General features: G+C 46.3%; 7 protein-coding genes, 1 non-coding gene and 3 pseudogenes across 12 annotated transcripts; 4 read left to right on the plus strand and 7 right to left on the minus strand.

Annotated features, from left to right (window-relative positions):
- Positions 1–18300: 18300 nt before the first annotated feature.
- LOC136464581 (uncharacterized) lies at positions 18301–21243 on the plus strand. The gene is made up of 3 exons (XM_066463531.1): positions 18301–18674; positions 18892–18968; positions 20360–21243. Exons 1-3 carry the CDS (start codon positions 18429–18431, stop codon positions 21018–21020), a joined length of 984 nt encoding a protein of 327 aa, XP_066319628.1. The 5' UTR covers positions 18301–18428; the 3' UTR covers positions 21021–21243.
- A 2349-nt stretch (positions 21244–23592) lies between these two features.
- LOC136464582 (uncharacterized) lies at positions 23593–25347 on the plus strand. The gene has a single exon (XM_066463532.1). It carries the CDS (start codon positions 23765–23767, stop codon positions 24338–24340), a length of 576 nt encoding a protein of 191 aa, XP_066319629.1. The 5' UTR covers positions 23593–23764; the 3' UTR covers positions 24341–25347.
- Positions 25348–27737: 2390 nt separating this feature from the next.
- On the plus strand, positions 27738–47984 carry LOC136466187 (uncharacterized; annotated as a pseudogene).
- Positions 47985–48465: 481 nt separating this feature from the next.
- On the minus strand, positions 48466–67341 carry LOC136467832 (probable cyclic nucleotide-gated ion channel 20, chloroplastic). 4 transcript variants are annotated; one of them, XM_066466626.1, is made up of 15 exons: positions 67097–67341; positions 66559–66677; positions 66133–66183; positions 65283–65729; positions 64998–65183; positions 64757–64855; positions 64007–64144; positions 62587–62832; positions 62031–62285; positions 61682–61827; positions 59933–60010; positions 59283–59412; positions 49360–49606; positions 49115–49277; positions 48466–48926 (listed from the first exon to the last, which is right to left on the minus strand). In XM_066466626.1, exons 4-15 carry the CDS (start codon positions 65718–65720, stop codon positions 48758–48760), a joined length of 2295 nt encoding a protein of 764 aa, XP_066322723.1. In that variant the 5' UTR covers positions 65721–65729; positions 66133–66183; positions 66559–66677; positions 67097–67341; the 3' UTR covers positions 48466–48757. The 4 variants fall into 4 exon arrangements, with proteins under 4 accessions (XP_066322723.1, XP_066322720.1, XP_066322721.1 ...); XM_066466623.1 differs by lacking the exon at positions 66559–66677; XM_066466624.1 differs by having other exon boundaries at positions 66552–67341.
- Positions 67342–74368: 7027 nt separating this feature from the next.
- On the plus strand, positions 74369–77400 carry LOC136464583 (D-cysteine desulfhydrase 1, mitochondrial-like). The gene is made up of 10 exons (XM_066463533.1): positions 74369–74620; positions 74772–74837; positions 74943–75137; positions 75214–75324; positions 75593–75684; positions 76174–76263; positions 76374–76431; positions 76503–76616; positions 76796–76893; positions 77002–77400. The coding sequence occupies exons 1-10, from the start codon at positions 74369–74371 to the stop codon at positions 77204–77206; spliced, it is 1281 nt and encodes a 426-aa protein (XP_066319630.1). The 3' UTR covers positions 77207–77400.
- A 1020-nt stretch (positions 77401–78420) lies between these two features.
- LOC136466188 (uncharacterized) lies at positions 78421–79089 on the minus strand. Its single transcript, XM_066464626.1, has one exon. It carries the CDS (start codon positions 79087–79089, stop codon positions 78421–78423), a length of 669 nt encoding a protein of 222 aa, XP_066320723.1.
- A 1980-nt stretch (positions 79090–81069) lies between these two features.
- On the minus strand, positions 81070–83356 carry LOC136464584 (universal stress protein PHOS32-like). Its single transcript, XM_066463534.1, has 4 exons — positions 82686–83356; positions 82461–82570; positions 81479–81597; positions 81070–81387 (listed from the first exon to the last, which is right to left on the minus strand). The coding sequence occupies exons 1-4, from the start codon at positions 82861–82863 to the stop codon at positions 81297–81299; spliced, it is 498 nt and encodes a 165-aa protein (XP_066319631.1). The 5' UTR covers positions 82864–83356; the 3' UTR covers positions 81070–81296.
- A 2144-nt stretch (positions 83357–85500) lies between these two features.
- Positions 85501–85650, minus strand: LOC136468351 (U1 spliceosomal RNA; annotated as a pseudogene).
- A 24283-nt stretch (positions 85651–109933) lies between these two features.
- On the minus strand, positions 109934–110072 carry LOC136468274 (small nucleolar RNA Z247). Its single transcript, XR_010761790.1, has one exon. It is a non-coding gene; the product is annotated as a small nucleolar RNA Z247 (small nucleolar RNA).
- Positions 110073–119300: 9228 nt separating this feature from the next.
- On the minus strand, positions 119301–121001 carry LOC136464585 (hydroxycinnamoyltransferase 4-like). 2 transcript variants are annotated; one of them, XM_066463536.1, is made up of 2 exons: positions 120470–121001; positions 119301–120364 (listed from the first exon to the last, which is right to left on the minus strand). In XM_066463536.1, exons 1-2 carry the CDS (start codon positions 120866–120868, stop codon positions 119483–119485), a joined length of 1281 nt encoding a protein of 426 aa, XP_066319633.1. In that variant the 5' UTR covers positions 120869–121001; the 3' UTR covers positions 119301–119482. The 2 variants fall into 2 exon arrangements, with proteins under 2 accessions (XP_066319633.1, XP_066319632.1); XM_066463535.1 differs by having other exon boundaries at positions 119301–120379.
- A 162-nt stretch (positions 121002–121163) lies between these two features.
- On the minus strand, positions 121164–122968 carry LOC136466189 (transcription factor MYC2-like; annotated as a pseudogene).
- Positions 122969–143164: the final 20196 nt, after the last annotated feature.

Here is a 143164-nt window from a genome sequence, read left to right on the forward strand (position 1 = left end):
CCATGACATGTCATTCCAAGGAACTCACGTCGCCCACAGTGACGGACACGTGGTCACTATGCTGCCTACTCCCTGTATAGCCGCTGATTAGCACGCTGGTGCGCCGCACCGCCTGCCGGGGTAGAGTGGGACGTGATGACCCACTGACAATGCCAAGGAATGGCATTGTTAGTGGATAGGTGCTCGGTGTGGAGCTATCCCTGTCACCACTACCGTGTCAGCGGGACACGCACAGAGGAAAAGGAAGGCCCGACAACCCTAAAGGACTTCCTCTGCCTCTTGTTCTCCTTTTTTCTTTCAATATAACTCATGCTTTCCCTTGGCAAATAAAAGGGAAAGTAGGGCGTCCCACTAAGGGGATCAGTTCACCGTACCGCATCAGATCAAGAGCACTAGCATCAAACCTCTAGCATATAGTTGAGCAGCAACCAAGCTCCCGGCACCCATTCGTCCTTTCCACTAGAGACTTGGGACATATCCCTCTCTCACCCATTTGTAACCCCTACTACAAACTTTCAGTGCTAGTAACACGAGCAGCCGCAACAAACTAGACATAGGGACATTCTGTCCGAACTAGTATAAACCTCGTGTCCTCTTAGCACACCATCCGGGCCAGACGTGCAATAATACAAATTGACATGTGCCTGAGGTGCTCTTCCTTTCAACCTTGCATCCCGCATAATTCAAGTTGGAATAACCAACTAGCTCAAACTTTGCTCCTTTGGGATACCACAAACCAACATTTTATGTATGCTTCAAGTACCTTAATATTCTCTTTGTAGCCTTCAAATAACTTTCTTTTGGTGAGGCTTGAAATCTTGCACACATGCATACACTAAACATGACATCCGGCCTTGATGCGGTCACATAGAGTAGGCTTCCAATCATAGATCGATACAAATTTTGATCCACCATATTGCCACTTGCATCGCTATCCAAGTTGCCATTTGTTCCCATTGGTGTACTAATGGCTTTGCTATCACTCATGCCAAACTTCTTGATTATATTCTTGATATACTTGCCTTGACTCACAAATATACCATTTTTTAATTGCTTGATTTGAAGACCAAGGAAGTAACTCAACTCTCCAATCATGGACATCTCAAACTCATTAGCCATCATCTTTCCAAATTCTTCACAAAAGTCTTGATTGGTTGATCTAAATATGATGTCATCAATATAGATTTGCAACATAAATAAATATTTTCTAATCTTCTTGATGAAAAGAGTGGTGTCAACCTTGCCCATCATGAACCCTTTAGAGAGTAGGAAGTCCCTCAATCTCTCATACCATGCTCTAGGTGCTTGCTTCAAGCCATACAATACCTTCTTCAACTTGTACACATGGTCAGGCTTCTCATCATCTTCAAAACTAGGAGGTTGCTCAACATATATTTCTTCATTGATGTAACCATTGAGAAATACACTCTTAACATCCATTTGATAAAGTTTTATGTTGTGGGCACAAGCATAAGCTAGCAAGATCCTAATTGCTTCCAATCTAGCAACCGGGCATATGTTTCTTTAAAGTCAAGACCTTCAACTTGTGTATATCCTTGTGCTACCAATCTTGCTTTGTTCCTTACTACTATCTCATCTTGATCTTGCTTGTTTCTAAAGACCCATTTGGTTCTAATCATGTTGTGTTCCTTTGGTCTCTCTACTAATTCCTATACTTGATTTCTTATGAAGTTATTCAATTCTTCATGCATATCATTCACTCAATCAATATCCTTCAATGCTTTATCTATCTTATTTGGTTCAATGGATGACACAAATGAGAAATGCTTACAAAATAAAGCCAATCTTGATTTAGTTTGCACACCTCTTGAAATATCACCAATGATAGTGTCCAATAGATGATCCCTTGCAATATTGGTTGGTTGGAGGATGGGAACTTGATTGCTTGCACTTACTTGATCATTGGATTAAGATGATGGCCTAGTCACTTGATTTTGTTCATTATCATAAGAGCCACTTGTACTAGCTTGATTTGTATCATCTTACACATTTGAGTTAGAGAGCACTTGCACTTGATTATCTTCTTCATCATTCACTTGCCTAGGTCTCAATTCACCAACATCCATATTCTTCATAGCATTTAAAAGTTGAATGCCTCTAACATCTTCCAAGTTCTCATTTTCTTCTTGTGAACCCTTGGTTTCATCAAATTCAACACCATGAACTTCCTCAAGAGGACCACTATCTAAATTCCAAACTCTATATGCTTTGCTAGAAGTTGAGTATCCAAGTAGGAATCCTTCATCACATTTCTTGTCAAACTTGCCCAATCTAGTGCCTTTCTTCAAGATATAGCATTTGCAACCAAAGACCCAAAAATATGCAATGTTGGGCTTTCTACCATTCAAGAGTTTATATGGTGTCTTCTCTTTCAATGGGTGACAATAGAGGTGGTTGCTACAATAGCAAGCCATGTTGATAGCTTCGGCACAAAAGAATTGACTCACATTGTACCCACTAAGCATAGACCTTGCTGAAAGCTCTAGTTTGGTTTTGGTGAATTGATGAAACCCTAAGTGCTAACCTAGTTTATCAAGTGATCATGAGATAGGTAGCACATTCCAAGTGGTAAAGCAAATGAAGATCATGACATGATGATGGTGATGCCATAGCGATGATCAAGTGTTTGGACTTGAAAAGAAGAGAAAAACAAAAGGCTCAAGGCAAAGGTATAAATGGTAGGAGCATTTTTGTTTTGGTGATCAAGACACTTAGAGAGTGTGATCATATTTAGGTTTGATAGCCGTACTATTAAGAGGGGTGAAACTTGTATCGAAATGAGGTTATCAAAGTGCCACTAAATGCTCTAACTCATTGCATATGCATTTAGGATATAGTGGAGTGCTAACACCCTTGAAAATGTTTATAAAAATTTGCTAACACATGTGCACAAGGTGATACACTTGGTGGTTGGCATATTTTAGCAAGGGTTAGGAACTTCATCGGCGGAGTGTCCATCCGTAGAGTACGGACAGTCTGACGGTGCCACCAGCGCCCTAGATAGAAAAGACAAAGGTCACTGTAAGTGACCAGACACTGGTCTCGGTTGGACCAGCGCGTCCAGTCAGTGGCAGCAGAGGGCGCGCAGCGTCGGTCTCTGACCGGATGTTGGGTCACTTAGTGACCAGACGCTGATAGGGTGCGTTTGGTCCTGATGACATGGCAGCGCATAGGGGAGTCGCTGAGTAACCAGACGCTGGGTGAGTCCGGTCGAGCATGACCGGACGCGTTCGGTCGTGAAAAGTCATCTCTGGATGCTTATTGGAAACAACTGGACGCTAGGGTTCAGCGTCCGGTCACTTTGAGCTGCTACATCTGGTCATCACTTGACCGTTGAGATCAGGTGATCAACATTTGAAGAGAGGAGACACGTGGCACGCATCGCGTGAGCGGACGCTGAGGTCCAGCGTCCGGTCAATATGACCAGAGCGTTCGGTCACCCCGTGTTGTGCCTAGTGAAGGGGTATAACGGCTCTATTCATGGGGGCTTTCTATTTAAGCCCCATGGCCGGCTCAAGCTCACCCTCTTGGCCATTTGCATTGACATAGCAACCTTCTGAGCTTAGCCAAAGCCCTCCCACTCATCTCCATCATAGATTCAACATCTTTGTGAGATTGGGAGAGAATTCAAGTGCATTGCTTGAGTGTTTGCATCTAGAGGCACTTGGTGTTCGTGTTTCGCTGTGGGATTCGCTTGTTAGTCTTGGTGGTTGCCGCCACCTAGATGGCTTGGAGCAGCGAGGATCATCGAGCGGAGGGTGGTGATTGTCTCCAGCTCTGATTATGGTGATTGTGAGGGGTTCTTGACCTCTCTCCGGTGGAGAGCCAAAAGGTACTCTAGTGGATTGCTCATGGCTTATGTGATCCTCATCTTGTGTTGGTTGTGCGGCACCCCGCACCCTATTGAGGGTTTGGCGTGTGATGCCAATTAGCACGTGAACCTCTAAGTGAGTGAATCGCCACAACGAGGACTAGCTTGCCGGCAAGCAAGTGAACCTCGGTAAAAAATCATTGTGTTCATTATTTGATTCTGAGGTGATTGGTCTTCATTGATATTGATTCTTGTGATTGATTGGTTTACTCCTCGACACGGCAGTATAACTATCTCACTCTCTCCCTTTACATTATCGCAAACTAGTTACCAAGCTCTTTAGTATAGCTAGTTGTGAGAGCTTGTTAGTTTGGTTAGTGTAGCTCTTTAGTTAGTCTTTGAGAGCACACTAACTTAGTGTAGTGTCATAGCTATTATGTGGATAGAAAATATATAAACTAGAATTATGGTAGGTGGCTTGCAATTTTAGTAGGCTAGCGCAACACTTGCTTCGCTTCATAATTGTCTAATCGGTTTGTTAAGTGTTGTTGTAGAAATTTTTATTTGGCTATTCACCTCGCCTCTAGCCATTAGGAACTTTCACTTGCTATATCAATGAGTGTTCTATTCTTCCTCTCAATAAGGACATTTGATTGTGGAGTGTACTTGGCCGAGAATTGATGTCTAATTCTAAATTCATCACACAACTCATCAATTCTAGTGTTCTTGAACTCACTACCATTGTCACTTCTAACTCTCTTAATGGTTGTTTCAAACTCATTGTGAATGCCCTTAACAAATAATTTGAATGTTGCAAACACATCATTTTTATCCACTAGAAAGAATATCCAAGTGTATCTAGAATAATCATCCACTATCATAAAGCTATATTTGTTTCCATCGATGCTAGTGTATTGTGTTGGTCCAAACAAATCCATGTGCAACAACTCAAATGTTTTACTAGTGCTCATAATACTTTTCTTAGGATGGGTGTTTCCAACTTGTTTGCTAGCTTGACAAGAGCTACAAAGCTTATCCTTCTCAAATACAACATCTTTCAAGTCTCTAACCAAGTCATGCTTAACCAATCTATTCAATTATTTCATTCCAATATGACCAAGCCTTCTATGCCATAACCAACCTATGCTAGACTTAGTGATCAAACATATAGATAATTTAGCTTCACTAGCATTGAAATCAACCAAGTATAGATTCTCATATCTAAACCCTTTGAAGATCAAGTTAGAGCCATTTACACTTATGATCTCTACATCATCTATCTCAAATATGCATTTGAATCTAAGATCACACAATTGAGCCACGGATAGCAAGTTGAAGTTCAAGTTCTCTACTAGCAACACATTGGAAATACTCATGTCATTTGATATTGCAATCTTACCAAGCCCCATGACCTTGCCTTTATCATTATTACCAAATGTGATACTATCATAACCATCATTGCTATTGGTGTTGATTGAGTTGACTATTCTTGCATCACTGGTCATGTGTTGAGTGCACCCACTATCAAGAACCCAATGCCTTTCTCTAGTTTTGTAATTGACCTACAAAAGAAGATCAATTCTTTTTAGGTACCCAAACTTACTTGGGTCCTTGAAGGTTAGTCACTAAGCTCTTTGGTACCCAAATGACTTTCTTCTTTGAGCCATCCATGGTGCACCAATGAACTTAGCCTTCACACCATTTGTACCCTTAGTAAGCACATAGAAAGAATTAATCTTAATTGAGGATACATTGGTATTTTTGCTCTTGTTCTTGCATTCATGCTCTTTATGACCAACTTGCTAGCAACTAGTGTAAAACCGACCATTGTTCTTCACAAAACTAGCCTTGTGAGGAGCAAAGGTCGTCTTGCCTTTCTTAGGGGTATAGCCCAATCCATCTTTGTAGAGAGAAGCTTTTTGGCTATCCAAGCACATAAGCAAGCGGTCCTCACCACCATAGGCCTTAGCCAAGGTGTGAGTGGGCTCATTGACCTCCTTCTTGAGGGTCTCATTCTCAACCATTAGTGAGGCATCACAAGTAAAACCATCACTACTAGATGAGGTAGAAGTAGAAGTGTTACAAGAAGGGTTAGTGGGAGCAACAATGATAGGCATAGATAATGATTCATCAATTAGGTCACAAGTTAAGCCTACATTACATGTCTCAACATGCTTCTTCTTATTTTGCTCATCAAACAAAGAGGAATGAGCTTTTTCAAGCTTCTTGTGAGTATTGCCAAGATTCTCATGGGCTTCCTCTAGCCTCTCATGAGATGCATTGAGCTCATCAAAGGCTTGCTTAAGGGCTTTTAGTTCCTTACGCAAGCTTTTGCATTCCCTTCTCTTAATATCAAAGTGTTCTTTAGCATCATCTAGCATGTCAAGTAGTTTATCCTTAGTTGGTTCATCATTATCACTATCACTTTCATTTTCATTATCATGTTTTCCTCACCACTTCCATCATCATGAGTTTGTACCTTAGTGGCCTTAGCCATAAAGCATGAGGGAGTGTTGAAGAGAGAAGGCATCTCATTAATAGCAATGCTTGCAAGTACCTTCTTCTTGGTGGTCTTGTCATCATCACTATCATCATCATCATTTGAGGAAGCATCACTATCCTAAGTGACCATACATGAACCACCCTTATTCTTTTTGAAGGTCATTTTGTCCTTTTTCTCTTTCTTTTCTTTCTTGTTCTTGTTCTTGTTCTTTTTGTTGTCATCATTATCACTATTGTAAGGGCATTGAGCAATAAGATGATCCTTGCTTCTATAATTGAAGCACCTTCTTGACTCTTCCTTGTTCTTGGATGAAGACTTTTTTCTTTTAGCATGGTAGCCCTTTTTCATCATGAACTTGCCAAATCTCTTAACAAAGAGAGCCATCTTCTCATCATCCATCTCATCAAAGCTCAAGTCTTCTTCTTCACTTGATGATTCTGGCTTTGCCTTGCCCTTGGATGATGTGGCCTTGAATACCACACTCTTCTTCTTGTCATCCTTCTTCTCATCTTTCTTCTCCTTCTTTTCTTCCTTCTCATCATCATCTCTATATGTGTCATCGGTCATTATATCTCCCAACACTTGGTTTGGTGTCATGGTGTCCAAACCACTCCTTATTAGAATAGTGACCAATGTGCCAAACTTGAGGGTAAGCATCTCAAGAACTTGTGGGAGAAGTCATTGTCGTTCACCTCTTCTTCAAGTGCTTTGAGATCATTGACAAGCACTTGAAGCCTAAGGAACATCTCCGGCACACTCTCATCCTCCTTCATCTTTAAGCTTGCAAACTTCTCACTGAGAATGTATGCCTTTGCACCCTCCATGGCTTGAGTGCCCTCAAATGATTTCTCCAACTTCTAAGTCTCATGAGCTCTCTCAATGTTCTTGATTTGCTCAAATGTTCTCTCATCCAAAGCATCATGGATGACACTAAGAGCAATGTCATTATTTTGGAGTAGCACCTCTTCGGCGACGGTGGGAGCCTCTTCATCATCAATCTCAATCTTGGTCGCCACCACCTTCCAAACCTTCCTATTGATTGACTTGATATATGTTGTCATCTTAGCCTTCCAATAGGGATAGTTTGAGCCATTAAATTGGAGTGGCTTCTTGATGTTGTTTATTTGAGCTATTTTGACACCGAAGGTTGTTAAGTCTCAAATCTCGGTGACCTCGGCTCTGATACCACTTGAAAGATCCTAATGGCTAGAGGGGGGTGAATAGCCTATTAAAAATTTCTACAACACCACTTAACAAACCAGTTAGACAAATATAAGGCGAAGCAAGTGTTGCACTAGCCTACTAAAAATGCAAGCCACCTACCATAAGTCTAGTTTCTATAGTCTCTATCCACACAATGTCTATGTCACTACACTAAGTTAGTGTGCTCTCAAAGGCTAACTAAAGAGCCACACTAACCAAACTAACAAGCTCTCACAACTAACTACACTAAAGAGCTTGATAACTAGTTTGCGGTAATGTAAAGAGAGAGAGAGAGCAAGATAGTTATACCACCGTGTCAAGGAATGAACTAATCAATCACAAGAATAAATACCAATAAAGATCAATCACCTCGGAATCAAATGATGACACAATATTTTTTTACTGAGGTTCACTTGCTTCCTGACAAGCTAGTCCTCGTTGTGGCGATTCACTCACTTGGAGGTTCACGCGCTAATTGGCATCACACGCCAAACCCTCAATAGGGTGTCGCACAACCAACACAAGATGAGGATCACACAAGACACGAGCAATTTACTAGTGTACCTTTTGGCTCTCCACCGGGGAAAGGTCAAGAACCCCTCACAATTTACCACGATCGAAGTCAGAGACAATCACCAACCTCCGCTTAACGATCCTCGCTGCTCCAAGCCATCTAGGTGGTAGCAACCACCAAGAGTAACAAGCGAATCACACAGCGAAACACGAACACCAAGTGCCTCTAGATGCAAACACTCAAGCAATGCACTTGGATTCACTTCCAATCTCACAAAGATGATGAATCAATGATGGAGATGAATGGGAGGGCTTTGGCTAAGCTCACAAGGTTGCTATGTCAATGCAAATGACCAAGAGAGTGAGCTTGAGCCAGCCATGGGGCTTAAATAGAAGCCCCCACGAAATAGAGCCATTGGCTCCTCAGTCCACTGAAAATCAAGGCAACCGGACGCACCGGTTGGTTTGATCGGATGTAGGACCCCAGTGTCCGGTCCTTAGATTTTCAACACGTGTCCCCTACTTCAAATGCTGATCGCCCGATCTCAACGGTTAACAATGCACTTAAGTTGTGATCGGATGCTCTATAGTGTAGGACCGGACATAGGACCCTAGTGTTCGGTCACTTCTAGTAAAGTTCTAGACTGGACTCACCCAACGTCCAATCACTTACCCTCTTCTCTATGCGCCGCAACATCAGTAGGACCAAATGCTGAATAGTGTTCAGCTAGAGTCCGATCGCCTGCGTCTAGTCACAGGCCGAGAGTACCACTTTCTTTTATAATTGACCGGATGCTGCTCTCTAGAGTCCAGTCACACATGACCGGACTCGCTCAGAGTTCGGTTAGTCTCTATTGACTGACCGACACCTAGGTTTAGCCATCGGACGCGTTTGGTCCAACGAGGACAGCATCCGATGCACTCTGTAAAACCCTGTCTTTTCTGTATAGGGCGCCGGTGGCACCATTGGACACTCCACCAGTGAAGTTTTGAACCCTTGCTCCTAGGTGCTAAACACAATGTGTATCACCTTTGTGCATGTGTGTTAGCATATTTTCACAAACATTTTCAAGGGTGTTAGCACTCCACTAGATCCTAAATGCATATGCAATGAGTTAGAGCATCTAGTGGCACTTTGATAACTGTATTTCGATACGAGTTTTATCCCTCTTAATAGTATGACTATCGAACCTAAATGTGATCACACTCATTAAGTGTCTCGATCACCAAAACAAAAAGCTCCTATCAATTTCACCTTTGCATTGAGCTTTTTTATTTTCTCTTTCTTCTTTTCCAAGTCCAATCACCATTGGATAATCACCATGCCATCATCATTATCATGTCATGATCTTCATTTGCTTTACCACTTGGAGTAGTGCTACCTATCTCATAATCACTTTGATAAACTAGGTTAGCACTTAGGGTTTCATCAATTCACCAAAACCAAACTAGAGCTTTCACGCGTCCGACGGGACGGATGCCCGTGGCTGAGCGTTTCCGCACTTGTTATCATGACTCACTATTGTATAGGTTCTTGTGCCCAACTTGTTATTTGAACATCTTCAGAAATACAGTATCTCGTTATCCCATATCCCTATAAAACTATCATGTTAGGAATAAGTATGCTTTTTTCTTGCTTCACCAGTTTCCCATCTCTCTTTTTATCACCAATATTTCTCTCATCTCCCTTCAAGTGGGGGTGTATCTCCTCCAAATAACATGGAAACCACCCCAACTACCACTTTTTATCCATCTTTTCTACTACACTCATAAGGGACCCACCTTCCATATGGGTACTGGGGGAGATATATTGATATATTGCTGCAGTAGTCACCAAATATTCACAAAAATAAATATTGGGGATAGGATATTAGGAAACTGGTGGAGATGCTCTAAGAGCCGAGCTCTGCTCTCCTCTCCTCTCTTCTATATGAGCAAAAATATTGACTAACTTACTATAGGATAATTGTTCTTGCTCTAAGGCTGTAAGGGCAAAGCCAACTAGGAAGAATACCAGGGCCATTAGAGCATCTCCATGGGTTTTGTAAAACAACTCTCTTATGGGGGTATGGCCCCCGGTATCCTCAAGACAAGACATGGGCCACACCATCAGAGGTGGCCCAGCCCACAAGATCAAGGCGTGCACGTCGTTGCTCGGTGTGCACCGCAAGATATTGTATAGTACCAAATATGATACTTTCCATATAACCCTACCCCTCCAGAGTATATAAGGAGAGGTAGGGGTCCCCTAGCAGACAAGATACATCAAGATACATACATCTGCAGTCACGCAATATCATACGATAGCTAATACAAACCAACAGACCACAGGAGTAGGGTATTACATCATACTGACGGCCTGAACCTGTCTAACTCGTGTGTCTTTGTTGCCTTCTTGTTCTTGATCACACACTTCCCTGCCGATCAATCTATATTCGTGGGATACCTCTCGGAGGACTACCGATGATATTCTATTGACAGTTGGCGTGCCAGGTAGGGGCTTGCGTGCTGTTTCCTTGTCGAACAAGATGGCTTTTTCCGCAGGCTCTTTGTTCCTCCCATAGCCCGGCCAGATCTTCACAGTCAGATTGATCTCGTGGATCATCAATGCTGATGGAGTCGGAGAGCTCCTCGAGCGAGTGCAGGTCAATTCTGCGCCGATCACCCCCACACTTGCGACTATAGATCTGATCTCGAAACCGCCTCCGAGGCCGCCTTCATCAACAACTCGTTGTCCGCTTCCTCACTACCAAAGGAGGCAGATCAACAACGATGATCTAATCGCAACAATTGATCAGGTTGGTCAGAAGCTCACCGATTGCCTAGACACTCTGGTTCAGCGCCGACCACCCTCCGATCCAGATTTATCGGAGGCTGCTCGAGAAATTCCAGGGGTTACGGCCCTACCCTTTGGGTTCACCAACGCCGCCGCCGCTTACCAACATGCCCTGAGGGGCAGATTCGCTGACCAGGTTGAAGACGTCCATCCTCTCACCGACTAGATAGCGCCATACGCCGCCGACCAGACGTTCTGTCTAAAGCTAAGTCACACTTTAATATTTTTCTAAATATTCTCCAATTTTCGTTAATCGCCATAATGTTTCTCTGAGCTGTTTTCACCATGTTTGCTCTCCAAATGATTTTCTGAACCCCGAACAGTCCTGTTGATGCTCGGACGCCTCCAGAGATGGCCTTGTCTTCGGCCCCTCCCTACACGTGCACGAGCGTCTGCCCTCTACGTTATGGGTGGTCGGCAGCGGCTCCTTAGCGACGCATGTTCCTCCTACACGTGCACGGGCTCCGCGCTCCGCGTTATGGTTAACAGGCTAGCTAGGGCTGGAGACTCAGCTACACACTAACTGTTCAGGCGGTTTATATTAAATACATCTTCACACCAACTAATCGCCAAGCTACTTACGCTATTTCATCGCCATTGCTGATTTTTCTCCGGAGTTCATATATTTGTACATCATGTACTACCCGTTCTACATATTTGTATTGCAGGATAATCAGACCACCTGGTGCTCGGGCTTCTCCACCGATCAACTGGTCGGACCGCTAGGTCCATAGACTTCGTCGCTGACCAGTTGATCGGACTATTCACCGGTCGCTTCTACTCAATGTTCACTTCGCTGCATACCAGTTGACCAGACTATTCGTCGCTTGTGCTTCATCGCCAGCTATGTCGGTTACTCCTCAGCCCTCGGATTCTTCATGCTCGAGGACTAATTGGGCACACTTCACCCCACTTCACCTTGCGGACATCGCCAGCTACGCCAGAAACTCCTCGGTGCTCGGACATCGCCAGCTACGCCGGAGACTCCTCGGTGCTCGGACATCGCCTCCTACGCCGGGGACTCCTCGGTACGCGGACATCGCCAGCTACGATGGGAACTCCTCGGTGCTCGGACATCGCCAGCTACGCTGGGAACTCCTCGGTGCTCAGACATCGCCGCCTACGCTAGGGACTCCTCGGTGCTCGGACATCGCCAGCTACGCCGGGGACTCCTCGGTGCTCAGACATCGCCGCCTATGTCGGGGACTCATCGGTGCTCCGACATCGCCAGCTACGTCGGGGACTTCTCGGTGCTCGGACATGGCCGCCTACGCCGGGGACTCCTCGGTGCTCGGACATCGCCGTCTACGCCGAGGACTCCTCGGTGCTCCAACATCGCCAGCTACGTCGGGGACTCCTCGGGAACTCCTCGATGCTCGGACATCGCTGCTTACACTAGGGACTCCTCGGTGCTCCGACATCACTAGTTATGCCGAGGACTCCTTGGTGCTCGGACGTCGCCAGCTACGCCGAGGACTCCACGGCACTCGGACATCGCTCTTAGTGGTCGGATCTTGCTACGTCTCATCGGTGTGCTATCAAGCTGCTGCATGTTGTTCGGATCAGGGTGCTGATCTTGGGCAGCACATCTGGGGTCTTGATACGCACATGTCGGATGACGTTGGTAAAGCTTTTAGACTTCTTTTTCTTTGACCCTGTTACAAGATTCATTCTTCATTTTTCAGTAGGCTCGGGGACTAAGAGGGCATACTTCACCTTATGGTGAATGTGTGCTTTTCTCATCTCGAGGCTACGCCCGGAGACTGGCTGCCTGCTCGGCTAGTCTTCTACTTTCTGACCCTAGCACCACGTGACTACGTCACCTACTGTCAGGCTCGGGGACTAAGTGGGCACACTTCACCTTACGGTGAATGTGCGCTTTTCTCATCTTGAGGCTACGCCCGGGGACTGGCTGCCTGCTCGGCTGGTCTTCTACTTTCTGACCCTGGCACCACGTGACTACGTCACCTACTGTCAGGCTCGGAGACTAGCTGTGGGGGTATGGCCCCTGGTGTCCTCGAGACAAGACATGAGCCGCACCATCAGAGGTGGCCCAGCCCACAAGATCAAGGCGTGCACGGCGCTGCTCGGCGTGCACCGCAAGATATTGTATAGTACCAAATAGGATACTTTTCTTGTAACCCTACCCCTCCAGAGTATATAAGGAGAGGCAGGGGTCTCCTGGCGGACAAGATACATCAAGATACATACATCTACAGTCACGCAATATCATACGATAGCTAATACAAACCAACAGACTACATGACTAGGGTATTACGTCATACTGACGGCCTGAACCTGTCTAACCCGTGTGTCTCTGTTGCCTTCTTGTTCTTGATCTCACGCTCCTCTGCCGATCAATCTACCTTCGTGGGATACCCCTCGGAGGACTGCCGACGATATTCTGTCGACATCTCTATTTTAATGTTTTAGCAAAAAAGGAAAAATCATGCTCCAATTGTTTGGTAAAAGAGCTACTTAAAAATAAAAAGTTGTCAAATATCATCTTCAACTTGTATGTTTTCGTGGTCGAGAGAAACTTCGTATCTGCTCCTGGACATTTTTCTCGAGAGATCGGAATAAATTGGACCAATGAGTAAATTAAGAAAATGATTCCATATGAGAAAGCGGTAAGAAGAAATTGATAAAAAAATATTTGTTTGGTTAGAAATCATTTAAGATTCCTAAAGCAAAATCATTTAGGAAGCTATTAAAGGAGGCTGTTGGAGAAAAATAAAATTTAAGGTTGATATTTTTTCTGTTGACTTGCGAAATCTATTAGTTTAACAAGTACATTATATTAAACTCGTGGATATGCTCTTAGCTCCATTAAAACATGCATGATGATGCCAAGCAAGAAATAAACTATTAAAAAATTCTAGAATTTCGTCGTGTTAGCTGAGCCCGACGACAAAAGGGGTCCTAGCTCGGCCATGTTCTACCCGTTCGTTGCCAACATTCCACTCTTGGGCCGTCTAAGTTTTGCTATTTACCTTGAACTCGATCGATTACACTCCATGGACCATGCTTATCGCTGGTCCTTTTCCCTTGTCAATTTGTCTTGTGGCATGACCTGCATCGCCCCCCCTATCTAAACACACAGGAGGATTGGATTGTACGTACCCATGCCCAAGGACGCTTGAAATTTGGGAATTGGGATCTGTACATGGGTCACACTGAGACGCACCTTCCCTGGTAACTACCTAACTGGCATGGAGGTTTCTGATCTGGCACGACCATCTGCTGCAGCAGCAGCATGGGTTTAACACGCGAGGACAGGACAGGAGATGAGTACGTCCAAGGATCTAGAGAGCGTACGTTCTGCTCCATTGCACATCAGCATTCACCAACCGAACCATCAACCATCTGATGGTCCATCCGTGCATATATTCGAAGAAGGCCATGCCGGCATGTTTAGCCATTAACCAGTCTCTGTGGCCTGCCTCATTTTTCTTCCTTCTATTCTCCTGATAGGACACATCATGTGGACTGCATGTAGGCCAGCCCATAAATCATGACACAAAATGCATGATTTATTGCCCATCAGGCCACCAGACATGCGGCTGTTTGGTTGCTCACCACAATCTGCCACACCCGAAGTTAGGCTTGCCACGACTACTTAGGCTGGTGTTTGGTTGAGTACCGAGGTTAGGCTCGCCACAGCCACGAGAAGCATTCGCCACAGCTTTCGCGGTCGAACGTGTGCCAGCCTGGGCGTTCGGTTTTAACCGACCGTTCGGTTCGGTTTTTTCAGTTTTTTAAAATTTCGGTTTCCAGAAAATGACTCCCGATCGGTTTGCTAAAATTTCAAAAAACGACTAATTTCAGTTCAGTTTTTTAATTCGGTTTTTCGGTTAAAACCGAATAAACCGAATATCAGACAGGACTTAGAACTGACAGCACAACACAGTACAAACTTACACAGCACAGTATATTATTTGAAGACTCAAGACTGTTACAAACTTAACAATTCAATGCTTAAATAAAATATTACAAATTTACAGTTCATTCTTGATAATAAACCACAGTACTCCATCAGTTTTGATAAACAACAGAGAAAAAACAGGTTTCTTGATATTTTGGTTTTTCGGTTCGGTATGACATAGAAACCGAAACCGAATTAAAAAACCGAACTTCACAGAACTGGAAACCGAAACCGAACCGAAAAACCGAACTACCGACTATTCGGTTCGGTTTCAGTTCGGTGTTCGGTGAAAAAGTGCCCAGGCTGAAACGTGTGGCGGCCGTTTCTTCCGCCTCCCACACAAGCTGCTCTGCCGCCACATCTCCTACGCCACGGACACGCCGCCATCCAAGCCCCCGCGCAGCCTGCCCCTCCCACCATGACGTGCTCGGCCCCCGCAAGCGCCTTCGCCACGAGGACGCGAAGTCCATCGCGAGGGCGCCCTTGCCTGCGAGGACGCTGAGGCAGTAGCACGCGGAGCAGAAGGGCCAGCAGGAGCGTGAGCGGCGGCCGGGACCGGGAGGGCGCCCGCAGGAGAGCGAGCAGAGAGAGAGAGAGGACGAGCACGGCATCCAGGAGCACGAGTGCGGAGGCTGGAAGAGCGGCGACGGGAGGTTAGTCTGGCCATCTGAGAGAGCAGCGGGTGGTTGGACCATGGCTCAAGGATAAGACTTATCCACTCCATGGCTCCAGGATAAGTATGCGTTTGAACTTTTTTTTAAATGAGGTCAACTCAATTTATGTTTAGGCTATTATTTCTTACTTATAGTTTACAGAAATTCTATACAACACATATATATTTTAGCATAAAAAAATACATGAGTTTTCTCTCTCTCCCTCTCTCTTTTCAACTGCATCCGAAGCGACCGGAGGCGAGAGGTCCCTGCACAGTGCACACCCCGACGCAGCGGGTACGTGGGAATATGGCGGACTGCCACTGTCCATGGCCCCTCTCTCTTCAACTTCAACAATGTGCCCAAAAGTGGTAGCACGCAGCACCTCATCCGATCTAAAAAACAGAGATTTGTCCTCTTGTCCTTGCATAGAAAAAAATTATTTCTTGTGATATGTGGATCTGTGATCTTGTAATTTATGATTGTCTGGAGGCAGAAAGAGGATGGAGATTGTTATATCTTAATTCTATGGTGTAAAAAAATTCATGTGTTGAAACTACATAAAACACATGGTTATTGGGTAGACAGACTCATAGTTTAATCTAATTTAGCATAATATAATTCAATTCGTACATTATAATACTATCACTTTTTATCAAATATACCAGTGGACATGCATTATTTTAACCAATATATTGCTGCATCTAAACGGTTACCATAACTTTTTACCTAACATTTGTAACCATAAACCACACAACTGTTACATTGTTTTTGCCACACCTTAGTTGTCAATCAAACACTCTTAATTTATCATAGAATGTGGCTGGCCATAAGTATAGCTTGTACCTAGCGTTAACGTTAGATATGGCAAGTTGTGGCTGGCAACCAAACATGCCCTACAAAGGCGCCCCCACATTCCCATGCCGCCCGTCTAATTGCCCCAAGACGGCAAAGAGTCACGGACAAATGATGAATGGATCTATCTATCTATGGTCTCTTCGCTCTTAAAATTCCTGAAACACACGACGCATTTTCGCATCCTGAACTGTGTGCCTAGCCTTGAGGACGATCAACAGGTTCATACTTCATAGCCGCTCAACGATTTCACTAGAGCTGAAAGTTCGAAAAGACAACGCTGATCCATTGACAGCCAAATTCTTGGGCCTGATGGGCTTTGACAGACGCAGGTCGGCCTATGCAAAGCCAGCTGGGCCCAACTGCCTCGTCTACCATCCATTCATCAATGGGTAAGCAAAGAAACAACCCGACAGGCTTTGCTCACTATATAGTCAGTACTCTACTCAGTGGTAACGTCTCAGTGTGAGAATGGGGCCCACTTGTCAGTGAAAGCCTTAGGTCAACGCTGAAGACACGCAGGCCACGGCAGATCTGGCCTGATAAGAATTTTGGCAGCAAGCTGGTAACCCGCTAGAGCACAACTCAGTGCTCTCGTGGTAACTCGTACTCGTAGTAGGTTGCCGATTATATTAGGCACACCGTGCTGGCCGCCGGCCAAAAGTTGGGTGCACTCAACCTTTTTTGCATGTCAAATTTAATTAGTACCATAAATGCTACTCATGGAGTCAGGAAAAAAATATTATTGTATTTTTTTTTACCAATTGAACTTGGAGAAAATAGGTAAAAACTAAAGAAAGGGCATCATACGGTCCTTATGACAGGGCTTCGTTTTGATCAACTTGGTATGAGAACTATACAACCCCTCAAGTGTTTGCTTTGGCTCTACATACATGACCATGCATCTTTTTTGTGTTCGGATGAATGCGCGTTGTCTCCAAAGTAAAGCCGAAAGCCATAACTCTGCGGTGCAAATGTCTATGGCTGTAGCTCTCTTCAATTATGGTGGAACCACTAATACATATCCGTGCTACTAGAAATATATTGCTTTTATTGGCTCTCAATAGAAACTATGACCACTACAAGTTTGGCTTTCATGCCAATATTACAATTAACATTTTTTCCTAATGTTTTCGTGTTCAACACGACATTCCATAGGTGCCAGTGGTTAGGATTTTAAGTGGTTTCGTGGTCAGCATGACATTTCACAGGCAACAGTGTTTACGTGGATTTCAAGTGGTTTCGTGGTCAGCACGGCATTTCACAGGCAACAATGTTTATGTGGATTTCAAGTGGTTTCGTGGTCAGCACGGCATTCCACAGGTAAAAGTGTGTTTACGTGGATTTCAAGTGGTTTCGTGGTCAGCACGGCATTCCATAGTAGGTACCAGTGGTTACGTGGATTTCTGGTGGTTTCGTATTCAACACGTAACATCGCTTTAGTATTGCTTCGAAGAATCTCACACAAGGTTTGAGCCCTTAAACCTAAATTCCGGTTCTTCTTACTACTCATGCTACTACCAGCCGCCTTTCTCTGCAAAACCTCTTTTATGTCGAGATGAACATAATTCTTTCATCGCAATTTTGCTTGTACCGTTGTACACCTAGCAATGGGGCAAATCTCATTTGCCTTGGCACGGTGGCACCCCAGGCCCTCTCCCCTCCCCTGTAGAATAGCTAGAGCAGTTCAGTGCACATGGTGACATGGTGTATTGCATGCGAAAACAAACCAGCCCACCACTGAACCCGTCACGCGGCCATCTTCCCCTCCTGGCCTCTCCTCTAGTCTAGCAGTAGATCGATCGATGCAGATATGTGCGCGTCCGCCACCATCTCTCCTCCCAACGGATCGATCGAACGAAAAAGGGCAAGGCTAGGCGAGTGCCGAAGCGAGACGAAACTCACACCACCCTCATTGCATTTAGTTACTGCTTCCCATAAATAAATGCATCCATGAGCGAGGTGCAGCCATAAAAAAAGGCCAACCAAAACACCAAGGGAAGGAGGACCCAAACCAACACACACACACCCCCTCCTTCGATTTGCACCCTCCCCAAATCTCCCACTGTCCCCACTCCCCAGTCAGTCGCCCGGCGCCCGCCCCGCCCATGAGGATCAGGAGGCGGCCTCCGGGCCAGCCTCTCGCCTACCTGCTGCCCTCAGATCCATACCCCGCGCCCCAGTCGTCGCCGCCGCCTGCGTCGCGAGATCATCAGGAGCGCCCTCCTCCGCCTCCGGGGGACAAGCAAGGGGAGGGGGAGTTGCACTTGCACCCCGCAACAAATGATTCCGCCGCGGATCTCGGGGACGCCCGCTCCTCCTCGCCGCTCAGGCGCCCGGCATTGCCGCCGCAGGTACGCACGCGCGCTCGCTCCTACCAGCCTCTTCTTCCTCTTCTTCTCGATCGATTCCAATCCGCGTACGCATTCCTGGAATTTCTTAGGAATCCGTCGTCTCGTCTCGTATCTGGGAAATAAAAAAAGTTGCCTTCCGTTGCACTTGCACCCACGGGCTGTGGGCTGGGCGGCAGATCTAGCTAACCACCATGTTCCTGGATTGCTGCTTTCGCAGGACGGTGCGGTAGAGCAGCGCAGCAGCGGTCTACAAGGTGCACAACAACAACAGGGGCCTGCAGACGGCGGCAGCAGGTATGTATGTGATGAACACGAACGAACTGCTGCCTGAAATGAAACCGCGACAGCCAGGAGCAGAACAAGAAAGTGCTGCTGCCTGTGCGACTGTGCGTGCTGTGTGCCGTCCGTTTCGTTTTCGTGGGTATGGTATGGTACGGTACGGGTGGGCTCTTGCGATGGCTGTGGGAATTTTACGAATAGAAAAATAAAAAAAGGAAAGGATCCAAGGCCCCTTTTTTATTATTATTTGCAGGGCTTGGGTTCACTGTTTCACACTACTATAGTGGGCAGTGCCAGCTTGACACATCAGTCCAATCGATTAATGCCCTCACTCGCTTGCCAGACAAAGCCCTCATGTACCCACGTAGGGTGTGTGTGTGTGGAGCCAGCCGGCCGGCCGGCCACTGCTCCTGCCACCCCTATGTGCATGCATGCGACATCTATCTATCCAGTGCAACCTCTTTTGGCTCTTTCATTCGCCACTTTGATCTCCACTTTGATCTGGGCCTTCCTTGCTTGCTTGATCGCCTTGCGTCGTCGTCCATGTTCTTTTGATTGATCGGGACCTTCCTCGCTTGATCGCCTTGCGTTGCCCATGTTCTTTCGATCTGCACCTTGCGTTGCCCATGTTCTTTCGATCTGTATGAGTGCAACTCGGTCTTTCGATCTGTATGAGTGCGAGTGCAAGTGCAACTCGGGTGCTTCGGGAAACATGGTCCATGTGCGGTTGTGCACGCCGCATCATGAAACAGTCCAGTTCACTTGCACATTGCACTTTGTTTTCTGTCGTCAGGCATTAGTGGTTTGCATCCGTGCCTGCATGGAGTTGTGTATGCATCGATGCACTCAGATAGTCAGATGAAGTGCACGAAGAGGGGCCTGCTGGCCTCCATCGTAGCCACGAATAGGTTCTGGTGGTCTCAATTGTCTCCGGCATCAGTGCTGTGGTCAAGAAAACCGGACTGTTAAAATTTCCTAGCGCTGTTCGTCAGTTTAGTCTCAGGCTCTCAGCAGTTGCAATGCTGTGATCTATATATACTAGTAGTTATCCTTGTGTTGTGCTTCCTGTATAATGTACATGTACTGCTTCTTTCTTTGCTGGTCGCATTTAGGACGCGTTTGGCGCTGCTCCCGGCGGCTCCGGCTCCTCACCTCGGGGGGACTGTAGCGACACTGTAGTAGGAGCCGTTTCGGAAATCGAGGCGTAAAATGAACTGAAAAGAAGCCGAAAAGAGGAGGAGCCGGCGAAGCCACGATTTCGAGTTCCGCCGGCTCTTTGCTACAGTGCATGAACAGTGCCGGAGCCGAAGCCCCCGGAGCTCCTCCAAACGGGTCCTTATTCTGTCCCGTCTAACCCAGCATCCATATACATAACCGTAACACGCTACATTACACACACTTTGCAGCCTAGAGAATAATGGTCTCCATCATCGCCACGTGCCGGAGCCGGTGACGATCCAGGCCGGAGAGCATCTCAGCAACAACGGCGTTGGCGCAGCAGCGGTGGTGACAACGACAGCAACAACGGGCGCGAAGGCGACGAAGCAGAAGCAGCAAGTGACAAAGAATACCAGCGGCGGCGTGAAGAGGGCGCCGCCGAGCCCAAGCAAGCTGATGGCGGGGTCACGGTGCAGCCGGAAGAACGGGCGTGGGTGGCGGTGCAGCCAGCCGACGCTGATGGGCTACGCCCTCTGCCAGTACCACCTCGGCAAGGGCCGCATGAAGAGCGGGAGTGCCGCGACCGGCGGGCGTGGCCCCGGCCAGCTCGGCCGCACCGAGCACGCCAAGAAAACCTCCGCTGCTGACGTGGCCCCGGCCACCGCCGCCGCGACCGGCGGGCGCGGCCCTGGCCAGCTCGGCCGCACCGAGCACGCCAAGAAAACCTCCGCTGCGGCTGCTGTGGCCCCGGCCACCGCGGCGCCCAAGGCGGACGTGCCGCCGCCGCCGAGCGTGGCCCATGCCACCGCGGCGCCCAAGGCGGACGTGCCGCCACCGCCGAGCGTGGCTCCCGCCACCCCGGCGCCCAAGGCGGGCGTGCCGCTGCCACCGAGCGTGCAGCACTGCTAGGCGCTCGCTGGCGCGTGTGGCATGGCATGCCATGGATGGCTGGTTGTGTTCCGTCGATCATGGGGACGCAAGATTCTTGGACATCGTGGTGGGGTTGCATATAACCTGGTGGTGGCGACTGGAATTCTTTTGTTGCGTTTCTAAACATGTAAATGCTGTCCTGCCGACGTGCCGTACCCTGTGATGAGTTTTTCCGCGGATTCGTCGTTATACAAATCTTTCTTTCGTGTTCGTCGTTGCATTGCACCCTCCCCCTAGTGCTAGCCGTAGTCAAGGTGCACTCCTGTGAGTGACTCCATTGCTACATGCCGTGGCTGTTGGCGCAGCTTTGGCTTGCGGTTCTTTGGTGCATCGACGTCCCAGTGCATGCATTTGCGGTAGCTCGTTTCTTTGTTTTTCTTTTCTTTCGATTATTCTATTCGACGAAATTTTGAAATGCTAGTGCTGCTCATGCAACGGTGCATGAACAGAAGGGACAGTGCACTGGGCAAGGGAACATTTCCTGCTGTCAAATTATACTTCAAATCACCTGAAAAGCTGGAACAGCGGTCTGGACAAGGCCTGACGTGACATAAGGCTGCCACGGACGACAATAGAAAGCGGTCAGTGTCAAGGCAATGTTGATGCACCAAAGAACCGCGTGTCATGGCCTGTGATGAGCTTTTCTTCGTAAACAAATGTTTTCAGGTTCATCAACGTGTACTACGTAGGAGTACAGTGGTAGCATAGGATCCAGGCATTCACATACACACAACACGTCGTTAGTGTCTCGCATCGTTTTTACGAGGAGAGGGGGAATGGGAAAAAGAGTATACTCCCTCCGTCCCATTGAGTTTGTCGTTTGAAAACCGTACCCCCTTACAATCCCGTTTTCCGAGCGATAAACTCAATGGGACGGAGGGAGTACGAGGGTAGGGTGAAAATGAAAAGGATGCGTCTGTTAGATGCTTTTGGATGCTAGCACGTACTCGCAGAGGAGATCTGGCTGAGCTAGCAGATCTCAAAGCTGCTGCATGTGGGGGAGTCACTGTGTACTAGACTACTGATGCACATCTTGCCTTCTTTGCATGGCTTGTAGCTAGAGGCAACAACGAGCTCGAGAGCATGAAGGGCTCACTAGTTCAGACAAGCAAGTGTCAGGGTAGAGGGAAGACCATGTGGCCCGTTGCCCCGTCGGCGCTTTGTTTTGTTCAGATGGGATGTTTTTAGTCAAACCCGCCAGTTCAGTGGACACTGTATCATACTATCATCTCGGCCCGTGGACAATAAACTAGTACGACTACGTAGCATCTTTTAAAAAACTACTAACACGATCTCCGCCATGTGCTAATCAGTGTAAGAGCCAATCACCGTCTTCAAATCGGGACAAAACGTACTCCGTACCCCATTTTGCAAATGGTAGCATGGTTCTTAGAGCATAGCTTCAAGTTTTTGGGCCGAGAACAAAACCAATTGGACCCTCCAGCAACTTTCGATGGCCACTTCCAATTCTTCCCCGTGGCCAAAAACTCTCCCGGCTCCTCATTCCTCAACATTCCGCCCAGTGTCTGCCCTCCAAATCGATCGAGTTCGTGCGTCCTTTTCTTTTCCAATCCCTCGTGCGCCTAACTGAGCCATAGCCAGTGGCCACCCCGGCCCTGACCGCTCGTGGCTGCTAGTGCTAGCCTTGGCTGGCTGCAGCTGCCCGGTGGCGGGAGCTAGCCCGTTGTGGAATCGGCATTCAGCAACATCAGTTGTGCAGCAACGGCACTAGACCGGCAAAAAAGAAAAAGAAAAAGTGAAGCTAAGGTCCATTTGTTATACTATACAGTACCTCTGTCCATAAAATATATAATTCTAATGGTAATAACTGTCTTCAATTTCGGAGAATCGGCTGAAAAAATAACTACTTTGCTGCATTCATCTTCTCTTGGAGGAAGTACTTTTCTTTTCGTATGAAGAATACGTTTTCTTTTTTTTTTGAGGAAAAGAATACGTTTTCTTTGGATTAACGAGTTTAAAGTTTGACCAAATATGTATGTAAAAATAATGTTTATACACCAAATAAGTATAGTGTAAAAATATATCTCATGACAAATGAAATCTAATGACACTTATTTGATATTATAAATATTAATATTTTTTTAATTTATAGTTAGTAAAAAGTTAAGATACTTTAACTTGATATTGGGCTCGAATTGTTTTTTTTTTTTGACGGAGCGAGTAGTTTGTAAGCAGTTTACCCAAAATAAGCTGAAGCTAGAAGGTAAACAATATATCTTTAGTGTGTGTATCCTAAATCTATATTCTTCGATGTCTTTTTTAAGAACATCATGGAGATACTCACAGTAGACTTATCATTTTCTTACTTTATGACAAGTTACTAAACAAGGAATCACGGTCTAATCCGCCTGCAAATGAACAGCTACAACCTTTTTGTGATGCAGGCATTTCATCGAAATTTTACAGAAACAAAGTTTACAGTAACCAAATAAATTGCTGAATGATTTTGGAGAAATAACTTGCGTTTGATTAGAAGCTTGTTGAGGATGGGTGCAAGTGTGCAACTGCATCTCATGTTGCCGGGCCAAAATATCACACACGTTGCCATCCCCAAAGGAAAAGCTCAGGATAACGCAGCAAGCCCTTCTCTTCTCGTCTTCACACACCTACGTACGCCCACCCCCAAACCCAGTGGCCGCACCGGCGCACCGCAGCACCCCGGACACGAGCTCCACCGGCACGCTAAAGCCAGCCAGCCAGCCATGGAGCTGCTGCTCGTCGCATGCCGTGTCGCCAGCGCGCGGCCGCTACTTCCAACCAGCCCCGGCGCCTTTCGCCGCGCCAGCGCCGGCACCGTCAGGCAGGCGGCCGCCAGTTCCAGTGACGTCGAGGTCATCGACGCCACGGCGCCGGCGACGTCGTCGCCGGGCGCAGCGAAGCAGTGGCGCGCGGGCGGGCTCGGGCTGGAGCTGTCGGAGGAGATGCGGCGCGGGATGATGTGGCGGATGCTGTCGCCCCCCGCGGCGGCGGTGGCGGCGGACGTCGCGTTCCTGGGGCTGCTCGAGCGCGCGCAGCCCGGGGACGTGCCGTCATGGGCCGCCGCCGCGGGCTCCGCCGTGCTCTTCGCGGTGGGGCTGCTCGGGGTCCACTACGGGTTCCTGTCGTCGAGGTGGGACGCGGCGGAGACGGGGTCCGTCGTTGGGTGGGACCTCGCCGTGCGGCACTGGAACGTACTTTCCATGGCAAAGGAGTACTCTTCCTCGGTGGACGAGGAGGAGGATGACGACGACGAGGAATACGAAGACGAAGAGGAGTATGAGGATGAAGACAGTGATTGATCAAGGGGTAAATCCGTAAATGTAATAACAGACCTTGGTTAATCTAAACGACCTGGCAATGGTTGTACTAGCGCCGTAGTGCTTAGCTCTACAGCGATGGTGAGTAGTGTTGGAACCGGTGGTGACCATCGAGTTTATGATTTTGGAACTGGTTTACAGTCGGCTTAGCTTGTTACCATAAGCTTATGTTCTTATAGGTCCTAGGTCCACCGAAGTTATAACATATAAGGTCTTTGAGCCTTACTCAACCTAAAAACATAGCGAGCTGGCTTACAGCTGGTCCAGCTCGTTACCACGAGCCTGCACTCTCACAGGTTCCAGGTCCATCGAAGCTACAACATATAAGGCTTTTGGGCCTTACTCAACCCAAAAGACTAGCCTTGTAGGTGGAGATTCTTTCGGCTTATATGTTGTGCTCCCCCACCATCGCTACACGATGTGGGACTAAACTCCAACAATCTCTCCCTTAGTCACACATCGGGTGCCCCCGCCATATGTGATGCTCGAGATTTTTTTTATCGGGTTTAGCTTTTTTGACCATGGGCTCATGATACCAATTGTTGGAACCGATGGTGACCACCGAGTTTATGATCTTGGAGCTAGCTTACAGCCGGCCCGGCTCATTACCACGAGCCTGCGCTCCCACAGGTTCCAGGTCCACCGGAGCTACAACATATAAGGCATTGGGCCTTCCCAACCCAAAAGACTAGCCTTGTAAGTGGGGGTTTCTTCCGCCTTATATGTTGTGATCCTCCACCATCGCTACACTATGTGGGACTAACTTTCATTTGCTTTAGCGTAGAATCGCGGGCCGTTCTCTGATGTGCGAGAACTGCGCCGTGACCGCGTCTGGTTGTGACCCCGTCACGACATCGTTCGCACGTCCCGCGCTGATCCAAGAAAAGTCGTCGATTGTGGGGGCATCGTGTGCGACGGGGTGGTAGGCTTCAAGCTATGTAATCAAAGATCAATGCAGATGAAACGCTGCGCTAGTTGGGCAGTAAAAAAACCGTGTGCGTGCTCACTGTCTTTCTTCTCCAGTTCGCGTGCGTTCTTCATCCTGAGTTCTAGTCACCGCGATCACCACCAGCGGGTGTCGCGTCGCCGCCGGGCTCGCTCGTTAGAGCTCGGCTCCAACTCGTGGTATCAGAGCCTATGATCAGAAAAGCTAAACCCGATAAAAAATCTCGAGCGTCACATATGGCGGGGGCACCCCGATGTGTGATTAAGGGGGAGATTGTTGGGGTTTAGTCCCACATCGTGTAGCGATGGTGGGAGAGCACAACATATAAGGCGGGAGAACCCTCACCTATCAGGCTAGTCTTTTAGGTTGAGAAGGCCCAATGCCTTATATATTGTAGCTCCGGTGGACCTGGGACCTATGGGAGCGCAGGCTTGTGGTAACGAGCCGGGTCGGCTGTAAGCTAGCTCCAAGATCGTGAACTCGGTAGTCACCACCGGTTCCAACAAGTAGTAAAGATTTCGATTTCACCTTTGATTGCACACTGGTCCTATTTTATCTTGAGGTGGCGTTTGCTGATGCAATTGATGAACATGAACCTATTGATGTCTCATGAACAACATCTAGTTCCAATCTTAACAAAAGGATTGAAGATGCAAAATATTTTGTCTCTCTCCTTCCAGCTTCAAAGAATTGCTCTTCTTTGAACGCTTGAAGGTTGGATATATTATGGGCTTGGCCCATATAATATTTAATAAATCAAATAAACTATATGATCCGTAATAATGCATGATATATGATTTAATATCGTACGGGATTTTGACAAGACGTTGACTCGGTTTATATGGTTGGACATTGTCTATCTATATTGAGAAGCTGAGAAAAGGACGTGGGTGTGCAACACGCGCGCGGACGGGACGTGCCACTCAATCCACATAATTACAGGAGTTACTCTCTTTTATGTTGGAGGCGGCTTCATTGTGGGACGGGACGTGCCACTCAATTCATATAATTACAGGAGTTACTCTCTTTTATGTTGGAGGCAGCTTCATTGCGGGAGTTTTCGCCTGTTACCGCTGTCTCCATCCTTCTGTGTCCGGACGCATTCTCCGTCTCCTGATCTCCTCCTGAGCCTCTTCGCTTCCCCATCACGAGCATATATTTCGAGCTCCTCTGTCAGTCATTTCTCTTGGCTTCCACCACATATTCAGCTGCTCTCTGGTTCTCCCCGTCCCACTTCCTACGCGCACTAGAACTAGGAGAGTAGGGCCTCCGGAACACCTGCCGTCTTTGAGTTCACCTGCTCGGGTGAAGGGCGACAATCACGTTTTTGGGGAGTGTCACTGGCGGCATGACTACTCGCTAGGTCCTCTTCTCGGTGCTGGCGCACGTTGAAGGTCCTCCACTGATCAGCACTGCTGTTCCATCTACACTACAACGAGCGGGGCGACTACATTAACAGGCACTAGGTCGTCGAGTGCATCCAGCTCTACTGCTGGGTATGTTTGTGGAACGAATCTTCTAAGGTCTCAATCCTTAGTTTGAGTATCATCTATATGCTCATCATGTTTAAGACACACAAGCACATATATGATGTCACGAATATGATCATTTTGTTTAATGTCTTTTTTCAGATTAAATTTCTGTTAAAATTACCTAATATTTTAACATTGAATGCTTTGTGCGTTGGTGGTGGTGGTGAATGTGGGATGCGTCCTGAATTTCAGATTCAGACATCAAAACACTGTACAATTCTATGAAACATAAACCCAGCTGGTGCTGGTTTGTTGTGAGAGAAAAACACTATTGGCTGGCTGATAAGCCCTGACTAAAACTAACAAACGAACTAAGGATGGCAATGGGTCGGGTTCGGATCGGGTGGAGTCTCCGTGCACTCAAAACCGAAACCCGAAATCGAAACCCGAATCCGTCCCGAAAACCGATTCGGGTGGAAATCCATCACCAAAACCAAACCCGCGGATACCCGAAACCCGAACGGATACCCGAAACCCGAATGGATACCCGAAACCCGCGGATATATATACACATATTCACATGTATAAACAAGAGACAACAAATAATAAATATTTTCATGAGTCAACTTTAAATAAATTTAATAATCTAAGTAAACAAATTATTATTAGTATATTATAAAACATGAGTTTTAATTCCAAATGATTTATTTCGGATATCCATTGGATATCCACGGGTGGAAAACCAAACCCGAAACCGAACCCGATTGGTTTCGGGGCCCCGAACCTAAAAACCGTGGGTGAAAAACCATCCCCAAACCCGAACCCGCAGAACCCGAAACCCACGGATATCCGCCCCAAACCCGATCCGTTGCCATCCTTAAAACGAACAGGCTGAGTACTAAAATCAGTAGCCGAACAGGACCGAATCGTTTCTCGTCAAGGAAGCAATACCAAAAGTTGGATGGGGCTTTGGGGTTTGAAGCCAATATTTGGTAACCATAATGATAATTTGGTAAAGAGTTCACGGAGATAGGGAATTTGGTAAGGCCATTTTTTAGCAACATTTGGTAAGGCCAAATGCCGAAGCCTTTCCTAGTGCTAGTAGTTTTCTAGGCCAAGAGGCAAACAAGCAATTGTGGCAATTTTCTTAAGGCAAAAAGGGATTGCAGAAAAGGCTCCGATGTAGCCGGGCCATAATTTCCCGGCCCAGATAATATATAGTGGATTGCCTGGATAAGGCCATGGCAGCCGGATGGCTTCTGTCTGTTCAACTCTGAGATCTCATGAACTCCCACAGGCTAAGGCAATGGAGTCTTCTCTTCTCCCTCGATTCACTCACACCCGCGTCCACGCCTCCTGTCCTATCTTCTCTCCCACCCTCCCCCGCTCCTCGCTGCGCCTCCGCACTCCACCTCATCACATCTGCCTCTCCGCTTCAAGCCCCGGCGGATCGAACTCCACCGACGATGGTGAGGGCGACCGCAGCAACGTCAGTGACAAGGCTGGCCTCGTGGCGCAGCTAAGGAAGGTCATCGACGCCTACCGCAACAGCAACAACGACCTCCGGACCTTCCTCCAGAACCTTGTCGACACCAACGTGCTCGATGAGTCAGACGTCTTCAGCGGCGCGGGGGACTACGACGACGACGACGCCCTCCTCCGGGCGCTCATCGACGTGGACCTCCCGGGCAGGGACCCCGACCTCGGCGTGCTGTGGAAGCTCCCAGCCATCGCGGCGCTCTCCTTCGCCAGTGTGCCCGCGCTGCTCGGGTACCTCGGCGACGTGGCTGGCGCGCGTGTGCCCGCCTAGGTGCCGCTCGCCTACTCGCTCGCTTCGTTCCTGCTTGGGTCGCTGCTGGTCGTCGATGCCTTGATCAGCGGCGAGGAGTGGGCCCACCGGCAGGAGCATGAGGGGCAGCTCGAGTTCCTCGAGTCGGAGGAGGTGCTGTGGCAGGCGGCGCGGAGGGTGTCGGCCGCCGCGCTCACAGCGGCCACGGCGGGCGAGGTGGCGCTGCGCGTGGCCGCACAGGTGACGGGGCCGTTAGAAAGGTTCTAAACTCTAGTGTACATCTCGCGGGTAAAGAACTTCTGTCGGTATCTATCGATGTACCTTGGTAGCTAGTGCGTCCGCAGCGACTGGAAATGAAGTGCAGTCATAGTCCCTATGGCGACGCGAGGTACAGCGTCCCGGTGTGGCCCTACAGAGGCGACGGCGGAGTCGGTGGGGCTTTCTATCGCTTGCAGCACCCTTCTTTAGATCGGATTAGTGTTTCTCTGGTTACGGCGGCTCAGGTCAACCTCGTAGTTAGAGCCCGGATCCTCACCTCTTTTTATAGTGCTGTGTGACAGGGGCCCACCAACCATATTAGGGTTGGGCGTCCCCAATCAGGGCGCAGATCCAAGGGCGGCCTATTGGTGGAGATCAATAAACATTCTCCCCCTTGATCTCACTACCATCTTTTAATTTCATATCATTTACTTTTGTTCATTCCATTACAGATTAGGGCATAGATCATGTTTCATCATCACGGTCAATTATCGATAGATTTAATAGCTACAACACACCACTCTATTCTGAAATATATACTTAACTTTGGGTCTTCTTTTGTCCAGGAATTTTAGGTTTTCCCTTAAACCCATGCTAGCTACATGTTCTCTGAACACGTTGGGTGGTAAGCCTTTTGTAAGCGGATCCACGAACATCTTTTCGGTACTTATATGCTCAAGACTTATGACATGATCCCAGACTTTATCTTTCACAACATAATACTTTATGTCAATGTGTTTGACAGCACCACTTGACTTATTGTTGTGAGCATACTATATTGTCGGATTATTATCGTAGTATAACTTAAGTGGTCTATAGATGTCGTCAACCACCTTCAAACCGGGTATGAACTTCTTTAGCTAGTTCACCCGCCCTGTTGCCTCATAACACGCTACAAACTCGACATACATTATGGATGATATAGTGACGGTTTGCTTTGAGCTTTTCCATAAAATAGCTCCCCCTGTGAGAGTGAATACATATCCAGACGTAGATTTTCTATCATCTCCCGCATAATCAGAATCTGAATATCCCACTATATAGAGTGAATCATATCTTGTATACGTCATCATGAGGCCTTTCGTTTCTTGCAAATATCGCAAGACTTTCTTTACTAATTTCCAGTGTTCTGTTCTAGGATTGCTCTAGAATCTACCAAGTAACCCGGTAACAAATGCCAAGTTAGGGTGCGTACATACTTGAGCATATTGCAAGCTTCCGATAGCTGAAGCATATGGAACCGATTTTATTTGATCGATCTCATATTGGTTCCTGGGGCATTGAAAATCCCCATATCTGTCGCCCTTGACTATAGGAGCAGGTGAGGGACTACATTTGTTCATACTAAATTTCTTTAAGATCTTTTCTATGTATGCATTTTGTGATAGTCCTAATACCCCTTTACATCTATCTCGGTGAATCTCGATCCCTAGAACGAATGAAGCTTCACCAAGATCTTTCATATCAAATTTTGAGGACAAAAACTTCTTTGTCTTCAGTAGTAGACTGACATCACTACTAGCAAGCAAGATATCATCCACATACAGGACAAGGAAGATAAACTTCCCATTCTTAAACTTTGCATATATATAATTGTCCTCTATATTCTCTTTAAACCCAAAATTCCTTATTGTCTGATCAAACTTCAAGTACCACTGCCTTGAAGCTTGTTGTAATCCATAAATTGATTTCTTTAGGCGACATCCCATTCGTTCTTCTCCTTCCATGACAAAACCTTTCGGTTGTGCCATGTAAACATTTTCCTCCAAATCCCCGTTGAGAAATGTCGTCTTTACATCCATCTAATGTAATTCTAAATCGTAATGTGCCACTAATGCCATTATGATTCTGAAGGAATCCTTACATGAGACTGGAAAAAATGTCTTATTGTAATCAATCCCTTCTCTTTGCATAAAGCCTTTTGCCACAAGTCACGCTTTATATCTCTCTATATTCCCTTGAGAGTCATGTTTTGTTTTGTAGATCCATTTACAGCCTACTGTTTTGGCTCCTTTAGAAATTATTTCCAAGTCCCAAACTTTATTGGCATTCATAGATTTCATTTCATCTTCCATGGCCTCAAGCCACTTTGATGGATGATCACTTCTCATGGCTTCTTCAAATGAGGTGGGATTATCCTCCATTTGAAATTTTCTCAGTGTTGTATACTTCATAGTCAGCAGCTGATTTTCTAACTCTTTGAGACCTTCTAGGGGCCTCCACATTTGGCACATCTTCTGTTTGAGGTTGTTGTTGCTCTCCCTCATGTGTGGCAATAGGTTCTATAGGATCCTGAAGAAAAGCTTCCTCATCGTCATTCATTGTTGCCACAGGCGAAATAACAACAGGTGTTGGCACCACAGTATCTTGCACTGTCGGTGCAGCGACAACAGGTAGTGAGAAAAATGGCTCATGAATCATCGGACTGGGTGCATACACCCGCTTCTCTTCAAGGTCAATTTTCTCGAGCTACCATGCTCCCCTCATCATTTCATACTCTAGGAAGACAGCGTGTCTTGTTTCCACAAACTTTGTATGACTCTCTGGACAGTAGAAATGAAAACCTTTTGACTTTTCTGGGTAGCCAATGAAATGACAACTTACTATTTTGGGATCTAGCTTCCCAATATTTGGGTTAAATACTTTAGCCTCAGCAGGACTCCCCCATACACGTAAGTGGTTTAGTGAGGGTACTCTTCCTGTCGACAACTCATATGGTGTTTTGGACACCGACTTACTTGATACTCTATTAAGAATATGAATGGCGGTTTTTAACGCCTCCATCCACAGATTCAACGATAAGGTGGAGTAACTTATCATACTACGCACCATATCCATCAGGGTACGATTGCGTCTTTCAGCTACTCTATTTTGTTGAGGTTCGCCCGATGTAGAATACTATGCTACTATGCCATTCTCCTGTAAGAACTTTGCAAAAGGTCCAGGAACTTAGCCATATGGGGTATGCTGACCATAGTACTCCCCCCACGGTCGGACCTGACTTTCTTAATCTTTAAATTGTGTTGGCTTTCAACTTCTGCCTTAAATATCTTAAATTTATCCTATGCTTCTGTTTTTTCTTTGATTGGATAAATGTAGCCATAACGGGAGTGATCATCTGTGAATGTTATGAATGAATCATAACCATCCACACTCTTTACAGGAAACAGACCACATATGTCTGTGTGAATAATCTGTAAAATTCCTACGCTTCATTTGACATCTTTCTTAATTTTCTTTACCTACTTTTCTTTTATGTATTCTCTGCATTGTTCTCAATCTGAGAACTCTAATGGAGGAAGAATATCATTCTTAACTAGTCTTTCTATTCTTTCCCTCGAAATATGGCCTAAACGACAGTGCCATAATTTCAACGACGCATCATGAGCTCTCTTTCATTTTCTATTTATATCCGTAGACTCTAGTGCTCATCATGGGCGTCTTTGTGGTTCCTCACCCGATTGAACACATCTTTGTAAAGGCCTCTAAAGATGGTGTTTCGAGCCTTTGCATTCCACTTCTCGTAGTTCATCTCATCGCCTTGTAGGTGAGTAGCATCCCGAGGTTTTGGGAAGCCATGTGAGGCGGCTCTAAGAATACCAACATCTAGAGCTTCTAGATACGCCTCATGCAAATTTTCCAATAAGGAAAATCATCTCCCTCAAAGATAGGAGGAGGTCCATCCCTGTGAGACATCTTGCTCTAGGCGGTTAAGCCTAAATACGTGAACACGAGGCTCTGATACCAATTGAAAGGATCAAGATGCCCAAGAGGGGGGTGAATTGGGCTAATTACAAATTTCTTTGCAATAATCAAATCCTATGGTTAGCCCAATTAACCCGTTGTGCCTAGAAAGTGTTTCTATTGATCTAACACACAAAAGTTTAGCACCCTAAGTTCCAATCCTACTCTAGCATGATAATTCTAGGAATGTAAAAGATAAGTATTGAATTGCTCAAAGTAAATGCTTAAAGTAAAGAGAGGAGAATGAATGCAGTGATGTTTTGCCGAGGTATCAGAGAGTCGCCACTCCTCACTAGTCCTCGTTGGAGCACCCGCGCAAGGGTGTAGCTCCCCCTTGATCCGCGCAAGGATCAAGTGCTCTCTACGAGTTGATTCTTTGACACTCCGTCGCGGTGAATCACCCACAACCGCTTACAACTTGAGTTGGATCACCTACAAGCTCCGCCGGATGATCACCAAACTCTCAATCACCACCAAGCTGTCTAGGTGATGGCGATCACCAAGAGTAACAAGCACGAACTCTCACTTGACCACGACAAGCCTAATAAGAAGGGTGGATGCACACTTTGCTACTCTTGATCTCACTAATGAGGGCTCTCTTTGGGATTCTCAAATCTCAATCGCCTCACTAGGACCTTGCTCTTCTTGGCACTCTCAAACGTGTTTCTTAGCTGTTGGAATGAGCAAAAGTACCCCCACATGAATGGAGGTGGTATTTATAACATGGGCTAAAAACGAACCGTTATGTGCCTCTGCGGGGTGACCGGATGCTCCGGTCATGTTGACCGGACGCGTCGGTCAGTTCACCCCGAAACCCAGCGTTTATAGTGTGACTGAACGCTGGCCAGCATCCGACCAGCACTGACCGGACGTGTCCGGTCGTAATTTACCCTCAATGGAACCTTACTGATGTCGACCGGATGCTGGCCCTTAGCATCCGGTCACTTGACCTCTCAGCATCTGGTCACTTCCAGACGACTTCACCTTGATCAAATGAACTAACCGGACTCTAAGCCAGCGTCCGGTCACATCGAAGCCAGCATCCGGACAGTATTTGACCCTCCATTCACTTCCAACTTTCGATCATATGTGAATGAAGTTTTCTCCATTGGATCTAAGGACTATTTTGGAGCTACCTAGCGCTAGTTTTAGCAAGTGTGCACCACACATAACCCACTAGACTCACCTAGGTCAAGCTACCCATCCGTACCCCCCTTAATAGTATAGCCAAAGGAAAAACAAAGTCGTAAACTACTCTAAGTGTCACTCCAACTCCAATCGACACTTAGAACTAGTCCATCCTTAACCTTGTTGTCCATCCTTTGAAAACTGAAATGATTTCCATCATAGGGGCATGACCATCATGATAGCCCAATCGATCTCCATTACCGTGCCCTAGCTTAATTGCCTCTGCAAAACACACATTAGTCATAGTAATCACGTATTATCATTAATCACCGAAACCTAACTAGGGGCCTAGATGCTTTTAATCTCTCCCTTTTTGGTGATTGATGACAATGCCACCTCGAGTATGTAAAAGAGATGAGGTTTTTAATATGCTTGGTTCATATAAGCTTTTGGCAATGAGAACAAAAAGTATTAGGCAAGCATATATTACCCAAGGCAACATGATGTACTCAAAAGATATGAAATAAGCATGAGTACAAGTAATAAAGCTCATTTGCATCGGAGTAAAACACGGAAACAAAGCAAAAAAAGCATAGCACAAGTGATATGACATACAAATAATTCAAAGTAGAGAGCACACATGTCATAAATCATGATCACATAGATATCACTATCACATATAAAAATAGTTTAATGCATAAAGGTAAACACGCGATGAATGCATAATAGTGTATCACACATAAAACTCCAAATGTACTAGATAATAAGCTACTAAGTAAGCTAAGCTCCCCCCTAAATAGTCGCTCCCCTAAGACTATCATACTCGAACCCTCTCCCCTTTGGCGTCAAACACTAAAACCTAAGGGTCGGTCGACGGGGCTGCAGCGGATGAGCCGGGCGCTGAGGTACGAGGAGCAAGCTGGAACTGGGCACCATCATCATCTGACCCTGAGCTCTGAGCAGTCTAACCCTCTATAGTTGGAAGCAATGCTGAAGTAGTCTGGGTTGGATCAAGAACAGAAGCTATTGTAGGCTGTGCTGGTATGACTGAAGCAGCCGGCTCTAATGATGCCACTGAGGAAGGGAGCATCTCTGTAGTCCTAGTAATAGATGCAACTGTAGAAGGACCTGGGACATGTAGATATGGAGGAGTAGGCTGCCCTATCAATTCACTGAAGGATGCACCAAGGCTCCTAGACACTGTAGTCTCTAGCACTAGCAGCGAGGGCATCTCAGCCGGTGTGAAGCCCGTCTGAAGAGGTGTGAACTACGGGGCTATCACTAGCGAAGCAAAATACTAGGACACCTGCTCTATAGGTGAAGCAAACTGTGCCGGTGGCTGTCCCTGACTCTGAAGCCCACTAGGCTGTAATGCTAGAGTCATCGACGTGGTGGTAGGCTAACCAAGCTGGGGCGAAGGCTGTGGCGGTGGAGCCCCAATCGCTGTCACTACATGCTGCATGAATCTAAGAAGCTGCTGCTGCATGAGAAGTTGTTGCTGATGCATGGCCTGCTGCTGCTGTATGGCCTGCTGCTGGCGCTGGAACTCATCCTGCCGAGTCTAAAACTGTGCAAAAGTGGTAGCGATCTCCTGATCCTGGCGTGCCTGATCCTGCCTCATTCGCTCAAGTATAGCAAGGAGAGCGGGGTCTGTCTGCTGTGCAGGTGGAGCTAAACTAGAGCTGTCGGCCTCATGATCATGTTGACGTGCAGGCATCTGAGGAATGTCCCGGTAGTCCTCGTCTGAGCTGTCACTAGGGTTGCTCTCGACCATCCCCTCCTGCTGAGCAAGCTCCTCCTCCTCAGTAGCTGCAATATCCCTGATAATAGCATCCTGTTGGGCTATAGTCTCTGGTACATCTAGACAACGGTGTGGCTGACTAGGTGCCTGTGGTGTACTATGGCGGATCATCTGAGTCAGGTTGTATATAGGGTACTCTGTAGTAGCATCATTATACTCAGCTAACATCTCAGGCGACCTCACTATAACTGCCCTATGAATAAGAAATGTGATCCAATGGGCATAGGGCAACTGTCGATGACCTTTGAACCCCTCAGCAATAGTATCCTCCATCTCTGAAAGAAGGAGATTCCAAATGTCAAATACGGTATGCTGCATCGAGAGTTGAGAAGCCATAGCTGCAAGCGAGTCAAGCCCTCGTGATACCCCATCCTTGGAATCAAGGTCCTCCTTATAATGGCATCCAGCACTCTAGCTGTAGGAGTGAGATCACTAGGAGTCCTGCTTGACCCCTCGCCAAAAGGCTCCTTGAAGCAGTGGCGAACTAAATCTGTAGGAGGCACCATACCGCCATGAGGGCGTCTAGGAGGCGTTGTCTGTCCATAGCAAACATCATGTAACCTGACAAGCTACTCCTGAAGCCTGAGTATCTCCCTGACTCTAGTGCTCATGAGCCTGTAATCCCTGCCTCTGAATACAAAATGAATGTATCTGTGCTGTGGGTCAATCCATAGTGTAGCATAAAACTGATGGACGTAAGATGGACCATATAATCCGGTCCATCCAATCAAGTCTGTCAGCCTTGGCAGATATGTAAGGTAGGGGCGAATGTGCTCTCCAGCTGCTGTAACTATAGACTCAATGTGGCACACCCTCTGAGGTCTGAATACATCTCCACTGTTAAGATATGCATTGTACAAATCCTCCTGGAGTGGTGTGTAGAAGTCCTCTGATGCTCTATCATCCCTCCTCGATGGGAACCACTGCTCAAACTCCACAAACCTGAGCTGCTGCACCTGCTTGGCCATGGCGACCCTCAAGTCCAAGTGTGTCATAGGAGGCAGACCCTGTGGTCTAGGCGGTGGACGTGAACCCCTTTGCTGTGTATCTGCCCTCGGCGTGACTGGAGCACGGGTACGACTAGAGCGGCAAAGCTGTGGCTGAGGTGCCTGCTCTATCTCCTTGGCCTACTGTCCCTCCTGAGTCGGCTCTACTGACGGTGCCTGCTACTGTGACTCCCCCTGAGGCTGATCCTCATCGATGGCAACACGCTTTCCTCCAATCATGAGAGTCCTAGGTGGACCACCATGAAGGCGCTCAACCCGCTCAAGTGTAGCCCTTGCTTCTGGTGAAAGCTGATATGCAATTCGGACTCCACTACGAGCACCTCCTCTCTCGGCACGCTCTACAGCCTCTACAACTATGACTGCTCTAGCTATCTCTGCATCTGGGTACTTGCACTTCTTTGTTGCAATCTACTTCGTCGCCTTGCCTTTAGGATCTATAGGCAAGCGAGGTGGACGCCTCGGATCCTCATCACCCAGACCGCCCCCAACATTCTTGATGTGAACCATCGGTTGGATCTAAAGAGAACAACTGCCGCTGACAACAGACAACTGCCGACTATCACTTCCAAGGCTTGGCCTCTTTCCATACTCGCGAGCTTGGCCCCGAGTTAACTGACAACTGCCACTGAGACCTCATCAACACCGACTCACTGCACGATAGAATAGATAGGATATACAAATTGTTTTAATTATGCATCTAGAGATACAAAACCCTAAGAAAGCAAGCAATTAGGTATGAAATTGAAATATGGGCTTGCTACCTGACGAACCGACGATCCGAGGAGAAGAGAAACAACACGCGGGGAACCACCAAAAAGGCGAGGCTAGGGTTAGGGTTCCGAATGCATAATGAATCGATAGCTAGGGTTTGCTGTGCTGTAGCTGGGCAAGGCCACAGTACTATGGGCGTAGGGTGAAGCTGTGGCGCTGAAGCACGTGGCGGCGCAGGGCGTGGAGGCAGGGCGGCGCTACGGAGGTGCGCGAGAACGGCGGCGTGGCAGCTCAGCGCGAGTAGGGCATGGTGCGCCATGTGGTGGCACGGGAGCTACGCGGACTAGAGGCGACGCACGGGCATGGGAAGTCGCAACTACGGCGGCTAGGGCAGAGGTGAGCTCGAGGCGATGACGACGGATGCGGCTAAGATCAAAACACCGGCGATTAAGTAGTGGCCCCCAGCGGATCATAATATAAAATGGGAAAAGAGTCCTGAAACCGCACGCTTTCTACTGTCCGGACGCTCCGGTGGCAGCGACCGGACGCTGCCACCTAGCGTCCGGTCGATTCCAGAGAGGTCCAAATCCTCTGGAATCGCGACCGGATGCGTTCGGTGGACACCGACCGGACATAGCCAGAGTCCGGTCACCTTGCCTTGATGCCTTCTTGCTCGACCGGACGCTGAAGCTCCATATGACCGGACGCTGGGAAAACACTGTTTTAGCGTCCGGTCACTCCTCGGCAGCTGTTCACCTTCTGTGAACTGACCGGACGCTGGACATCAGAGTCCGGTGCAGCGTTTGGTCACTCCTTTTCCAGCGAATCTTCAAAGTCCTTCGTGCTGCCTGTTCCCAATCAAGTCCCAACTTGAATAAGATCTAAATAAACACCAATTAGGACTGATGTGAGTAACCTCTCTCAAACCCTCAAAATTTTCAAAATATTTTGCCTTAGGCTATAATTCTTTTTAAGAAAATAGGCAATAAGAGGACAATTTGAAGACAAACGATAAACAACAATCATGCATATGCAATGCAATACTTGAAAATAAATCTAGTTGCTTGTCAAGTTTGATCCAAGGTTAAGCTTCTTCACACGCTTTTCGGCGGTTATCTTAACCATGTTAGACAAGCCCTATATGCATTACAAAACATTAAACATGTTGTATATTACAATGCAATGCAAGGGACAACACAAGCTCATTTTTAATGAAGTTACTAAAATCAAGCACATTGAGCTCATTCCGCAATCTATAAAAAGTTGTCTCATCTAGCGGTTTAGTGAAGATATCCGCCAATTGATCCTCGGTCCTTACACCTTCTAGTGATATATCATTTTTAGCAACATAATCTCTAATAAAGTGATGATGGATATCTATGTGCTTGGTGCGAGAGTATTGAACCGGATTATTTGCAAGTTTTACCGCACTTTCATTATCGCATAAAAGAGGTACTTTTTCTAGAACTACACCATAGTCTAGCAAAGTTTGTTTCATGTAAAGTATTTGTGCACAACAAGCATGCGTGGCAATGTATTTCGCTTTGGCGGTGGACAAAGCCACACTATTTTGCTTCTTGGAGGACCAAGACACAAGTGATCTACCAAGTAAATGGCACCTCCGGATGTGCTTTTTCTATCAACTTTGCAACCGGCATAATCCGAATCGGAATAGCCAACTAACTCAAATATAGCTCCTTTAGGATACCAAAGACCAATGCTTTGTGTGTGCTTAAGATACCTAAGAATTCTTTTAACGGCAATCAAATGAGTTTCCTTAGGATTAGCTTGAAATCTAGCACACATACACACACTAAATATGATGTCGGCCCTAAATGCGGTCAAATATAACAAGCTACCGATCATAGAGCGGTAGAGAGTTTGATCAATTGGGTTACCTCCCTCATCTAGGTCGAGATGTCCATTAGTTGGCATTGGTGTCTTGATTGGCTTATATTCATCCATCTTGAATCTCTTGAAAAGATCATTTGTATATTTCTCTTGAGAGATGAAAATCTCTTCTCTCATTTGCTTGACTTGAAAACCAAGAAAGAATATAAGCTCTCCAATCATTGACATCTCGAACTCCTTCGACATCAATTCACCAAACTCTTTGCAAGAATCTTCATTTGATGATCCAAAGATGATATCATCAACATACACTTGACAAATGAAGATATGCCCATCAAGCTTATTGGTGAATAGTGTGGTATCGACCTTTCCAATGGTGAAGCCCTTCTCAATGAGGAAGTCCCAAAGACGCTCATACCAAGCTCTTGGGGCTTGCTTAAGCCCATATAAAGCCTTGGACAACCAATAAACATGATTAGGATATCTAGGGTCTTCAAACCCAGAAGGTTGATCAACATAGACTAGTTCATTAATAAAGCCATTTAAAAATGCACTTTTCACATCCATTTGATAAAGTTTTATTTCATGATGTGATGCATATGCAAGGAGGATACGGATAGCTTCTAATCTTGCAACCGGTGCAAAGGTCTCTCCAAAATCCAAACCTTCAACTTGAGAGAACCCCTTTACCACTAGTCTTGCCTTGTTCCTCACAACAATGCCTTCATCATCTTGCTTGTTTTGGAACACCCACTTTTTTCCAATGACTCTTGCACCTTTGGGCCGCTCTTCAAGAGTCCAAACTTCATTGCGAGTGAAGTTGTTCAACTCTTCATGCATTGCATTTATCCAATCTAGATTTTGAAGAGCTTCTTCTACCTTAGTAGGCTCAAAGCAAGAGACAAAAGAGTGATGAGCAATAAATAAAGCAAGTTTTTGTGAGCGAGTCATTACACCCTTTGAAGAACTCCCTATGATGAGATCTTATGGATGATCTTGTAGTAGAGGTGTATTTCTTCTATTAACCACTTGAGGAGGAGGTTGTGGAGCATCAACATCTTATGCTTGTACCACCATTTGATCATGGGAGACATGAGTGTCTTTATTTTCCACTCTCTCATCTTTTCTCACCATCTTGTGGCACACTTGATGAAGAAGGTGGTTCAATCACTTGTACATCATCTTCATCATCTTTAGGCTTGATGTCTCCAACCAGAATGTTCTTGATAGCCTCTCTCAATGGTTCATCACCTACATCATCAAGATTCTCATGTGCTCCTTGAGAGCCGTTAGATTCATCAAATTCCACATCATATGTTTCTTCAACCAAGCCGATGGCATGATTAAATACTCTATATGCTTTGAACTTTGATGAGTAACCAATAAGAAAACCAATATCACAATATCTTTGAAACTTCCCTAGGTGTTGGCGCTTCTTGTAGATGTAGCATTTGCAACCAAACACTCTAAAGAAGGAGACGTCCAGCTTCTTTCCATTGAGCAACTCATAAGGTGTCTTGCTAATGAACTTTTGAAGGAATAGGCAGTTTGATGCATAGCATGCGGTGTTGATAGCTTCCGCCCATAGAGCCTCGGGGGTGTTGTATTCATCAAGCATTGTTCTTGCAAAGGTGATCAATGTCCGGTTCTTCCTCTCAACTACACCATTTTGTTGAGAAGTATTTGTTGCGGAGACCTCATGCTTGATCCCAACTTCATCACAATAGGCTTCTATGTTTGTGTTGTCAAATTCCTTCCCATTGTCACTTTTATCTTCTTAAGCTTCGCTTCAAATTCATTTTGTGCTCTCTTGGCAAACTTCTTGAAGCAAGATGCAACTTCAGATTTGTCATGAAGGAAGAATACCCATGTATACCTTGAATAGTCATCAACAATCACAAGACAATAAAGATTTCCTCCCAAACTCTTATATGTTGTTGGTCTAAATAAATCCATATGAAGGAGTTCTAACACTCTTGCGGTTGACATAAAAGCTTTTGTTGGATGGGTATTTGCAACTTGCTTGCTGGCTTGACATGCACTACAAAGCTTGTCCTTCTCAAACTTCACATCCTTCAACCCTCTCACTAAATCATTCTTCATTAGCTTCTTGAGTGAGCTCATCCCAACATGAGAAAGTCTTCTATGCCATAGCCACCCAAATGTTGTTTTGGTGAATAGGCATGTCTTCAAGTTTACATCTTCGGAGGTGAAGTCCACTAGATATAGGTTGTTGTATCTAAATCCTTTGAATATCACATGATCATCATCCTTCTTGGATACAACAACCTTCTTCTCGGTAAACAAGCATTAGAAGTCAAGATCACACAATTGTCCAATGGATAGCAAGTTGAAACTCAATGAAGCAACATATAGCACATTGGAGATGGAATGATCATTTGATATAGCCACTTTGCCCAATCCTTTGACCTTGCCCTTTGAGTTATCTCTAAAAAGTGATTCTTTCTTGTCCATCTACGTCTTCATCTAGTGAGGTGAACATACGAGGATCACTGATCATATGTTGTGTGCAACCACTATCAATAACCCAATGACTTTCACCGGTCTTGTAGTTCATCTACACACAAGAGATCAAGCTTTAGGAACCCAAACTTGTTGAGGGCCCTTCACCTTCTCAACAAGTGACTTTGCAATCCAAATTTTCTTAGACCTATTCTTGTTGGGAGAACCTAAGAACATGACTTTCATCTTTCCACTAGAATCTTTTCTAAGCATGTAGTGAGCATTGAAAGCAAAAGGTCTAGCATGTTTGGGCAAGAGTTGTGGTGGTGGAGTTTGGCACTCATGAGCAAAGTGGCCTTCTTGTCCACACTCAAAACATCTCTTTAGCTTTGGCTTGGACTTATGTTGTTGTTGAGCTTGAGCCTTCTTCTCTTGGTTTGCCAAGTACCCAATGCCACTTCTATCCATCTTCATGATGGTGTTCATTAGTAGCTCACTTTGAAGATGCTTGCCTCAAGTGAACTTGCTCAATCTAATCTTAAGATGCTCTTTCTCCAACTTGAGCTTCTTGTTTTCTTCCTTGAGAGCATCATTGTTTTTCTCTTCCTTGAGCTTCTTGTTCTCATCTTTGAGCTTCTCATTCTCAAAGATCAAACCATCATCATGAACAATAGTTTCTAGCACAATAGACTTGGTGGTTTTGAGTTCTTCAAGATCTTTCTTGAGCTTTTCATTGTCATTCTTGAGCTTGACAAACTCATCATAATCATCGGCTTCAACCACTTGCTTGCCCTTGCTACTAGAACTTTGCTCAATGCTCTCAATAATCAAGTCATCACATGATGTAGCTATATCAATCTTAACAACATCGTTAGTAGCATCATGTGGCTCATTTGATAAGAATTCTTGAGCAATAACAAGATTATCATGATTAACCTTAAGAGTAGTATATTCTTCTCTTACCTTGTTGTGGCTAGTGATGAGCTCATTATGTGTCCTCTCAAGTTTATCATGTTTTTCTTTAAGCTCTTTCTTAGAAGATTTGAGCTCCTTGAGTTTGGATGATATAGCATCATTTGCTTCTTTAAACTCAACACTAGCCTTTTCCGCTATATCACATTTGGCTAAAAGAGAATCATTTTTAGCTTCTAGCTTTTCATTTTTAGCTCTAGTTTTTATAATGATCTTAGTGTATTGTTTTAGCAATCTAGCAAGATCATCATAAGAAGGTGATTCATATTCATCATCACTATCGCTATCATCATCACTAGCATGCTCGTCATCACTACTGTCATCATTGTTAGATACCTTAAGGTCACCCTTGGCCATAAGGCATAGGTGTGTAGAGGATAATGGCGGTGGTGGCAATGAAGATGATGAAGAGTTGATAACAATTGCAGCCACCTTCTTGTTGTCACTATCATCATCGGATGAGGCACTAGATGAATCAATGTCCGTGAGTCAATCACCGACAATGTATGCCTTTCCACTTTTTTTCTTCTTGCCATCTCTCTTCTTGTATGGCTTGTTCTTCTTCTTCTTCATTGCTTGAGTCATCTTTCTTGCCCTTATATTTGTTCTTGAACTTGTCTTTCTTGGGCTTAGTGCATTGGTGTGCTAGATGACCAAGTTCTTCATAATTGAAGCAATCCATCTGGGAGATTGGCTTCCTTCTAGAGCTAGTGAAGAACTTCTTCTTGCCATCAAACTTGATGCCACTCTTGTTGAGCTTCTTTAGCATCTTGGCGGTCTTTTTCACCATGATAGCAAGACTTTTATTATCAACTTCATCATCACTTGAGCTCTCATACTCAAGTCTTGCTTTACCCTTCTCTTGGCTAGCTTTGAATGCTAAGTCCTTATCTTTCTTCTTGATAGAGGATGAGCCATCTTGTGGTGTGATGTGCATGTACATCTTATGAGCATTGATCTTTCTCAAGATTTGTGTCAGTATAGCGATGGAAAGATCACCTTGATGAAGCACGGTCACAACATGCCCATATTTATCAATGGGGAGGACACTCAAAATCTTTCTTACAACATCGGATGGTTGCATTTGAGTGAGTCCAAGCCCATTGACTTCCTCTATAAGAACATTCAAACGTGAATACATCTCATTAGCACATTCTTTAGAAAGCATTTCAAAAGAGTTGAGCTTTTTTATGACAAGATGATAGCATTCCTCACGCTCACTCTTAGTTCCCTCATGGAGCACATAAACGTCCGACCATAGTGCATGGGCGTCTTTGTGGTTCCTCATCCGATTGAACACATCTTTGCAAAGGCCTCTAAAGATGGTGTTTCGAGCCTTTGCATTCCACTTCTCGTAGTTCACATCATCGCCTTGTAGGTGAGTAGCATCCCGAGGTTTTGGGAAGCCATGTGAGGTGGCTCTAAGAATACCAACATCTAGAGCTTTTAGATACGCCTCATGCAAATTTTCCAATAAGAAAAATCATCTCCCTCAAAGATAGGAGGAGGTCCATCCCCATGACACATCTTGCTCTAGGCGGTTAAGCCTAAATACGTGAGCACAAGGCTCTGATACCAATTGAAAGGATCAAGATACCCAAGAGGGGGGTGAATTAGGCTAATTACAAATTTCTTTGCAATAATCAAATCCTATGGTTAGCCCAATTAACCCCTTGTGCCTAGAAAGTGTTTCTATTGATCTAACGCACAAAAGTTTAGCACCCTAAGTTCCAATCCTACTCTAGCATGATAATTCTAGGAATGTAAAAGATAAGTATTGAATTGCTCAAAGTAAATGCTTAAAGTAAAGAGAGGAGAATGAACGCGGTGATGTTTTGCTGAGGTATCGAAGAGTCGCCACTCTCCACTAGTCCTCGTTGGAGCACCCACGTAAGGGTGTAGCTCCCCCTTGATCCGTACAAGAATCAAGTGCTCTCTATGGGTTGATTCTTTGACACTTCATCGCGGTGAATCACCCACAACCGCTCACAACTTGAGTTAGATCACCCATAAGCTCCGCCGGATGATCACCAAACTCCCAATCACCACCAAGCCTTCTAGGTGATGGCGATCACCAAGAGTAACAAGAACAAACTCTCACTTGACCACGATAAGCCTAATGAGAAGGGTGGATGCACACTTTGCTACTCTTGATCTCACTAATGAGGACTCTCTTTGGGATTCTCAAATCTCAATCACCTCACTAGGACCTTGATCTTCTTGGCACTCTCAAACATGTTTCTCAGCTATTGGAATGAGCAAAAGTACCCCCACACATGAATGGAGGTGATATTTATAACATGGGCTGAAAAACAAACCATTATGTGCCTCTGCGGGGTGACTGAACGCTCCGATCATGTTGACCGGACACGCCGATCAGTTTACCCCGAAACCCAGTGTTTACAGTGTGACCGGACGTTGCCCAGTGTCCGGCCAGCACTGACTGGACGCGTCTGGTCATAATTTACCCTCACTGGAACCTTACTGATGTCGATCGAACGCTGGCCCTCAGTGTCCGGTCACTTGACCTCTCAGCGTCCGGTCATTTCCAGACGACTTCACCTTGATCAAATGAACTGATCGGACTCTGAGCCAGCGTCCGGTCAGTATTTGACACTCCTTTCACTTCCAATATTCAATCATATGTGAATGAAGTTTGCTCCATTGGATCTAAGGACTATTTTGGAGCTATCTAGCGCTAGTTTTAGCAAGTGTGCACTACACCTAACCCACTAGACTCACCTAGGTCAAGCTACCCGTCCATACCCCCCGTAATAGTATGGCCAAAGGAAAAACAAAGTCCTAAACTACTCTAAGTGTCACTCCAACTCCAATCGGCACTTAGAACTAGTCCATCCTTAACCTTGTTGTCCATCCTTTAAAAACCAAAATGATTTCCATCATAGGGGCATGACCATCATGATAGCCCAATCGATCTCCATTACCGTGCCCTAACTTAATTGCCTCTACAAAACACACGTTAGTCATAGTAATCACGTATTGTCATTAATCACCGAAACCCAACTAGGGGCCTAGATGTTTTCATCTCCCTCACCGGTGTCACAGGCATAGTGGGACACGGTGAGGTGACTACCCAGTCCACCTCAGCCAAGATGAAGGTCATGTCAATCTTTTTCTTCCACTTCGTGTAGTTGTCACCTTTGAGAGTGGGGATCTCTAACAATTGAATGTCTTGATTCCAATGTTGGTCAAAATTAAAACATGCAATTATTCTTATATACTAATTCTACATCACCGTTGGGCAGAAATAGAATTAAATAGAATTAATGCATAAAATCATTGAAATTATGATATTGTTATTAACAACGTTGGTTAGAAAAACAACAACATCATAATCATGTCAAAATCACTAATTCTATATCACCGTTGGGCAGAAATAGAATTAATGCATAAAATTATTCAAATTACGATATTGTTATTAACAACGTTGGTCAGAAAATAACAACATCATAATCATGTCAAAATCTATTTTTCTCCAATTAAATATCACGTTGGTTCAAAATAACTGGAGAATAAACAATTTCTTTAGCAGCGGAAAAACTAATTCAATTTAATGAATTTTGCCCACAGGAAAAATCTCTTTTCTATTTTCTTTAAGCCATTAATCAATTTCCAGGAAATAAACATTTACTGGAAAAAGAAAAAAGGAAAATTGATTCATTTCTTTCATTGTTTTCGGCCCAACCGGCAAAACGGCCCACGGTCGCGCGCGCGCTCTCCCTCATGCTCCCCCATGCCCAGGCCGCAACCTGGGCCTGGGCCGGGAAAGTGGCCCAGCGCTCGCGCCTGCCTGAGCCGAAAGCCGGCGCGGCCGTTCGTAGCCGCTCGATCAAGATCGACGGTCGTCCGCGCGTCTCGGGAGATCAAAAGCGCGCCGCGGCCGGTGCCCCGAAACCCGAATTCCATTTCGCATTCTCTGCTTCTCTCTCTTCGCTCTCTCTTCGCCGCTCTCCTCTTCCCTCTCAGCGCAGCCACCGCGAGCGACCGAGAGCAAGACGCGACGCGGGGATGGCGGCTCTGTCGTGGCACCCCTCGCTGGCGCACGCGTGCGGCCAGAGCCGCGCGCAGCACCATCGAGCGGCACCACGGTGGTGCCCTTTGGCCTGAGCCCGAGGCGGAGATCGTGCAGCGACGCTTCTCCCGCCTCGGTGGCTGAGGTTGTCTTCCCGCACGGTGTCCACACGACTGTCGGCGGTGGAGACGGAGCGGGCGGACCCCAGGTAGGAGCCCCTGCCCCTTTGTCCGTTCACTCTCTTCCCCTTTCTTGTCGCGAGTTAGGGTTTCGTTAGGTAAGCCACCTTGCTAGCTCTTCCCCTGTCCCCTTCTTTTCTTTTGGATCTGCTTTCTTTTCTTCTCAGAGCTTTGCCGATTGTGGATTAGGGTTAGGGTTGCGTATTGTTCTTCTTCCCCGAGCTATTTGCGCGGGTTAGGGTTAGGGTTTGACTCACTGGAGTCACTATTCATCTTCCCCAGCAAGTTCTTCGTGGGTTTGAGCTCAGATTCGGGTTCTTCTTGAAGCCGAGTCCTTCTTCTTACTCCTTTCCTTCACCATGTTAGGGTTGGGGTTCGGCGACCCTCTTTTAGATCCGAAAACCGAATCTCTCACCTCAGCTCTATTCTTTTCTTGCCGCGCGCCGGCGAAGACGGCGGTGTGGCATCTTTCCCCGCTCGGTGGCGGTGGTGACCGGGAGTTGAGTGACGTCCGCCACCCTCCGGTCTCTTTTTATTTTCTTTTACCCGGTTAGGGTTAGGGTTTCAATCCGAACCGGATCGAACCCACTATTACTTTTCGATTTCTTTTTAATTCTCTACCCCATACTAGATCTACACACTGACAACCTTGGCTCCGGTACCATTGTTAAAAAGGTTCTAAACTCTAGGTGTAGATCTAGCGGGTAAAGAACATCTGTTGGTGTACCTTGGTAGCTAGTGCGCCTGCAGCGACCGGAGATGAAGCGCAATCACAGTCCCTATGGCGACACGAGATACAGCGTCCCGGTGGTGGCACTGCAGAGGCGACGACGGAGTCGGTGGGGCTTCCCGTTGCTTGCAGCACCCTTCTTTAGATCGAATTAGTGTTTCTCTATAGGTGGTTACGGCGGCTCAGGTCAACCTCGTAGTTAGAACCCTGATCCCCACCTCTCTTTATAGTGCCGTGCGACAGGAGCCCACCGACCATATTAGGGTTGAGCGCCCCCGATCAGAGCGCAGATCCAAGAGTCCAATAGGTCGTTGGATCTATTGGTAGAGATCAACTAACAGGGGCTGGACCTGCAACCACCGCTCTAGGTGGCGTTCCTGCTCTTCGGCGTCCTCCTGGGCGTGCCGTACGGGGTGTTCTCGGCGAGCTTCGATCCAGCGGTGGAGGGCTCCTGGCTCGGGTGGGAGGACTTCGTTAACAACATCCGCGATGTCGTGCTCCAAGCCGGCGATCGCCGTGGCCGGAACAATAAATAGGTTGATGAGAACTGCTGGGGCAGTCGGGATGGAACGCCTCAGTCTGGTCAGATCGACTGACGACCGACAGTTTGGAACAGTTTCGTCAGTCGTCAGAGAATTTTACTGAGATTTATACGAAACAATTCAACTCAGGACCGTAGGATTAGAGAAATACTCCAGTTTCAAATGACCTTTGGAATGCACACCTTATTACAGGAAATTCCTGTGGAATTCAAGAAAAATTCTGGAGTAGGGAAGGGGCACTATGGCTAATCCTGGTGTTCACTAGGATTCAGCCGTGACTGTAATCTGTAAACATTTAGTTTGAATGAATACCATAACATAGAGATTGTATACTTCACTTCTGGGATATCCCAGACTTCTGATCTCTGAGGCTAGCTGCAAATCTCGTGCAATACCCACGGATTGAAATATTGCGTGGCTCATCACTCTGAAAAGGAGCTATTTCATACCAAATAATTTTCTTTTATAATGAATATTTATTTACAGCTGATGAGCATCCTGGTTGGCAGGCAAATAACTGATCTCCTAGTAATCCGAATGCAAACCAGGATGCATTCGGATTATCAGCTGATAATGTGCGTGTGGTAGCTCTAGCAGAGGCAACCATGCATGAAAAAAACTATCCTCTTATCATGTACACTGAACACCAAAGCCAAAAATATTTGCCCCATGCGTTAGGTTCCACCAAGTAGACATGTTCGGAGAATTTCAGAGCTCTAGAAGCTTTAGATGCAGAACTGAAACTGAAAAGTTAGTGACTAGTCAGGTAGAGATCATCCCCTCTGTCCACGCTGAAAAGAATCATGTGTCGAGATCCCATGCGAGGTATAAGTCTCTTCGCTCAACCTTGACTTCTCAGCTCGCTTCAGCTGCCTTTTCCAATACCTCCATGCAATTTGAATACGAGTTGCAGCAATGGTTCGCCAGTACGGGGATTCATATCTATTGGACGCAGAGATTAGTTCAAAAGGAACTAAATTAACAAGTCTTAAATCGCAGTGATGCATGATTATCAAAAAATTATTATATTTTGCCATGAATTAGCAAAAACAATTATAAGAACAGCCTTAACTATTCTGGTGGGCAGGAATATGATAATAATATAATAAATTAAACAAAAATGTGGCTACCTGATTGCTCCCTGCACTTGTGGATTACGCAAGAATCGAGCAAACTGTGAGGTTACTTCTTCCAGATCACTTGCTCTGAGTACAAAAGCTTCAACATTTGTTAAACATCTTACTGTGCGTATAGCAACCAACCGCGTACCTTGGAATTTAATTTTCCCACCATCTGAAACAGTAGTAGTTCATGAGATGGGACAACTACAAAACCAAAAGACAAACAGCAGGCAGGAAGGGCAGAAATTGCATACCTCTATTCGCTGAAGAATGTTCTAAGTACCAGGTGAGGAGCTCCTCTCCACATACATCTCCATCATGTAATGGAGCCTTGCTACCATCTGCACTGATGCTTTCCAGCTTCCCTCTCACTATGAAGACCATCTTTTCAACAGTACCACCTTGATAAAGAATGTCACTTCCACTAATATATAAGTTTTGTCTTAATTTGTCACATATTGCATCCAAGATAGGCCAATCCATCAAGGTGAATAATCGGACCTGCAAATAATAAGGTAAAAATTAGTCAAGTAAGAGTTATCTTTACCAGACAACATTAATAGTAGAAATCATGTAAATGAGGCAACCTACAACGTGAATGAGAAAATACAAGTAGCTACTTTTTTCTTAAACTTCTTTTCCAGTTTCCATCATCACTATGGCAAACTATTCGGTGCAACCACCCTTTTGGTGCAATCATGAAAACCGCTTGAAACACATACATAGTTCTAAAAAAAATTGAAATAATGCACCTCCATAGTGCATATATGGAGGTATACATTGTCCCAAAAAGTTTAACATGCAATTTTTTTTCTAAAAATTCATATGAAAATGACAAATTCCAGTTGCATACGTACTAGAAGACAATCACAGGAATTTTGCCTTCTAGTGCACATGCCATAGCTCCGCCTATGGTGGGGCGCCTTTAGTGTCCCAGCATAGTAGGTCACAAGCCCTGGTAAAGGAGGAGGGTTGTGTTAGGCGCGGCGAGCCAATATAAAAACTTAGCCACTTTAATGGAGATGAAACCCAAAAAAATCCCATTGGGGCGTAACCCTCTTAGCAACGCGCCATGTCGGAACCCGAGTACGGTGTTAAATGAGCAAGGGCTGGGTCGTCACCCCCGTGACGCGCCGTGTCGTGATCTGGACACGGTGTCAAGTGAGCAAAGATCGGGTCGTCGCATCCTTAGTGGCGCGCCACATCAGCGCCCGGGTGTGTTGCAAAATGAGCAAGGGTCTTCACACCTACCTCAGCGGGTGCGAAGGGTAAGAAAGCTAGTCGAGCCAACTAGGATCCGTTTAGGTAGCTGGAATGTAGGGTCCCTTACAGATAAGTTAAGAGTCAGTGGACACAACGATTAGGAGGCGTGTAAATATCTTATGCGTCCAAGAGACTAAATTGAAGGGGCAGAAGACGAAGGAGGTGGATAATACCGGCTTCAAGCTCTGGTACACAGGGACAACTTCAAATAAAAATGGAGTAGGAGTTTTGATTGATAAGAGACTCAAGGATGGTGTGGTGCAGGTGAGAAGGCAAGAGGATAGGATCATCTTAGTTAAACTTGTCATTAGTGATATGGTCTTAAACGTAATTAGTGCGTATGCCCCCCAAGTAGGCCATGATGAGAGTGCTAAGCGGCTTTTCTGAGCAGACTTAGATCGCTTGGTTAGAGCTGTCCCTAGTAGCGAGAAGCTCTTTATAGGAGGTGATATTAATGGCCATGTAGGTACATCAAGTGCAGGTTTCGAGACGGTTCATGGGGGTTTCGGATATGGTAGTAGGAACTAGGAGGGAGAGGAAGTCTTAGACTTCGCCATAGCTTTTGATCTGATGATAGCTAACACTTTCTTCCGTAAGAGAGAGTCCCATTTAGTGACCTTTAGTAGCGGCCAGTACTCTAGTCAAATCGACTTTGTCCTTACAAGGAGGGATAAATGAACAGGCGTGGACTGTAACGTGATACCTGGAGAATGTGTGGTCGCTCAACACAAGCTGGTGGTGTCTGACTTCCGCTTTCTGGTGCAAGCTCATGGGAACAAACAAGCTAGAGTTGCTAGAACGAAGTGGTGGAAATTAGAAGGGAAGGCATCAAAGGTCTTTTAAGGAAAAGGTCATTGTGTTAGTCGCTGAATTCTTACTCTTGGTAGTAGCAGAATTCTTACTCTTATCGAGAGAGGATGACACTAGGAGTTGGGATAATTTTCTGGTTTATTTCTCACACAAAATGCCATGCCAATCTGAGGGGTTGGGAATACATATTTATAGGCTGCTAGCCAGCCTAGCATATGTCAAGATGCCAAACATATGCCAAGATGCTAGTCCTAGATGCTGTCCTAGATACTAGTCCTAAATGCTAAGATGTTGTCCTAGCCAGTCAAGTATGTTGTCCTTGCTGCAGCCCCACAAAGACCAGCCAACACAGAGACTTATCCATCATTCTCCGCCTAAATTTTGTGCGTCGTCTTGTGGGAAAATTGAACCATCCTGGTCCTGGAGCAGAGCTCAAGGAACTTAGATCCTCCCAAGAGGCTTGGTAACACGATCCGCAAGCTGGTCCTTGGTGTTGATGTAACTCGCCTTGATGCTCCCTTCCTTCAAACATCCTCGGATGAAGTGGTACCTCACCCGGATGTGCTTACTCCGTTCATGGAAAACGAGGTTCTTTGCCAGGGCCAGAGCGGACTTGCGTCCATCCTGAGCTCCACCGCTCTAGTGTCTCTGCCGAGGAGATCACCAAGCAGTTGAGCGAGCCAGAGCGCCTGAGTCGAAGCGGTGGAGGCCGCTATGTACTCGGCCTCGCGGCTGGACAGGGCCACCACCTGCTGCTTGACCGACTGCCAGCTAACGAGACACTTGCCGAGGAGGAAGAGGATCCCACTCGTGCTCTTGCTGGTGTCGATGTCGCCGGCGTGGTCGCTGTCGCTGTACTCGACGAAGTGTGCCGTCCCAGGGCACCTAGGGTAGTAGAGTCCCCGCAACGTAGCGGATGATCCTCTTCATAGCCTGCTGGTGCTCCGTCGTCGGTCGCTGCATGAACCGACTAACGTAGCCGACGGAGAATGCCAAGTCCGGCCGTGTGTGGACGAGGTAGCGAAGGCTCCCCACAAGACGCCGGTACTGCGTAGCGTCCACCTCCTCCGTCGTGCTGTCGCGGCTCAGCTTCAGCCTCTCCATCGGACTGAGAGCTGGGTTGCAGTCGGTGAGCCCAGCTAGCTCAACGACGCGCTTGGCGTAGGCGGTCTGCCGAAGCGTGATCCCGGAGTCATCCTGGTGCACCTCGATTCCCAGGTAGACGGAGAGAGGCCCTAGGTCACTCATCTGGAAGGTGGCCTTCATCTCTTCCTTGAATGCCACCACCTCCGCATCCTTGGTGCCGGTGATTACCAAGTCGTCGACGTAGACATCCACCAGCAGAGCATTTCCTTCACTGCCCCGTCGGTAGATGGCCGCCTCGTGCGGGCTTTGCTCGAAGCCCATCCCCTTTAGCGTGGAATCCAACTTGCCATTCCACGCCCCCGGTGCCTGCCGCAAGCCATAGAGGGCCTTGCGCAGGCGGAGCACCTTGCCCTCCTTGCCGAGGATCGCAAATCCCGACGGCTGGTGCACGTAGACCTCCTCCTTCAAGTCGCCGTTAAGGAACGCCGACTTGACGTCCATGTGATGAACACGTCAGCCCTCCTGGGCAGCTAGCGCAAGGAGTCGCACGGGAGCAAAGGGCGTCGTCGAAGTCGACCCCCTCCTGCTGCACGAAACCTCGTGCCACCAAGCGAGCCTTGTGCTTGACGATGGCGCCGGCTTCATCCCTCTTCAGCTTGTACACCCACTTAAGGGTGATCGCGCGGTGACCACGAGGAAGGTCAGCAAGCTCCCAGGTGCGGTTCTTCTCAACCGCATCCATCTCCAATTGCATCGCGGCGCGCCATGCCGCGTGTCTCTCGGCCTCTGCAAACGACCGAGGCTCGCCGTCGTCACACGCAAGGTGCAACTGCGCCTCCAGGTCGTGAGGCACCAGTCTCGGCACCGGCTGGTCGCCGAGAAGGTTCTCCATCGTACGGTACCGCAACGGCTTGCCATCGTGGTACGCGTCGATGCGCTTGTCGTGAGAGAGCGGAGTAGCGAGCTCAACCGGGCTGTGCTCGACACGAGCTGGTGTTGGAGTAGACGTGCCCGGAGAGGTGCCTATCGGTGCTGGAGTGCGTGACGGTGCCGGCTGTGCTGGAGCCGGCGAAGAACTCATCGCAGCCGAGGTCCTGGCTGGAGAGCGTGGTGCTGTAGGAGTAGCAGGCGCCGGGGTCGATGGAGGCTCGGGGACTGGGGTAGACGCGCTCGTCGAAGAAGAGCTGCCTACTCCCCCAGCTCCCTCGAAGTGGACGTACTCGACAGTGAAGTCGTCGTACGTCGGAGCCGAGCCGTCGTCCACCACCATGTCCCACGCCCATCCTCGCCCTTCGTCGAACACAACGTCGTGCGCCGTGCGCACACGCTGTCTTCGGGTCGAGGATGCGGTAGGCCTTCGAGCCCTCCGCGTAGCCGATGAACACTCCCGGAGTGCTCCTGTCGTCGAGCTTGTAGACGGCCGACACCACCGCCTCTCCCCAGAAGACAGCCGGCATCCCCCTCTGCTTGAGAACGGCCCGAGCCATCCCCACAACCGTCTGGTTGCGCCACTCGACGACGCCGTTCTGCTGCGGGCTGTACGGCGCGGAGTAGTGGCGCTGAATGCCCTCATCAGCGCAGTACAACGCGAATTCAGCCGCCGTGAATTCGCCGCCGTTGTCGGTGCGCAGCACGCGCAGCTTGCGGCCGCACTCCGCCTCCGCAGCAGCCTGCGAGCGCTTGATGGCGTCCGCAGCCTCTCCCTTGCTGCCGAGGACCATCACCCACATGTAGCGGGAGATGTCGTCGACGAGCAGCAGGAAGTAGTGTCGTCCTCCCGGTGTGGCCGGTGTCACCGGGCCACAAGTCCCCGTGCACAAGCTCGAGCCTCTCCTTGGCTCGAAAGCTCGCCCGCTGGGGAAAGGGGAGTCGCCTCTGCTTCGTCAACACGCAGACGTCGCAGAGCTGCTCCACATGGTCGAGGCACGGTAGGCCTCGCACCATCTCCCTGGCACTGAGCCGTTTCAGGGCCTCGAAGTGAAGGTGCCCGAAGCGCTCGTGCCACTGCCACGCCTCGTCATCCCGACGAGCAGCGAGACAGTGGGGTTGTGCCACCTGCACGTTAAGGACGTAGAGTCGATTTGCGCTTCTGGATACCTTGGCAAGAAGGCGGCGACGGCGATCCCAAATCCTCATGACTCCATCCTCAACCACCACGCGCGAAACGTTCTCATCCAGCTATCCCAAGCTGATGATGGAGTTCCTCAACGCGGGGATGTAGTAGACTCCGGTGACTAGCCTGTGCTCACCAGACACGGCGGTGAAGATGACGGAGCCGACGCTCTTGATCTCCACGCCGGAGGCATCTCCAAACTTGACGGAGCCTCAGACGCTAGAGTCAAGCTCGGTGAAGAACTCCCGTCGACCGGTCATGTGATGGGTGGCGCCGGTGTCGAGGCACCACCTGTCAGTCTTGTCGTTGCCGGAGCCGTCGCCGAGGAGGGCGTGTGCTTTTGGCTCGTCAAGGTGGAGGAGAGCCGCTGCGGCCGGTGCCGCTAGAGGTAGCTCGATGCTTGCATGTGCCATGAACAGAGCCGGCTCCTCCGCCTGTGCGACGTGGGCCTGGCCGCGTCGTGGCTGTCGACAGTCCTTGGCCCAATGGCCAAGCTGGCCGCAGTTGCGGCAGGTGTCGTCTCGTGCCGGCTTGTGCTTGCCGACGGCGCCGCCCTGGGCGCCTCCGCGGGCATCACCCTCGGCACGTCCTCGCGCCCTGGCCTGGGCATCTCTGTGCGCCTTGCGCGGCTTGCCACGCTTGCGGCCGCCTGTCGCGGAAGAAGGCTCCCCCTTCTTCCGGTCACCTTGGCAGGCAGCCCACTGCTCCCGAGTGAGGAGCTTCCCGCCAGTGGTGATGGGCCCCGAGAGAGACTGTGGCTCATCGCTGTCGACGACCTTGAGGCGACCTATCGCCTCCTCGATCGACGTCGTGGAGAGATCCAGCAAGGACTCGAGCGAGCGAGCCATCTGCTTGTACTTCTCGGGGACGCAGCGGAAGAGCTTTTCGACAGCTCTCTCCTCACCATAGGTGTCATCGCCGAACTGCACCATCTTCTGCAACAGTGTTGAGACGGAGAGCAAAGTCATAAACGTCCTCACCTGGCTTGAAGGCCAGGTTCTCCCACTCTTTGCGAAGTGCCTGCAGTGTGGACTTGCGGGCGTGGTCGCTGCCGATGCGTGCCGCAGCGATGGCGTCCCAAGCCTCCTTGGCAGTCCGCTTGTTGGTAAGCGAGAACTGCATCTCGAACGGGACTGCAGCGATGAGGGCATCTAGCGCTCGTCGATCCTGGTCGTAGTCGACGTCGCCGTACCGGACTGCCTCCCACATGTGCCGCACCTGGAGCTTTACCCCCATCACCGCAACCCACTCGACGTAGTTGGTCTTAGTAAGGGTAGGCCACCCACCGCCGGGGCCGACGTCCCTGACAACAGCCTGGAGCCCGTGGTAACCACGGTACCGATCCGGGGAGAGAGCCACGCTGCCTGTGAAGGCCGCGCTCTCCATCGACCCGTCTGCCACCGTTGCCGTGCGTGCCTCCTCCAGGAGCGCCACCACCGTGCGCGCCTCCTCCAGGAGCGTCGCTACCGTGCGCGCCTCCTACAGGAGCGCCGCCGACGCGTCCATGCCTGTCTGGGCTGCCGCCGCGCTCGTGGGCGTGCGCGGCTGCCCACTGCGCCGCCCGCGCTCGCGCTGCCTCCCTCCCCAGCAGCTCGAGGTCCGCGTCGGCGCTGTCGTCAGCAGAAACGGAGCTGCTAATGCTGCCGCGCAGAACCTCGACCTCTGCTACCGCCGCACGAGCTGCATCCGCCGTCGCCGCTGCTTCCGCCTCCGCTCTGGCTGCTGCCGGCTCCGCCGCTGCCAGCCTCGACGCCCTTGCCGCCGCCGCTCGCTCGCGTTCCTCTACCGTGGCAAGTTCGGCCTCCTGCCGACGCCGCGTGCTCGAGGCGACCGAGCGCTGAGACTGCCTTGCGGACATGACGCGCTACCGGGGGGCTGCTGCGTGGGGAGAGGGCTGCTTCAGACGCGCAGAGGGAGAGGAGTGAGCAGGAGCGGCCGGAGCTACTGCTGCTCCCAGCTGGGGCTGCTGCGCGGCTGGGAAAGGAGATGAGCAGGAGATGCTCAGGCTACAGGATAGTACGGCTCTGATACCACTTGTTAGTCGCTGAATTCTTACTCTTTGTAGTAGCAGAATTCTTACTCTCATCGAGAGAGGATGACACTAGGAGTTGGGACAATTTTCTGGTTTATTTCTCACATAAAATGTCATGCCAACCTGAGAGGTTGGGGATACATATTTATAGGCTGCTAGCTAACCAAGCATATGCCAAGATGCCAAGCATATGCCAAGATGCTAGTCCTAGATGTTGTCCTAGATGCTGTCCTAGATGCTAAGATGTTGTCCTAGCCAGTCAAGGATGTTGTCCTTGCTGCAGCCCCACAAAGACCAGCCAACACAGAGACTTATCCATCACATTGAAGAGGGCCCTTGGAATGATGAAGGCGATGCAAACAGCATGTGGGAGAAGATGGCAACATGTGTTCGAAAGGTTGCTTCAGAGGTGCTGGGAGTGACCAAAGGGAGCGGATGCGACTCGAAAGATGTGCAAAAGGCTATTAAGGAAAAGGAGTGCTATAAGCGCTTGTATCATGACAGGCGTGCAAACAACATAGAGAGGTACAAGGTGGCAAAGAGATTGCAAAACGAGCGGTGAGTGAGACAAAGGGGCGGGCCTATGAGGATCTTTACCGACGTTTGAGTATGAAGGAAGGAGAGAAGGACATTTATAGGATGGCTAGGGCTCGCGATAGAAAGACAAGGGACTTCAACCAAGTCAAGTGCATAAAGGATGAGGGAGCAACTCTTGATGAAGGAGAATAAGATCAGACATAGATGGCAAAAGTATTTTGATAAATTGTTCAATGGTGAGAACGAGAACAACACCGTTCAGCTGGGCGACTCGTTTGATGACACTAACAGGCGCTTTGTGCAGAGGATTCAAGAATCGAAGGTTAGAGAAGCCTTGAAAATGATGAAAGGGGACAAAGCGATGGGCCCTGATGGTATCCCAATCAAGGTGTGGAGATGTCTCGGGGATATAGCTATAGTATGGCTAGCCAAGATGTTCAACAATATCTTTCGATCGAACAAGATACCTGAGGAATGGAGAATAAGCATATTGGTACCAATCTACAATAACAAGGGAGATATCCAAAGTTGTACTAATTATCGGGGAATTAAGTTAATGAGCCACACTATGAAGTTATGGGAGAGAGTCATCGAGCAACGCCTGCGAGGAATGACGCAGATATCAACAAACCAATTCGGTTTCATGCCCGGAAGGTTAACCACAGAAGCAATCTTCTTAATAATACAGGTTATGGAACGGTTTAGAGAGCAGAATAAGGACCTCCACTTGGTTTTCATTGACTTGGAAAAGGCTTATGACAAGATACCAAGAAATGTTATGTGATGGTCTTTGGACAAACATAAAGTCCCATCAAAGTATGTGACCCTCATCAAGAATATGTACAACAATGTTGTGACTAGTGTTCGAACTAACGATGGTAACACAGATTACTTCCCGATTAAAATTGGACTTCATCAAGGGTCAGCATTAAGCCCGTATCTCTTTGCCTTGGTAATGGATGAGGTTACCAGGAACATACAAGGGGATATTCCTTGGTGTATGTTGTTCGCTGATGATGTAGTGTTAGTGGACGAAAGCCAGGCGGGAGTAAATAGGAAACTAGAGTTATGGCGACAGACCCTTGAGTCTAAAGGTTTTAATTGAGCAGAACTAAAACCGAATACATGAGATGCGACTTTGGCGGAGTTGTACAGGAGGAGGGAGATGTGAGTTTGGAAGGTCAAGTAGTGCCTAAGAAGGATACCTTTCGGTATCTGGGATCGATGCTACAGAGGGATGAAGATATTGATGCGGACGTTAGCCATAGAATCAAAGCAGGGTGGATCAAGTGGTGACAAGCTTGGCATTCTCTGTGACAAGAGGGTACCACAAAAGCTAAAAGACAAGTTCTATAGAACGGCGATTAAATCGGCTATGTTGTATGGAGCATAATGTTGACCTATAAAGATTCGACATGTTCAACAACTGAGTGTTGCAGAAATGCGTATGTTGCGATGGATTTGCGGTCATACAAGAATGGACCGAGTTCGAAAAGATGATATACGTGATCGCCTAGAAGTAGCACCAATTGAAGAAAAGCTTGTCCAACATTGGTTGAGGTGGTTTGGCCATGTCCAAAGGAGACCTCTAGAGGCACTAGTGCATTGTGGAGTCCTAAGCCTAAGCTAATAATATAAGGAGAGATAGAGAAAGACCGAAATTGACATGGGGAGGCAATAAAAAGATATTTAAAAGCTTAGGATATACCTAGAGATCTATGTTTGAATAGGAGTACTTGGAAAGCAGCTATTGAAGTGCCTGAACCGTGACTTGGAGCTCTTGGTGGGTTTCAACTCTAGCCTACCCCATCTTGCTTGGGACTGCAAGGCTATGTTGTTGTTGTGCACATGCCATCTGAAGTTTGTTATTTTCATATGAATTTTTGTACATTGAGTTTGCACCTCAATTTTTGCAACAATGTACATCTGTATATATGCAATGGAAGTGCACCATTTAATAAAAAAAACTTATATATTTCAAGGGGGGTTTCACAATTGTGTAGCTGAATGGGGTGGTTTGCACTAAATATTTTGGGCTATTGCTTATTTGGAAGTGCTGAACCAGATGTTTAGCTCAGCACACATTTGGTTGTGGTCCCACATCAATTCTGACCCCTTTCCCCTGAAGATAAAGTTCTTTTCCATTCTCTCTCCCTAAATAATAGTTACATTTACAAGTTGTGAATGCTAAGAACCAAACAGCAGTAGCAAAGATTCCAAAATAGTAGAATTTCATATAAGCACAGAACTAACTACGAACATGGTAGATGAAAGAAAGGATGGGAGTGGAAATACAAGGTATTGGAGTAATATTTGTTGACACCTTAGAAACTAACCTTATTAAGGAATCTAAAGAAGTGGCGACGTATGTCCCTTTGGATATCTTCAGGTAAATTACTCAAAAGCTCCTCTTCATTCACTCCTTGAGTAGCAGCCCAGGTGAACCTTTCAGCTCGTCTAACCCTCCTACACATATACAGAGGTGCAGGTGTTGTTATCTTCCACTGTAAGAATAAAATGGCTGCCTTTCGGGTTAGGGTATTTCATCAGAGTTTTGGTATATAGCTCAAATATTGATTGAACTAAATGCCCGCGTGACTACAAATTTACAATACACAAAAAACATTCCAAACACATTCAGTTTCTTCATTAACACTATACTAGATGGTACATCCTGTGGATATGAAACATTGAAACCCCAATTGCCAATGTCAATTCTGAACTAATCAAATAATTGTTATGTTTTCAGACTATCTGACAATACAGCATACACCTTTTTTCATGACTACAAAGTAAGATTTTTGAAGTATATCATTGCTGTCACAAGGGCCCTAGCCAATCATGAACCACAACCAGATCGGTACTACTGCTTGACAGTATAGTAGCAAATGGCTGCATTAGACAATGAAACATGCTAGCTAAGTTCTTTGTTTTTTGAAAGAAAAAATAGTGATAAAGATTTGCTTAGTAAGTTCTGCAGAGGAACCTTCTCAAATCTTCAGGCAATCGTCTATGGCTCATCCACTTTTCAACATCACGGTGCCTAAGTTGCATTTCCAATCTCCTGTCAGAAGATAAAAGGAGTAAAATGTTCACACACCAAGATAGTTACAATTAAAAAAATGATTTAATCAATCGCATGGGTTTTTCTGTGTTTACTGCGCTTTGAACTACTGCTAACTGCTGAGTGAATTGATCTACTGATGACTTTAACGGGCTTGTATAAAGGGGCCTATAGAGATTTCTTGAGCCAAGGGGGTGACAGCACGAGTTTCACCTATTAGTAGTGTGACATATGCATGCCCCTGGGATCAGATTGCTATGTGGGCCAGTCACTTGGGAAGGTGGAGAGGTACTAAAGCATCAAACAGCAGCTGAGCGAACAGAAACCAACAGGGGCTTCGTCTTCCTTCCAATTTCTCCTCCAATCCCTGTATGGCTGTATCTCTGCTCTTCCTGCTGTCTACCACAAATCGAATGCTAATCGCCATCCAAACTCTACCCAATTCCTTGTAGCTTGTACTCAGTCGTTCAGTGGTAGGGCTGTCAAAGAAGCTCGAAGTTTTTCTCTACAAGCTCAATTCGAGCTTGGCTTGTCTGCTAATCAAGCCAAACTCAAGATTGCTCGCCGAGTTTCACGAGCTTAATTTGAACCGTTCGCCAGCACACATAGTGCAATAAAATTTCCCACCTTTTGCTACTACTTCCCTCCAGCCAGTTCAACTTTTCTAAGCCAACCACCTCCTTCAAGGTCCCTCTCCCACATGCTGCTCAGCCCAAAAAAATGCGAGTCACACACTTCACTCAATTGATAAATAAACAAAGAGAAATCTTATCATCCTCAATTATGTTCTTTCTTCCCAACACAATGCCACCATTTCGTTCTCCACATGGTTCTGCTGCTTGCCTCGATGTCCTCACCTGCCGAAGGGAAACGATCCTTTCTCTTCCCTCCAGCTACAATGCAAACTGCAGTCACCTAATACCCCATGGACTACTCCATGAGCACTGAGCACGGTAGCAGGCCAGCTGCCATAAATGATTTGATCCCTCAGCTTATTCATGTAGTTGAAGAGAATCCTCACCACCGTGTGCCCAGAGGCACCGTTGTCCTCCTTCGGCAACAATGCTGGTGCCCAATGCTTTGGGAAGCACCGACGACTGTCAACCATCTCAATATGTCATCTTCTTGGCTACAATCTAGCCTGCTAAAACCGAGCTTGATCCTTATTCGAGCTTCGATCAAACTGAGCGCCCGAGCCCGAGCTCAAACCTTACTATAAGCTCTAGAGTTCAGGCTCTGCTAGAGCTTGGCTAGAAATTTAGTCAAACTTGAGCTTGAGGTGCCAGGCTCGCTCAAGATCGGCTCATTGACATCCCTATTCAGTACCCAGGACACGACATGCCGCAGTGCATGACCGTACAAGCATATAAGCATATACTTACCCCAAACGAAATTACGAAATTGACACGGTCTTCAGTACGACGCTTTTACTACCAACATGGCAACATCTACAAAAAATATTTTAGTTTAAATGAAAAGAGCTTATATTATAAAAGTACTTTTCATAATGAATCCAGTAATGTTAATCTTTTGTTGTCAATCTATATAGCAAAATTTAGATATTGATAGTCAACGATAAAACAAGGTTTGACCTAGGACAAACCTAGATGAACTTATATCTACATTTGGGTTAAGTAGCATGATAAATAAGCCAGTAGTATAACCACATACCGTCTTCCAAGAGCTTGGAGAAAATTTTGCATGTTTCCAATAAGCAATGCAAAAAGCAACAGTCCCAGACCAATAATAGCCATCGTGAACAGAACTTCCCATACAAAGTAACTCGGGACAAGGTTTCCTGCTAAGGTACTTATTTGCTGAAATCAAACCATAAACTATGAGTAAAAAAACTAGTTAGATTGTAATGAATTTAAATAGAATGGAACCTCATTAGTTAGCATGACACATAAGATAGTAACAACCTAAAGATTATACATGACAGTCAGATTGTCACATATTTGGGATGCAACAAAGAGACACCTACAGAAGTAGAAAGGCACAAGCAAATGATGGCAAATACCTGAAACCCCCAAAATAATGAATATATATATCGTTTTACAGCGCTGTCTTCTGTAGTTAGCAAAACAGCTTGCTCATAAATTCCATATTGGAAAGTAGCATTATTTCCAGTGTTAAAACAAGCTTCTGCACCCAAGTCATTGAACCACTGCTGTCTGTACAGTCCACTCCCAATGCCACGTCCACAGTCTATAAAAGAGTCACAATATGGAATGGTCGATGCAGAACAAGCATCTCGTAGACATTGGTTAACCCTCTGACAAAATGAGAAACAAAAGAAAATGATACGATTGATCTGGACCTTCAGTATCAGTTAAAACCAATAGTTACCAAATAAGCTGTGATTTTTTAATATATAAATTGAACATGTTACAGATTAACATAGGTATTTGGAGCTGCACATTTTCCACTTTAAGTAGGTATAACGTGTATTCCTCATTCTTCATTAGTGAAACATGTTGCACACTAGATTTGTTCGTACGATTATCAAATTGGAACATTTGAATCAATGTGCACTACCAACTTTTGTAAACAACCTACAGAAGAAATCAACTAACCTGTAAGCTAAAGAGATACCAACATGAACCAACCACATGTCCCGCCAAAACAAACATCAGAAGATTGATCACAAAATTAGCCCATGCTGACTCAAATATGAATCCATTGGCGGACTGACCATCAAGAAGTGGTACAAATCTGATGATACGGGGCACATATTGAAGAAGAACAGTGGCACGCAATAAATTCTTAGCATAGTTTGCAGCAGATAACCCAACTTTAGGAACAACTAGCAGTATCATCACCTTGATCGACAAACAAAGAAAAATATTAGCAAAAAGCATAACGAGTGCAACGAAGAAAAGGCGTACCCAGTGCAGAGAGCTCCCGCTCTGTGCGGGGTCTGGGGAAGGGTGTCAGTGGCAAGCCTTACCCTCACCTGTGCAATGTGAGGAGACTGCGACTTGAACCCGGTACCTTCCGGTCACAGGCGGTAAGACTCTACCGCTTGCACCAGGCTCGCCCTTCAACGAAGAAAAGATGTGTAAAAATATTTTACTTTTCTTTTGTTGTTAACTACATCGGAAAAGAACAGGTCATCAGTCATCAGTTTAGAGTTTAGACAAGGAACTTTAGCTGTTGACAGATACATGGCGTTCATGCAAGTAAAATCATATGAAGTGCTACACAGACAGACAAGGTTCGTGGAGGAAAGCTGCAAACAGGTAAGGCAGCAGCAAGTTGTTGACAAACACGAAAATATATTCCTCAAAATTATGGTTGGATGTAAGTATGACTAAATCGACATCAATTCTTCCCAGATGCTTACATGTCACAAGTTCAGGAACAGGAAAAAGTCATGGCATGCCTTGGTATATACAAGGCTATCGAAACCACAATTCATGTTTTTTTTTGTATTTCTTGTTGACCTTAAATGTAACGGAAACTACTCAGACCTTACATAAATAAAAGACAACATAATTAAACAAAAAGGGGTATGTAACAGGTAGAGTTTCGATTTTTTTTTCAAAAAAATAAGATGTGTCAATACATTAAAAGTAAAAAAAAGAAGAAACTTATAGTATCTAAAGCGAGAGAAATTAGAGCAGAAGGGAAGCTTTATGTTGTTAGTCGCTGAATTCTTACTCTTAGTAGTAGCAGAATTCTTACTCTCATCGAAAGAGGATGACACTAGAAGTTGGGGCAATTTTCTGGTTTATTTCTCACACAAAATGCCATGCCAACCTGAGGGGTTGGGGGTACATATTTATAGACTGTTAGCCAGCCAAGCATATGCCAAGATGCTAGTCTAAGATGCTAAGATGTTGTCCTCTAGTCTAAGATGCTGTCCTCTAAGGTGTTGTCCTCTAGTCTAAGATGTTGTCCTAAAAAACAGACCATGCAGCCACAAGGACCATATGACCAGCACAGCCCCACAAAGACCAGCCAACACATAAGACTTATCCCATCATATGTTACCTGAGGGAGTGGAAGCACAACGAAGAAATCAAGAAAAAAGTAACCACAAAGATAATGGATAGCAACTTTCTTTGGCTCATCAACCAAGTCTCCAGCTCCCACCACTCGTGACTCTGGCGCAACATAAGCCAGTCTGAACTGAAAGACAAATATCTAATTACATTCATGAAAATATAGTGACATAAGCAGGTTGGTTCAACTTTCTTTTGACAAGACAAATATTTGATCATTAACAAAGAGAAACCTATCAGTTATTGCAGTATTTCCACTCTCCCTAATTAAATGCTCTGATAGAAAAGGTATGGTTCTATATAATTCCATAAAATAGGGGTATGGTTGGTCATTTCACATTGTTTTTTCTTGATGAAGCTAGTACTTCCTCGTTCTCTGCACTTGGTGGGCTGTGGACAATTATTGCAAAACAGAGGGAGTAAGATCAGGATAGCAAGGATATGCAGCGTAAACAATAGAAAGTTGTTCTGGACAGTGTAACTTCAGTATTTCCAGAAGTCAGTATCTGATCGAGATTTGTTTTAAAGAAAGTGCAGAACTTATTCACAAAGAAGTGTCCTGAATATAACTAATATAGAATGCACATAATAATAATCTTAAATCTGCATACCAAATCACCCATATAGACATATATCACAAGCATTACATCTTGTACCGACTTGTGTATGAGCGATAAATATTGTATAAAAAATAAAATGTAAAAGCTGATCTGGAAGAGTAAAAGGATGATGAACTTACCTGAAGCAGCATGTGCAGGAAATAAATAGCATCAGTCACACTTCTCACAACAGCAAGTCCTGTAGCAAAGTTCCAATTTAACACTATGCAGTTGCCATCCTGCATTTGACGAAATCAAATAAACAAAAAGTGGTTAGCTCTGATTAAAATTACAGTGTGACTAACAAAATGAAGTAATCAAATGCATATAAGAAGCATGGACATTGATCTGAAGCATACTGAAAAATTTGTATAACATTACCTGACGTACTGATAGTAAGAAGAAGAACAGGGGATCAATGAAAATGGCAATCAGGCATGATATGACAAAGAATTGATTCCACTGCTGAACCGGCTTTGCATGTGGGTTCATAATCGGAATGTATGCCATGATCTGCTCAATTTTCTTCTTCCATCCACCACTGTGACCATAAAGAATGTTATGAATCTTCAACAGGAACAAAGGAAAACATGTTAGTACCTTATTCAACAGATGAACAGGTCATTATTTGCAACTTAGATCAAATGACATATTTCAAGAACATACCTTATTGTCTAAAGCATTCGAACCTCTCTGGAAATGTCTTCTATTTCTACAAGCAGGAGGGCAATTCACACAGTCAGCATTATCACATTGCCCCAAAGGTCCAGACATCATCAAGTGTTCATTCTTTGGAACCTGTCCACTGTAAGACCACCTATTTCCTCTAATTTCTTCAGGCAAGATTGCATGTGGCTTGCTGACTTGTTTTCCCTGTGAAGGTCTAGGAAGCCTATCAGGTGTGTCTCTACTTGTAAATGGAATTCCTGGTGCCGTCTGAGTTGGCGGCTGAACAAATAGAGGACCAGTATGGGGTACAAAGGTGTCTTCTTCATATTCATCATCCCTGACTGGTATACACATTGAAGTACTTCTTAGAGGAAATCTTGGTAGCTCAACATTTCTTAGCAACATGGGAACATCATCTCGCTCCTGGTCAGTCATTTTGAAACACTGCAGCACAAATCCATTACATTAGCACATAACTTTCAATTAAACAGCCAAAATATAGATTCTCTGCAAGCATGCATGTATCCTTTATACACAAATGAGATTGTCCTTTAGAAAGTAAGAACTCCGTGGATATCCAGGCTAGCCAATATTTACTGGTCAATTACAGTGGGATATAACAGTAAAAAATGTGAGAAAACAACAGAAGAATAATGATGTGGTGTCCAAGGTTAAAAATGACCCATCGAAATAAATAAGACTTCGTAATTATTACTACCATTAGCTTGCAAAGGCACATAAATGGCAACTGCTGAAATACCATAAAACAAATCCAAGAAAATAGAATATGAGCAATATCAACAAAACAAAAACAAGTTGCATTAATACTAACACTGCTAAGACCTACCTGTATTATCTGAAAGGAGAAATCAAGTCTTCATCTAAAATTCTGCTGGCCCTGCAAACGCAACAGCATGAAAAATAAGGTTTGAAGAGTTATAGAAAACTATGGATCTCATAATGTGCACATTATAGTAAACATGAGCCAGTTAAAAGGTGCGTGAGTTGTGTGTGCAGTACTCCAACCAAAAAAAGGATGCAATTGAACAATTCTAGCTTTCTATCAAGTCAATCTATCTCAACTTTGGCCAAATATATACAAAAAATGTACTCCATGAAATATATTTAATCAAACCTAACTTATTTTGACTCGATCTAAAACCCCAATTGCATCTATTTTGGGAGGGAGGCAGTGCATGCACATGAGACCGTTAATCAAAAGAACCTAACTGGCGCGATTTAGCGTCTAACGAAGATTCTGGTTACCCATTACATCTGGTTGAGGGAGGTGGGGGAGAGAGACGATCAGGAACAGAAGCAATTTGTTGGCCCTCGAGGCCCCTTCGCGCAAGTAGAGAGCGCATCAACGGAATCCGATGAAATAATGGCCGCCTGCATAAAGAGATTACCAGAGCCCAGTAAACCCCAGAAGAGAAAAAGACCAAGACAAAAAATTACCGCCGTGAGATGCACAAATAAAGAAAGAGCAGAATCACGTTCTGTACTTCCACATCTCAACCTCCCGTCCTCCAGTGATGAGATTTAGAAAAATGCGCGAAAAAAGGGCGATAAATCGATCCAAAACGCGTCGACCGCGGCGCCACCTCTCTCGTTAGGAAACGCTGGAACCGGTAGCAATCCCAGAAATTACTCCAGACCCGCGTTGCGCTTGCGCGAGCCTTGCAGCGCGTCGGAAACCCCCGCAGAGAACCCCCCAGATTTTGCACAAAGATAAGCAACTAAAAATCAACTCTCGCCGCAACCACAGCTGCACCAACTAGGCTACTCCAACCCCATCTTGAGTGGCTAACCTGAACTGTTCGTCTCGATGCGAGGAAGTGCTCGGGATCAGCAGCCGAAACGCACGCAGCAGCAGGCAACAGCAAATCGCTTACGAGCTGTTCGATTTGCACAGCGGGCGAGAGCGAGTTCTCTCTCTTCTTTTTCTTTAATCTATTTTGGTCGGGGGTAATTGAAGGAGTTTTGAAATAGGAGTTTGGGGTAATTGAAAGCAGGAATTGGAAGTTTAGAAAAAAATAATTGTTTGTTCCCTAGGAATGGGAGTTTTGGGAAGGGGAAGGGGAGTTCAGGTGGTCAACTTTCACTGGTCAATGTTTTAGGGGAGATATAGGAATTGGGTGCGAGTTATCTCCTACGACTAAAAAAACAAAGTGTGGATATTTTTTTGTGCGACATTTGTTTTGGTTCGTCCGTCTGTCCACGCCTGCGATCCTAATCCATCTCCCGTATACCATTCTCCTTGATTGAATATTGTCTGCCATGTGATAGAGGAATTACGGCAAAATAGGAAGTAGAAAATTATTGTGTTATCCATATACACATTGCATATTTGTATGCACTAGCATACATGGCAACAAGCAAAAGAAAAGAAAATTAACACAGAAGAAAAGAGAATTAAGACAAAATGAACCTCTTTGCATTTCTGAGAACCTTGACAAATATGCCTATATTTAATTATTTTTCCCTTTGCATTTGCAAAAGGGACAACTTTTTTCTCCATTCATTTGGTTTCACGCTCACGTGTTACATCGCCCTCGCTTATTGTTTCTTGCTGAAATTGTCCTTAGGTCTATTCATTTTGAATCATTTCCCCATATCCCCGTTCCCCAATCCATGATCCATCACGACAGTAGATATCAGATACCATTTCTTGCGTGAACCATAGTTGATGGCATCTGTCTTCCATGGCTCAGCCTCCCAATTCCAAGAGAATGTCCCTACCTCTCCTTAACTGGAGATCCGGCCTGCCAGAGGATCTCCTCGAGTCCATCGGGCAGCGTCTCGCGGTCAGGCCACGACGCGGCGTCCTTCCGATCCGCTTGCTCCCCATGGCGCGCCGCCGTCCCGTTCACGACCTTCGGGCCGCTCCTGCTGCTCCCGTTCGACCCTGACTCGGACCGCGTCGGCTTCTACTGCGTCCCGGAGAAGAAGGTCTTGTCCAAGACGCTATCCGATGTGCGTGGCATGGTGGCGTGCGGCTCTTCGTGTGGGTGGCTGGCGCTCATGAACGAGGCGACATTCGTGACGCTGCTAAATCCATTCGCCGGTGCCCGTGCCCTCCGCGTTGAGCTCCCGTCAGCAGGCGAACACGTCACGACGGCGTCCTCATCGGAACACGTGTCTATGGTCCACGGTCGGTGGGTCCTCCATCCCACCAACGACTACAGGGACGTAGATGCCACAAGCAGAGCCATCAAGCTAGAAGACATGAGGGATGTGTTCTTCCATGAGATCGTGATCTCGGCGCCGCCTGACGCCGTCGACCACGAGTGCGTGGCCATGGCCATGCTTGTGTGCTCCACGGAGGTCGCGTTCTGCCGAGTTAGAGTCGACAGCGCATGGACGCTGCTCGACACCAAACTAGAGTTCTCCATGGGGTCCATCCGTCCACTGTCAAGATAAGTTCTTAGCGATTGACTGCACTAGAGAAATCTTCATCTGCAGTAGCAACGTCACCGGCGCTACTCCAACCGCGACACTGTTGCCATCGTTGTCACCACCTGCGGGGCTCTACCATCGCAGCTACCTAGAATCAAACGGTGAGCCACACGTTATGGGTACCATGGTGAGCACGTTCCACGAGACACAGAGCTTCACCTACAACAGCGCGATCTACAAGTGCAACCTCCATGACCGTACGCCAGAATGGTCCAAGGTGAGAGATATCGGTAATCAGATACTGTTCGTGTCTAAACATTTCAATGAAAGCTTTAGTGGAACAAGTGTATCAAAGTACAAGGAGAACAAAATCTACATGTCTGAGCCATTATATGGGGATCCATACGACTTGGTCCATCGATCGGAGATCGTTGATATTGCTACCGGCGCATCCGAAGTGAAGCCCGTCCAGGAAAAGATGCAGGGTTCCGAGACTCTAGGTTGGATTCAACCCAATCTCTGAAAGGGAGGTACGTTGATGTTCTTCAAAGGTTTATTACTTCAAATACTCATATTAGGGCAAGCGCGGTTGGGATATTTTTCGCTTCTGCACACAAATAGTGGCTAAAAGAATTCGATATATGCCACATTTAGTTATTACTATTAGTCCGCGAACTGAGTTAATTCAAACAAAACCTTAACTGACGTATATTATATGTATGAATGCAGCCAGTTCTCTCCTTTTATATCCAACTAGGTAGCGTGTCCGTGCGTTACTACGGGATAACTAACAATTTATACTAAAAACACACGGATCGCACAATAAGATAATAATATTGTAAAAATTAAATATCAACGTTAAAGTGATATTTAATCCAAAAAACAAAGTTTATGAATTTAACACAATACTCATATTAGGGCAAGCGCGGTTGGGATGTTTTTCGCTTCTGCACACAAGCGATGGTTAAAAGAATTCGATATATGCCACATTTAGCTATTACTATTAGTTCGCAGACTAAGTTAATTTAAACAAAATCTTAACTGACGTACATTATATGTACGAATGCAGTCAGTTCTCTCCTTTTATATTCAACTAGGTAGCGTGCCCGTGCGTTGCTACGGGATAACTAACAATTTATACTAAAAACATACGGATCGTACGATAAGATAACAATATTGTAAAAATTAAATACCAATATTAAAGTGACATTTAATCCAAAAAGCAAAGTTTATGAATTTAACACAGTCATGGAGTGCACGGCGTCGTAGGCTCACAAACTCTACTTTATAGACCTTTCTGTGATGCAGCTAAGATAATATTTTATATTGACAGAAAGAAATCTCCGATATCCATTTCTTTCATTGTAATCCATTTATCTGGACAATGTTTGAGGTGAGGGCACGGTTACAGTTTTTAGTAGCTTTGCGATATTGTCCGAAGCTATGAGACGATTGATGTCTTGCAATGATCTTTTCATTAATTTAGTTTTTTATCTATATTTAATTGTTTATTCAGTCTATTTTATAGGCACGCCGGTAGATAATGGATAACAAAATTCAAGCATCCATAATTTATCTCTTTGACTTTGAGCATGAGTTTTGCTTTTATTTTTTAATTGATATAGTCCTTTTGTTTTTACCGTAGCGTTAGTACGGGCATGCATGAAAAACGAAGATGTCTTTACACCGCAGAAATCTTTCAAGATCATGCATAGATTATTCTTGTATTGAATATTATATATATACAATCACCTAAATATTCTAATTAAACTACAAAATTTTGAATCAGGATACGGGGTAAGACATGCAAATATCAAAACTATCTGTAGAGTCCAAAAAACTTAATAAATAAATCCTTCTGGAGACAATACAAATTCTCTCTAATCTTTTATTTGGTGTAGTTAGTGTCATCATAGTATCCGCGTATATTCATGGGAAATAAATCGTGGACAAAATATGGACACTTTTTTGTGCGACATTTCAACATGGGTCCATCGTCCTGCCAATATCCTTGATACAAATCACATACAGAACGAGAGTCCCTCTATTAGATTGCTCACAAGAGACTCAAACTTATATCTGATCATGATAATATTGAATTGCTTTGCATCAAAAGCATCGGCAATGATAAACGAGGACATAGGTTTTAGTATGCATAGTAGAGCAAAACTCAACATTGGCCTTCTCGGCAGCTTTTCTAAGCCTTTGCAGTGCTAACTTATCCTTACTCAGATAGTCAAGAGGTGCACCATAAAATTATGCACCACTAAGAAAAATATCACCATTGGTTGCATTGATCTGAAAAATATGTCGAAATTAAGAATTACAACACATAATTCAACATCTTGGAATAGATACTCAAGTGGATACCTTATTCTACAATATATGTCTGTGTGGAATAGTTCTAAAGCCACACATATTTATACGGTGAGTATAACATACTTTGTTTTTAAATTTTATGAGAGATTTTTTAAGACACACAGTATTATCCATATGACAAGCACTAATATTTACATATATACTCGAACCTGTGTGTATAGGATTATATGGAGATGCAGCGGAACTTATTCATGGATTTATTGGCGCATGAAAGAAATGGATATCGGAGAATTCTTTATGCCAATATAAAATATTATCTTAGCCATATCACGAAAAAGTCTATATAGTAGAGTTGTGAGCCTACGACACCGCGTTCTCCGTGACTGTGCTAATTTTACGAACTTTGCTTTTTGAATTAAATGTCACTTTAACGTCGGTATTTAATTTAACAGTATTATTTTACACCGCAGAAATCTTTCAAGAAGATCATGCATAGATTATTCTTGTATTGAATATTATATATATACAATCACCTAAATATTCTAATTAAACTATAAAATTTTGAATCAGGATACGGGGTAAGACATGCAAATAGATATTTCAAAACTACCTGTAGAGTCTAAAAAACTTAATAAATAAATCTTTCTGGAGACAATACAAATTCTCTCTAATCTTTTATTTGGTGTAGTTAGTGTCATCATAGTATCCGCATGTATTCATGGGAAATAAATCGTGGACAAAACGTGGATACTTTTTTGTGCGACATTCCAACATGGGTCCATCGTCCTGCTAATATCCTTGAGACAGATCACATACAGAACGAGAGTCCCTCTATTAGATTGCTCACAAGAGACTCAAACTTATATCTGATCATGATAATATTGAATTGTTTTGCATCAAAAGCATCGGCAATGATAAACGGGGACATAGGTTTTAGTATGCATAGTGGAGCGAAACTCAACATTGGCCTTCTCAGCAGCTTTTCTAAGCCTTTGCAGTGCTAACTTATCCTTACTCAGATAGTCAAGAGGTGCACCATAAAATTATGCACCACTAAGAAAAATATCACCATTGGTTGCCTTGACCTGAAAAATATATCGAAATTAAGAATTACAACACATAATTCAACATCTTAGAACAAATAACTCAAGTGGATACCTTATTCTATAATATATGTCTGTGTGGAATAGTTCTAAAGCCACACATATTTATACGGTGAGTATAACATACTTTGTTTTTAAATTTTATGAGAGATTTTTTAAGACACACAGTATTATCCATATGACAAGCACTAATATTTACATATATACTCGAACCTATGTGTATAGGATTATATGGAGATGCAGCGGAACTTATTTATGGATTTATTGGCGCATGAAAGAAATGGATATCGGAGAATTCTTTATGCCGATATAAAATATTATCTTAGCCATATCACGAAAAAGTCTATATAGTAGAGTTGTGAGCCTACGACGCCGCGCTCTCCGTGACTGTGCTAATTTCACGAACTTTGCTTTTTGAATTAAATGTCACTTTAACGTCGGTATTTAATTTAACAGTATTGTTATCTTATCGTGCGATCCATGTGTTTTTAATACAAAAGATTTAGTTGTCTCATAGCAATGCACGAGCTCGCTACCTACTATTCTTAATAAAAAAAAGTATCATCACCATCTATCATGCTTTGCCTTTGAATTTCTCCCTCAATACCTCTACATCAAACAGAGGACATGGATTCCCTCTTCAATTCTTTTTTATTATTTCCCTCCACGGACCAAACAAGAAATTAAAATTAAAAATCAATTTTCTTCATTAATTCCCTCTGCCACGCTAATTCCCATGTCTCTTCACGTAGTTGCCAAACACACCCTTACTCCCGTTTCTCTGGCTTCGCCGCTAAGCAGAGACAGAGGAGTGAGATGACAAAGCGGAGAAGGAGCGAGGAGTCAAAAAGACGCCTCGCCTCGTTTAGCAGGAGCGGAGGCGGAGGCGTGGCGTGCTAGGTTTGTGAACTTTTGTCACTGACACCAGGGCACGAGGGATGTGTAGATCTGTGGACCGTCTAGTCAGTGTCCTGTGAAGGTTTGAAGTTTTGAACATGGTTGTGGTGGAAGTGTCGCTAGCAGCAGCCAGCAGCTGCGGCGCAACGACCGCACGTGTGGGTCGTGGCCGGTGCAGGATGGAGAGCTGCTGGATTCTTCTTCGTCGTCGTCGTCTTTTTTTTTCATCTTTCTTCTTGACGACGCATTATAATGTAACGTTGACTTGTTTGTTGTGCAATGGGTGCATCTGATATCTTATCAAAGCTGACTCGTACCTTTCTCTCATCTTATTACTGGAGAAAGAGTTTGTCTCGTTTTGATTTGTTTACGAATCCAGCACAGGGTTTCCTAATAATGTCATTTTTTTTGTGTTTTAAATGACTAGACTTTGGTATTTTCGTACACGTGTTTGACCAAACCAGTGCGTCCCTTTTGCAGGGTGCCATAAATAACTCTAGCTGATGCTGATCCAAACATTAATAGCTTATAGATAAAAAGTAACTTATAGATAACTTTTTTGTCCACAAACTTCATAGCTGATCTAGACATATTAACTTGTAGACAATGCAGTCACTTCAGCAGATTCCGTAATCCAACAGATTGACCAACTTTAATGACCTAGCTAAGATTATTATTTGCTAAATAATAATAATTTTACATGCATTATTTGTTAAAGTATCTAGAATTTAACCAGGTATAGATAAAAATATTAACATTTATGACGTCAAATAGGTAAAAACAAAAATATATCTCACGATAAAATATTAATATTTTTTCATATCTAGTTTTTCAAATTTAATATACTTTAATTTGTTAATGCATTAGAATTGTATTTTATTCTGGATGGAGGGAGTTTTTTTTCAAACGAAACCTCTAGCTTAGATTATAACAGTCCTGTAGTCCATACTTTCCTTGACTTTTCTATTCTAAACAATTCACAATTTACAAGTGAATGCTTTTATAATCTTTTGTTGGTCAAGTGCACCATAGTCTACTGTTTTCTAATCAAATCTATCAGATGCCTCTACAGTGGAGAAAGGTATAGATCGGCTTTTTTTACTGGAAAAGAGTTTGTCACGTTTTATTAGAATCCATCATAATTTGATTTATGTTTGTCATTGTAGATGTGTCCCTTTGACGAAACTAGTTTGCCAAAATTTGGCCATGCTCTCAAACTTTGATCACGAACAAATTTTGTTTCACGGTAGACCGCAAACCAATCGTGCCCTTAGGCCTATAGTTGGGCCGGATCCCGGCCGGTTTTGGCCCATCTGGCGTGCGGGCCGCCTTCTGGAGTTCTGGTCGTGGAAACGTCAATTCTCCATGGCCCTCCTCGGAATGACCGTCACTTCGACTCTCCCACTCCTCTGTCGCTTCGCTGCCGTTCGCCACCTGAGTCTTGTCGCCGCCGCCGGGATGGCCGGAGTCACCGCCACCGGGGTGGTCGGAGTTCCCTCCACCTTCTCCTCTGCCACCGCTCAGATCGGGGGCTTCCTGTCGAAGAAGCCTTACGCGCCGCCGGCGTGGGCCACACACCTCTCCCCCATGCCTTCCCACACCTTCTCGCTCGGCCATGTAAGCTTCCCTTCCCCATCTATTCCTGCCCCACTGCTTGACCGCTACCTGCTCTATCCATAACTTCAGATTAGTTCGAATTGACTTGAACTCCGTGTTTGAGTTGATCACTTTCGTGTGACTCGTGAATTATGCTTTCAAATCGAAACAGTTCCCAACACCGATTCACAAATGGAATCTGCCCAATTTGCCGGAAGGCACGGAAGTATGGATCAAGGTGCAACCAGTCTCCCCAGTTCCCATTAAAATTCAATTGAAAACTTGCAATATATGTTAATTTGACATTTTTGTTTCTGACACGGTACTTTTTGGGGATTTGTAGCGAGACGATTTATCAGGCATGCAGTTGAGTGGAAACAAGGTCCGGAAGCTGGAGTTCTTGATGGCAGATGCTGTGGCACAAGGGGCAGACTGCGTTATTACTGTTGGTGGTATACAGAGCAACCACTGCCGCGCCACAGCTGTGGCTGCGAAGTATCTCAATCTTGATTGCTACCTGATACTACGTACCTCCAAGGTCAATTTTGTGTTGTTGGTGATGTGAAATCTGTAGAATGCTTTGGCATAATTTGGTTTTGGTGGAACATTTTCAGCTTCTTGTGGATAAGGACCCTGGTTTGGTTGGCAATCTCCTTGTCGAGAGACTAGTTGGGGCACACATTGATCTTGTGTCAAAAGAAGAGTACGGAAAAATTGGCAGTGTGGTAAGCTCCTCTTCATGTTTTATTATGTTATTGGTGTGAACATTTATTGTGTTTCTGCATGGCCATCAGTAACCAATGCCTTTGTTCCACTGTGGTGTTACTTGTCATTCATGCATGATTAGTCACTTCTCTAGAGAACCAATCAAGTAGCTTATACTTAAGTAAATAAAAACTGTGCTTTTTGCCACTGTACACTGACACTTGTCGTAGTTTCTTTTTTTTGGACTAGGGAATTTCTAACCGTGTGACATGGACTTATTTGGTGTAGGCTTTAGCTGATCTGCTGAAAAAAAGGCTTCTGGAAGAAGGGAGGAAGCCATATGTGATTCCTGTTGGTGGATCAAACTCATTGGGAACTTGGTATTATTCTATACTCAGTGCTAACTGCCAAGAGCAACTCATGGTTGCATATTTCATTTTGGTGTTTATTAAATAATCTGAAGTTACCTCAGGGGTTAGTATCCATGAATGGTGGCCGTCGTCGTTTTGTTGTAATATTTGTTGGCCTTTATGCTACGACGGGATATGTATAGATTACATGTTGAATCATGTGATAACGTATAAGACATAAGACATTTCAATATTAGCATAAGACATAAGACATTTCAATGTTGGTGTAGTGCAGTATACTGGCTAGCTAGTGGAATGTAAGAAATTGCCTTGTGTGTAAATATTACATAATTTATTATGGACCTTGAGTCAGAGTTTCATAATAAAATAATAAGAATTCAAGATTACATGCTGTAAACGGTTGTACTTCAAATAGTCTGGCACATACCATGTCAGTTTTTTTATAAATGAATTCAGTTTAGAAAGTGCAGCCTGATCTTTATGAATCTTACTGTTCAGGGGATATATTGAGGCAATAAGGGAGATCGAGCAGCAAATTCAGCAATCTGCTAATGTTCAGTTTGATGATATCGTTGTTGCATGTGGCAGGTATACTTCTTATGGGTAATTTTGTGTGTGCAGTTCTTATTTTGTCATGCCTAGATTCTGAAAGTTGCAAGGCATCACTTTATGGCTGGATAATATTTAACTTCATGCAGTGGTGGAACCATTGCTGGCCTTGCTTTAGGATCCAGATTGAGCAGCTTAAATACAAAAGTATGATCTACCCTTGTTTGTTGTATTATCTGGCACTGAACTTTCTAGACTAATATCCTCTCGGTGGATAGGTCCATGCATTCTCTGTTTGTGATGATCCTGAATACTTCTATGACTATGCCCAAGGCCTGATTGATGGACTTAATTCTGGTTTGGATTCGCATGATATAGTTAGCATCGAAAATGTAAGTACATTTTGGAATTTTCATTATTTATTGGTAAATCATTTTGGTGTGCTAACTCCAAAAAGTTCATCTGCAGTGCCTTGTTTCAACTTGTTTTAAATATGTAAACTACATTTCATAATCAAAATTTTGCAACGGTCAATGAACATTTGACATTCTCTTTAACTTCTCCTTGACAGGCTAAGGGATTAGGCTACGCCATGAACACAGCCGAGGAGCTTAAGTTTGTCAAAGACATAGCTGCAGCAACAGGCATTGTCCTTGATCCAGTCTACAGGTGCAACCTATGTCTGAATCAATGAAATAGATTTGGCATGCGGTCTATGTTTTGGTATTTGCTAGTCGTAAACTGTATAAAAATACGTGCATCATCATTTTAATGCAGTGGGAAGGCAGTTTATGGATTGCTAAAAGACATGGCTGGCAATCCAGCCAAGTGGAAAGGGAGAAAAGTTCTGTTTATCCACACAGGTGGTCTTCTTGGGTTGTATGATAAGGCTGACCAGTTGTCATCTTTGGCTGGGAGCTGGCGCAGAATGGATCTTGAAGATTCTGTTCCACGTAAAGATGGCACTGGTAAGATGTTCTGATTAATATGGTCCATGTGCTTCCATGATGGCTCATTCTTGCAAACATTGTATTCATCATAGAGTTTTTACTCTTACATTTGTGCAAGAAAATGCAGAATAGATGGTTCGCATTGTATAGAGCACTGATGCAATTTAAGAATAAAGCACATCTTTCTGCCATTTGGAATAAATATTTTTATGTTGAGGTTTGCGTGTCTTCTCTGCCTGCAACCTTGTTTTTGTTTGTAATAAGAACTTCTAATTTGGAAATTGCTTTCTACTACAAGGACATGCCTATCAGTAGGTCTTTAGCGCCCTCAACAAAGCAGCTACCAAGTACCAACCTGTAGGGTTCCCGTCAATGTTTTTTTAGGCGCTAGGCGGTTTCTAGGCGGTGACCCATCGCCTAGCGCCTAGGCGCGCCTAGGCAGGCCTAGGCGTTTTCTAGGCGTTTTGACATTTTTTGTATCTCAGCATATATAGCTAAATAAATTATATAAATATAGTAGCCGAGTGAATTTTATAAAAAAAGAAAAGGTCCAATAGACATACCTTAGTTGATAGAAAAGCGATGTTCATGCTTAGTTCATAGTTGATAGTTGATACAATACAAATGTGATGTCCTGCAGCAATACAAGTGGAGAACAGACCATATCAGTAGTTAAATATAAATGGACAGCAGACCATATGAACAATACAAGTTATACTAAAATAGGAAAGAGCAGGTTAGGTACTTATCTCAATGATCTTAGCCCTTTCCTATCCATTAGACATTATCAGCAGCAAATGATAGCCATTTGAAACCACAAACATGTAGGGATAACAGTAGCATCAAAGAAAATTAAATGGTACAGAACAACACATAATTCAGTTCTTAAAATACAGAACACAGGCACACAGGCACACAGACTGCAGGAGTTCCAAGTTCATAAGTTAAAGATACAATTAAAAGATAAACATGACATGATAAAGCCCCACTGCCATATCTTCTTCAATAGGGTTCCATATATTCATCCTCATCTTCATCAAACTCTTCTTCTTTGGAGTCAAATTCTTCTCCTTCATAAAGGAGCCTCACTCTTGCACTTCTACGCAGCTCAAATTGTTGGTCTGCTCCTACTGCTTCTCCAATAACAGACCAAGGTATCCCTGTACCTTCCATCTCCTCATCTCTATAGACAACTATTGCACAATCATCTCCATCCTCATACAGAAAACCTTGAGCTTCAGTTGTCTCACTTTGCCTTCAGTAGTTCTCCATATATGAAACCCATTGATGGCTTCACATCCCCATCAACCAAACGAAGAACTTTGACCAATGGCTCAAAAACACTCAAACACAGCTTCACATCCTTCCAAAAGGTTGGACTCAATATTGTTGCTGTTGCATCTTTTCCCTTTTTTGACTTCACATCCTTCAATGTGTCCCACCTATTATGAACCACCATCTTTCTTAGTTGGTCCTTCTCTAGTATGCTGTTCAAAGTGAGAAAAGCTGAAGCAAACCTAGTCACTCCTGGCCTTATTATCTCTCTCCCCTCTGTGAAGTGTCTCAAGCACTCCAATGTTCTTGTGTGCCCATAGACAAATATGGTTAATGCCTTTGCTTGGTCAATCACCTTCTTGAACCGTGGCATGTTGCCAATTCCTTGGAGCATCAAATTGATTGTGTGAGTTGCACAAGAGGTCCAAAAGATGTTTGGTCTCTTCTCAAGCAATAGCTTCTTTGCTCCCATGTTGTTAGAAGCATTGTCTGTCACTACTTGCACCACATCATCCGGACCAATGTCTTCAATTGCTTTGTCCACTAGTTCAAATATGACTTCACTTGTGTGTGACACATCTGACATCTCTTTTGAGCTGACAAAACTGGATTCATCAGCACAGTTAGTGCACAGGTTCATTATACTTCTCCTCTTCCTATCTAACCAAGCATCAGTCATAACAGAGCACCCATTCTTCACCTTCTCAGCCTCACGTTCTTGTAGCAAACTCTTGGTTCTTGCATATTCTTCATCTAGCAAACTCTCTCGCAGATCACGCAGAGATGGAGGTTCAAGTCCAGAACCAAACTGTCCAATTGCTTCACACATTTGCTTGAACTCATCATTGTAACAAACATTGAATGGTATGGCTACATATGATACAAAAAAGTGTAATTAACTAATTAGTGTGTAGTTCAGGCATGTATTCAAATTTGAAATGTAAAACAGAAATGCATAATATTAAATTACCATGTGTATATGTCCATCTTGCAATATATTTATGCACCTCATGTGTTCTTTGTTTCCAAAGTTCCTTGTTCAGCTTCTGTTGCTTCAAAGACTTAGATTTTGTTGCTTTAGGATCAATAGCACGTGTCCACTTATCAATGGGTCCTAATTTGTGAGGCTCTGAACTTCCAACACAAGTCACTTCATCATCCTCTGTTCCAACCCGAGAAACATTCACGTCTTCTCTAAGCTCTAGTTCACGAACAACCTGCTCCTTCCTCTTCCTTTTTGAATCTTCTAGTGATTTCTTGCACTTGTCTTTAGCCTCCTGTGTGCTCTTCCTGCATTTCTTCGCATTTGTTCCAACATTGGCCACATGTTCCTTCAACCGATGGACCCCTCCTTGGCTCCGATGACCACAGAATTTGCACTCCACCTTGTCCTTGTTGTTTGCATCCACTAGAAACCCATACTCCCATCCAACATCATCTTAATTCCTTTTCAGGACATTCACCTCCTCCCGAGATGTAACACCAGTTTCAGTTTGAGGAGCACATTGTTGGACCGACATTCTACATGAAGAGCAGCAGAGGCATGTGAAATTAGTCCTGCAGCACTACTTATAAATTTAGATAAAAAGCCACTGAGTATTTCATTCCCCTTCTCATGAAAACTAATCCAGCAGTTTAGAAGATGCTCTAACCAATATTGAATCCACAACCTCTTCATCCAGCAGATTTCTAAATTATGAACCTTCATGAACACAATGAAACTTCCTCACCTTACTACGAGCACAGCAGTACAGCACAGCCGAGTAGAGGAGAGAGGAGCAGGGGGCGGGCGGACCTCACGTACAGCACAACCTCTTCATCCAGTTAACTAACTACGAGCACAGCAGTACAGCACAGCCGAGCAGAGGAGAGAGGAGCAGGGGGCGGGCGGACCTCACGTCCTCACCTTACCTTGGGGTTCCCGAGCGGCGGGACCAGGGGTAGCGAGAAGGTCACCACCGGTAGCGGCCCGGCGAGGAGGGGCCGCACGGGAGCTCCAGGGGCGGCGGCGGGCCAGCGGACGGGGCGGACGGGGCCGGCGGGGAGGCCTGCACGGACGGAGAAGATGGCCGGCGAGCGAGCTCGGGTCGGAGGCAAGGGGTCGACGAGCTCGGGTCGGAGGCAAGGGGCCGGCGAGCGAGCTCGGGTCTTGACTCTCTCACTGTGTGTATCTCTCTCTCTCTCTAATCCTCTCTACCACCCGTGCTCTTTTCTTCCCGCGCACCCGGCTTCTCGCGCGCGCGCTCCCGCCTGGTCCCGCCCGCCAAAACGCGCTCGCGCTCCCGCCGCCTAGGCGCCGCCTCCTCCGCCTACTCGCCGCCCAGGCGCCGCGGAACTCCGCGGAGGCGCGCCCAGCGCCTAGAGGTGCGCCTCACCCCTAGGCCCCGCGGGAAGGCTCCGCCTTGCACCTGGGCGCGCCTAGGCGAGCGCGGAAACGCGCCTTGTTTTTCATTGGTTCCCGTATCTCGTGAGTCTCAGTTAAGAACCACAATAACTTATACAAAAAAGCAACTACATTTGTTGTCATTCATTCTTCAGAATCCTGTGAAGTAATCATTGATATTTAGTAGGTGAAGCCTTGTCACGCACATAGATAAAAAAAAAGCAGAATCACCATTGACACATTCAAATGGCCTGTATACTTTTTCTTACATAATTTCACAACGAAAAACATATAAATAAGATTTAACAGAGGGAAAGTCACAGATATCACGACTGGACAACAGATGTCAAGTAATAACACTTAAGTTAATCACCAGAGCTAACACATCATTTCACAAACGAGGTCAACCCAGTTGTACTAAATGATCCTTGCACTACAAAAGTTCCACCTTTAAGCAGAAAAGATCAGGCACTCGATCCAATTGGTCCGCGCACCACTGTAACCGGGCATGTTGCATTGTTGACAACATAGTTGCTGACACTTCCAAGGAGAGCCCTGCATTGAGATCCAATGAAATGTAAAAAATTAAGGGAGCTGTGTTAAGCCAAAGACTAAGCACTTGACAGAGGAGAGGTTAGATGTTAACCTTTTCAGTGGCCCTAAGCCTCTGCAACCAAGCACAAAGGAGTCCAACTTGAGATCATCTACCGCCTCACAGAGTTTCTCCCTTGCATCACCCCAGTAAATCTTTGCTAGTACTTCCACCTGATCAAGCCGACATAGAAGCAAAATTTTACCAAACAGCATATTTGGATACAATATTATTTTTTGTTGCCTCCAAAAAGAAAAATAATTCTGTAGATAGTTGGAGCCATGAAAGGCAGGTGACAGGTAACCTTTTACAATGTTTGGCTGTTGCCTTTAGCCTTACCAAAACATAAAAAGCGGGGTTGACAAAGCTGTGCATATAATCTCAAGGGACTGCCATGGAGAGCTCTATTGGCTGTATGGGCAAACGATGTTTTCATATGTCAGCTGCTCACTCAGTACCCTTACTAATTCTGCTGGTTGTTTAATAGTTGGGTAGTGTTTGGCACATTGTTTTGTCATGATTGGTTCACATAGGGATTCACACTATTAGACGATAATACAGGAGGCAGTAATGTCTGAAAATGATTCATCTAGTTTGATGTTTAGGGAAGCTATGATATAAAATACCATATAGCAGCTAGCCAGCTACCGTAAACTTGATTAAATTCGAGATTATGGTCTCATGATGATTGACCTGACTTCCGACAACACAAGTCTATATGAGAATTTGACTGAATACTCTTCTTTTTTTTTTCCTTGTTGGATACAATTCTGATGGAATCCTAACTATATTACTCAGATCTGTAGCATTAGGTGTGAAATTTAGGCCATAGCCCTTGCTATTGCGCTATACAAATATACTTTGGACTGTATCCGTTGCAAACTATGCGTTCTGTTTTTAATTTTTATGTAACAGTACAATTTCATTCTCTAGCTTAATCATCTAGCGGAACCCTTGAAAAAGAGTGAACAAACTGCATTATCGCATATAACAGAAAATTCCGCCAACAAGATAGTAGCTGCTGTAGAGATATTACCTGCTTGGACTTGGATGCAGCTTTCAGGATCTCCAGTATCTCCTTATCAGGGTTCAACCCGTACCTCGCCTGCACGTTCATCTCCATGAACTCCGGTAGAGGAATCAAAGCTTCAGGTGAAAAAAAGAGGAACAGAAACACCGGTTCAGTTGACAATCTTTGCGATGGAGAAGAGTCTGAACTCAAGAGAGAGACCAGCAGAAGTGAAAACCCAATGATACTTACGCGAGCCGGTGCTCTTCCAGAGCTCCTTGTGGCTAGCGTCCGCCCCCTTGGGGAGGACATGGACGAGGATGATCCTGTCGCCGGCCTTAAGCAGGCTGTCGACTGCCCACCTCGCGGCGGCCTTGCTGGACTGCGAGTAGTCCATGCCCATGCCAATGGTGCGCCTCTCGGCCGCCATGCCCAGACCTGCTGCGAGTTTCTTGCCGGTGTAGGAAGGCTGTGGAGGTGTGAAGCTGAAGCTGGGAGGGAAAAGGAAGGTGGTGCAGGAAGGCCGAGGCGCAGAGGCAAGCTATATATAGCGCTTTCCTGGGAAGAGTTCGGGTTCTGCTCTGAGTTGGAGTACTCGTACTGTCGTACAGGTTTAAGATTGTTGGGGTCGAGCCAAATATCCCCTACTGAGACACTACTCGTAGGAGCCTAGGTTAGCTTTATTCCTTGAGGATTGAGGTGAAGATGATCGAGTCGGTTTCTGACGGTTGGGAGGGCATTGCCAGCTGGACGTACTATGATGACACTTAACGTCCAGAAGGCTCTCTACTTGTCTAGAAAGCCCAAGAAAAGATGGCTTGGTCCAAGTTTTAGTAAAGCTCCGGCTGTTATCTTGCTCCAAGTGTAGTTAGCAGTCGTTCATGAGTTGTCAGTGGCTACTGATGTCTCTTTCCTGTGGGCAATCACATGGAATTCGACGAGAAGAGAGAGGTGTCCAAAAACCAAAATAGAAACTCGCTTTCTTAACAGATATAGCTTGCCTCATTATTCATTTGATTTTCGTTCTACACGGAGAACCCGACACGGTATCGTTACCCGTAGCTGTTTTCTGCTGAGGCTAGCAGAAGCAAAACTGTGGGCCGGCCGGTGTAGGGGTTTATAGGCTGGTGCTGGAATGGGATCGTATACCCGGCCATCTTTTTCGCTTCTTACCTAGTCCCTACAGGCAAAAGCTTTGCTTGTTCAGTGATCGTCTTGAACTTGAAGGGTCGTGCCTATCTGCTTTGGTCAGCTTTGTCCCGGCAAGTAAGAGAGCATAAATAAACAGATCAAAACATGCGTGGAAAGGACTTGTTCAGTGCGTACGTAACTACGTATGGATGACAGGTACTTGCTGATCCGAGGATATTTTAGCTGAAACTGAAAAGGATTTTATTCCAAGTCCAGCCTTTGCACGACTTGTGTACTCAACTATCCGAGAATTGGCTAGTCATCACGCACCAATGGGGAATGGATACTGACACGTGTCATGTGCAGTGATTCAACACCACGGTAGCACTAGCACCTCGTCTTTGCAGGCGCGGTCTCATGCTACACGAGGCAAGAGATGAAGAAGAGAGACGACGCATGTCAAGGCCACGTGGACCAAACCATTCAATGGGCCTCCACATAAGGTAGTTCTTAGATAACTGGACCGTGGTTTGGCCCAGCAAACGCCCCGATACGACTTGTCGGAAATTCTGTTGGCTCTCGTTCGGTGCATTGGCCGTAGGAACGTGAGACGACAGACCCTGTCCGAGTGTCCGGCGAACTGACAAAGGCAACACCGAGTCACCGAGCCTGACCTGGGTGCTGGGCTGCTGGCTGCCTCCTCGCCGGCGTAGGCGTCGCCGGTGCTCATACATCTCCCGTGCGGTCCCTTGCCGCCAGTGGCGGAGCGTGACCCAATATTAAGGGGCTAATTCAATGCTAAACGCTACAGTATTGTCTACTCCTACATCTCTCGCTCTCTCTGCTACCTCTTTTCAGATATTACTAGGCTTTATCTATTTTAGTCTTCATCAGCATGCTACTACTAGTCCTTCATGATTTTGCGAAGGCAAGCAGGGGCCGGAGCCCAATTTCACCTCTACTAAGCTCCGTCCTTGCTTGCCGCACTTGATCAATGTTCTTTCTATGATACATGTATGAGGTCATTAAATTTTTCTTTACATAGAAACTACTATGAAAAACATGGTTGCGAAGGTTCATTTCCATAGACATTTACTATTCTATTTTTTCTTGAACACTACCCATAGAAACTATGGGTTAGGACTGCCCTTAATGACGACAAGTACATCTTTTTTTTAGGAAAACTTAAGCATCTTTTTGGTCAGGGATTTCCGCTTTGCTCTAAAGTTTTATTTATATCTGATGATTGGCGTCAAACAATATCTGAAAAAAAAAGATGTTTGCATCAAACAAAAAAACGAAAAAAAAAACGATGGTAACACAAACTTTGCACGTTGACTGATGAGCAGCAGAAGCAAAAATATATATAAAAAAAGAGGGTACCAGCAGAAGCAAAAATATATAAAAAAAACGAGGGTACCACAAACCAAGCACGTAGATTAAGGCCTTGTTTAGATTACCCCAAAATTCTAAGTTTTTTCACTCTCTCTCCATCACATCAATTTTTAGCCACTTGCATGGAGCATTAAATGTAGGTAAAAAAAAAAAACTAATTGCACAGTTTAGTTGGAAATCACGAGATGAATCTTTTGAACTTAGTTGGTCCACGATTGGACAATATTTACCAAATAAGACAAAAGTGCTACTATTCATCAGGTTGAAATTTTCTTCAATCTAAACAAGGCCTAAGGCCATTTTTCAAGATTCCCCATCACACGCAAAGCATTAAACATAGATAAAAAGAATAACTAATTACACAGAGCCAAAAGCTTTCGCATCTAAACGGGGCCTAATGTGCAGCGGGCCGCCGACACCCAAATCTGGATCGCAGCGCAAAAGCACCAAGGATCCAAAAAACCCCCCGCGCACGCCACACCATGCTGATAAGGCCAAAGCATTATCCACTAGGGACCAAAAAATAATTTTTCAGAATTGGCAGGGGCCGCGCGAACGCGTACCCCCTCTACCACACATTATGACGTCCACTCTACCACTTGGGGAGATGGTACCCGCCTAGTGCAATGCGGGCCACTGACTCAGGCCACGGGCCTTCGTGATCGCCCGTCGACCCCGTCCAGGTAAATATGGAGGAACGGCGCACGGGGCGCTCACCTTATAGTGGGAGTTCATGGCGCATCTGTCTTCGGCTGGCGAGGTGGTACTAAAGGCTCGGACCGAACGAACGCGTTCTGTGCTCTGCCGCTGAGCTCTCGTGGGCTATCGAGACAAGGAGACGTACGTACATGGGCCTCTGTTGTTGGGCCGACAGGAACACATTCAGACTGAGGGCTGCAATGGTTCTGCTAAACATGGGCTCGGTTAGACATCAAACCGAAGCATGTAGTGATGAATTAGCCACATGCAGTGACTGAAGCATGTAGTGATTCAATCAACTTCCTTGGACTCCAAGGTTCTGCGATTGCAGCCCGGGGACCACAAATTTCAAGACGTCCTGCATGGAAGCTGGACTACTTCTTCACTGAATGTTCATGTGGATTCTCGCGAACTTTTCCTAGTAAAATCTCGTACAATACGAAACCGAGTGTTAGCGGATACTCCTAAGACGCACTTGCTCGATGCTTAACACCTATAAAATGGAGCAAGCATGCTGGCACTTGCACCAAAGGAGTCAAGCTTGCCTTGCTCGGTTCAGTTTCAGAGGTGCTTCTTCTCAGAATCTAAGGTATTTCAGAGGTTTAGTTGCAGTATTCGAAGACAGCTACGTGCTACGAGTAGTTTTTACGATTTTAGTTTGGCACCAGCTTCGCACTTCCGCACTTCATGTCGGGCGTTCTGTTTTCTGTTGTCAGGAACATCTTCTTGGAGCATCTCAGATTCTCAGCTTGTGTTGCCCCCCGGCAGCCATTGGAGGAAGGATGGGAGGCGCTAACCGTAACAAGGTGAAGAAGAGCATCTGGCAGCTGCTCTGCGGCTGCTCGTCACCCCAGACGACGGACTGATCACCACAGTTCCATGGTCTGAGCTTGCCAAATTAGGTCGTCGGAAGTTGTTTGTTGGTAGATGTAATGAGCCAGTGTGCTAATTTGTTTGATTCAGTTCGTGTCTGGTCGTTTTATATATATGTTATCAGTATGTGCTGTGCGTCACGAAAGATGTAATGAGTCGGTCGTCTCAGTTGTTTGATTCCATTTGTTTGTGGTCCTGTGTTGCTCTAGTTGTGTTGTTGGGTATCAATGTAAAACACCATGCTCCTCTGTTTGGGCTTTCCCCTGTTATGCTCCTATAATGTAAAATGAGTTGAAATCCCTTTGTAAACCTTTGGCTTCCTCAGAAAACTCCCACCTGGTGATACATAAAAAAAAAAAGTCGTGTTGCACCTCTGGTATAGAAAAAAAGAGCATGTGTTTGGCGTTTCAGTTTTTCTGAAAAAACGATGTGTTATAGTCACAGTCCTTGGAACAAAAGTTTTTTATGTGTTCATTGCCTTCCATGAGTTAGTCATTGACATCGTTGCGATGGTTACTGTCTTTTTTTAATCAACGGTAAAAACATTATAAGAACCTGACTACGTGCAGTCACACGACCCAGAGTTTTTCTATTTTCTAAAACGGGAGAAGCAAGCCTCCCCCCTAAGATCCTACGTGCAGCATCCGCCTTTGGTTTCAATCAACTGAACTGAAAGCAGGGCCTCCGAAGTTGACAGGAGCATTCTGAGATTTGTCATGCCATGTTCTATGCATTGGGAGAGCAGCTGCAGGCCCGTAAAAAGGTGTTTTCTTTTATCAATCACCCAATCAGGCCGGTAGTCCGCTGGAAGCTTAGCTACTACAACTATGAACTATCTTTTGTACCTGAAAAACAAAAGAGAATAACTTAATACTCTGCTTATTCCTTTCTTTCTTCTTTTCTTCTTCTTCCGGAACAAGGTACACGGTACTCTCAAACTCTGTGCTTGTTGCAAGGTGCATCGTAGCTCTCGCACAGGTATCTCTTAATGGACACACAGAGGCACAAGTGGACCTTGGGCATCAGAACAGAACATAAATACTGCTCCCTCATTTCTAAAATGTTTTTTATATATAATTTAGCTCTATGCCTCTATTCCAAATCACATTTTCAACTTTAACTAAACTTATAGTAGTAAATTGCACCAAAATCCGTAATGACAAAATATGGTCATTAAGCAATGAAAAAAAAGGAAAAAGAAAAGAAAAGGAGCAGCTGAAACGTTCCAAACACGGCAAAAAAAAAAGCGACGGTCCTATAATAAACCAAGTTAACGGGTCAGTGTTATGCTTCAGACAAGGGAATTTTGTTACCCCATCCGGCATCAGACCGCGGAAAAAGTCTCCGTTAACGCGTAATATACAGGTCGTGCTCCATGCAGCCGACCAGAAGGCATCAGAGCTGACCCATGTCAAGTCACACACTCACTCATCACTTGTGCACTTGCTGTCCGCGAGTCATGCTAGCTACTAGAAGCCGTTCAGAAATATACTATGTTTTTTTTAACCATACCACTTTTGAGCATTCTCTATCAGTTGAAGGAAGGCTAAGGCCTGGTTTAGTTCAAAAAAAAATTTCACCCCAAACTATCATATCGAATCTTGCGGCACATGCATGAAGTATTAAATATAAACGAAAAAAAACTAATTGCACAGTATGGTTCGAAATCGTGAGACGAATGTTTTAAGACTAATTAGTCCATGATTAGCCATAAGTGCTAAGTAACTAATATGCGCTAATGATGGATTAATTAGGCTTAATAAATTCGTCTCGCAGGTTTCAGGCGAGCTATGTAATTAGTTTTTTATTAGTATCCGAAAACCCCTTCCAACATCCCGAAACATCCGATATGACATGCAAAAATTTTTATTTCGCGAACTAAACACAGGCCTCGCTCCCTGCTCCCGCGCTTGCACTCTCCCGCTGCTGCTGCAGTGAAATTGTCGGGAAAACCTTGCGAAATCCACGATTTTTTTGCCATACCATACCTGGCAGCAGTTCTCCCTTTCCGTCCTACCATGGCCGGTTCAATTTCCTAAGACGCCGGCGGCCGCCATGGTGCCCGACGTGGTGCTTGGCCTCATCATGAATGTCATCGATGTGCCATGGACCATGGATTCTGGTCTGGAAGTGACGACTGACGAGCGTCAGTACTGCATGCCTCGGCGCTCGGGCCGCCGCGCGCCCCACCCGTTCTCTGCCCGCGGCCTCGTCCGCCTAGCTCCACTCACCGTCGTGCGTCGTGAACCAGATTGTCACGCTCGAGCCTCCATCGCGCAGAAAGGGCAACATGCCCAAAATTCGTCGCTTCGTTCCACACCTCAAAGGCTCAAACTGACCTCACCGCGCTAGGTTCCACCGAGCTGCAATCCCACGAAGACACCCAGCCGGAATCAGCCCTGGACGTTTTCTGCAGCCTCGCCGGCTCGCCCCTAGCTGGACGTTTTCCCTTCAACTGCCGAGTAACTCCTGAGCTGAACCTTTCAATCCACTACTGGACGGCGCGCTTTCCGTTTCCGTCACAACAGAAGCAACACCCGCTACACGTTACGCGACCCCCTCCGCCGTATGCACTCAGCAAGGATCTTGAAATGAAGCATTGACTGAAGCCCACTACTGTACGTTTTTTTTTGAACTATAAACGATACGTACTAATTAAGCAGTCGCATTCAGTTTACAACGTTATTCAGAGTTTCAAACGTGCAGCGCTAAACAAACTTGGACGTCTAAGACTCGCTGTATCTACGCATCCAAATTCAGGGCGTAGGTAGGTTCAGTTAAGCTGATGGCGACCAACTGTCACTGGACTTTCTCTGAGAGGACCGCACATTTCCTGTTCAAGTCCAGGAAGCTGGACTCGTTCTTCACTGAAAATTCATGTGTCTATTCTCGCGAGCTTTTCCAAGTAATATCTCGTACAATTACTAATAAGGTAAAGGGGGATACTCTTCAGGGAGCTTACTATAAAAGGAGTAGCAGGCTTGCAGCAAAGGTACCACCCTTGCATTGTTCATTGCTCAGTTACAGAGGAACTTCTATTTCAGGTACGTACAATCTTTCTCTGGAGATGCATGCAGATGCTCTAGCCTCTAGGCTGTATGCTTTAATGCTTCTATGCGCTGATTGCAGCAGATCTCACTTGTGTTAGTTCTATCACCAGCTATATGTAATGACATATATAGGTCGTCGTTTCTCATTTGCACCGTGGGCAATTTATTAAGTTGTCTGAGGTAGCTAATATAATTTTGTTATTTTCAGGAACATCTTCTTGAAGCATTTGGACTTGTTGAGCTAAGCGAGCTCTTGGGTGAAGGACGATGGCAAAGCGTAACGGCGTGAAGAAGAGCATTTGGGACTACCTCTGCGGTTGCTCATCTCCCAAGACAAAGTGATTGATGCAGAGTTAAAGACATGAGAGGTTCAGGATCTAAGGTAGCCAAATTATTCTTTTGTATACGCCGTTAGGAGCTGCATGCATGGTTCATGAAATTCGATCGTAGTAGTGAGTCCTTGTACTTCATTGTTTTATTATTCGATTTATGCCTGGTCTTGTTAAGTGTTTTGTATGGGTCTTGGAATTCTCTGCAGAAAGGGAGTGTAACTGTGGAAGTGTCATGTAAAGCAGATCCTGTAATAAAATCTCTATGTCTATCATTTGCCAGTTCTAAGAAGAAGGCCTCAAGCCATACATATACATGACTCATGAGAATATGAGATCTATCTGAATCTGATAATATCAGCCAAAAGGTTAAACACTCCTCTGTGAATCTGTCATGTGTAGGTGTTGATTTGCTCGAAACTATACCTACTGCAGTCTGCACTCTGCAGGTTCAGAACTTGTGCTAGCTCTTATATGTGTAAACACCCCTATATTACGGCTTCTAAAGTGAACGCCACTCCTATATATTCCTCTCAATTTCTCTGAAATCTGAAGATTTGCTTTTCTTCCTCCACGCAAATTATGTGAAGATGGCAAGACAACCCGGGAGGCAGGTTGTTCTCTGAAGCTTTCAGGAGTATTCATGAGATGTACCATGCCATACTTTTCTATTTCGATGCATTTGGAGCGCAACTATTGATCTGAAGATATTCCATTTCATCAACCAACAACGGACCACACATCACTGGAACTCACATTTGTCCACACATTAGATGATGAATGCATGAGACACGTGAATGAGCGCTCTGTTTTCCTTTTCTGCTGATGACTTGCTGAGGAAGCTAAACGATACTAGCTACTAAATCCGTTCCAAATTATAGTTCGATTGACTTGTTTTACCCTAAGTTTGACCACTCGTCCTATTCAAAAATTTGTGCTAAATATTACTTCCTTTTGTTGTGGCTTGCTTTATTAACAAAAGTTTTTCAAGAAAGACTTAAATTTGACTATGTTTGCACAATTTTTTTTAATAAGACGAGCGGTCATACTTGGGGTAAAAAAAAAGTCAAACGAATTATAATTTGGAACGAATATAGAATTATACTACAGGTGCAGGCGCATGCATGTATGCGACGCGTACAAGCACGAACCAAGAGCGCGCGTAAGATGTTCCCGGTGGACGTCGAAACGTACGCGACACGCCCAACAGAGTATTGCTTACTAGCATCTCTTTGGGCGAACAAGTAGCAGCACTTGAAGTCTTGAACCATTCGAAGCTGGACAGGTAAACGGTCTATACACTATCAGTCCTGTTCGTTTGAACTTATCAGCCGGCTTATCAGCTAGAATCTACGGTGTTTTTCTCTCACAACAAAACAGCTTCAGCCGGCTTATGTATCAGCCGAACAGAGCCATATGTATGCTTCTTCAGTCAATGTCACGTGGACGTACTACGCTCAAACGGAGCATATATATTTTTCGTCGAACAGCCGAGTCCCCGTTTCCGCGTAACAGATGCGGTCGTGTTGCATGCATGCCAACCAGTGAAGGAATCAGATACCTGGTCCTGGACGACTTCATCAAACCCACAGCAGTCGTCACTCATCAGTCACGCTAGCACTCTCAACACTCTCTGGTCACTAGTCAAGTCGCATATTCGTCGTTGCAGAACATGCAGGAGTTTTCACAAACTAGGGCCTTGTTTAGATACCATCCAAATTCCAAGTTTTTTCACTCTCTCTCCGTTACATCAATTTTTAGCCGCTTGCATGGAGTATTAAATGTAGGTAAAAAAATAACTAATTACACAGTTTAATTGGAAATCACGAGATGAATCTTTTGAGCCTAGTTGGTCCACGATTGGATAATATTTGCTAAATAAGACGAAAGTGATACTATTCATCGGGTTCAAAAAATTTACAAAGTGAACAAGGCCTAGACTTGCAAGACTGGTCCAGTGAGTGTAAGCAGTAAGCCTTGCACATCAAGCAACTCACTTTTTTAACTTCAAGAGGCCGTATATGGAGACGCATCTTTCAGTGAACATTCCATGACAGGACAGTTTTCAAGTATGACTTGGTGTACATGTTTTTCTTTTTTCTGAACGTATGGCGTACATGCGTAGTGAACCCTTATGTGTCTCTTCATGCAATTTTCCTTGTACGTGCATGCCAAGTTTCCCTGGTCGTTAATTTGTGGCGGTACAGTACAATATGGTCAGTAACATATACATTTGGGGCTAGCTTGTTCGTCCCTGAAGAGGCCATGCAACATGGACTGCTACTAAAAATTCAGACACTTATAGGACTCGTTCTTCAGTGACAATTATTCATTCACATGTCTTCAATGGACTGCTTCTTCACTGAATCGTTTTCTGGTTTTCCATTTCTTTTCCTAAACCCTTGTATATAATAACCTTGAGGCATCCCAATTGACCGCTGACCTCTTGTATGGAACCTCTTACCGCTATAAAGAGGACCTCAAGAGTGCTGCTTGTCTGCACCAAAGGCTCCCCAGCATTCTGCCTGTGCAGTTTAAGAAGTGTTTTCAGGCATCTTCCATCGTTTTCAGCTGTCAAGTTGTTCCCCAAAGCAAAAGATATGCCTGACCACAACAAGGTCAAGAAGGGCATGTGGGATCTGATGCATACTTGGCTGCTTTTCACCATCCAAGACAAAAAAAAATGAGATGAATCAAATCCTCTAAGTCAACGGAGCAGCTCACGCTCATGGAAATTAGTATTCTTAGGTTTATATACGTGTCCATGCGATAGTGTGATGTGTTGTTCAATGTAGATTCACTATTTTTTTCTCTATCACGCAATGTAGAATCACTATTAAGGAAAGTTTTTTTAGAGACGACTGGAATGGATTTGAATCTGTGTGTCTCTAAAAACCAATGAGAGACGGATTGAAATTGAGCTGCCTTAGAAAAACCGTTTTACAGAATTTACAAATCAGACAAAAAAGCAAAAAAAAAAAAAACATTTTGAACCTCAGGAAGGCCACCAGCCAACCCCTTTGCGGTAGTCATCACAAGTTTTCACGCAAAATACAGACCTTGCACGTTCCTTCCTTACCACTTCACCTCAATGTCACATAGTCAATATGATGTCAACAAATTTGTTTATTCTACTAGAATTATGTATGCCCATCAAGTGATCTGACATGGGTCAAAAGTAGGCGGCCCAACATTTTGGCCCATGAACAGAGCATTCTGGCGGTGGGCCGCACGGTGCTAAACTACCGATGGTTCAGTCTGTCAGTGCACTAGTGAGCACCCACTGTTTTGCTCGATTTGGCGGTGCGAGAAATGGTGGAACGAGGTACCCTTCCCTTGGCCTCGGTTGCATGTTTACAGTACACGGGAATAGCCTCCGGTGTGGCATTTACAATAAAAAGATCTCAACCGAACTCAGGAGGAGATCTATCGTCTACAACTTGGATTACAAGACACTTGAGATACAAGATATACATGCTAGTCTATCCAAACTAACCTGGACGCTAGCACAAGGAGGGATGAACCTAGACACCGAGCAAACAATTCATCTAACACCCCCCCCCCTCAATCTCAGAAACTAACAAAGTTGAGATGGCCTCTAAACTTCAACAATTTCACCACCGGTAGAGCTTTGATAAAGCCATCAGCAACCTGATCACCTGTATGAATAAATCGGATATTCAATAGCCCTTGTGCTACCCTCTCTCGAACAAAATGGAAGTCAATTTCAGTATGCTTCGTTCTAGCATGGAACACCGGATTAGCTGAGAGATATTTAGCACCTAGGTTATCACACCATAACCGAGCAGTTGGCGGATGAGAAATCTTAAGTTCAGTCAACAATTTTTGAACCCATATCATTTCAGCAGTAGCATTGGCTAGCGCCTTATACTCAGCTTTTGTGCTTGACCGTGACACTGTTGCTTGTTTCCTAGCAGTCCAAGAGACCAAATTCTCTCCAAGAAACACAGCAAATCCACCAGTGGACCGCCGATCATCAACACAGCCTGCCCAATCCGCATCTGAGAAAGCACTAACCATCATAGATTTGGACTGTCGGATACGAAGCCCAAGATGAGTTGTTCCATGAATATACCTCAGGATCCTTTTCACGGCGCTAAAATGTGTTGTTGTAGGCTCATGTAAAAATTGACACACCTTGTTAACGACAAAAGAAATATCTGGCCTTGTCAAAGTGAAATATTGCAATGCCCCAACCACACTTCTATACTATGAAGAGTCTTCTGGACCAAGCTTGTCCCCTTCAACAACACTAAGTTTCTGCGGTGTACTAGACAGAGGTGTATCAATAGCTTTACACTTGTCCATACCTGACCGAGAAAGTATATCAGCAGCATATCTTCCTTGAGACATAAACAGGCCATCTTGATCCCTCTTGACTTCGATCCCCAGTAAATAATGAAGGTCGCCCAAATCCTTCAATGCAAATTCTCGTTGCAGATCTGAGAGCAATGCATTTGTTGCTTCCTAGGAAGAGCTAGCAACAATGATGTCATCAACATAAACCCGAACAAACAAAGTATAATTCTTTTATTATAATAAAATAAGGAAGTATCTTCCTTTGACGGTATAAACCCCAAGGATTGTAGTTTTCCACACAACCGTGCATACCAAGCTCGTGGAGCCTGTTTCAAACCATATAGTGCCTTGTCCAACTTACACACATAATTAGGATATGATTTATCTGCATAGCCTAGAGGTTGATGAATGTAAACCTCCTCATCTAGCACACCATGAAGAAAAGCATTTTGCACATCTAGCTGTCGAAGTGACCACCCTTTGCTTACTGCAATTGACAATATAAGACGAATGGTGGCCGCCTTAACAACAGGGCTAAATGTATCTTCGTAATCTATACCATACTGTTGCTTATACCCTTTAACTACCAGACGAGCTTTATACCTGTCAATAGAACCATCAGCCTTGCATTTTACCTTGTACACCCACTTGCAGCCGATGACATTTCTCCCATTCGGTCAAGGCACCAAATGCCATGTATCATTACCTATTAGCGCTTGATGTTCTGAGTCCATAGCTTCCACCCACTTCGGATCAGCAAGCGCTTCCGTTACAGTAGTAGGCTCCTCTGCAGCAGAGTTGGCAACCATACTGTTGACACCAAAATTTGGCAAGTTTACCCTGACATGAAGGAGTCAGCTGATGGTGTCAAAAGCAGAAAAATCTCCTAATTAAACGTATTTACGAACCGGGGCCAGAAAATATTCTTTAAAACATTTGGAGATGTATTTAGGAAAGCTTGACGTGCAGGAGCTCTTCACCGGCCAAGAAACATTGTTTAATATATCTGGTCTAGAAGCTCATCACGTGAAGGCAAAGGAAAGATAGGAAAGCCAAAAGATTGTTTAAGCTGAATTATCTCCGTTGCCGAGTAAGAAAAGATCTGATAATCTAGAGCTGAAGCAAGGCAAATTCTCCCTCGGCGGTTGGATGTTGGTGCCTGGTATGGAAATCAAAGTTCAAGTTCAGCATGCCTCACGTAGGTGCCATATTCTGGAGTCATCAATTTAATATGGTACAAAATCAAATAATCAATGCAAGTTTAGGCCTAGTGCATGGACCTATCGGCTTATATACATGGACACGCAACCAGCTGATCACCTGGTGTACATCGTACATGGTTGGTTTTTGGAGCAAATGTGTTCAGGATGTGTTAAGCCGAGTTAGATTGGATTTGATTCGTCTATCTACGGAAGGAAGCTGATAAATATTATTGGAAGATGGCGGACTCTAGGATATATATCAAGGAAGAATATGTCAGCCAAGAAGCTTTATTAGCAAGGATTCTAAAAAAGAGAAATTAGAGTCCATGTACTTTAGTATTTCTTTTTGATTGTCAGGCAAGTTACGTACATGGCTTGTTAGGAGTTATTAGCCCAGGGTATAAATATAAACCCCCGACTATTGTATCAAAGAGATCCACGCATCAATCAAAATCAGTCTTTACTTTTTCGGCTTCACGCTAACCCTTAGGAGTAGGAGTAATGTAGATCTCGGCGAGTTCTTCAACAAGCAGAGCTGCATCGGCTGATCGACCTCGGGCTTGTCAATGAGTACCATCACGACTTGTATATCGTTTGTAAGGTTGCATCCGCCATTTGATCTCTTGCGAATTATAATATAAGTTAGTTATCGATTCATATCATTGTTTGCGAGGCCGCATCATCCGATTGATCTCTTGTAGATACTAATATTGATCAAAGTTATCGATCTGGTATTAATTACAACGTCACTAGTTACCGTATTTGACTAAGATTAGTAAGATTCTTCTTGCTCTTTTCAGTCAATTCATTCGGTTATCGATCTTATTATAATTAATATTTCGTTAGTTATAATAATATCACAATTTATCCGGTTAAGATCGAGATAGATCGGCATCATATCATGTCAATTGGTCGTCTTTTGGCTTTGTCATGATCAGATCTTAAATTTGATGACTCATTCTGTTAGGATCGGTTGTTTTATCTCGATCTGAACCATACATAGTACGCTTTCGAAGACATAAATTAATTTTAGATAGATTCATTAATTAATAAAGTTTGATTTATCATTATTACCATAGCTGTATCGATCCGGTCGAACCTCACTGGTGAAACTTTAGATTGGGGTTTATTAATTAATGAGTTTGTTTATGGTTAAGACATGTGCTTTGTTTGATTACTATGTTTGAAACCCGCCATTTTAGCCGATTGCATATGCTTTCACATCTATAGCTTGTACCATGAAACTGTTGAAAATATGGATAGATCTATAAGCTTTTTGGTTTTAGTTTATTATCGTTACAATAGCTACATCGATCCGGTCGAATCTCAGTAATGATGGTAATAGATTAGATCTAGTTTGTTTATAAATTTATTCTTATTAGATAGTTGATTGCATACATGTTATAATCCCCCTTTTAATCTGAATAAGCTGTTTAGCCGATAGCTTGTGCTTTCAAAGATGAAATCATTGATCTTTATAATTGGGTGTATTGTACTTGTTTTTGTCTCGATTAATCAGTCACCATGAATCTGCCATGATCCATGAGCATCGGTTATTTTGATTCACGTCATTATCATTTAATATTAGCCGATCATCCTTGATTTAAAGATTTTCCTTTCATGGATATGCTGGATATCGACTATTTAGTCGATGGCCTTATTTATTGGCTTTCAAAGCCGTATATTTGGAACTGTCTGGTGCAACACCGGCATATTCCACCTTAAACTATTGATTATCTTCTCTTTGTCAATTGCAGAGTTAAATTGACTGGCACGCCTCCGGCCTCAAAGCCGACCGGTCCTGTGTTTGAAGCCAAGCGGATCTCCAGACTTGCTCCATCAAGCGGATTCTTCCGGCTTGCTGCGTGTTGATTACATTGCCACATTTTTGTGTCAACACATACACCATCTAACAGTACCATCAGTATATGATTTAGGCTTGCTAATACCTCGCTGCAGACGTGTAACTGGGCATTGGGCATCAGCCTGCACTGGAGAGACCACACCTGAGTCCCCCACATCAGTTCCAGACGCAGCCGCAGGGGATCCGGCCTTGGTGGAGATGCCCGCTAGCACACCAGCCCCATTCGGATCAAGCTATGCCGATGCGGTGGAGCTAGAAGCCTAGAAGACGCAGACTTCGGTGGCATAGCCGCAGAAGATCCAACACCAGAGATCGACGCCATATGATCGCTCTGACCGCGACTGCCTGGTGACGACTATGACACGGATCCCAAAGTAGATGCGCCGCCGCTGCCCAAATCGTGCCTAGGCATATCAGCTCTGGCGTGCGTGCTGCCCCCTCCTGGGTGACACATGCGATATAAGTCATCGTGTACATTCAAATTTCTGATTTCTTGCTCCAAATTTAATCATGTAGGCAGCAAGGCTCCAGCAACAGGTAAAGTAGGATTAGTAGGTATAGGAGAACTCATGGTACGGTCAAACAGAATGGCATCCCCAAGATTAGTAGAAGAATTCAACACGGGTAAAAGGCGAAGTTCAGCCTTGAGTCGAGCTCCGGCATTAGGGTGTAGCGAAGCAAAGGGAAACACATGCTCATAAAATACTACATCCCTAGAGATATAAATCCACCCCTTGTCAGGATCAAGACACTTAAAGCCATTGTGAAAATTGCTATAGCCTAGAAAGACACACTGTTTAGATCGATATCGTAGCTTTCTAGACTTGTATGGACGCAAATTTGGCCAGCAAGCATAGCCAAAAGTACGAAGGGAAATGTAGTCTGGATCTTGACCAAAGAGGAGAGCAAAGAGGGTTTCATTGCCAATAACCTTAGAAGGGAGTCGATTAATAAGAAAAACAGCTGTAAGGAATGCTTCATCCCAAAATTTAAGAGGCATGGATGCATGGGCTAAAAGAGTAAGACCGACCTCCACTATGTGCCTATGTTTGCGTTCCGCAGAGCCGTTCTGTTGGTGCGTATGAGGGCATGAGACATGATGGGAAATTCCTATGCGCTGGAAAAAAGAGTTTAGTGAACGATACTCCCCTCCCCAATCTGTCTGAACAACTAAAATCTTGCAGTCAAATTGTCATTCACAAGATTTTGAAAATTACAAAAACATTGGAAAACTTCAGACTTATGATGCAGGAGATAAATCCAAACAAATTTGCTATGATCATCTATAAAACTAACATAATAATTGTGTCGTCCAACAGATGTTGGTGCCGGTCCCCATACATATGAGAAAATGAGATCTAATGGCCTAGCTAATACACTTGTAGACTGCGGATAAGGCAACTGATGGGATTTGCCTTGCTGACATGCATTACACAGATGATCTTTATTCAAGTCTTTAACAAATGAAAGCTTGTGATGACTAAGGACCTACTGGACTACTTGAGTGGAGGCACGGCCTAGCCTATGGTGCCACAAGGAAGTGGTCGGCCTAACAACGCCGAGAGCTTGCTTATTCGAGGATGACTTATTCGGGGATTGAAAGGTCCTTGTGTGGTTTTGGTAATTGAGTGACAACCTAGGTGGACTAATTGTGTTTATATGAGATACACAGGTGATTAGTCTATAGGTACATATGTGTGAGCAACATATGCCATGAAAGTGAAAATGGCTTGGAGATGTTGCAAAGCTCACACATGTGATGATGAAGGAGCTCATTGCACATGAGACATGACATTGAGTCATGTGATCAAGGTGGAGAAGATCAAGACAAGACTTGGCTTGATGGACCAGTTGCAAGCGTGAAGGGCAAGTCGGAGGCTTTGGAGCGATGGACCGCGTGGCGGTGAAGCTTGAGCAAGACTTGGCACCGATGGACGAAGGCAACGGTGAAAAGCAAGTGAAGTCAAGATCGATGAACCAATATGATCACGTGATGATATGAAGTGGATCATATCATTGTTGATCATGTTGGTGCATGTGTTGCATCAACATTGGAGGAGATGGAATAGAATGCGCAAGACAAAGGTATAACCTAGGGCATTTCATTTTACCGGTCATAGGTGTATAGAGAAGTTAATGGCCGGGTTTAGGATAGATGGCCGTACTATCAAGAGGGGCAAACTTGTTTGCATATCGGTCATCGAGTGCCACTCGAGTGATCTAACTTTGCATCGTCGCTAGGATTGAGTGGCGTGGCAAGTTGAGTGGCTAATCCTTTGAAAAATGATTGTGAAAATGCTAACACACATACACATAGCGGTGTACACTTGGTGGTGTTGGCACATTTCCAAAGGAGATGAAGTTGGAGTTGATGTGGATCAACTCGGTAATGGAACGGAGGTGAGAAGGGTTCGAACTCCACCGGCGGAGTGTCCGCCCATAGAGTGCAGACAGTCCAACGGTGTCACCGGCGCCCTATACCGAAAAGATAGGGTCTCACAGAGTGGACTGAACGCTGGTCATGTGGTGACCGGACGCTGGGGTCCTGCGTCCGGTCAATGGTGACAGATAGCATGCAGGCGTCGGTCATCGACCCGACGCTGGCGCTGGAAGTGACCGAACACTGGTTGTGTGCATTCGGTCAAGGTGACGTGTGATGACGCAGGCAGAGCAGAGTAGCTGGAAGTGACCGGATGCTGGTGCTGCGTCCGATCGTGACTGACCGGACTCGTCCGGTCATGTCTGATACCTTACTAGAAACGACCGGACGCTGGGGTTGCTGTGTTCGGTCAGTTCAAGCTGCTGCGTCCAGTTGATAGATGACCATTGAGATCAGGCGAACAACGTTTGAAGAAGGGGACACGTGGCGTGCATCGCACGACCAGACGCTGAGGTCCAGCGTCCAGTCGATCAGACCGGAGCGTTCGGTCGTCCTGACTTTTGCCCAGTGAAGGGGTAATGGCTCTATTTATTCGTGGGGTTATAAATAGAAGCCATGGTCAGCCTTGGGCCAGGAGCTGAGCATACTAGAGCCTTGGTGGCTTGTGTAGTAGTGCTTGGGAGCCCTCCATCTCACATATACTTGATAGTGATCATTCGATTGTGTGAGAGAGCGATTCTAGTGCGATTGCATCGTGAGGTTGCATCGAGTGGCACTAGGTGATCGAGTGTTAAGCCGGTGGTGCTTGTTACTCTTGGACGTTGCCACCTCCTAGATGGCTTGGTGGTGGTCTCCGTCGAAGCCCGCAAGAAGCTTGTGTGGTGCTCTGGAGAAGAGCTTTGTGAGGGGCATTGCGCTCGCCCAACGGGAGCCGTGAAGAGCAACTCTAGTTGAGCGTGTCATTGAGCTACCCTCACTTTCGGGGTAGGTTCTTGCGGTGCCCAACGTGCGGGCTTGGCAGGTGATGCCAATTAGCCGCCGAACCACTAAGTGAGCGATCAACACAACGGGGACGTAGCGTGTTGGCAAACACGTGAACCTTGGGAGAAAAATCATCGTGTCAACCTTGTTCTTCCCGTTGGTTTGCATCCTCGTTACACAAGCTCGTAATTACTTTCATATACATTGTGCTTGTGTAATTGCTCTTATAACTAGTTAGCTTGTGTAGCTTACTAGTTACCTTCTTGCTTGTGTAGCATAGAAGTAGCTCCCTTACGTGGCTAATTAGGTTTGTGTAACCTTGTTAGTCACTTTGCTTAGTTTGTGTAGCTAAGTATTTGCGCTCTCTAATTTAGCATTTGTTGCCTTGTTATTGAGCATTGCTAGTGAGCTTAGGTGGCTTTGTGCTTTTGCTTACTAGCTTGTGTAGGAGCTCCCTTGTTGCTTAAAGTACTAGTGGCATAGGTTTGTATGACCTTACTTCTAGAATTGGTTAGGCGAGCTCTAGCTAGCCCGGCACCTTTATTGCTTAATCAATATCTTTGGAAGGTGCTAGAGAACATAGATAGAGGGGTGTAGTCTTGGCTAGACCGATAGTTATAATTCCACACTTGTTTCGGTTAGCTGACACAATTAATTTTAGAAAGGACTATTCACCCCCCTCTAGTCCGCCATCTCGACCCTACAAGTGGTATCGGAGCCCGGTCTCTCATTTGTGGTCTTCACCGACCTGAGAGGATGGTGGCTTATGGGCTAGATGTTGATTGTCCACACATTTTTGATGGCACACACTTTACACGATGCAAAAATTAAATGATATGCAATTTTAAGTTTATTTGCCCTCAAATGTGGTGGATGGTAGATGTAGGCTTTTCTTATGTGTTAGATGGAGATAATCTAACTCAAGCATAAGGGAAATGCCTAGATCTCGACATCCAAGCTACTAACATCATGTATAGATCTTTGCATGATTGTATATTTGGAGAGATCATTGACATGAAGACCGCCCATGAGATTTGGAGTTATCTAAATGAGAAGTATAGGATGGTCTCCGATGATGATGATGAGCCCAAGAAGGAGGCGCATGAGTGTGTCGAGCATGGTCAAAATGAGGTGATTGAGAAATATTGCTCTACCTCATGGTCAAGTGATGATGATAATGATCATATCACAAGATCACTTGACAAGATTGATGATGATGCCACAAGTGATGCCAATGATGATGCTACTCCATGCACACTTGATGGTGACAATGATGGATCATGCTCGGCATATGAGAGTGACGTTTCTTCAAGCTCTCCAACTACATCACATTGCTTCATGTCACAAGGTGACACTAAGGTATCTAATGCAAATGTGATTGATCTTGATTCATATGAGGAGCTTCTAGATAGATATGGTTGCATGATCAAAGTTTTAGAAAAAGAGATGGCTAAAACTGAGAAATTAAAAAATGAAAACTCTTTTCTAAAGAACACATGTGAACAACAAAAGCATCTACTTTATGTTACTACTTGTTCACATGAGGAGCTAAAATTGGCTCATGAGGAACTTAGTGTTGCTCATGATAACTTGGTACAAGACCATGTTTTTCTCACTATGGAGATTTCTAATGGAAAAACTAAAACTAGTGAGAGCTCATCACATGGGTCAATTGATCAATCACATATTGTTGCTAACCCTTGTGATGTAGGCAAGAAGCATGTATCCACCTCTTGTGATGACTTATTAGAAATGCCATGTTCTTCACAAATATATGCTTGTTCTACTTCTATGTCTTGTGAGACTAACCTTTTGAAGGAGAACAATGAGCTCAAAAATGAAGTTAGAGAGGTGCTACAACTCAAAAGTCACCTTTGAGCATATGTTGAAGACTCAAAAAAACTATGGTGACAAGTGTGGCCTTGGCTTCAAGAAGAAGATGACAAAGGGTGAAAGAAAGAGAGAGAGAAAGATGAAGAAGCTACAACAAAGAAAGCTCTTTCATACCATGTGCTATCAGTGTCATGAAGCGGGACACCTTGCAAATGGTTTCCCTAACATTGAGAAGCTCAAGAATATAAAAGAAGAAGAGAGGCTAAAGCATGTCAAGTGCTTCAAGAGCCGCACTTGAGGTCATCTTACCTCAATGTGCCCAACCAAGCAATTGGTGAAGCAACAAGTGAAGCCTCAACCAAAGCCACAAGTTGAGCAAGAGAAGACACCCCAAGTTCAAATAAAGATCAACCATGAAGATGGTGGTGATTTGATGATAAAGAAGAAGAAAACTAGAAGGGGTGGAAAGGCAAGGCATCCAATGCAAATTCAAGATGCCAAGATGATGAGCAAGAATGAAGATGAGAAGAAAGATTATGCTCACATCAAGTGCTTCAAGTGTGGAAGTATGGGACACTTTGTCTCTAAGTGTCCTATCAAGCTTGAGAAGAAGGCTCAAGCAATCCATGAGAGGCAAGGCAATGAGAAGCACTACATGAGTAAAGAAGAGAAGGCTCAAGCAAAAAGAAAGTGCTACTCATGCCGGGAAAGGGGACACATGGCACATTCATGTCCCCTAGGTGACATTTCTAAGCCTATTTCAATTGTTGATAATAATGTGATTATAAAGGATGGTAATGGTACCTCTATGGTTGCTATTGCAAAATATCCCGCTATTCATACTAAGGCTATGCCTAAGTATGTTGCACCTAACTTGAGAGGACCCAAAGTTGTTTGGGTACCATCAAAAAGTGGATGATCGTTTGTAGGTACCATTGGCATTGGAGGCTTGGTTCAAATGATATTTATCTTATTGATCATGTAGTTGAGCCAAGTATTGCTAAGTAATGATCATTATCCCAATGCCATGACAAATTGAGTGAAGTCCAAATGTGCTACATCATACGAGTGCTACAATTCAAGTTGTTGATGATTTATTGGATTATTTGGTGGCTTGCAAATATTTGAGTTGAAGCTTGCTAGTTGGATGATCATGAGCTAACCAAGGTATATCTCTTGTTGATCATTTCATTTGGGTGCATATGAGTTGATTGAATTGGATAAATATGCAATGTTGCTTGCTATGAGATGATTGAATGGATAATTGATTAGTAGTCAAATTTGGACTGATTTGTGTTGGATAAATTCATGAGATGACATTTAGTAAGTGGATTGAATGGATTTATGTCTTGTGAAAATATTCAAACAAGTTGGTTTCAAGTTTGATTCATACTTAATGAAGTATAGCTCAATTATTGAAATCTGTCCTATATTAAGAATCTGAGCTAACTGTGATCTTAGCCATATTTGAGTAATCAGCACTTATTGGATTGGCATAAAAATTAGTGTACATGCTCTAGACTTATGGTATAAGATGCTGTACAATTTTTATGAGAATTGGATAAGAAATGCTTCGGTTTTGGAGTGGATCTTGTCGGTTATAGTGCAGCAGTTTTCAGCATATAGAAGTGGTGGAAGAATTGAAATCTGGTAGCAATATAGAAGTCAAATGAATCTCAAATTTTTACAGATACTATATAACTTAGTAATGCACACCTCCACCAAATTTAGTGGTATTTGGATTTGTACTTTGAGATATGCTTATTTTTTTGAAGGGTACAAAATCTGTCAGAAAAGTGACAAATATTGAATTGATCTAGAGTCACTTTGATTGAAAGGTCCTCAAGTTGGAAACATGTTTATAAGTGTTTGAGGTACCTAAGTTTAGTTTTGAAATGATCTAGAAGCATGACAAGCAAAGAGTACAAGGCTATTTGATTGTGGAGTGTACTTTGCACACATTCGGTACTCAAATTAAAAGATCAAGATCAAACTCAAGATGAAGTTGAAGTTGAAGTTCTAGTGACTATTGGAAATCATTTGGTAGAAAGAAAAGGACTTAAACAAGAAGAAAGAAAACAACTTAAAGAAGGAATCAAGGTTACTCACCAAGTTAAGTCCATCACTTGGATCAATCAATCAAGTCATTTTAAGTGAGTATCAAGAATGATTCTTGGAGAGAGGTCACTTCTCCCTAGTGTAGAGGCTTACCGCCTATGTGTAGGTGAACCAAGTGTGGTACTTGGAAGGCTAATATGGAAGTGGTGATCCGAGGAGCATTTGAGATGCTTAGTTGAAGCAATCAAAAGGGTTGATTAAGAAAAGCAAGCAACACACAAAAGAGAGCTAGTCATGATATTTCAAGTGGTATTCTCAAATTGATGCTCTCATGCAAGCAAAGATAAAAAGATAAAGCAAGCCAACCACAACAAGAAAGTGCACTTGATCATAAGTGGTATTTATTTCATATGGGTGAAGAATGAAATTCAACATGGTATCTATTGGTCTTTACCAAGCTTATAATTGGACTTCACATTGCTATTGGAGTAATGAATTGGAATCTATATGACTATCCTCTACTCCAACATAGCAAAGGTATCATTGTAATGTGCATGATCATTTCATCCCTTACTAGTATGCGGTTAGTGCATATAGTACATGCTTCATAGGATCATGCATAACAAATGAAATGCTTAAATTCATAGCCTACCACTATTGTTTGAATGATTACTTGATCTAGTGGTTAGTACATGAATTTGTTCATGAGCTAGTGAACCCAAGTACTTGACTCAATTTGGATTGCTAACAAGTGACAAGTACAACATTGGCAAGATAACCCTTGCAAGAGGTGTGAAGAAGCTTGTCATTGGTTCAAACCGGACTTGGAAGCTTAGACAAATCAATTTAGTTTAAGTCAATCATAGAAGCTCATGATAGTGATAAGAGTACAAGCACAAGACAATAATACAAATGGATATCTAGTTTGTTTGTTTCAAATGGTATCTAGACTCAAGTATTTTATCAAAAATTCACAAGTGATGTCTAGATCAACTCACAAGTGATATCCTATAAGTGGTACTCATGAAGATAGCAAATGTTCAAGAAAAGTTTTTTTTTGATAAATCCAACAAGTGGTTCCATACTAGAAAATTCTTTCAAGTGATACCATATCTACACATGGTATCAATCATGCAAGATGATGGTTCCACAAGTGATCCTTAACTTTAAGTGATCATCAAATGAAAATGTATCCTTCACCTACAAGAGCTCAAGTGTATCAAATGGATGACCCATGCTATCACATAGGGGGAGGTGCCCCACAAATTGATCTCAAGATCAAAAATCTTATGTGTGGTATCTCAAGAAGCCCTACACAAGATACAAGTAGTACAAGTTACAAGTGGAATCTACAAGTGGTGTCATTCCAACAATCAAGTGATGTCCATAAAAAATGCAAGATTCAAGCCTCAACCATCTACCCAAAATGCATACCTTTGCATCAATGAGAAGCACACCTTTTATGGAAATTGGTGACAAAGGGGGAGAGATTGTACAAAGATATGAAAGCTTTGAGATTGAGATTATACAAGGGGAAGAGATAAGATATAAAAGCACAAAGAAGTAGAGGTTGGACATGGATATGAACAAAGAGGGAGCAACATTGAAGAAAAGAGATGGATCAAAATTTCTTGGACAAGAAAAGCACATAAGTAGGGGGAGCAAGCACATGAACTTTGATTGATTGCATTTGATATGTGCATATTCATGTGCTTGCTTTCATTGCATAAGCTTTCAAATTCAATATGCATGCTTGTGTGGTGTATGCTAGTTGTAGAACTTGAATGATGATTTGATAACTAGCATGCATAGGATGATAGCTAGACACTTGGTATGCTTTTCAAGTAATGCTAGTACCTTGCTTTTAATGTTGATCTCACAAGGTATCTAGTGCTTTTATTTCCAAGTGATATCTAGCTAACCATGGTGCTAAGGATGAACTTAAAGGTGCAACTCCGATTGGTACACGCTTTAAAGGTTTATTCTATACACCTTAGCATCATTTTGTAGTAATTACTCTCCCACAATTTTAATGCATATGTGCGACCTTCAAATCAAACACTCTAGCACATATGTAGGGGGAGCTAATACTACCATCTCGGATTTGTGGTACTTGTCCAAAATCATTTTCACATGGTAAAATTGCTTGGGCAAGCAACATGAATCCAAAAGAGCTTAATTTCCATTTCTTTGTAGAGTTGTCATCAATTACCAAAAAGGGGGAGATTGAAAGGTCCTTGTGTGGTTTTGGTAATTAAGTGACAACCTAGGTGGACTAATTATGTTTATATAAGATACGCAGGTGATTAGTCTACAGGTATATATGTGTGAGCAACATATGCCATGAAGGTGAAAATGGCTTGGAGATGTTGCAAAGCTCACACATGTGATGATGAAGGAGCTCATTGCACATGAGACATGACATTGAGTCATGTGATCAAGGTGGAGAAGATCAAGACAAGACTTGGCTTGATGGACCGGTTGCAAGCGTGAAGGGCAAGTCGGAGGCTTTGGAGCGATGGACCGCGTGGCGGTGAAGCTTGAGCAAGACTTGGCGCCGATGGACGAAGGCAACGGGGAAAAGCAAGTGAAGTCAAGATTGATGAACCAATATGATCACGTGATGATATGAAGTGGATCATATCATTGTTGATCATGTTGGTGCATGTGTTGCATCAACATTGGAGGAGATGGAATGGAATGCGCAGGGCAAAGGTATAACCTAGGGCATTTCATTTCACCAGTCATAGGTGTATAGAGAAGTTTATGGCCGGGTTTAGGATAGATGGCCGTACTATCAAGAGGGGCAAACTTGTTTGTATATCGGTCATCTAGTGCCACTCGAGTGATCTAACTTTGCATCGTCGCTATGATTGAGTGGCGTGGCAAGTTGAGTGGCTAATCCTTTGAAAAATAATTGTGAAAATGCTAACACACATACACATAGCGGTGTACACTTGGTGGTGTTGGCACATTTCCAAAGGAGATGAAGTTGGAGTTGATGTGGATCAACTCGGTAATGGAACGGAGGTGAGAAGGGTTCAAACTCCACCGGCGGAGTGTCCGCCCGTAGAGTGCAGACAGTCCAACGGTGTCACCGGCGCCCTATACCGAAAAGATAGGGTCTCACAGAGTGGACTGGACGCTGGTCATGTGGTGACCGGACGCTGGGGTCCTGCGTCCGGTCAATGGTGACAAATAGCGTGTAGGCGTCGGTCATCGACCCGACGCTGGCGCTGGAAGTGACCGAACGCTGGTTGTGTGCATTTGGTCAAGGTGACGTGTGATGACGCAGGCAGAGCAGAGTAGCTAGAAGTGACCGGATGCTGGTGCTGCGTCCGATCATGACTGACCGGACTCGTTCGGTCATGTCTGATACCTTACTAGAAACAACCGGACGCTGGGGTTGCTGTGTTCGGTCAGTTCAAGCTGCTGCGTCCAGTCGATAGATGACCATTGAGATCAGGCGAACAACGTTTGAAGAAGGGGACACGTGGCGTGCATCGCACGACCAGACGCTGAGGTCCAGCGTCCAGTCGATCAGACCGGAGCGTCCGGTCGTCCTGACTTTTGCCCAGTGAAGGGGTAATGGCTCTATTTGTTCGTGGGGTTATAAATAGAAGCCATGGTCAGCCTTGGGCCAGGAGCTGAGCACACTAGAGGCTTGGTGGCTTGTGTAGTAGTGCTTGGGAGCCCTCCATCTCACATATACTTGATAGTGATCATTCGATTGTGTGAGAGAGCGATTCTAGTGCGATTGCATCGTGAGGTTGCATCAAGTGGCACTAGGTGATCGAGTGTCAAGCCGGTGGTGCTTGTTACTCTTGGAGGTTGTCACCTCCTAGATGGCTTGGTGGTGGTCTCCATCGAAGCCCGCAAGAAGCTTGTGCGGTGCTCCGAAGAAGAGCTTTATGAGGGGCATTGTGCTCGCCCCGCGGGAGCCGTGAAGAGCAACTCTAGTTGAGCGTGTCATTGAGCTACCCTCACTTTCGGGGTAGGTTCTTGCGGTGCCCGGCGTGCAGGCTTGGCAGGTGATGCCAATTAGCCGCCGAACCACCAAGTGAGCGGTCGACACAATGGGGACGTAGCGTGTTGGCAAACACGTGAACCTCGGGAGAAAAATCATCGTGTCAACCTTGTTCTTCCCGTTGGTTTGCATCCTCGTTACACAAGCTCGTAATTACTTTCATATACATTGTGCTTGTGTAATTGCTCTTATAACTAGTTAGCTTGTGTAGCTTACTAGTTACCTTCTTGCTTGTGTAGCATAGAAGTAGCTCCCTTGCGTGGCTAATTAGGTTTGTGTAACCTTGTTAGTCACTTTGCTTAGTTTGTGTAACTAAGTATTTGCGCTCTCTAATTTGACATTTGTTGCCTTATTATTGAGCATTGCTAGTGAGCTTAGGTGGCTTTGTGCTTTTGCTTACTAGCTTGTGTAGGAGCTCCCTTGTTGCTTGAAGTACTAGTGGCATAGGTTTGTGTGACCTTGCTTCTAGAATTGGTTAGGCGAGCTCTAGCTAGCCCGGCACCTTTGTTGCTTAATCAATATCTTTGTAAGGTGCTAGAGAACATAGATAGAGAGGTGTAGTCTTGGCTAGACCGATAGTTATAATTCTGCACTTGTTTTGGTTAGCCAACACAATTAATTTTAGAAAGGATTATTCACCCCCCCCTCTAGTCCGCCATCTCAACCCTACAGGGATGATCGTAGTGGGTAGAGGCCTCCTTCACACCTGCCTCTGAGGAGGGTTCTCCTCGTCTCCTCCTCCTTTATAGCGAAATGTTTTGGATGAAATTCAAGAAAAACACCATTATCACCTGTAAGGCAATGAACAAAAAGAAGGTTTTTATTGGCTTTAGGAACATAAAGAATATTTTTAAGATGAATATTGCTAGTAGGGGAGCACAATAAGCTATGACCGACATGAGTGATCTCCATACCTGACCCGTTGGCGGCGTGGACTTTATCTGCTCCATGGTACTTGTCGCGTATCGTCAACCTTTCTAGATCACTAGTGATGTGATCAGTTGCACCGGTATCCATATACCAGTTTGTATCTACGCCATACGACGTCATAGCAGATGAGGCCGACTTCTGGGGTGGCCCAGTGAAAGAGGTGTCAAACCTCTTGAAGCAGCGAAGAACGGTGTGCCCTTCCTTCCCGCATAGCTATCAGAAGACGTCAGCTTGGAAGCCGCCTCCTTGTGGATGGACACCACTATGGCCGCCACGCTGTCCACGTCCCGAGCCACCGCGACTAAAACCACCACGGCCACCATGGGAATTGTGGTTGTCGTGGCCGCCACCGCGACCACCTTTCGTGGCCAGATTGGCCGACGACTGGAAGCTACCTCCGCCTCTGCCTCCGTGGAGTTCCATGCGCTGCTCGAAGCTGGTGAGCTGGGTGAAGAGTTCCCCCACCATAATGGGTTCAAATCTAGCGGTAACAGTAGAAACAACGGGGTTGAACTCGAGGTCCAGCCCGGTTAGGATATAGGAAACCAATTCCTCATCTTCCAGCTTGCGACCAGCAGATGCCATCTCATCTGCTAGTCCTTTCATTTTAGTAAAATACTCACTGATCGAGGAGGAGCCCTTAGACACCGTTGCCAGCACCATTCTTGTACTGATGATGCGGGCACGGAATTAAGAGGCAAACATGCCCTCAATGGCTGCCCATGCCTTGGCAGCTGTGTCCTCCAAGTTGACTTGGCCAAGGATCTCCTTCGATAGGCTGGTCAGCAGGTAGTTGAGTACCTGACCATCCTTGGCCACCCATGTCTCGTAGTCCGGGTTGACAACCGGTGGCTCCTTGATGTCGTCGTCGCCCTTCGGTGGCATAGACTACGTCGGTGGGCTGGAGGAGGGAGAAATGAAGCTAATGAGTCATGCGCCTTTTAGAGCTGAGATCACTTGAGCTTTCCATGATGGGTGGTTGGCGTGGGTGAGCTTCTCGCTCACCGGCAGGAAGGTGACGAGTGATGGAACAACAGATGCTGCGGAAGAGGACGGACTTAGCGCCACGGGAGAGTTCCATGAGGAGAAAGGCTCTTAATACCATGTGAGAAATGGTGGAACGAGGTACCCTTCCCTTGGGCATCGGTTGCATGTTTATAGTACACGGGTGTAGGGGACCATGACGCCTAAGAGCGGGGGTGAATTAGGTAACTTAAAATTCTAACTCTAAACTATGGCCTCTTTTTCTAACCTAAGCAAAACCTATGCAAAAGATAAACTATCTAAATGTGCAACTACGGTTTTGCTAGCGTGTTGCTATCTCTACCGCAAAAGGAGTAATACAAATAATATAAATGTGGAAGCTAAAAAGCAAGATAGAGATATGCAAACTCCCGTCGATGACTCCGGTATTTTTACCGAGGTATCAAGAAGCACGCAAGCTTCCCCCTAGTCCTCGTTGGAGCCCCTCGCAAGGAATCCCTCGCAAGGGCCAAGCTCCCGGTCGGGTAACTCCGTGGATAGCCTCGAGCCTTCCCCACGCGCAAGTGGGTCTCCGACGTGCCTTCCGACAAGCCTCTCTTGGATGCTCCTCGCCATCTTCACTATCAAGCTTCCGGCCGAAACGCCGCGGGCCTTGTTCCCTCCGGTACAAGGTGGCAGCCACACCACAAACGCGGTTGGTGTGATCTCGCAAGACTATAAGCTCCTCCAATGTACAACAATGGTGCGCACAAGTACCGAGTGGTAAGAGGTATGCAAACCTCACTAAACACTAGGCCTAAACCTAGAGCAAGCGCATAAGTGGTGGTCTAATCAACCTAAGCACTTCGCAAAGCACCTACGCTAATCACCTAATGAATCACTAAGCACTATGCAAGTGGAGATCACTAAAATAGTATATCAACACCCTTGATATGTTTCCTCAGCTCCACACATATCAAATGGCCGGTTGGGGTTGTATTTATAAGCCCCACTGAGAAAGTAGCCATTGGGGACAAAATCCCGCTTTTCTGCTACTGACCGGATGCTGATCATGTCCTGACCAGACGCGTCCGGTCGTCCTGACCGTTAGAGCTGTGATCACCTGATCGGACACTGCCAGCGTCCGGTCACATGCCACCGAACGCGTTCGGTCGCAATTTCGCCGCTCTAGAACCTTTCTGTACATGATCGGACTATGTAGTTCTATGTCCGGTCGATTTGCCGCCAGTGTCCAGTCCAGTGTCCGATCGCTGCCGCTGACGCCTACTGTTGCCGAGCCTCTTGATCGGAGCGTCCGGTCACTTTTCGCCAGCGTCCAGTCCAGCGTCCGGTCACCTCTGTGAGCTCGTTTCTTCACGATCTTACATACGGCCTGGTTCCTATCTTCATGCTTGGACTTTGCTTGATATTTTGGGTCTTCTCTTGTGCTCCTAGGGTCTTGCTTATGGTGTTGATCATTGGATCATCACGTTGCCTTCGTCCAAATCACGTCTTGCACCCTATTGAACTTCAAAACAATCACTTGCAAATTCATTAGTCCAACTTGGTTGTGTTTGTCATCAAACACCAAAATCCAAAGTAAATGGGCCTAGGGTCCATTTTTCTTACAATCTCCCCTTTTTTGGTGATTGATGACAACACGACCAAAGCAAGCAAATAATAGAATTTTGAAATTTGAAAACTACCTACTTGCTAGGATGCAATTCAAGGGGCAAGGTTATATGATGCTAAAAGATACTACTTGTAAAACTAAAGGATACCACATAAAAACTTATCTTGCCCTTGCAAATGTCCCCATGTGGCATTATGGATTTAAGCTTTGCTTCCTACAAAATTTCCCATTACATAGACTAATCCATAATCCACTATCCTCCCTTTCTCGGACCATTACCACTTGTAGACCATTACCACTTGTAAATTATTATGATCTAGCTTTTGGTTCTACAAAATAATGCTTGCTTTTGGTCCTCTAAATTCTCCCCCTTTGGAATCAAACACCGAAAAGGAAGATATTAGTAGCACAAGGGAGGGTCAAACTTTGTGATCATTTGTATGTAGAGTGGAATAGGTCACAAAATTTGACTCTCATATTATATAGACTAAGCTCCCCCTAAATATATGCATACATATGGTAGAAGGCAAAGCATATGCATAATTGGCAAAATTTTGCTCAAGGGAATTTAATCTATATAATGCATGGAGAAAGCATATAAATATCACAATGAAATCAACATGATGATATCGGTTTAGAAATACCACATGTGGAAACCAATTTGATTTCTACCACTTGCAAAAGGTGGTGAATATTTGAAGTATGATGCTTAATTCCGAGACTCCATTTTCCTTGCAATTGAGACTACTACACACATGATAAGCTTGAAAAGGTGTTAGTGTTAAAGCATCCAACTTGTAGAGTAACCTCTCCCTAAATTTGTGCACACAAGTATGGAATACTTGTAGGAAACATGCACATTGATTTTAGAATAAAACATATCACTTGAAAGATAACATCACATGAATGTGAGAGTCATTTTCGAAAGCGATATTCGGGAGAAATTATCTACAATTTAGACTTTGGCATATATTAGATGAACAATCAAAAGACAAGCCATGTGCCGTGCTCCTAAACAATTTTAAACCATGTAGGATTGCTCCAAGGAATAAGAATGAAACTGAGCAAGCCTACCATAAGATATACCTAGTGTATGCATGACAAAAGTTATAAGCATGCAAATACAAACCTAGGCATGAAGAGTAATAGATGCTTAAAGATGCCACTTATAGGAGATTAAATCTAGTACCACTTGAAGCAAATTAAATCTAGTTACCTAACATGGGAGGGGGAATTCGGGTCCACAATATTTACTAACCCACTTGGCAATGATCTTGTCCATCATGATGCACCCCATGAAATGCACCTATACTTTGCCAAGTCTCCAAATTCCCTGAAGTCCGTCGGACTTCTCACTTTCCTTTCGGAATCCAAACCTTCTTGGTGCTCTTCATGTTGGAAATGATTTCCTTTGCCACCCAAAGGCGTTTGACCCCATTGTTGACTTGCTTGTTCACCTTGATGGCCACCACCTTGTGATTTTTCTTCTTCTTTAACAAGTATGATGTGGAGGCCTTCTTGTCCACCTTGTTGGTGTAGGTGTTGGAGAGCTTGCTTATTTGCCTTTTCTCTTTCTTCTTTTCTCCTCCCTCATTCTTCACCTTGCACTCATAGGACTTGTGACCTTCCTTGTGGCACACGTAGCAAACCACGGTTTGTCCTTCATCAAGCTTCTTCACTCCCTTGACGGTGTTATCTTGATGAAGTTGGGCTTGATTCACCTTGCCTTTCACTTGAGTCAAGTTCTTGGTGAGGCAAGCTACTTCTTGCTTGAGTTGCTCATTTTCCTTTGCAACCTCTTGTGTGCATGTATCTACAACAACTTTCTCAACACAAACTTGGTTGCACAAAGATGAGTCTAAACATAAATCATTACAAGAAGTAGAGGCATCCTTTTTAGGCATGTTAAAGATGGAACTTTTCTTTTTAGATGCCTTAGTGGGGGTTGTACCGACGGCTTCAAGATTAGCAACTTTAATAGTTAGATCATCACAATATTTGCACATGGTTTCCATTTTAGCAAGCAAACTTTTATAAGCATCTTGTGATCTAACTAACTTTTCTTTTAATTTTTCATTTTTTACAAGTTGCTCATCATTAATTGTGTATGTATTTGTTGTTGCACTAGCCTCAAGTTGCTCAATTTTAGTAGATAGTTCAATATTGAGATTAGCAAAGTTCTCATATTGTTCAAACAAAGTTTTGTATGCTTCTTGTGAACTATCTAGCTTTTCTTTTATTTTTTCGAGCTTCTTTTGTTGACTAGTGCAAACTTTAGCATAATTAAGATTTTGTTGCACAATTTCATCATAAGAAGGTATTTCATCATCACTATCACTCTCACTAGCGGATGAGCTTTCGTTACCTCATGCCATAAGGCACACACAAGAAGAGCTTGATGATGAGTGCTTGTGGCCTCGCCTCTTGTGATGGTGTTCTTCTTCACTTGAAGAATCATCCCATGACCTTATTGATGTGAGGGCTTGGTTCTTGCATGCCTTCTTCTTTGTCTTGGGTGTAGGCTTGTTTGGACAAACTTCCATAAAGTGCCCCAACTCGCCGCATCCATAGCATCCTTTCTTTCTTTGCTCATTTCTTTGATTGGTGAAAATGAGATCTTGAATTTGGATTGGCACACCCTTGACATTGAGCCTTTGGATCATCTTCTCCACCTTGTTGATTAGTTTGATTGATTCTTCATCAAGGTCGGAGGTGGAGGAGGAAGATTGATCATAATCACTTGAATCTTTATCTTCATCATCATCATCTCATCCTCATCTTCTTCTTCATCTTCACTTGAGGAGCTTGAGCTTGAGCTTGTCTCAACTTGCTTGCCTTTCATCTTCTTTTTCTCGCTACATGCGAGAGTTTTGCCTTTGCTTGATGAAGAGGCTTCTTCTTGACCCATCTTATGTGACATTTCAAATGCCACTATTTTGCCAATGACTATGTCCGGGATCATGGTGCTCAAGTCCTCCATGTTGTGAAGGATGGTGATGATGCTTGCATATTTCTTTTGTGGTAGCACGGAGATGATTTTCCTCACGATGTCCACATCATCTAGCTTTGTTAATCCTATTGAATGGAGCTCATTGACAATTAGATTCAAACGAGAATACACATCACGAACAAGGTCATCATCATTCATTGTAAATGAATCAAAATTTTGTTTAGCTAGACAATATTTTTGCTCATGAACATTAGATGTGCCATCATAGAGCTCTTGAAGTTTTAACCAAATTTCATGTGCCATATTTAAAGTGAACACTTGGTTAAACACATACATGCTAAATAATTCAAACAAGCAATTTTTAGCTTTAGCATTAAAATGCATTTCCTTTTCTTCACTCTTTGTGGGTTTATTGAGATTCTTAATAGGTTTCATTCCATCACGAGTGACTTTCCAAACACTCAAATCAACCGCCTCAAGGTGACAAGCCATTCTAGCTTTATAGTAAGGGAAGTTAGTGCCGTCAAAGTGCGGAGACCTAGAGGTATACATCCCAGCCACTCTAAATAGCGTCGGCTCAACGGCGGTTAAGCCAAAGGTCCAAATTTGAGCCAACCGGCTCCAATACCACTTGTAGGGGACCGTGACGCCTAAGAGGAGGGTGAATTAGGTAACTTAAAATTCTAACTCTAAACTATGGACTCTTTTTCTAACCTTAGTAAAACCTATGCAAAAGATAAACTATCTAAATGTGCACCTATGGTTTTGCTAGTGTGTTGCTATCTCTACCGCAAAAGGAGTAATACAAACAATATAAATGCGGAAGCTAAAGAGCAAGGTAGAGATATATAAACTCCCATCGATGACTCTGATATTTTTACCGAGGTATCGAGAAGCACACAAGCTTCTCCCTAGTTCTCGTTGGAGCCCCTCGCAAGGAATCCCTCGCAAGGGCCAAGCTCCCGGTCGGGTAACTCCGTGGATAGCCTCGGGCCTTCCCCACGCGCAAGTGGGTCTCCGACGTGCCTTCCGGCAAGCCTCTCCCGGATGCTCCCCGCCGTCTTCACTATCAAGGTTCTGGTCGAAACGCCGCGGGCCTTGTTCCCTCCGGTACAAGGTGTCGGCCACACCACAAACGTGGTTGGTGTGATCTCACAAGACTACAAGCCCCTCCGATGTACACCAATGGTGCGCGCAAGCACCGAATGGTAAGAGATATGCAAACCTCACTAAACACTAGGCCTAAACCTAGAGCAAGCGCATAATCGGTGGTCTAATCAACCTAAGCACTTCGCAAAGCACCTACGCTAATCACCTAATGAATCACTAAGCACTATATAAGTGGAGATCACTAAAATGGTGTATCAACACCCTTGATATGTTTCCTCAGCTCCACACACATCAAATGGCCGGTTGGAGGTTGTATTTATAAGCCTCACTAAGAAATTAGCCGTTGGGGATGAAATCCCGTTTTTCTGCTACTGACCGGATGCTGATCACGTCCTGACTGGACGTGTCCGGTCGTCCCGACCGTTAGAGCTGTGATCACCTGATCGGACGCTGCTAGCGTCCGGTCACATGCCACCGGACGCGTCCGGTCGCAATTTCGCCGGTCTAGAACCTTTCTGTACTCGATCGGACGATGTAGTTCTGCGTCCGGTCGATTTGCCGCGAGCGCCCGGTCGCTGCTGCTGACGCCTGCTGTTGCGGAGCCTCTTGATCAGAGCGTCCGGTCACTTTCCGCCAGCGTCCGGTCACCTCTGTAAACTCGTTTCTTCGCGATCTTGCGTATGGCTTGGTTCCTATCTTCGTGCTTGGACTTTGCTTGATATTTTGGGTCTTCTCTTGTGCTCCTAGGGTCTTGCTTATGGTGTTGATCATCGGATCGTCACGTTGCCTTCGTCCAAGTCACGTCTTGCACCCTATTGAACTTCAAAACAATCACTTACAAATTCATTAGTCCAACTTAGTTATGTTTGTCATCAAACACCAAAATTCAAAGTAAATGAACCTAGAGTCCATTTTCCTTACAACGGGAATAGCCTCCAGTGTGGCGTTTACAACAAGAAGATCTCAACCGAACTCAGGAGGAGATCTATCCTCTACAACTTGGATTATAAGACACTTGAGATACAAGATATACGTGCTAGTCTATCCAAACTAACCTGGACGCTAGCACAAGGAGGGATGAACCTAGACACCGAGCATACAATTCGTATAACAGGCGGTCGCGGAGCCGATCTGCTAACTGTCATCGTAATAACGAGGAGTTCTGAGTTCGACCTAGGAGTACCTGATTTGGCGTTATCGAGCACCATTTGAGCGACTCTTTGTTTGCAAAGAGAGCTTTCCGAGGCGAGACGTGCATGCGCCCACTCGTGAAACGAGAAAAATCACCATCTTTAATTCGCAACAACCTGATACTGAATGGAGCCTTAACGTGTGGCGCTGACCTCGGCAAACTGACGTATGGGACCGAGCAGCGTCAAGATTTGGTGGGCCCCATTGTAAAGCTACCGTCAGAACAATTTGCTTGCACTACTTCGTGATGGGGTAAGAAATGATGCGTCGTGCACACGATCACTACAGCTCGATCGATCGCCAGATTGAACCCTTGCTCGTTGATGATGAGGGAAAGAAAAATATGAACCTTTGCATGCGTGTACAGAGACCGTTTTGGATTTTTGTTGGATGTGACCTGTTGCCAAAGGCACACGCCAAAACCTGAGAACTTACCTTGCATTTGTGAGTGGTATAAAAAGGGCTCCTCTGTGATCGATCGGCTCGATCAAGCGGCCACTTCCTTTCCGAAAAGGCACCAATACGTAAGGATCTCTCCTGCGGCGTCGGCACGTCCCAGGGCTGCGCATTTTCTCCTGCTTGTACCACGAAACAGGCGTGAAATGTCTCCACATTTGTGGTAAAAATGCCAAGGAAACCGTGTATAAATATGGTATCCGACCGTTCGAGTTAAGCTACGCTCCCGGCGTAGAGAGGTAAGTAGCTCAACTACTCAAGTTGGTTTGGTGTCGTGTGAGCTTGTGCGTGTCATTAGTTGCCTAGTTCGTTGATGATGGAGGGAGTTCAGGGGTCGTCGGGACGCATGGGAGACGACTCCACGACCGCGAGGCAGAGGCCGCCGAGCAAGCCGGCGCCGAAACGCGGAGGAATTATCAACGGGATCTTGAAGCTCTGCTGCTGCTTCTGCTGTAATTCTGCATAAAGATCAGTACGTACCTTATGTAGCCATGGTCGATGTCGTAGCTAGGTCATGGGAGTGTCTGCATAAAGATGCAATTGGAGCATCATCTTGCATATGAAGATTAGTAGCTCATGGAGCACGGTAGTATTTGTCTGTCTGTTCGTTCGTTTTCTCTCTTGCATGGTAATTGGTAAACGTGTTTTGTGCATCAGTGGTACCCGCTGAAAGCTAAGTCTAGCTAGTGTAATTCGGGATGGATCATTGTCGGACACTTCATATGGTTGTGTGTAAAAGCTTGGATGTACGTAGTATTATCAATTATGCATCGGTTCACATATCAGTCCATCGTTTGATGATTAAAAAAGAAATGTTCATCCAATCATCCCAGTTGGCACTCAACTCGGTAAAGCACACACTATGCCTCGGTAAAGCACACACTATGTCCGTGCCTCTCTTTCTCGGAAATGTGCTAGGCTTAAACGAGTAACAACTTGCCCTTAACGTATGCTTTATTAGGGCATGTTTGATAGAGTTCTCGGAAATGTGCTAGGTTTTCACCCAGAGGTACCGTACAACTACAATTACAAGGGTAGAGAAGCTACATCCACGCCTCCAATAAGGAGGTTAGGCGTCGCTGTCGATAGCAGTGATGCCTTGTGCACGGCTTTCGCCTAAGGCTCCACGAACACCTGAACCGTAGGCCGTCTTCTCATAAACAGGATTAAAAGTCCAAAGCACAACAATACGCCGTCTTCTCCGAAATAGCACAGCGGTGCCACACGACGGTTCCCAGGGGCACGGACACGCCGACCGCCGCGGCTCCAAGGGCTCAGCCGTAACACGTTCCTACTGCTTGAGCCTTTGACAGCTCGCGCAGAGCAGTAGGACGCGCCACCAAACCGGGGCAGTGGGCAAGCCTCAGAGCTGCAGGCCCGCGCCACGGGCTTCCCGGCACGCGCAGAGCCACAATTAATTTTTGTGTTGGCTGGATTGACAATTAATTAATATATGATTCCTGTTGGCTGGATTGACAATGAAAATCACACATTTTATTCCGGTGTCACACTGATAAAAGATTATTGAGACCATTAACCATGCCTGTGAAAGCAACGGTCGTCGCTGACAAAAGGTACTTATTGAAACCATTATAAGCATGCTCGCAGCCCCTGCGTGTGTGCGCTGCTACCTGCTACTAACCACAGGTAGCATAGCATGAAGCGGGTAGCTGGCTAGAGCTTTGATGCGTGGTTTGCAATGCTGGCGTAAAGCAGCAGCCCGAACTCGTTGATGTTTGCAGCCTCCATGCACATGACGACGCGGACGGCGTCGTGCTCTTGGGACCCATCGTTCATGATAATCACGAACCCGCCGCGGACGGACTCCGCCCGTGACATCCACCGCGGACGCCCGCAGCCGAAATCCGCGTCGTACGCCGGCAGGTTGAGCCAGCTGATTACCCGAAGCTCCGTCTCCAGCATGCTGCCCCTCACCGGCCGGCTGCCCGTCTGGAACAGCTCGAGATAATCGATCGCAGACCGCACCAGCTCGCCGTCGTCGTCCAGCCTCGCGAGGGCGCGGCTGACGCGGCAGGCAACAGATGCCAGCGCCTCCGAGGCGATCTCACGTGCCGCGCCGGCTGTGCACAGCTCGACCAACGCTTTGCCGAAGTAGCGGGCCGGGAGCGGCGGCCTCACCCCTCTCCGTCGGATGTTGACCGGGAAGGTGAGGCGTGCGACGGCGTCGGGGGGAAGCCGCCGCGCGACGGCCGCGCACTGCCACACCAGGGCGCTCACGGAGCAGAAGGTGCTTGCCCCGCCGCAGAGGCGCTTTAGGGTGACCAGCTGGTCCCTGGAGATGGGAAACACCTCGACGGCGTTTGGTCGTCCCGACGGCTCACACAAGGCGACCCTGGGGTACAACACGGAGAGCGCGTCCGGGTGGACCACAGGCGGGGACCGTGCACGGAGAAGAGCGCGGTCGTGGATGGGGAGCTCTATGGCAGCACCGTCGCCGTCCTTGGCGAAGGCCGACCATGCCTGCACGAAGTGGAACGTGCTCATGCCGTCCACAGCGGAATCATGGACGGCCACTCCTAACACCACTCTTCCACACTTGAGGAAAGTCACCTGACGAGTGATGATGCAATGTGATGGCAGGAGTTGTACTACACGTACGTACGCGAGAAAGCGTTGAAGCTCAAATATATCATCAGTTACCTGAACGGCGAGTATGAGGGACAAGGGCTCGATGCGAGGGACAAACATCCTCCTTAGCTGCGGTGACGGCTTGGAGAAGTCAATGTCTTGAGCTGCGAGGTAACAGCGAGAAACAACAAAGAGCGCGCCCTCGCCGTTGCAGCTGATCTCTAGCCTGCCATCCTCCTCGACGCCAAGGCGGCCGGCCAGAGGGTAGAAGGCCACCAAGGCTCTGGCCATCGCCTCCTTGAGCCTGGCCACGTTGGAAAAGGCAGCGCCGGGACTGTAGAAGAAGACTAGTGGGATGTGGCCTGCGGTGGCCGCGAGGTCGATGGGAGAGAGCCAGAGCCCTTTTGTCGGCGTCGCCTCTCGCGGCGCCACCAAGGATGACTCTATCACTTGCACCTTGTCAGACTCCATGGATCGTTTTGATTTCTTCTCACGCACTGGCCAGCAACGAACCTCTGTCTTGGTCACTGGACGAGATTAGAAGCTGGATGTTTGAGTGGATGAACCCTACAGTACTAGTAGTAGTATATGTTGTGGAGGTCGATGCGGGTTACTCTGCTGTGGTTCAATAATTGCATTAGTTTAAGGAAGAAGCTAGTCACATGGCCACATGGGCTTGGGTTTCAATAATTGAACGGGAAAAAGATTAGGGGAAGTGGTTGTCGTTTGCTGGCGGACACCCAAAGTGGAGCTGTATGCTAGAAGACACTCTGGTTTGTTGTAATTATGCCAGAGGACACCGCGGGCCAGTTTCCACCGGTTGAGGAGAGAGAAAATTTCAGTTTGGACATCCGGTGCCCCTGAGCCACGTTTGGGTCTGGTTGGACTATCGAATACCGACCCGAGCCTGGTCTGGTTAACGTCCATGTCTAGCTGGCGTGGTAGACGTCCAGGTCCAGCTCGCGGAGCGCCGTCATCAGTCGCGCCGACAGGTGGTTGCGCTTGTGGCACTACACGCGGATCATGGCCTCCAGACCCAGGATCTTGGCGTCGATCTCCACCGCGTGGCAGCGTGGCCCGCCGTCGTGTCCGCCGTCGCGCTCCTTCTTGAGCGCCTTGACCTGGGCCTGTAGCGTCTCCTTATCGGACTCCAGCGACGTCAGCTTGCCGCGGAGCTCGTTGATGTAGGAGATGGCGTCGCCGAGCAACGACGCCTTGTCCATCTTGGACACGTTGGGCACCATGGCGCGCAGCGCGTAGAAGCACTGGTTCAGCTTCTCTCGCCGCTGCCGCTCCGCCTCCACGTGGTTCAGCGGCTCCTCGCGCCCGTTCGTCGGCTTCCGCCCGCGCTTTCGCGGCCGCTTCTCCACCTCCGGTGGCGGCGCCACGACGCGACTGCTCTCCACCTCGCGCACAGACGCGTCCAGGTCCGAGTGGTCGGACTCCGACTTGGCCGGCGCGCCCGTGCCCGTCGACGGCCGCGTAGTGGGCGCCGACGAGAAGGACAGCATGCCCTCGTTCGTCGTCGGTGGTGGTTGGTGTTGCTCGCCTGGGAGGTGGCCTCCATTGAACGCTTATTATTGTTCTTCGCATCGTTCGTAGCGGCGGCCTGTGTCATGGTTGCCGTGTGCTGCGAGAAGAGGCTCCCGGGAGCGGTGGTGAGGCTGGCGGTGGCCGCGGGAGGTGCCAACGACGGGTTCCTCCGGGCGTTGCTATCGACGCCGAAGCTGAGGATCTCGCCGGACTCGGGCTTGAATAACGATGGGGTCGCCGCCAAGGAAGAAGGGTTCGACGCAAAGTCAAAGAAATTGAGCTCCCGGCGGAACGGGCCCTGGTGAGCCTGATTCTGGTGCTGGTGCTGCCGCTGCGGTGCAGCGGCCGGCACCGGCGGGGCTGGCGGCCCGTGCACGGATGGACTAGGGTTCTCCGTGAGCGTGCTCGTGCTCGCGTTCTCAAAATGGATCTGTGGCGGAGGCGGCGGCAGCGGCTTGGAGACGGAGATCTCGGCGACGGATGCGACAAGGAATCCTTGATGTCCATGACCGGCGTGTTGGCGAGCCATAGCACGGAGGGGTCCGTCTCCGCCAGGTCGACTCCGGCCGCGGGCTGCTGCTGCGACGGCGCCTGAGGCTGCACGGGCGGCCATGAGCCACCCCCTGCTCCGCCCCCAAAGAGCGAGCGGATCTTCGCCATGCTCTTGGCGGTCTAGAACCTGACGTCGGTGGAGCCGAGCTCGAGCACCCCGGTGCCAACGGGGAAGCAGACCATGGTGCGGAGGCCGAAGTTGTAGGCTTAGCGCGCGCGTTCGCACGGTGCGGAGGAGAGGCCTGAGGCGATCCAGGTGGGCTGGCTGGCGAAGAGCGCCTGCCCGGGGAGTCCCGTCCCGTTGAGAAACGATTGCGTCATGGAGACGAGGAAGAACCACTCGCTGTCGGTGACCTCCTCCTCGGGCGCGGCCGCGGCACCGGAGATGAGGGAGCTGAGCTCGCGGAGCACGCGCTTGCGGTGCTCCTGCTCGGCCTAGGCGGCGGGCGTGAGCGGCCTCTGCTTGCACTGGTCGGCGGAGGCCATGAAGACAAGCCGGTTAACCAGATCAGGCTCGGGTCAGTTGACCCAAACGTGGCTCAGGGGCATCGGATGTCCAAACTGAATTTTTCTCTCTCCTCAACCGGTGGAAACCGGCCCGCGGTGTCCTCTGGCATAATTACAACAAACCAGAGTCTTCTAGCATATAGCTCCACTTTAAATGTCTGCCAGCAAACGACCACCACTGTGGGTGTCTGCTAGCTAATTTCTCCAAAAGATTAAGGGCGTAGCAGCAGCTAAGCAGCTTGGACTCACTTCCCTCAAAAAAAACACTTGGACTGACGTCGCTGTAAGGCATGGACTCGTGGCAAGTGAGGCACCTGGCCGAGCCACCATTATTATTAGTTTATTGTGCTCGTCTGCGCGGACTAGTTTATTTAGTTTGCTTGTTGAAAACCCAGGACGAAAAATACCGTTCGCTGATTTGTTGTGAGAGAAAAACACTGTACCATAGCTGATAAGCCAGACTGATTTGTTACGAGAGAAAAACACTGTACCATGATTTTAGTGGGTGAACCGTTTTATGGTTTTCCATTTCTTTTCCTAAACCCTCGTATATAATAACCTTTAGGCCACGGACCTATCGTGGAACCTCTATAAAGAGGACCTCATGAGTGGCTCCCAGCATTCTCTGCTCGTGCAGTTTAATAACAAGTGTTTTCAGGCATCTTCCATCGTTTTCAGCTGTCAAATTCTTCCCCAAATCAAAAGATGCCACAAAGTGAAGAAGGGCATGTGGGATCTGATACTGGGCTGCTTTACACCATCAAAGACAAAAATTTGAGATGAATTAAATCCTCTGAGTCTACGGGTGTGTCGCAGCTCTCGCTCATGGAAATTATTAGTATTCTTAGGTTCATGTATATGTGAGATGTGCCCATGTGATAGTGTGATATGTGTTGTTCAATGTAGAATCACTGTTAAAGAAATCTTTTTTAGAGACGGTTGGAATATTTGAATGTTGTCTCTAAAAAAACATCGAGAGACACCACTGAAAAACTAGACTTTGTCGAGTGCCTGAGACTTTGCCGAGTGCTTTTTATCATGGCACTCGGCAAATCAATATTTTGCCGAGTGCCGCACTCGGCAAAATAAAGCACTCGGCAAAGGTGGCTTTGCCGAGTGCCAGGCACTCGGTAAAGCCTGGCTCTCTGCAAAATTGGGCTTTGCCGAGTGCCGCGGCACTCGGCAAAAAGTGACCGGCCCGTGACGGCGGCCACCGGCCGTCAGATTTTGCCGAGTGCCTAACGGCTGGCACTCGGCAATTTTTTTTTATTTTTAAAAACTTATTTTACCGAGTGTCAACCCCAGGCACTTAGCAATTTTTTTTATTTTTTAAAAACATATTTTGCCGAGTGCCACAGATAGGGACTCGGGAAATTTTTTTTATTTTTTAAAACTTATTTTGCCGAGAGCCACACCTAGGCACTCGGCAATTTTTTTATTATTTTTTAGAAACATATTTACACTCGGCAAATTTTTTTTTAATTTTTTAAAACTTATTTTGTCGAGTGCCAGTGCCAGGCACTCGACAATTTTTTTTATTTTTGAAAATCATATTTGGCCGAGTGCCTCCTGGGCCAGCACTCGGCAAAATATTTTTTTTTTATTTTGGGCCCAAATATTTTTCTGGGGCCTTATGACAGTATTTCAAACTCTATTTTAAAATTTGGGGCAATTTTGACTTTTTGATATATTTCATTAGTTTATTTTGTTTCGTCGAATTTTTCAGGATATTTCAAATGTGAACTGTAGGTACAAGGAATAATGGACTTTGGTCATCCAAAAATTGATACTAATGATATTTATGGTATGTTTAGGTCGTATCCAGGAACTCACATGAAATCTCGAGCATCTCGTTGACGTAACATGTCGAGGTACTTGCCAGAAATGTGATTTTAAATTATATAAAATGCAAACGAAGTCCGAAAATCACGAAACTTGTCGAGGCATCGTGTTATTGCATGTGGAGGTTATGATAAAAATTGAGAAGGTTTCGAGCAAGTTGTGACGTCGGATGTCAAAAACCCAGACATCTCCATAGCCTCCACAGCTGGGTTTTTGGCATCCGACGTCATAACTTATTCGAAACCTTCTCAATTTTTTACCACAGCCTCCACATGCGATAACACGACGCCTCAACAAGTTTTGTGATTTTCAGACTTCGTTTGCATTTTATATAATTTAAAATCATATTTCCGGCAAGTACCTCGACATGTTACGTCAACGAGATGCTCGAGATTTCATGTGAGTTCCTGGATACGGCCTAAACATACCCTAAATATCATGAGTATCAATTTTTGGATGACCAAAGTCCATTATTCCATGTACCTGCAATTCAAATTTAAAATATCCCGAAAAATTCGACGAAACGAAATAAACTAATGAAATATATCAAAAAAGTCAAAATTGCCCCAAATTTTAAAATAGAGTTTGAAATACTGTCACAAGGCCCAAGAAAAAAAATTGGGCCCAAAATAAAAAAAAAATTATTTTACCGAGTGCCATGGGAGGCACTCGGCAAAGTGGGCTTTGCCGAGTGCCAGCCCAGGGGGCACTCGGCAAAGTTGAAATAAAAAAATAAAAAAAACTGGGCACTAAAAGCCCACCGGCCCAACCCCCGCACGGCCCAACCCTAACTCACGCCCCCAGCCACCCGCCCGCTCCCCAGCGCCCACCCCAGCCGCCGCCGCGCCCACCCCTGCCGCTGCCGCGCCCTCCGCCGGCCTCGCCCACGACCGCGCCCATTGCCGACCGCGCCCGCCGCACCCTCCCCCATCGCCGACCGTGCCCCGCCCCGGTAGCTCCCTGCGGCCTGGCCCCCTCGCCTCGGCCACCCAGAGGTGGCTGGCTGGTGCCAGCTGGCCATTTCTGGCATCGGCGGCCGTGTCCCGGCCGTCCCTTCCCCGGCCACACCGCCCGTAGGAGTAGGGGAGGTAGGAGGAGGGAGAGAAGGGAAGGGGAGAAGAGGAGGAGGAAGAAGGAAGAAGGAAGAAGGGAGGGAGGAGAGGAGAAGGGAGGAGGAAGAAGGAGAAGGGAGGTGGAGAGGAGAAGGGAGGAGGAGCCCCGGCCGCTGTCCACGCCTCGTTAGCGGCGGTGCCGTGCCCTCGGCGCCCCGCTCCTGACTCCGCCCACCGTCGACGAGCACACTAGGTTCGCCCTTCCCTTTCTATTCAAATCGTGCAATGGATGTCGGCCATCGAGCCCTTGTTAGTAGTAATAGTTGTTGTATGTGGTTTTCGGCCATCGAGCAGTTGTTTGTGAATGTTGGCCTTCGTGCTAATCTTTTTTGCAGGTTTTTGAAACCTCCCCGTGCAGGGGAGGTTCTGCCGAAATTTTCAATTGTCACTAATGTATTGCCTTTTTATGTAGGAGGAGGCCCCAGTGGAGGGACCTCGGTGACCCTGATTGTCTTCGTTAGAGTTACGGGTCTGCCTGCACCACGTCGTGGCGCCACTGCACCGACTCGCCACAGCCCTGCTAGCTAGACCTCACCGGCACCCTAGGTATAACCCCTCTATCCGTATCATGGTCTTAGGTCACTGATCCCAGTTAGGCGTCTCTCGTCCGAAAGAGATACGGTTAGAGTTATGCAGGTCTTTGCATATCTGTGAGCGTTTCTGTTTCGGATTGTCCATGTTTTTTTGACAGCCCACGGATACGTAGATTGGTTAGTTTCCATGGTCCACTCCAGTCCAAGATGGTGTTTCGGCATCACCCCCCTATTGTTCTCCAGATACACACTCTCCCTTGCAGGACGTGTATTGGGAGAACAGCGGGGAGATGCTATCAAAATTCCGTCTCGGATAGGAGCAGAGCATGGAAACTAACCTCATCTACGGATCCGTGGGTGGGATTATGACCTATCCTCACCTATTAGAGAGTAGGGACACCGCGTAGATGCAATTGATGGTGACTCATATGTGTTGATATGTCTGTTAAAGGATGTAGGACCGTGAGTGGATGTACACACTCCGGAGAGACGAGCACGATTACGACTTGCTGTTTATAGTCAAGGTCGAAGAATTCTTACAGCATGCATTTGGCGAGAGTGATGGAGGCCATTCTCTAGTGGTTTGTCCGTGCAGCGGTTGTGACAACAGAAGAAGGAAAGATAGGTTAACCATGGGTAAACATATTGTGAAGTTTGGATTTACTTCGGGCTACTGAAACAACCCTGATTTCCACGATGGGAAATCCACAGAGTCAAAGTGTAATAAGACCGTGGTAGATCATATTACCCAAATTCCAGTCGATGATCACATCCATACATCGATAATATCAGAGTACAAATAGTGCGGAATTACATAAATTATTACATCGCCGCATTGGCGGAATCAAAAGTAGCATTCATTCAGAACAGCTTGAAGGTAAGATCGCCAAACTCGAGCGTAGGAACGAATCCCTCAACCGTCAAACTCCTCGGAGCTATACTCCTCAGCAGAACCTGTATGCCAAAATTTATCAGTACGATTTGTACTGGCCACTCCCAACCCTATGAGCATTGCTTTGTGGTAATTGGATGCAAGTCAGAAATATTCAAAAGGAACCTATAAGGCTGGGGTTTCCTATGTATTAGTATATAATAGTATAGTCAGGTTTTAACACCGTTACCACACCCATTCCCATTCCAAAGCCAGGTTTCGACCCTGGGACCGATATACCACCATCTCCACACCTTCACCATACCACACCCATACCATCGCTCAGTCGACAGGCCAACTCCCTCTCGGCACTGTCTCAAGGCCCGTAGCCCCTGGCTACGACCGAACACTCACTCCCTGGGGGAAGAAGAGAAGGACTCATCTCTTATCTAGTTTAAGCGAAACCCAGGAAAGGTCCATGGCCGACAAGTCGGCACATGTATCGATCGATTAACCATACACTCTGCAGAGGTTTTACATAACCACAAGATCCGCCTTCCTCGCTGACCGTCGTCAATTGGGCTGATTCCGGCCGCTTGCTTGCCTAGGATAGTGCCACTCTACCATTCAGCCCTGGTTCACCCCAAGTCCGGTCTGGGGTGGCTGAAACTGTGAGTCATGAGCCAGGTCCACAAGGTCTCCATGAAGTCTCGGAAGGGTGTGGGGGAGATCCTCCGTACCCCGTACCTCCTTACACTGTCCGCTAACAACCTAGCAGTAGTGGCAATATCCTACCAAGTAGTCTGGCCGTCCCGCACCATATAGGGCGAGTGGTACGTAAGGCTTCCCGGTGAATCTGAGTACTAGTAAGTCCTTAGGGATGACCAAGCCAGAATGTCTCCATCAGGGTTTCCATTTACCGTGCCACCACAGCACCTCCACCCGGGGCTCCACCCACCATAGGTTCACACCCAAGGCCACCTCGTATACCATTTACCCACTACAGGTATCCATTTACCCACCACAGGTATCCATTCCAGGGGTGCCCAGTTAGCACCCTACGGCAAGACTTGCCCTAGGCTCGTCGTATACTCCAACTTGGTCGACACAACCCTCACCCTCCACGCACCCAAGTCACACACGCAGCACTCTCCCCATAGTCCAGATAATACTAGTTTCCATCATGCATCAATGTAGTGCAAGCGTAGTAGAAGTAAATGAAATATAGTAGCAAGCGTGTGACTAGCCTAACAGTTGGGTGAGCAGGGACAAGGTTGCGTCAAGGTAAAGGCCATCAAGAAGGCATACTACCATGCAAGTCCTATCACAGTGTGAATATATCCACATAGTAAAGCACTAGCAGTTCTATATTAGCCATGCGTAATAGGTGCTACGAAGTTGGGTGGGATGTGGCACCTTTAGTGTAGTCGTCTCCGTACTCCTCTCGGTACTCACGATCCTCGTCCGTCAGGTTCTCCTCCGAGTCTGCAACGATCGTATTATAGCCGCGTCAGCGACGTCTATAGAATAGCACAAAGAAGCAATGAAAATTCAAAAGAGCCAAATGCACTCAAACATGGGTTCATTGCGTAGAGCTCGATTTTAGATGAATTTTGGTCCTGGTTTCATATTTTTCTGAGGTCGTATGAATTTGTTATGAATTTCCGAAGTTTAAATCCATTTCTGAAAATGAAAAAGGCTGTATTATTCTTGGGCTGACACGTGTCACAATGTGGTTGGTCCACGCGACATGCTTACGTCAGCATGACGCCATCGTCACGGATCCGAGCTGACAGGTGGGGCCCAGCTGACGTCAGCAAGACGTCAGCATGACGTCATCTCGGCTGTGCTGGCCTTTGACACGTGGGTCTCGCGTGACGTCACCATGATGTCAGTATCTGACGTGTGGGTCCATGGTGTCTGTGTCTCTGACAGGTGGGCCAGGTCAACGATCAGCGTTGACCAGTCAATGGTCAACACGGGCCGACTCGAATTGGGATTTGGGTTGGGCCGGTCTGGGCTGGGCCGGTCCAGACACGTGGCACACTGTGGTTCTGCCACGTCACGGTCATGGGCTCATACCGGGCTGCGTCCACAGCTGTCGTCGTGTGGGTGTGGCTCACGGTGGACCAAGGGGGCTGGTCCATAGACCGCAGACTGGTCCATAGTGGACCAAGTCCACCGTCCCTTCTCCCTGGCTCGGCTCACGTGCACCGAGCTCACCCATAGTTGGCCGGTGAGGGAAGAAGCCCTCTGCTTCTCCCGCGGCGGTGCTCCGGCCGGCGGCGAGCTCGCTGCGAGCCTCCGCGGTGGTGCCGGTGTCCGATTAGGGAGGGGAAAAACTTCCCTGGGCCACGGCGACTATGTCTGTGGGGTCAAGGTGGCGGCCAAGGCTCCCCAAGGTGCTGGCCACAGCGAGCGGCGGCTCGAGCTCCACCGGCGTGCGGGAAACGGCGCTGGGCTACGGCATAGACTGATTCTGTGGTGCGCGTGGGCGACACAACGTTCCAACGGGTATGTTTGGCAGGGCGAGGGGTCCTCCAGGGGCTCCGGTGGCTTTGGCCACGGCGGCGGCTTCCCAAGCACGACGGCGGTGTCGATGAGGCGGCTACGTCCTCGGAGAAGCGTCACAGTGGAGGCGTGTAGGTCTCTACGGGTTCTTGGGGTCACGGCAAGGGCGTTCAAGCTAAATGGCGGGGCTCGGATTCTCATGTGGCCGTTAGGGGCTTCCCGGTGGCCACGGCGGTCATGAAGACGACGGCGAGGTGCACGGGTGGACCATGGGGCTCCAGCAGGGTGGTCACGGCATGGCTACGGACGTGTGCGTGGGTGCTTGTGTTCCCAGTAGCCAGCGACGGCCTTGGCCTACACGCTCCTGGTATGGAGCGCCATGGCCGAACGGCAAGGTCCGGCGACGACAGGCAAGAAGAGACCGGAAGGGCTCACCGTGGGTGGAGTGGAAGAAAGGATAGTGATGCCGTGTCGACTCGAGGCCGTGTAGCTCTAGAAGCCGTGCAGTGCCGTGCCGAACCGCATCGGTGATGTGGACGATGGCGTCGCGCTTGGCTCCGGCGATCTCCTTCTCCACAGCGGCTCCGGCGTGCTCCTCTTCTCCCTCCTCTCCCTCTTCTCTCTTGGCTTGGGTGGGCTGTGGTTGGCCACCGAGGTGGCGGCGGGCGACGGGACGAGCGCTAGGGCTCCGAGGACCATGGCCTTTATAGCCGAGTTCGGCCATGGAGCTCGGTGATCGGCGGACTGGAATCAAGGGCAATCGCGGGGCTTGCTTGCATCCTACGGCCACAAGGGGTTGTGTGGGCGTGGTGCCAAGGGGGAGACAGGACCATGCCCCGGGCATGACCCCCGGCCAGCCCTGACACCGTTGTCGGGGCTCTGTCGCGCGGTGGTTTGAGCGCGGCGTGGGGAAGAAGCACAGTAGCGCTGACAGGCGGGGTCCGTTGGCAGTGGCTGCGGGCGAAGCTGGTAAGCGCGCGGGCGAGCGGCGAGCGGCTGACGCGCGGGGCCAAGGTGGCAGCGACCGCAAGCGGGCTGACGAGCGCGCGGGCGATGCTGGGCCGCTAGCTGGGCCGTGCGCGCGCTGAGGGTGGCTGGCCGGCGTGGGCTGAGCAGGCCGAGCCCGCGAGGCCTTCTTCTTCTCTTTTTTTTTCCTTTTTCCGTTTTACATTTCTTTTCCTTTGTTTGATTTCAAATTTAGTTTAGAATTTGAATTTAAAACTGAGGTGACTTACTTATTGGAATTTTGGGAGTTTTGTTTAATAATAACTTTATGGTTTATTACTTTAATGGAATTGTTAAACATAGCATAAAGCAAATGAATTCCCAAATCACAATTTAAGTTAACATTGTATGCAACATGTTATTTGAAGGTAATTTATTAATCATAATCAACAAATGATATGCCATGCTTATGTGTTAATCTGGGTTGAGTTACTTCTAATGCAACTCTAGGTTGGGTTCTACCATGTCACTCATCATCACATGGGATCCTTGAGAAAAATTTTGTAGTTGTGACTTTTGGTGTGTGGATTTTCTGGGTTGTTACAGTCCTACCCCCTTAATAGAATCTCGTCCTCGAGATTAAAGTGTAACGTACTCTTCAAAGAGGTAAGGATATTGTAGCCGGAGATCAGACTCTTTCTCCCACGTTGCTTCTCTCTCAGTGTGGTTACTCCATTGGATCTTGCACATAGGAATAGTCTTGCTTCGGGTTTCTTTGGTATCTCTGCCCAGAATTCTGATAGGATGTTCTTTGAACTCAAGAGTGTCTTGAATGTCAAGTGTATCAGTCGGGATCACTTCATCGGGCACTCTCAAACACTTACGTAGCTGTGAGACATGGAATACGGGATGTACTCCTGTCAATTCTTCAGGTAATTCGAGTTTGTAGGCGAGTTTCCCAATCCTCTTGCAAATCTTATATGGGCCAACAAATCTAGGGGCAAGCTTCCCTTTCACATGGAACCTGATAGTCCCACGTAGCGGGGATACCTTGAGATAGACAAAGTCTCCCACGTTAAACTCAAGTCTTCTTCTCCTTTTGTCAGCATAGCTCTTGTATCGACTTTGAGCAATCCTCAAATTCTCTCTTACTTGGGCAACTCCTTCTTCGGCATCTTGAATCTTAGCAGAGTCAAAGAACGATCTTTCTCCAGGTTGGGACCACATCAACGGTGTCTTACAAGGTCTGCCATACAGAGCTTCAAACGGTGACATCTTAATGCTGGCTTGGTAGCTGTTGTTGTAAGAGAACTCTGCATAGGGTAAGCATTTCTCCCAATCAGAGCCATAATTCAGTACACTAGCGCGAAGCATGTCTTCTAAGATCTGATTTACTCATTCTGTCTGTCCATCTGTCTGCGGGTGGTAAGCGGTACTGAAATCAAGTTTAGTTCCAATAGACTTGTGCAGAGCTTCCTAGAATCGGGACACAAACTGAGGACCACGATCAGATACAATACTAGAGGGTGCTCCATGCAGTCTGAGAATATGCTCAATATACAGATCCACTAATTTTTCTGCATTGGTCTTGGTCTTTACTGGTACAAAGTGAGCAATCTTGGTTAAACGATCAACAATCACCTAGATGGAATCATTGCCTTTCTGTGAACGGGGTAATCCAACTATGAAATCCATAGATATGCTCTCCCATTTCCATTCGGGAACGTCAAGAGGCTTTAACAATCCTGCAGGCCTTTGATGTTTAGCTTTGACTCTATTGCAGGTGTCACATCACGCCACATGTCCTGCAATGTCCGTCTTCATACCTTTCCACCAAAAACGTTTCTTCAAGTCTTGATACATCTTTGATCCTCCAGGGTGAATACAGTACTTAGAATCATGAGCTTCTAACAGAATTTCCTCTCGTAGTGCTGGATCGGAAGGTACACAGATTCTGTCCTTGAACCAGATGGTTCCTTGTACATCTTCATGGTGGTTGGTCTTGTAGCCTAGTTTCATCAGACCACGGAGATATTCAATCTCTTCACAATTCTTCTGAGCTTGACGGATGCGATCTGTGGGATTATACTGTATGCGGAGCTCATTCAACAAGCCGTGCGGTAGTATCTCAAGTTGAAAATCATCAATCTCTTCCTTGAGCTCGGGTGGTACGGATTTAGTGATCAAGGTGTGACTGTAGCTCTTGCGACTGAGAGCATCTGCGACTACATTAGCTTTCCCCGAATGATAGTGAATTTCCAGGTCATAGTCCTTGATCAACTCCAGCCAACGGCGTTGCCTCATGTTCAAATCTTCTTGAGTGAAAAAGTACTTCAAGCTCTTGTGATCGGTGTAGATGTCACACTTGTTGCCTATCAAGTAGTGCCTCCAAATCTTCAAAGCATGCACAACTGCTGCTAACTCAAGATCATGAGTAGGGTAACGGTTCTCGTGTTCTTTCAACTATCGAGAAGCATAAGCTATCACATTTCCATCTTGCATCAATACACAGCCAAGTCCTTGACGGGATGCATCACAATAGACCACGAAGTCTTTGCTGATATCAGGCAATGCTAACACAGGAGTTGTGGTAAGCTTCTGTTTCAATTCCTAGAAGCTTTGTTCGCACTCGGGCATCCATTCAAACTCCTTGGTCTTCTTCAGAAGGTTGGTCATTGGACGGGCTATCTTGGAGAAGTTTTCGATGAATCGGCGGTAATATCCAGCCAATCCCAAGAAACTTCTGACTTCTGTTACATTACGGGGTTGTTCCCATTCTTTTACAGCTTCAATCTTGGCTGGGTCAACTGCAACACCTTCAGCTGATAGTACATGGCCTAGGAAGGCAACTTCCTATAGCCAAAACTCACATTTGCTGAACTTTGCATAGAGCTGATGTTGGGCTAGTTTCTCAAGCACAGTTCTTAGATGATGTTCATGTTCTTCAGCGGTGGGTGAATAAACAAGGATGTCATCAATGAATACTACCACAAACTTATCCAGTTCATCCATGAAAACCTTATTCATCATGTTCATGAAGTATGCGGGAGCATTCGTGAGTCCAAAGGACACCACAGTGAACTCAAATTGCCCATACCTAGTCACGAAGGCTGTCTTCGGGATATCACTCTCTCGAATCTTCATCTGATGATAGCCAGATCTGAGATCAATCTTAGAGAAATACTTGGCACCTCTGAGCTGATCAAGCAAATCATCAATCCTTGGCAGGGGATACTTGTTCTTGATGGTGACTGCGTTCAAGTTCTGGTAATCAATGCACATTCTCATTGAGCCATCTTTCTTCCTAACAAATAGAACAGGGGATCCCCAGGGTGAAGCACTGGGTCTGATATATCCCTTCGAGATGAGCTCATTAAGTTGATTCTTGAGCTCGGCCAGTTCATCAACTGACATGCGATAGGGTCTCTTAGCAATGGGTCCCGTTCCTGGTAACAGATCAATGATGAACTCTACATCACGGTCTGGTGGCATACCCGGTAATTCTTCAGGGAATACATCAGGATAGTCTCTGACTACTGGCACATCATGAACTGTCTCCTCCTCCTTTTGAGATTCTGAACTTGCTTTCAGGGCACATAGGATAGAGGTTGATTTTCTAGACTGGGGTTCACATCTAACAACTTGGCCTGATGGATGGGTCACTTGGACGTATCTAGGTGAACATGATATGATACCTCGGTGAATAGTTAACCAATCCATGCCTAAGATGACATCTAGGTTAGTGGAAGGTAATAGGGTTAGGTCGGCTTCAAAGGTAAGACCCTCTATGGTAAGACTCACTCCTTTACATATGTGGGTGCACTTTAGATCTCCTAAGGGTGAGCTGGTGATGATAGGCTTTTCACGTGGGGTTACAGGCAGGTCATGCGCTCGTGCAAACTTGGATGATATGTATGAACAAGTTGCTCCAGAATCAAATAGAACTGATGCAGTATTGCCATTAACTAAAAACATACCATATACCACGTCAGGGGCAGCTTGTGCTTCCTCGGCGTCCAGATGGTTGAGACGTCCACGAGTAGCAGATCCCTTGAACTGAGACTTCTGTGTAGCTGAGTTCTGAGGGCACTCAGCGGCTTTGTGACCTGGTTGGCCACAAGCGAAGCAGGTGAAAGGCGCACCGCCTGTAGGGGTTGGCGCGGGTGCCTTCCAGTTTCTAGTGCCTGATGCGGAGCGGTTCTGTGCTGGGCGTTCATTCGCTGTGCGGGGGCGGTTGGAACGATCCTGAGTGTTGCGGTCCTGAGCATAACGGTCCCGGGTGTAACGATCCTGAGCAGGGCGGGAGTATTTGGTGGTGTAGCCTCCACTACCTCTACTCGATCCAGGGTTGTCCTCCCTGTTGTGGTGATAGCGTTCCCTGGTTGGTGCATCTCTGCGGAACCTCTTGCGATCACGGCCACGGAAGGACTCCTCAGGCTTACGCTTTCTCTCCCTGTACTCTTCTCCAGCTTTAGCACGGTCTTTCTCAATCTGGATGCAGCGATCCACCAGAGCACGCAATGTGTTGCTCTCAATACCGCCAAACTTCAGCTTGATGTGCGGGTTAAGTCCCTTGCGGTAATAGTACAGCTTCTCCTTCTCAGAGTTCACAACACAAGAAGGTGCATAGCGCAGAAGGTTGGTGAAACAGGTAGTGTACTCAGTCACCCTGTCCTTTCCCATCTTGATGTTGCGGAACTCCTCGGCTTTGGCCTCCATGACACCCTTGGGAATGTGATACTCAGTGAATGCTTCAGCGAACTCATCCCACGAGATGTGGGCAGGGTCCTCATGGGAGTCACTGAAACTGTCCCACCAGGCGTGTGCTGCACCCGTGAGCTGGTGTGTGGCAGCTCCAACACACTCATCATCAGTGAAAGTAGTGAGGTCAAGCTTCTTCTCCATTTCCTTGAGCCAGTCATCGGCTACCAGTGGGTCAGGATCGGTGCCATCATAGGAAGGTGGCCTTAGCTTCAGGAATCCTTCTAGCTTCCTTTGGAAGTCATTCTGCTGTCCTCCCTGGCGACGGTTTGCTCCTTCAACAAGAGCTGCAAGAAGCTGGGTCTGTTGTGCCATCACTTCCGCCAGGTTCAGTGGTGGTGGTGGAGGAATGTTCTCCTCAGGCGGCGGGGTATTCTCTAGGTGGAAGGGTATCCCTCCACGTCCACGACCTCGGCCACGACCACGGTTGTTGCCACCACATCCCCTATTGGGTTCAACTGGTTCAGGGGTGGGCGCACGTCCTCGCTGCCTTAAGCGAATAGAACGGCGATTCGGCATCTGCAACACGGATCATAGAGAGTTTAGTGCTTGTGCCATATGTGCTTATAATTTAATATGATTTCATGATTTCAACAATTTAAAGAGAAACATTTATGCTATCCAATACTCATTACAAAAGAAGCAATAAGATTCTTAAAGATGCAATAAGATCCGAAGCATTCATTACATGGTTTTTATTACATAGCATCATCTCCAGTAGCTACACTTGAAGACGTGCGAGAATCATTCTACGCATAGTGTCTCATAATACATCTCATAAGGGGTACAACTCATGGAAGCTACTGACATGACTCATGACCACGCAGGGCCATCTACTCCAACTCGTATACCGCAGCTGGGATACGACTGTTCTCGATCTCGATTTCCCCGTCAGACTTGTGAAGTTAGGACACGTACTTCAAGGCCTTGGCAAGCTCCTCAGTAGGCTTGGCTCCTGGTAGGGTAGGGCAGGCGTCTAGGTTGAGGCGAGTCGGGGCTAGCTCAAACTCCTCTATCCTAGGCTTCGTCTTGCTGCGATTCTCCTTGGGTAGCTGATCCCACATACCCTTCATCTCCCTGAGGCGCTTCTTGTCAGACTTCTGCCAAGCCTGCCAAGTCCTCTCACACTTGTCCTGTAGGTACTCGGTCTACCTGAGTGCCTCGATCAGGTGACCCTGGTTGTGAACGGCCTTCTTCCTGGACTCCTCTAGCTCCTGAGTCAGGGTCTTGTTCCGAGATTGGATCTTCAGCATGTCAATCCCCTTGGATCTCTCTCTGTCCCCTCTACGGTTGAACTCGGCCTTCTTGTCGTCCAACTCTCTCTGCAACTCCAAGACCTTGCTGTCGAGGTAGCAGTTCCTGTTGCCTAGGTCGGCGGCTTTGTCCTGTAGGTCAGCGACCTCAGCTCTGTGGACTTCATCATGATGGTTGAGCTCATCCTGTAGCTTGGCCACTATCTCAAGTAGATTAGCCCGCTCCTGTGCTCCCTGCGAGTCTCGCTCCTGGTGCTCCCATAGAAGGGCCTGGTACTGTCGTCTCTTCTGCTCAAGCTGGGTCACGTACCTGTCCTGCTCTAGTAGGTGAATAGCTGAGACTCGAAGGCATCTGTCCTCCTCTGCAAGGATAACTCTGCCTGCTGCGAAACTCTGCTCACTGGGGGTAAGGCTGAGGTCGAGGGCCTGGGGAAGTAGACGAAACTCTGTCGTCATTAGGTGCTCGTAGTGGTCCCTCATCACTCTGCAAAGTGCCTTGTGTGAGATAGCCTGTAGTCCCTCCTCGACTGTGTCCTCTATAGTCAACTCGGTGAAAGCTAGGACATAAGGTAAGGTAGTGCTAGCTGGAAACTCCACTGAGGTGACAATCGGTCCTTCAATTCCCCCTTCCTTAGCTGGCTTCCCGGTGCAGGTGACCTTGACAAGCTCCTCGGGAACACCTAACGTGACGAGAACTCGGCAGAGGATCTGTGCAAAACCCCCGAGCTCACGTAGGTCAAAGGTAAGCTTGGCGTGGTCTAGAGGTAGCGGTCCTAGAGGCGGCCAGTCGACGTTCGTTGCCATCTGCATGTTTCAAGGGGACATGCGTTAGCAGGTCAATAATAGATAAGCCTTGCATAAAAGTAAATGCAGGGTCGGTATATAACCGAAAGAGGGGCTGTTCACGTCCTATTCTATCGTCCATTTCTAAGGGTTTCGTCCTAAGGTCAAGTATGGCTCTGATACCAACTGAAACAACCCCGATTTCCACGATGGGAAATCCACAGAGTCAAAGTGTAATAAGACCGTGGTAGATCATATTACCCAAATTCCAGTCGATGATCACATCCATACATCGATAATATTAGAGTACAAATAGTGCGGAATTACATAAATTATTACATCGCCGCATTGGCGGAATCAAAAGTAGCATTCATTCAGAACAGCTTGAAGGTAAGATCACCAAACTCGAGCGTAGGAACGAATCCCTCAACCGTCAAACTCCTCGGAGCTATACTCCTCAGCAGAACCTGTATGCCAAAATTTATCAGTACGATTTGTACTGGCCACTCCCAACCCTATGAGCATTGCTTTGTGGTAATTGGATGCAAGTCAGAAATATTCAAAAGGAACCTATAAGGCTGGGGTTTCCTATGTATTAGTATATAATAGTATAGTCAGGTTTTAACACCGTTACCACACCCATTCCCATTCCAAAGCCAGGTTTCGACCCTGGGACCGATATACCACCATCTCCACACCTTCACCATACCACACCCATACCATCGCTCAGTCGACAGGCCAACTCCCTCTCGGCACTGTCTCAAGGCCCGTAGCCCCTGGCTACGACCGAACACTCACTCCCTGGGGGAAGAAGAGAAGGACTCATCTCTTATCTAGTTTAAGCGAAACCCAGGAAAGGTCCATGGCCGACAAGTCGGCACATGTATCGATCGATTAACCATACACTCTGCAGAGGTTTTACATAACCACAAGATCCGCCTTCCTCGCTGACCGTCGTCAACTGGGCTGATTCCGGCCGCTTGCTTGCCTAGGATAGTGCCACTCTACCATTCAGCCCTGGTTCACCCCAAGTCCGGTCTGGGGTGGCTGAAACTGTGAGTCATGAGCCGGGTCCACAAGGTCTCCATGAAGTCTCGAAAGGGTGTGGGGGAGATCCTCCGTACCCCGTACCTCCTTACACTGTCCGCTAACAACCTAGCAGTAGTGGCAATATCCTACCAAGTAGTCCGGCCGTCCCGCACCATATAGGGCGAGTGGTACGTAAGGCTTCCTGGTGAATCTGAGTACTAGTAAGTCCTTAGGGATGACCAAGCCAGAATGTCTCCATCAGGGTTTCCATTTACCGTGCCACCACAGCACCTCCACCCGAGGCTCCACCCACCATAGGTTCACACCCAAGGCCACCTCGTATACCATTTACCCACTACAGGTATCCATTTACCCACCACAGGTATCCATTCCAGGGGTGCCCAGGTAGCACCCTACGGCAAGACTTGCCCTAGGCTCGTCGTATACTCCAACTTGGTCGACACAACCCTCACCCTCCACGCACCCAAGTCACACACGCAGCACTCTCCCCATAGTCCAGATAATACTAGTTTCCATCACGCATCAATGTAGTGCAAGCGTAGTAGAAGTAAATGAAATATAGTAGCAAGCGTGTGACTAGCCTAACAGTTGGGTGAGCAGGGACAAGGTTGCGTCAAGGTAAAGGCCATCAAGAAGGCATACTACCATGCAAGTCCTATCACAGTGTGAATATATCCACATAGTAAAGCACTACCAGTTCTATATTAGCCATGCGTAATAGGTGCTACGAAGTTGGGTGGGATGTGGCACCTTCAGTGTAGTCGTCTCCGTACTCCTCTCGGTACTCACGATCCTCGTCCGTCAGGTTCTCCTCCGAGTCTGCAACGATCGTATTATAGCCGCGTCAGCGACGTCTATAGAATAGCACAAAGAAGCAATGAAAATTCAAAAGAGCCAAATGCACTCAAACATGGGTTCATTACGTAGAGCTCGATTTTAGATGAATTTTGGTCCTGGTTTCATATTTTTCTAAGGTCGTATGAATTTGTTATGAATTTCCGAAGTTTAAATCCATTTCTGAAAATGAAAAAGGCTGTATTATTCTTGGGCTGACACGTGTCACAATGTGGTTGGTCCACGCGACATGCTTACGTCAGCATGACGTCATCATGACGCCATCGTCACGGATCCGAGCTGACAGGTGGGGCCCAGCTGACGTCAGCAAGACGTCAGCATGACGTCATCTCGGCTGTGCTGGCCTTTGACACGTGGGTCTCGCGTGACGTCACCATGACGTCAGCATCTGACGCGTGGGTCCATGGTGTCTGTGTCTCTGACAGGTGGGCCAGGTCAACGGTCAGCGTTGACCGGTCAACGGTCAACATGGGCCGACTCAAATTGGGATTTGGGTTGGGCCGGTCTGGGCTGGGCCGGTCCAGACACGTGGCACGCTGTGGTTCTGCCACGTCACGGTCATGGGCTCATACCGGGCTGCGTCCACAGCTATCGTCGTGTGGGTGTGGCTCACGGTGGACCAAGGGGGCTGGTCCATAGACTGCAGACTGGTCCATAGTGGACCAAGTACACCGTCCCTTCTCCCTGGCTCGGCTCACGTGCACCGAGCTCACCCATAGTTGGCTGGTGAGGGAAGAAGCCCTCTGCTTCTCCCGCGGCGGTGCTCCGGCCGGCGGCAAGCTCGCTGCGAGCCTCCGCGGTGGCGCCGGTGTCCGATTGGGGAGGGGAAAAACTTCCCTGGGCCACAGCGACTATGCCTGTGGGGTCAAGGTGGCGGCCAAGGCTCCCCAAGGTGCTGGCCACGGCGAGCGGCGGCTCGAGCTCCACCGGCGTGCGGGAAACGGCGCTGGGCTGCGGCATAGACTGATTCTGTGGTGCACGTGGGCGACACAACGTTCCAACGGGTATGTTTGGCAGGGCGAGGGGTCCTCCAGGGGCTCCGGTGGCTTTGGCCACGGCGGCGGCTTCCCGAGCACGACGGCGGTGTCGATGAGGCGGCTACGTCCTCGGAGAAGCGTCACAGTGGAGGCGTGTAGGTCTCTACGGGTTCTTGGGGTCACGGCAAGGGCGTTCAGGCTAAATGGCGGGGCTCGGATTCTCATGTGGCTGTTAGGGGCTTCCCGGTGGCCACGGCGGTCATGAAGACGACGGCGAGGCGCACGGGTGGACCATGGGGCTCCAGCGGGGTGGTCACGGCATGGCTACGGACGTGTGCGTGGGTGCTTGTGTTCCCAGTAGCCGGCGACGGCCTTGGCCTACACGCTCCTGGTATGGAGCGCCATGGCCGAACGGCAAGGTCCGGCGACGACAGGCAAGAAGAGACTGGAAGGGCTCACCGTGGGTGGCGTGGAAGAAAGGATAGTGATGCCGTGTCGACTCGAGGCCGTGTAGCTCCGGAAGCCGTGCAGTGTCGTGCCAAACCGCGTCGGTGATGTGGACGACGGCGTCGCGCTTGGCTCCGGCGATCTCCTTCTCCACAGCGGCTCCGGCGTGCTCCTCTTCTCCCTCCTCTCCCTCTTCTCTCTTGGCTTGGGTGGGCTGTGGTTGGCCACCGAGGTGGCGGCGGGCGACGGGACGAGCGCTAGGGCTCCGAGGACTGTGGCCTTTATAGCCGAGTTCGGCCATGGAGCTCGGTGATCGGCGGACTGGAATCAAGGGCAATCGCGGGGCTTGCTTGCATCCTACGGCCACGAGGGGTTGCGTGGGCGTGGCGCCAAGGGGGAGACAGGACCATGCCCCGGGCATGACCCCCGGCCCGCCCTGACACCGTTGTCGGGGCTCTGTCACGCGGTGGTTTGAGCGCGGCGTGGGGAAGAAGCACAGTAGCGCTGACAGGCGGGGTCCGTTGGCAGCGGCTGCGGGCGAAGCTGGTAAGCGCACGGGCGAGCGGCGAGCGGCTGACGCGCGGGGCCAAGGTGGCAGCGACCGCAAGCGGGCTGACGAGCGCGCGGGCGATGCTAGGCCGCTAGCTGGGCCGTGCGCGCGCTGAGGGTGGCTGGCCGGCGTGGGCTGAGCAGGCCGAGCCCGCGAGGCCTTCTTCTTCTCTTTTTTTTTCCTTTTTCCGTTTTACATTTCTTTTCCTTTGTTTGATTTCAAATTTAGTTTAGAATTTGAATTTAAAACTGAGGTGACTTACTTATTGGAATTTTGGGAGTTTTGTTTAATAATAACTTTATGGTTTATTACTTTAATGGAATTGTTAAACATAGCATAAAGCAAATGAATTCCCAAATCACAATTTAAGTTAACATTGTATGCAACATGTTATTTGAAGGTAATTTATTAATCATAATCAACAAATGATATGCCATGCTTATGTGTTAATCTGGGTTGAGTTACTTCTAATGCAACTCTAGGTTGGGTTCTACCATGTCACTCATCATCACATGGGATCCTTGAGAAAAATTTTGTAGTTGTGACTTTTGGTGTGTGGATTTTCTGGGTTGTTACAGCTACCATCGGTGGATCCACCATGGTGAAGCTGATCGTATCAGGGAGGAGGTGGTGAGACCATGGCTCGAGGCTTTCGATGATGATGCCGGGGTAGCAGACATGCTAGATGACACACACCAAGCTCAGTTCACTGAAGGACGTGACAAGGAGGAGATGGAGGCTACCGTAGATGCCTTCTACCTAATGTTGGACTCGGCACAGAGACCCCTTCATGATCATACTAATGTTTCTCAGCTGGATGCCATTGGTTGCGTAATGGGGTTGAAGGCTGAGTTAAACCTAAGTCGAGAAGACCTCGACAAGATGGTGGCCATGTGGAGCGATATGCTACCGAAGACACACATTATGCTGAAGAACTTGTACGAGTCAGAGAAGCTCCTTCTTGCACTTAAGATGTTGTATGACAAGATACATGAGTGTCCGAAGGGGTGCATCCTATTTAGGAAAGAACACGCGGATGCAAAGTATTGCCCGAAGTGTAAATCCTCCAGGTACGTGGAGGTAGACTCAGGCGATGGCCAGAAGAGGCAGCTTAAGATCCCCATGAGAGTCCTACGACACCTTTCATTTCTACCGAGGCTCCAATGGCTATTCATGACCGAGGAATCCGCGAAACATATGACATGGCACAAAAATAGCACACGGTACAATCCTAAGAAGATGGTACATCTATCCGATGCTGATGCATGGAAGTACTTCAATTCACGACATCCTCTCAAAGTAGAGGAGGCTCGTAATGTATATGTCGCACTGGCAACAGATGGGTTCAATCCATATGGCATGATGGCTGCACCATACACATGTTTGCCCATGTTCGTCATCCCCCTGAATCTCCCCCCCCCTCGGCGTCTCCTTTCAACGGCATACCGTGTTCCTATCGTTGATAATCCCTAGACACCCAGGGAGTAATATGGGTGTCTTCATGGAGCCTATGATAGATGAGTTGATCGATGCTTGGGTCAAAGGGGTGTGGACATACGACCGAGCTACGAAGACTAGCTTCAAAATGCACATCTTGTACCACTACTCCCTGCACGACTTCCTAGCGTACAGGTTAATGTGCGCCTGGTGTGTTCAGGGGAAGTTCCCATGCCCAATATGTAAGG

This window comes from Miscanthus floridulus, chromosome 7 (genome assembly GCF_019320115.1).
Source record: "Miscanthus floridulus cultivar M001 chromosome 7, ASM1932011v1, whole genome shotgun sequence".
In the NCBI taxonomy this organism is placed as follows: domain Eukaryota; kingdom Viridiplantae; phylum Streptophyta; class Magnoliopsida; order Poales; family Poaceae; genus Miscanthus; species Miscanthus floridulus.

Excerpts from the sequence above, each read along its gene's own strand:
- LOC136464583 (XM_066463533.1), top strand. The coding sequence starts at position 74,369 with ATGGCCCTCCTCGGAATGACCGTCACTTCGACTCTCCCACTCCTCTGT. Across the intron at positions 75,138-75,213 it reads TGATACTACGTACCTCCAAG|CTTCTTGTGGATAAGGACCC; the intron begins GTCAATTTTGTG and ends GAACATTTTCAG. Across the intron at positions 75,685-76,173 it reads TCAAACTCATTGGGAACTTG|GGGATATATTGAGGCAATAA; the intron begins GTATTATTCTAT and ends CTTACTGTTCAG.
- LOC136464585 (XM_066463535.1), bottom strand. The coding sequence starts at position 120,868 with ATGGAGTCTGACAAGGTGCAAGTGATAGAGTCATCCTTGGTGGCGCCG. Across the intron at positions 120,380-120,469 it reads CCCTCATACTCGCCGTTCAG|GTGACTTTCCTCAAGTGTGG; the intron begins GTAACTGATGAT and ends ATCACTCGTCAG.
- LOC136464584 (XM_066463534.1), bottom strand. The coding sequence starts at position 82,863 with ATGGCGGCCGAGAGGCGCACCATTGGCATGGGCATGGACTACTCGCAG. Across the intron at positions 82,571-82,685 it reads CTGGAAGAGCACCGGCTCGC|CTTTGATTCCTCTACCGGAG; the intron begins GTAAGTATCATT and ends TTTCACCTGAAG. Across the intron at positions 81,598-82,460 it reads CTGCATCCAAGTCCAAGCAG|GTGGAAGTACTAGCAAAGAT; the intron begins GTAATATCTCTA and ends CGGCTTGATCAG.
- LOC136464581 (XM_066463531.1), top strand. The coding sequence starts at position 18,429 with ATGAGGATCAGGAGGCGGCCTCCGGGCCAGCCTCTCGCCTACCTGCTG. Across the intron at positions 18,675-18,891 it reads GCCCGGCATTGCCGCCGCAG|GACGGTGCGGTAGAGCAGCG; the intron begins GTACGCACGCGC and ends CTGCTTTCGCAG. Across the intron at positions 18,969-20,359 it reads CCTGCAGACGGCGGCAGCAG|CCTAGAGAATAATGGTCTCC; the intron begins GTATGTATGTGA and ends CACACTTTGCAG.
- LOC136464582 (XM_066463532.1), top strand. The coding sequence starts at position 23,765 with ATGGAGCTGCTGCTCGTCGCATGCCGTGTCGCCAGCGCGCGGCCGCTA.
- LOC136466188 (XM_066464626.1), bottom strand. The coding sequence starts at position 79,089 with ATGAACCTGTGCACTAACTGTGCTGATGAATCCAGTTTTGTCAGCTCA.
- LOC136467832 (XM_066466623.1), bottom strand. The coding sequence starts at position 65,720 with ATGACTGACCAGGAGCGAGATGATGTTCCCATGTTGCTAAGAAATGTT. Across the intron at positions 62,833-64,006 it reads TTGTGCTTCCACTCCCTCAG|GTGATGATACTGCTAGTTGT; the intron begins GTAACATATGAT and ends TTGTCGATCAAG. Across the intron at positions 59,413-59,932 it reads TTGCCTGAAGATTTGAGAAG|GAGGGTTAGACGAGCTGAAA; the intron begins GTTCCTCTGCAG and ends GTATATGTGTAG.